General features: G+C 37.5%; 9 protein-coding genes and 3 long non-coding RNA genes across 17 annotated transcripts in view; 4 read left to right on the forward strand and 8 right to left on the reverse strand.

Annotated features, from left to right (window-relative positions):
- Positions 1-14,229: 14,229 nt before the first annotated feature.
- On the reverse strand, positions 14,230-16,488 carry LOC311097747 (three-finger toxin MALT0070C-like). 2 transcript variants are annotated; one of them, XM_084137605.1, is made up of 4 exons: positions 16,370-16,488; positions 16,179-16,298; positions 15,904-16,023; positions 14,230-15,568 (listed from the first exon to the last, which is right to left on the reverse strand). In XM_084137605.1, exons 1-4 carry the CDS (start codon positions 16,419-16,421, stop codon positions 15,501-15,503), a joined length of 360 nt encoding a protein of 119 aa, XP_083993731.1. In that variant the 5' UTR covers positions 16,422-16,488; the 3' UTR covers positions 14,230-15,500. The 2 variants fall into 2 exon arrangements, with proteins under 2 accessions (XP_083993731.1, XP_083993730.1); XM_084137604.1 differs by having other exon boundaries at positions 15,325-15,568; positions 15,904-16,026.
- A 5,217-nt stretch (positions 16,489-21,705) lies between these two features.
- Positions 21,706-22,641, reverse strand: LOC311098002. The gene is made up of 3 exons (XR_014609354.1): positions 22,530-22,641; positions 22,037-22,168; positions 21,706-21,819 (listed from the first exon to the last, which is right to left on the reverse strand). It is a non-coding gene; the product is annotated as an uncharacterized lncRNA (long non-coding RNA).
- Positions 22,642-37,422: 14,781 nt separating this feature from the next.
- LOC311097374 (lymphocyte antigen 6B-like) lies at positions 37,423-98,831 on the reverse strand. 3 transcript variants are annotated; one of them, XM_084136995.1, is made up of 5 exons: positions 98,606-98,831; positions 98,249-98,486; positions 96,107-96,223; positions 95,824-95,940; positions 37,423-37,604 (listed from the first exon to the last, which is right to left on the reverse strand). In XM_084136995.1, the coding sequence occupies exons 2-5, from the start codon at positions 98,289-98,291 to the stop codon at positions 37,537-37,539; spliced, it is 345 nt and encodes a 114-aa protein (XP_083993121.1). In that variant the 5' UTR covers positions 98,292-98,486; positions 98,606-98,831; the 3' UTR covers positions 37,423-37,536. The 3 variants fall into 3 exon arrangements, with proteins under 3 accessions (XP_083993121.1, XP_083993120.1, XP_083993119.1); XM_084136994.1 differs by having other exon boundaries at positions 98,249-98,831; XM_084136993.1 differs by lacking the exons at positions 95,824-95,940; positions 96,107-96,223; positions 98,249-98,486; positions 98,606-98,831 and adding exons at positions 37,937-38,089; positions 38,245-38,364; positions 38,453-38,551.
- On the reverse strand, positions 41,347-65,542 carry LOC311097376. The gene is made up of 4 exons (XR_014609248.1): positions 65,444-65,542; positions 64,959-65,090; positions 41,829-41,936; positions 41,347-41,715 (listed from the first exon to the last, which is right to left on the reverse strand). It is a non-coding gene; the product is annotated as an uncharacterized lncRNA (long non-coding RNA).
- Positions 51,208-58,517, reverse strand: LOC311097959 (uncharacterized protein; the record flags this gene model as incomplete). Its single annotated transcript, XM_084137969.1, has 5 exons — positions 57,294-58,517; positions 56,809-56,854; positions 54,337-54,406; positions 54,186-54,219; positions 51,208-51,295 (listed from the first exon to the last, which is right to left on the reverse strand). The coding sequence occupies exons 1-5, from the start codon at positions 57,356-57,358 to the stop codon at positions 51,208-51,210; spliced, it is 303 nt and encodes a 100-aa protein (XP_083994095.1). The 5' UTR covers positions 57,359-58,517.
- LOC311097748 (urokinase plasminogen activator surface receptor-like) lies at positions 72,027-73,571 on the reverse strand. The gene is made up of 5 exons (XM_084137606.1): positions 73,452-73,571; positions 73,252-73,368; positions 72,909-73,040; positions 72,585-72,692; positions 72,027-72,455 (listed from the first exon to the last, which is right to left on the reverse strand). Exons 1-5 carry the CDS (start codon positions 73,498-73,500, stop codon positions 72,268-72,270), a joined length of 594 nt encoding a protein of 197 aa, XP_083993732.1. The 5' UTR covers positions 73,501-73,571; the 3' UTR covers positions 72,027-72,267.
- Positions 86,802-88,428, reverse strand: LOC311097749 (urokinase plasminogen activator surface receptor-like). Its single transcript, XM_084137607.1, has 5 exons — positions 88,306-88,428; positions 88,104-88,220; positions 87,706-87,837; positions 87,405-87,512; positions 86,802-87,280 (listed from the first exon to the last, which is right to left on the reverse strand). Exons 1-5 carry the CDS (start codon positions 88,352-88,354, stop codon positions 87,093-87,095), a joined length of 594 nt encoding a protein of 197 aa, XP_083993733.1. The 5' UTR covers positions 88,355-88,428; the 3' UTR covers positions 86,802-87,092.
- A 3,793-nt stretch (positions 98,832-102,624) lies between the features above and the next one.
- pdcl (phosducin-like) lies at positions 102,625-108,380 on the forward strand. The gene is made up of 5 exons (XM_084138185.1): positions 102,625-102,727; positions 104,050-104,235; positions 104,399-104,580; positions 106,388-106,666; positions 107,606-108,380. Exons 2-5 carry the CDS (start codon positions 104,061-104,063, stop codon positions 107,888-107,890), a joined length of 921 nt encoding a protein of 306 aa, XP_083994311.1. The 5' UTR covers positions 102,625-102,727; positions 104,050-104,060; the 3' UTR covers positions 107,891-108,380.
- A 2,351-nt stretch (positions 108,381-110,731) lies between these two features.
- On the forward strand, positions 110,732-134,108 carry sec16a (SEC16 homolog A, endoplasmic reticulum export factor). 3 transcript variants are annotated; one of them, XM_084136154.1, is made up of 32 exons: positions 110,733-110,858; positions 111,262-111,335; positions 113,033-116,027; positions 116,144-116,277; positions 116,605-116,699; positions 116,801-116,939; positions 117,020-117,209; positions 117,309-117,480; positions 117,986-118,128; positions 119,031-119,092; positions 119,203-119,341; positions 119,843-120,082; positions 120,187-120,284; positions 120,377-120,458; positions 120,538-120,655; positions 120,747-120,858; positions 121,032-121,137; positions 121,856-121,996; positions 122,085-122,198; positions 123,794-123,968; positions 124,054-124,628; positions 124,972-125,022; positions 125,563-125,721; positions 127,200-127,280; positions 127,373-127,429; positions 127,520-127,646; positions 128,588-128,728; positions 128,801-128,886; positions 129,678-129,731; positions 130,764-130,823; positions 131,222-131,299; positions 133,124-134,108. In XM_084136154.1, exons 3-32 carry the CDS (start codon positions 113,082-113,084, stop codon positions 133,187-133,189), a joined length of 6,741 nt encoding a protein of 2,246 aa, XP_083992280.1. In that variant the 5' UTR covers positions 110,733-110,858; positions 111,262-111,335; positions 113,033-113,081; the 3' UTR covers positions 133,190-134,108. The 3 variants fall into 3 exon arrangements, with proteins under 3 accessions (XP_083992279.1, XP_083992281.1, XP_083992280.1); XM_084136153.1 differs by lacking the exon at positions 111,262-111,335 and having other exon boundaries at positions 110,732-110,858; XM_084136155.1 differs by lacking the exons at positions 111,262-111,335; positions 130,764-130,823 and having other exon boundaries at positions 110,732-110,858.
- Positions 134,109-134,827: 719 nt separating this feature from the next.
- Positions 134,828-137,736, reverse strand: LOC311097772 (uncharacterized protein). Its single transcript, XM_084137625.1, has 7 exons — positions 137,434-137,736; positions 137,092-137,203; positions 136,734-136,846; positions 136,543-136,642; positions 136,237-136,358; positions 135,887-135,981; positions 134,828-135,358 (listed from the first exon to the last, which is right to left on the reverse strand). Exons 1-7 carry the CDS (start codon positions 137,522-137,524, stop codon positions 135,317-135,319), a joined length of 675 nt encoding a protein of 224 aa, XP_083993751.1. The 5' UTR covers positions 137,525-137,736; the 3' UTR covers positions 134,828-135,316.
- A 203-nt stretch (positions 137,737-137,939) lies between these two features.
- On the forward strand, positions 137,940-140,602 carry rpl28 (ribosomal protein L28). Its single transcript, XM_084136417.1, has 5 exons — positions 137,940-137,992; positions 138,518-138,609; positions 139,680-139,803; positions 140,099-140,217; positions 140,466-140,602. Exons 2-5 carry the CDS (start codon positions 138,526-138,528, stop codon positions 140,553-140,555), a joined length of 417 nt encoding a protein of 138 aa, XP_083992543.1. The 5' UTR covers positions 137,940-137,992; positions 138,518-138,525; the 3' UTR covers positions 140,556-140,602.
- A 1,610-nt stretch (positions 140,603-142,212) lies between these two features.
- LOC311097989 overlaps positions 142,213-143,686 on the forward strand; it is a 3,006-nt gene continuing 1,532 nt past the window's right edge. The window contains exons 1-2 of the long non-coding RNA XR_014609349.1: positions 142,213-142,547; positions 143,116-143,175. This is a non-coding gene — a long non-coding RNA (uncharacterized lncRNA). The remainder of the gene's footprint in view (positions 142,548-143,115; positions 143,176-143,686) is intronic.

Below are 143,686 nucleotides of genomic sequence, written 5' to 3' on the forward strand. Positions count from 1 at the left end.
AGAGGGATCTACAGGAGGAAAACATGTATCCTTTTTAGGGATGTTAACAATTAATCGACGATCGATTAATTGTCGATAATGCATTTTATCGATAAAACTTATCGATTGTCGTTTAAGCAGGTTCATGGGCGTGCGTGCGGCTCAACCGCAAAACATGTAAAGCGAACACACCAGTTAAGTTAAGTTTGGGACCATTTTACACCTTCATCATGACTATAAGTTTGCGTGTGCATTCGCAGCCTTTTGTTTTGTGCAAATGTAAGTTGTAATATTGTGTTTATTTTATGTAGGCCTATCCATATCTGATTTATCTCATATAGGATGCATTTGGTTAAGAATTAATGTGGTAGTAAAGCGTGATCAGCTTCAGCGCGCACAGCTCAAACGGCTATGCACGACTAATAATGACTATGATTGGGATTGTCATATTATATAACATTATAAAGAGAACAATAATGTAATAAAACATTGTGAATTATTTGGGTTTAGTTACCGTGTTTCATCGCGTTGCTCCAGGAAGAGCACGTCCAAAACACATCATTCTGAATGGCACGCACGTAACTTAGTTCAAGTTCACTTGTGCATTTGCGTCATTTTGTGCAGATATAATTTATAATATTATGTTTATTTTGTATATATCTCATTAATCTCATATAGGATGCGTTTCTTTGAGTTAAATTACACGCTAGCATTTTAGCTCCATTTTACCGGTATTCATTCAGCACGCAGCTCAATCAGCAATGCACTACTAAAAATAACCGTTTAACTATTGGGACTGTCATATTACATAACATGAGAACACTTTTATTAAATCGTTGTGAATTCATTGGGTTTAGCTACCGTTTTCAACGCGTTATCACATGGAAGAGCGTACATATTCTAACAAGCATGCTTCTGAGGCGGCGTTGGTGACACGTTGTATTAGTCATGATATTTTATTATTAAATAAGTCATTTAATTAAATGATCAATCACATCGAAACATTTTACAATCCTACTAGCCCTTTATTTATATTAAAAACCCACCTCATTCATTTGGTGAGAAACATAGCGTTTTGAGCTGCATTTGCAGACCCTGTCATGCTGTTGGCTATATGCCACTTCAATGGATGCGAATTGCAGTATTAAGGCTAACGATTAATCGATTAATTGATCGTTAATTGAAACGATGATCGATCATGGGAATTTGTGAAAACTGACATCCCCAATCCTTTTATTTTATTTTCTGAACAAAATATGGTAACACTTTAGAATACTGTATCTTACTTACTGCATAACTAATAAGGAATTATTGAAGAACTAATAGGTAATTCTTCATTAACTACTTCTTCACTACTGTTAACTACTAAGGAAGATGTGTTAACTAATCAGTATGTAATAGAATTTTATTTTAAGTATCAGTTAGTTAATCTATAACTAATGAATTATGTCATATATCCTGAAGAACTACTATTAATTATCTACTAATTAAGGTTCAAGAAAAATAACTTTGAAGTAACTACTAATGAACAGTCATATACAGTAGTTACCGGTACTACAATAATCCAGGTTTTTTTTTCAGTGGAGTGGTGGATGAAGTACACAAATCAAGAACTTGAGTAAAAGTACGGATAACCCAATAAAATATGACTTCAGTAAAAGTATAATTAGGCCTATTCATTTTCAAATTAACCTTAAAAGTACAAATGTAATTAATTTTTAAAGTACTTAAAAAGTAAAAAGCACTGATCAATGTTTTTTTGTTTTTTAGACAGTTTTAGTCATTCAGCACTAATAAGAAAGATAAGTGCAGACATTTACCTATAGGCTATATATTGATCAGCAAATAAGCAAACTTTTTATTTCATTAGCAAGACTACATTTTACAGTGATTTGGTGATCAAGAGTGCGGGCATTTACATCCTCTTCTGGAGAGTTCTCAGCGCCGCCAATATGGTGAATTTCTTCGGCGAAATGCAGGTTTGTGTACGTTTCATTTAATCTATAAAATCATTACTGTGATGTAAATCATTTTATTCTATGCAAGCAACATACAAGGACGCGATGTCAGTTAGCCTACCTAGCTAACGCGTTGGTCTTTTTTGCGTGATGGAAACGCCTGATCCCTTGCATAAAACAAATAATTTTATTTCTAAAGATACTAAATCTATTTACATCAGATGCTAAAATATGTTCTCAGAGCTGTGCACTGTTTTTTTATGGGCAGGTTATGGAGTCACAGCATCTTTCGGCTGCGGTCTGAAGTTAGCAGTTTCCCCGCCAAACACGAGCCCAGCTCCCGCAAGAGATCCAGCACTACTACCGTGGAAACGGGAGAACAGAGACTGGTTGATTACACTCTTGGAATAGTTTGCATCCAAGTATGTATCCATAGTTCCAAGAGTTTTCAGATACGCAAAATGAACACACGAATCGATTAACCGTGACAAAAACAAAATAAAATAAGCTGTATTAAGAAATGTCCTTATCTGAAATAAAGGAAGATATCATGTACCCTAAACGAGTCATTGTCATGTATTTTACAAAGGTTAAGATGATTACGTTAATAGTGTTTTGTTTTTTTTTTACAGTAAGTTTGATTTGAGTGGGAAGTATGTGGTAATTCTTTATTTATTACTAATGGGTTCCCTATATGTTCACTTTAGAATACTGTTTCAGGTTTAAGTAATTCCTGAAGAATTATCTAATAATTATTTATTAATTACTAATAGGTTCCCTATATTTTCACATTTAGAATCCTGTTTCAGGTTATAAGTAGGCTAATTCCTGGATAATTATTTGGTAATTCTTTATTAATTACTAATGGGTTCCCTATATGTTCACTTTAGAATACTGTTTCAGGTTCTAAGTAATTCCTGAAGAATTATCTAACAATTATTTATTAATTACTAATAAGTTCCCTACATGTTCAGTTTCCCTCAGTCGTTGCCTCAAATACATGAATTTACTCAATGGCATTCTATGCTGAGCAATACAGACACAGTACTGTATACAATATAAAAACTAATCTGAGGTTAGTTAAGGCAAGGCACTTGAGTGGGGTTCCTATCTGAAGTTTATTTCTTACAGAACACACTCACAAAACCACATAGGCCAAAACCTCTTTAACATTTATATGCATTTATTAAAATTGTATTTTCTTCTATATTAATAACATTAGTAAATAAGGAAGGTCACAACTCAATGTAGTTTTGTATGACTGTTCATTAGTTACTTCTTAGTTATTTTCCTTGAACCTTAATTAGTAGATAATTAGTTCTTCAGGAGATATGACATAATTCATTAGTTATTGATTAACTAACTGTTACTTAACACAATCATACAATTCTATTACATACTGATTAGTTAACACATCTTCCTTAGTAGTTAACAGTAGTGAAGAAGTAGTTAATGAAAAATTACCTATTAGTTCTTCAATTATTCCTTATTAGTTATGTAGTAAGTAAGATACAGTATTCTAAAGTGTTACCCAAAATATCTAATGAAACAACACTCTTTTTGCAGCTCCATTCAATCAGTTCATCACAGACAAACCACACCATGCTTTTTATTTTCTGACTGAATCTCATATGGAAGTAAATTGAATGCTGACTTTAAAGAAGATATTTGTATGATCATTGAAGTAAAATACCTGGAGCATCTTGAGCGTTACACTGGTTCGTGTTACAGCAGGAAGAAGACACCTTTGAAATGCCGAGATTCATGGACCCACCCTGATTCAACTGCACAATCTTTAACCTTCACTTTAGAAGTAATGTCACCTAAAAATATGAATGATACAGGAAAGACCAGTTCGACTGCACATTATTTTAACAGTAAATGTATTTATAAATGTCAAAATGTAGCATTTTTCTCATTTCAAACCAATTTTTAAATACAAAATCATAAATGAAATATCAGAAATATATGTCGAATATTCTACATAGAAAAAGGAGTAGCTGTTCTGTTGCAGCACCAGTAAATTATAGCACCATCTCCATCAGTCAAATAACTGTACATTTCAATCATATTGTACTTACCAACTTGTACCACTGCTGTTGCACTCTGACACTGAAAATATCCACTGGGACATGTTTTAACCGTTTGTCCTGCACAAGAACCCGACTCATGACTCATGCATTCATAACAGTCGAGAGAATGTCCTTTAGGAATAAAACAGAGAGAATAAGACATCAGTTATCTGTATTTGTACCCAATAACATCACAAACATTATTTGTCTTCGTACCTGCAGTGAAGAGAATGAACAGAAGAAAAACTGAGATTTGCAGATCCATATTCGATCAGGAGGAGAGTGAAATAATGTGTCTGTTTCAGTGCCATTTTATAGCTTATCAAAAGGGGAGGGTCTTCATGAGAAAATGAAAGTTTAACACAGGTAAACATTTCTTGAAACAGAAACTTAATCTTACATAATGTACGTTTGCCAATTAAAGATAAAGGAAAGTTTAAGAATTGTAAGAAATGTATAGGTCTACTTAAACCAACCTTCTTAAAGTGATGGTTGACCCAAACATGGAAATTCTGTCATAATTTACTCATCCTCATGTCATTCAAAACCTGTATGAATTTATTTCTTCTGTAGAACACAGAAGTATCTTCTTTTTTTCTGCAGAAGAAAATTCAATTTAAATAAAAAGTCTTTAGGGATTACCATTCAGTGAGGAGGATGGGAAGTTATTGTGAAGCCAGGACACAAGCTTAAACAACAAAGTATTACAATAGCTGCAGTTCAGTAGTATAACACCTACACACTGTGAGGGACATGATGCAACCTTAAACAGAATCATAAGTTTCATTTTCTCAGAAATTATGAACTAGACCTAGATCTAGCTCTCAGATTTAATCAAAAATATCTTAATTTGTGTTCCGAAGATGAACGAAGGTCTTACGAGGTTGGAACAACATGAGGGTGAGTAATTACTGACAGAATTTTCATTTTTGGGTGAACTATCCCTTTAAGATGTAGTCCTACACTTCACTTAAATCATGCCTGAGATGCCTGATAAGTAACTTTTAAGCCCAGCTTTGAGCCAAGAATTTTTTTACTGTGCTTCTCATTTGGGAGTCACACTTGTTATCTTCCCGGTCAGAAGTGACCTGACACCGGACAAAATGGAACTTCATCCACCCTAGTAAAACCAATGTAATATATTTTTGTTCAATAATATTTTTTCTTTTGTATTTTGAGAGGATGGTATTTATTAATATTAATACAATAATTGTGGTTAATTTTTGCCATTGGAAAAAAAAGTTTTCTTATTTTTTAAAACATTTTTTTTTTAAAACATTTTTTCAATTAATGCAGTATTTCAGATTGAGATTGAGAGTCTAGGCCTTTTAAATCCAATCTGTTGAGAAAATATAAAATAAAACGTCATTTCATGGTGTTAGCACTAGATGCCTGTATAGCTCTCTATGGAGAGGCTTGTGAATTCTCTAGTAGTTTTTGGACAATTACTTACTTTTAAGATGTGGATTTGAATGTATTTTTTAGAAATTCTCAAATAATACTTTTGTCAAGGTTTATAAAAAAAATTACATTTTGATTTGAAGTGTACATGTTTTTGCATTATTATTACTACAGTCAAACCTGAATACAGAGAAAGCATTTTGTTACATGTAACATTCAATAAAATAAAATAAAAAAATAAACAGGAATGCTTTATCACAGCTTAATCCATCTGGATCTGGGGCCGGTTTCACAAAGATAGACTTTGACTATGGCTTAGATACAGTAGATAGTCAGACTTCAGATAGACATCTAAATCAGACCATTGCACAAAGCACTTAAAGGAGAACTCCGGTCAATTTTAACATTGAGCTCATTTTTTTGTAAATTTGGAGTGCTGTCAATACAGAGAACAACGACAAAAATCGGTGTTGCCTACACCATGTTAGCCTCTTTTTAAAATTTGCACCCTGTTGACTTCAATGGGGCAATGTTTAAACCTGCTTTTAGCCTCTTAATATACCTGTATTTACATCCTGTTTTCGGTCGAAGTCCAAAGTAATCGATTGTCGAGTTCAGAGGATAACATGGTGTAGGCAACAGCGATTTTTGTCGTTGTTCTCTGTACTGACAGCACTCCAAATTTACAAAAAAATTAGCTCAATGTTAAAATTGACTGGAGTTCTCCTTTAAGACTCTGACTATCGTAAGTAGGACTACACTGCAATGCATTCTGGGTGAAATGGTCGGTCATTTTTGTATGTGAGCCCGTTTCCGCCTAGCCTGGATGCCAGACGAACTTAGCCCCGCCCACAACATTTTTAGGTCAGGACGTTCGGTCTGGACATGATCCGTTGTGGAGCAATTATGCGCGAACCAGAGCTGTTCGGACCAATCAAATTATCAGGGCGGGTTTTATACGATGATGGACAGATGATCAACACTCTAAAAAATGATGTGTTGGATTTACTTAAAATATATATGCACCATTTTTGCATCATACTTTTTAAGTAATCCCAACTTGTAATAATTGTACTTAAAGTTAATAAGAAAACCTTTGTTATATGTACTTAAATATTTGAGTTCATGCAACATTCTTTACTTAAAAATATAAGTACGTATAACAAAGGTTTTCTTGTTAATTTTAAGTAAAATGATTCCAAGTTGGGATTACTTAAAAAGTGTGATGCAAAAATGGTGCATATACATTTTAAGTAAATCCAACACATATACATTTTAAGTAAATCCAACACATATACATTTTAAGTAAATCCAACACAGTGCAGGCCATGTGAGATCAAAATAAATCTTAGTTGTGTTAACTTAACATTTAAGCTCATTTATAAATAAAAATAAGACAATTAAATGAGTTAACATTTTTACTTAACATTTTTAACTTATTTTAGATCTTCAGCTATTGGTCTGCTTACTGCACTGCTTTCAATGTCTTAAAATAAATAAAACATGCAAATCACACACAATAAAGCATTTCAGTTTATTTTTTTGCCACAGGCTGCAAAGCCTGAAACCACACATCATGAAATATACAACAACATATGGCAAATTGACAAATGGAAGTTCACTTACAACAGGTCACTTTTTCACCCTTTGCAACACTTAAAGAGCATCTTGCAGGTAAAAAAAAAATATAAATGAATATATAACCATGTATGAAAATGCCATATGAAAAGATAATGCAGGATTTAAAATGTTTTAAAACGACATAAGGACACCAATTTAGTAGATAAAGTTGACTGCTCGTACAAACCGCTTTTTTTCAACATCGCGTCATTTTACGTCACACGAGGGAGACGTGTGCTGTGCTCTGCCGCAGCTCAGTGCAGAATAGGTTGGTATTCAGTAAGAACGGTCGTGAGTCAGTGTGTTTTCACTAGTTTTTGTATTTCAATTTATCATCGTCATGGTAAATTTATGTGTATGTGGAGCTTGCAAAAACTCCAGCCTGTCAGGACATCGAGTACACCGGTTTCCTAACAAGAAAAAGGACGGTGCTATCTTTCGTGCCTGGGTTTGTGCAGGTGAAGAGACGGGATTTCTCTTCCGCGTCGGCTTCGGAAAACGCGGTCGTGTGTAGCGTTCACTTCAGATCGGAGGATTATCGTCCCGGCGATATGATGGAGTTCAACATGGGATACCGAAGTAAGAACCGGGTGAGACTCAGAGCTGGTGCGGTTCCTTCAGTGCACGCATCTTCGGGTTCTCCCGCCAGATGTAGGCGCGAGCACAACATCTACTGGCAAACGCAATGTAAGCGCAACGAAACTGAGCTACTCGTTATTGTGTTTGTGTGGACCGTTTATCAGTTTGGACCAGTGCAGCGCGAGCCTGATCAAGCAACACTGTAACTGCGAGATCCAGTAAATTAAGCATTTGAATTCGCCACATTAGTAATAACATCGCTGCGAGATCTAGTGAGAAATATTCACATTTCTCCGTTATTAACGGATCAAACAGCGCTGACGTGGAAACCAGGAATAAACATGAACATGCAATGAATGAACGAACTATCCAGTGTCCACAGATCAGCAACATTCACCATGTCTTTACTGTAGTAACACTAACTGCAACCATGGAAGTTTGGCATTTTCCACTAAGGCCCAGTATGCATCCACTTCCCTGCAACACTGACTTTCCTCAGCTGTAAACATTGCCTCGCATTTCCCACACAAGCACCTATGGAACAAAAAATGTATCCGGAATAAATATCTCTCTGTCTCTCGATGAGAAACCGCTAAGTTATATCACCTAACGTTAGTCTGGGCGGATATTAATGAGCATGACAAACGCCTGATCAAAGCTTAGTTTCTGTTATTGTAAGTTCCAATATGTTCTGTCTAACATTAATCCTGGCCTGTCCCTGCTCTCTTGGCAGCCTAGCAGGCTCATAATTGTATGGCTGTGGTCCGTCAACAATTTCCTCAAGCGTCCGAAATGTCATTGCGATCCACTTTTCCCTGTTGTTTGAATCGACCGCTCTCCCTCGTGATACGTCACGCCCGTCACGCCCATTTTCAGATGCGGAAGTAAAATTTTCTCACAAAAACGACTCCAGAAGCCACTGTAGCGCATTTATAATTTTTTTTTTTAAAGAAAATCTAGTTCCTACATTATTTTTCTATACATTGACTTTTTGGGTCTTCTAACCTGCAAGATGCTCTTTAAAAGATTTTCTGTTGAGCCACCTTTCATGATGATCCTCAATGTGAGCTGTTCCAGTTCCTCTTCGTTCCCACGAGTATCACAAAAAAACACAAAAAAAACAGCAAATCTGCATTTACTTGCAACATCACCTGCTATTGTTCAGATTGTCGCGAAAAATACATTGCATTGAAAATACATTGTATTGAATCACAAAATTAGAAAGAAATGTATATAATTTCTATAATGTAAGTATAATGCATACTTGCTGAATAAAAGTATTCATTTTGTTTCTTTAAAAAAAAAGAAAGAAAAAAAATCTAACTGACCCTAAACTTTTAAATTGCATCTTAAAATGTATTCAAATAGAAAACAGTTACTTTAAATTGTAAAAGAAATTCACAATATTACAGTTTTTGCTGTATTTTGGATCAAATAAATTAAGCCTTGCGAACAGATGGAACTTCTTTTATAAACATTAAAAAAATCGTACTGGTTGTGTGTGTGTGTGTGTGTGTGTGTGTGTGTGTGTGTATCTATATCTATATAATTATTATTTTGTCTGTTGATCAAAAATCTATCTAAAAATAAAAAATAATAATTAAATGTTACAAATTAGTCCATTATTAAATGCCTATAAATATAAAAAATGAGTCTATTCAATAATATTGATTAATATATATATATATATATATATATATATATATATATATATATATAATATAAATAACTATAAGTTAATTAATGAAGACTTTTGTCCAGAGGTTTTGAACGAATCTCATTGAAAACATTTTAACAGTAACTACTGGAATAGCCTAACAATGTAATAGATCTACAATCTTTATTTGCATTTACTTATTTTGATAATAATTTCGAAGGTTTAATAGACAGTCGTTGTTGTCATTTAGGAATAATATTGTGCTTGAATCAACATCGCCATTTTTTAATGATAAATAGTGCACACATATGGAGCTGTAGCCAATGTGTTTTCGAATTTAATATTTATACAGTACGTTAACGTTACCAAAAGTAACCCGCGCAAGGCCACAGGCCGCCCCCATTTCCCGCGATCCATAGAGAATATGGGAATATGTAAACATGCAAAGAACAACTTATATGCATATATAATAAATGACAACTACATTTACTTAAAAAATACTGAAGTATAAGCTACGTGACAACTCGTTAATGTAAAGTACGAATTTCTCCGTGCGGGAGAGCGAGCCTCCCAATAACGCCATCTGAATAGTCATCTTAATGCAATCTTAATGCATACGTGCCAATGCGATGCATGGTCATATCCCACGAAATAAACAATAAATACTGTGACTACTATAAACACTTATCCCTACATTCGATGGAAGCTCACTCGCTTAATAATTCAAATAAAATATAGCCTATAGCCTATGTTTTTGAATACTCGCACACAGTCACTCATTTCATAGGCTACATCAACTAATATGTCTACAAACGTTTTCATAAGTATTCGTAAGTAACACGTTTCTTGTTGAAAATTCATAGCAATTCTGAAATTCAGTTTAAAAGTTAATTTCTTGACCAAAAATGCAATAAACGAGTGTAGCCTACCTTAAGTGAAAAAATGTAAGCTTACCTCTTTTCAGTGTCTTCATCACGTTGCGTTTCAGTAACGTAATCATCCACATCTCCAAAGAACGCTTGGGTTGCATTTGTTTACAACAAAGATGTCTGCCGCTGGAGAATTGAGATTTCGAGTTCACACTTACAAATAAGTCACCATAAACTGGCAGTGACAGATTGAGCAGGATGACATTATTGAAAATGCCATTGCTGATGGGGCTGTGGCTCTTGGTTGGGACATGAGAGCTGATTCACCTGGTAATAACTCATTAACTATATACATAGACTGCTGTCAGGCTTTGTTGACTAAAGTGCAAATAACACAATTATAGGACATTCAGCAAAATATGACAGTTAAACCATGATGGTCCTCAAAGCCAATAGGGTCATAGACATCCAACTAGTCCAGGTAAACAACTACACAATGAAAACTTTTTGTTATGTGAATTACTATGTACTGTGCATTGTTCTAAAGTATTTTTGTGTGCGTGTTTGCAGAGCAGTGAAGTTGGAAACAGCCAACGGATGGAGAAGGGGGGATTTGAAAGAAGCCTGTCTCTTCTTGAGCAAAGAGGTGTTGTGGTCCAGTCTTTGGTGACTGACCGTCTTACAGGGGTACAGAAGTTTATGAGGGAGCAAAAAAAGGATTATGTGGTGTTCTCCCTCAAAGGAATGTTGTGCAGGTAAACAGGATAATGGATTACACATTTAGTGCTGCTTGCTAAATGCACTACAGTGTTGTAATCTGTAAAAACACATTTGTAACTTATTAAAGTTATCTTAAAGGATTAGTTCACCCAAAAATGAAAATTATGTCATTAATGACTTATCCTCATGTCGTTCCAAGCCCGTAAGACCTCCGTTCATCTTCGGAACACAGTTTAAGATATTTTAGATTTAGTCCGAGAGCTTTCGGTCCCTCCATTGAAAATGTATGTACGGTATACTGTCCATGTCCAGAAAGGTAATAAAAACATAATCAAAGTAGTCCAAGTGACATCAGTGGGTTGGTTAGAAGTTTTTGAAGCATCGAAAATCAGCAGCGTCTTACGTCAGCAGCGTCTTACGTCACTGTGGAGTCGTGAACGCGGATTGACAACAGACCCGGAAGAGAATACAATGCTGAATAAAGTCGTAGTTTTTGTTATTTTTGGACCAAAATGTATTTTCGATGCTTCAAAAACTTCTCAAGCATGGCGATTTCACAGTGAGAGCTCTGAAGAGCAATCCTACCACAGGTAACTTATACTTATCTGAATTATCTCAGAAAAAAAAAAAAAACATTTTATAATAATTCTCTTTCTAAAGGCTACATTGACAAATTAATGGAGCTGCTGTTCCACCATGTGGTGGAAGACCCTCAGCCTTACCTGGACTTCTCTGGACAAATGGCTGTACCAGAAAACCTGTGTGCTCAGTTTATTCGGCCCGACAAGCAGGTGGCAGTGAGTAGACACATGAGGTCTGTGATAATCTCTAATCTTGACAAAGCGCATAAAGTTATGATCACTTGTACTGGCTGCTCTTGGTATCCCCCACCAAGCAAATTCTCTTCTTTATGCAATCAGCCTGTTTAACACTGGCTCTTGCATTTCAACACTGTAGTTAATTGATAATTGATGATTTTTTTCTGTTCATTTGATGAACTGATTCAATAATTCTGCTACAGTCAATTCTAAAACTAATCCAAATATTTATAATTAATTATAATTCTTTATAATTGATTATATATATTTCCCTATTGAGCTAATTTGCTACAGCAGTTTACGCAACCAGCTCCTGACCTGGACTTGTCTAGACTTAACTAAAACACATGAACCTCACCAAGAGCAGTGAACAAAAATCTAAACAGACTTGACAATGCACATGACAGATTTATTAACATTTTAAAGGGATAGTTCGCCCAAAAATTAATTACTCACAAATGAAGATATTTTTGATGATATCTGAGAGATTTCTGTCCCTCCATTGACAGTGTACAGAACTACCAAACGTGCCAAAGAGATCATAAAACTATCCATATGAATTGAGCGGTTTAGTTAAAAATTTTCTGAAGAGACACGATCACTTTATATGATGAACAGATTAAATTCAGGCTTTTAATCACATATAAACATTCATCAATTCACACATCAGTTGTAGTAAACGGAACCTCAAGCATGTTCGCTTGACAGATAAGAACCAATGAGGTTAATTCTCGTGTTATGCAGCACGTTTGTGTTTCAGCAAGAGCCAATGAGGTTCATTCTCGTGTTACAATTTTTAAATGGGTCGTTGTCAAGTTTGTTTCAGATCAACACGTGCAAGTGACCACTACCTGCCACTGTGGAGACGGGTGTCGGATTCTTCCGAAGCCTCGACACAATATGGCGCATTTGCTTCAACTGTTTCAGTGTTCCACAAAGCCTCGATCTGCCCAGCCCTAATGAATGCCTAAATTAAATCTGTTCATCATATAAAGTAATTGTCTCTTAAGAAATCAGGAAATGGGTCAGAATTTTGATTAAACCTGTCATGATCCCCATGCTGTCTTGGGTTTTTGCAAGGACTTTTATGTTGAAGTGTATTCTTTGTTCTTATTGCTTCTGTGTTCATTCCTGTGTCCTGTTCCTGTGGCCATGTTTGTAGTTTTTCCCGTTGATTAGTCTTCCCCAGGTGTGTCTTGTTATCTTGTTTAGCTCGTTTTCCCCTGTGTATATATATATACCCTTGTGTTTTAGTTGTCTTTTGACAGTTGTCTTCATTGCATGTTTGCATGAAGCTGTCGTGGTCCCAGTCTTGTATTTCTTTTTCCTGTTTCTTTTCTGAATTTCAGTGTGGATTATCTTTGTTTGTGTTTGTAATGAACTATGCTGCAATTGGATTCTTGCCCCTTCGCATCAGTCACAAAACCGCTCAATTTATACAGATTCATTTTACGATCTCTTTATGAACTTTCTGAAGCCCTTAAGTCATAATGAAAAAAATTAAGTGGTCAATAAATCCCGGCTCATTTTCAAGTTATTTCAATTTGACTGGGCTCAAGCGAGGCAATAGCGCTTTCGCCCCCTGAAGCATTATCTGCACAAAGTCAATGGGCCCTATCTTACACCCGGTGCAATGTGGCGCCAGACGCGACGCAAGTGTTTTTAGCTAGTTTCAGCCTGACTCAGTTATCATTTTCACATCCTGCGCCATTATTATTTCCTTGCTTGAAATAGAAAATGCTTTTTGGAAGGGCTGGTCTGAAAACGAGGCATGTTCAGGCGCCGTTGCTATTTTGAGGCAACTGATATAGACTGCGCCATTGAGCAACAAAAAACAGGTCTTAAGTTAATGGTCTTAAGACAAACTAATAGTATTTAGTTTTTGGTGCAGTTTTTTTTTTTTTTTTAAAGTAATATGATTAGTAATATAAGCCTAACACAACGCGCGTACACTTTGGCCCGTTGATGATCTGCTTTTGCACTTTACGAGCAGATCTGTTTCCTTAGAAATCATTTGGATGGTTAAATAACCTGTTCTGGTGAGAATGGTGACTTTCCCCGCACCCCTCAGCGTTCCCCGGCGGAAAACCAACCTTACAACATGGGGACTAACGTCCCAGTAAGTTGGAAATAGGAAGTCTCGTGAGAAGCGAGAACGAGCGAGAAACACAAACTGCTTTACGACAATTTGACATAAACACACACGCCATATGATACTGTGTATGATGTATTTTCCCACCTTGGTAGACATAGCTCCACACAATAAAGTTGGTCGGCTCCCATAATAACAAATGCACATGAGCAATGGTAGAAAGGGGGAGGAGGGTGCCGCAAGTGAGATTTGTTTTACTACAGTGTTGAGAAATATACGGCCCACAGCTGTAGGGGGAGCTTGTTGAGAAAACACGCTAGAAAAATAGAAATGGCTAGAGTTGCCATGTTCCCCTTTAATAAAATCTGTTATTAAGAATTGAATACATTATGACACATTTAATTAATAACAATTCATATATTACTTAATATATTAACCATATAGAATCTTTATTAGTTGCTGATACAGTAATCATTAATGAATGGTTTAGTTCTTCATGAGTCATACATTAACACATGATTATCTTTCCATTAGTTAAAGATAAATTGAATTTATCTTGGCATAAATAACAAGAGTTCAGTACATGGACATGACATACAGTGAGTCTCAAACATCATTGTTTTCTCCTTCTTATTTAAATTTCGTTTTTGAAAAACACGCCTGAAAAATAGGCGAATCTCCACATAACACCGACTGTGACGCAACAGTCGGGATCATTTGCCTCCATACGTATCATACGCCTCCAAAAAATTTGCATATGCCAGCCCATGTTCAAGGCCAGGCGGAACTGCGCAGCCGAATCATCGTCCGAAAAATTTTTCTTCGAGAGACATGATGGCTTGCAAACGAGCGAAGCATGGCAGTTGCTCAGTGTTTGGATGTACAAATGAACACAAAGGTATTTTTTTAGTTCCTTCATCCGAGCCTCTGAAGAACCAGTGGGTTATGTGAATGTCTGATGTGTAATTGTTCAAGTTCAGACAGATAATCTTTCTCTCAAAGTCGTTCAATACTGTTTATGCATCAGTAAATCAAGCCAGTGACTAAACGATCAACTTCACGTCGTTTCTCTTGGTAGGATGAAAATAATCTTAGGCTACTTAAACTGTGATTAATATACAGATAGCGATCAAAGAACAGTCCCTTTCCAGTCGCCCAAGCTGTCAATCACACAGCGCGAGTTTATCTGGACACTTGCCAAAACTCGTTGTGAAATCAATGACGCTGTTACACTGCACAACGAAGCTCTTACTGTAATTACCTCATGTTAGCATTGGTGAAATCATTAGTGAGAGTGCAGAAACTGCATTGCAATGATAAGATCTTCATTCACGTGATCAACAGGCTTACACTTAAAGCCTGTTTTATACTTCTGCGTCGAACTCACGCCGTAGCTATAACTATAACTATATAACTAGCTATAACTAACATACTAACATTATAAGGGCACCCCAGGAAACATTCTAAAATAATAAATATACATGCAATGGGACCTTTAAGCATGAATTAATGAATATTAGTGCACCCATATTGTAAAGTGTTACCCTTTTTTTAAAGCATAGGAGATGTATATGTTAGTGCTGATGCAGTATTTTGTTTTATTCATTTAATAAAGTACATACTTTCAGTTCCTTAAACCAAAGAACAGCAAACAATCTTTATTCAGTAAAATATAGCAATGCATCATCCATATTCGCTGGTGTTTGCTGTAGAATCTGAAGAGCAGAATCTGGACTCACTGAAACATGAAGTAGAAGAGCAGAGGAGAGAAGAGCAGGAAGAAGCTTCCCTTATACATTCCATCTAATAAACATGATAAAGAAATTAGTGTTAATTAGTACTACTAATAATAGTAATAGTTATTAAAAATGGCATGTTCATTGTTGATCAATTTCATCACATTTTTAAAAACTCTTTGAATCACTTGACTAATTCATAAGCGTCTCCTTTTCGTGCCGTTCAAGCTTTACACTATTTTTTTAATTTTGACTGTAGTGTTGATATTGTGTCTTATGAACAATCACTTGTGTATTAGTATTGTTTGTTTGAATTATTGAATTACTTGTATTAATGTTTGTATCATTTCCTCATTTTAAGTTACTGTGGATAAAATCAAACCGTCAATTAAAGCCCAATACCTGTTGCATTGCAAAGGTCAGTGTCACAGCACTGGACAGACAATGACCCTCCATCTATCTGTTGGGTCCCTGGTTTACACTGATTTGCACACGCTTTCGTAATGAAGACCTTAGTGGAACCTGCTAAAAAAGACATAAACACCATATAATATGATAATAAAACAATTCCAAGATTTGCAGTAATGTGAAAACATCAACAAGTATACTTTTTCTCCAGCGGTACAGTCAGTTTCAGTAAATTATTCCAGCAGATTTCCACATCACACTGGACTTACCATCTGATTGTTCCACTATACTACTTGCACATTTAGAAAATCCATCTGGACATGTCTCCACTTTTGCTTTACAGGAACCCGTCCAATCAGGCATGCATGAGTAACACTTAAGAGAATATCCTTAAAGATAGAGAGACATGTTGAGTCTACAGTATGTGCCAAATAATACATTCAATACTTGTTTCCTGTACCTCCAGTGAGAATAACGAAAAGAAGAAAAACAGAGACTCGCAGATCCATCATGTGTCAGGAACAGAATGAAATAACAATGTTTCCGTTCCTTTTATGTCTGTTCGACTGCAAGATTGGGACAGTTGCAACATGGCTTATGTCTCCACTCAGGAATGTGAGCTGATGTTCATATTACACATGCTCAGTTAGCCCATCTTACTTCCTGGAAGAAAACAGCCACCAATCCTTCTGCAAATAAGTAATAACTAAATACATTTAAAGTTAAAAAGTATATGTTTTTTATTTTATTTTTCATACAGTCTAAAATGTTTGCGGGAGGCATTGTAAAGTTTTATTATTTTAATCCGTGTTTTCTTACCTTTTAAAATGCATTGCTTGCATGTGTCAAAGCTGTTGTGTCAAGCTAACAGAGCAAGTTTTATCATGACTGTCTTCCCTTATCACAACATTGATGTAAAATCTTGTCATAACTTAACAAAATTATAAATTTATGTAGTAATAAACAACCCATTTTAATAGTCAGGTATCTGCCCTTTTTATTTAAGTAAACCGTTTTTATTTAAGTAAAAATCAGACTAGGCATACATTTGATCTGTTCTGTGTTTTCAGTATGCCTCACGAGACAAAATGTACAACAGATAGGGGTTTCCTTCTGTTCTGATGTAAGCAGCAAACTAAGCGTAAAGGCAAGTCTGAGGCAAAAAAGTCTAAGGTTACGACTGTAACCTTTGTTCCCTGAGAACAGGGAACTCACTGCATCAATGACGCTTTGGGGAATGCCCCAGTGTCATCAGTGCAAGTTCCCTTTCAAACCTTGCAAGAATATAAGAACATAATCCAACATTCACTTACGGTTACAACATTCACTTACACACAGTTAATGTAAGCTTTCACATAAGTATTATTAAATTTAAGTGTGTTGATTTTGATTAAAATAAATATTTTGTAGTTCGTAATAATTTAGCAAACCCTAGCTGAATGTTACTTGAAAATGTTTGCCCTCATGCCATTTTAACTTAGGGAAGACCCTGTGCACAGGTAAAATAAATACATTTGAAAATGATGTTAAAAAAATATTTTATTACTTTTTAATGAATGTTGCACTTGCAACTTCCCCTGTGGCCTGTTGCAACCTTCTCCGGTGTTTTGGGTTCATGTTTCATAGTAGCAGTGTCCCAATTCAGGGGCTGCATCCTTTGAAGGACGCGGCCTTCGAAGGACGCATGATGAGACCTTTTTTTTTTCTTTTTTTTTTTCAAGAAAAAAAAAATACAATAGTGCAAACACGCATCTCTTAGAAATCTAGAACAGTTTCAACAATGTACATATTAAACAAGTAAAATAATTTTTGCACAATCATAGGACAAAAATGGAAAGAACGAAACAAAGAAAAAAGAAACAGCAAAAAGATATGAAAGATCTCAAGTGTGATTTGTGATTTGATTAAATATTCTACTTCACATAAGAAATCTTTAAAAGTAGGAATTTTCCTACGAAACCTTTGTTTGTGAAAATAAAACTTTGCCACAAGGATAAGGAAGCAGTAGATTCTAAAGATTTGTTTGGGTTTTCAAAAAGACAAATGCCATCCTTAATGCGTAGATTACCATTCATATTAACTTTAGAAAAACAATAAGAGCTCAAATCATTCCAGAAAATTGATGAAACATTACAAGAGTCTTCATATATATATATACTGTATGTGTGTGTGTGTGTGTGTGTGTGTGTGTGTGTGTGTGTGTGTGTATTTAGCCCACTCCCCTTATCCCTTGTAATATTCTTGATGTACACCCACACTCCAGACCAATAGGTGGCAGAAATGCGCTTTTAATTGCCAAACCGCCATAAACCTCAAGAAGAAGAAGATAACGGAAAAACCTGTTGATTGAATCTTTCAGCGCTCAACATGAACAAATTCAGAGCGAGTGAACCGATCATCTCTCCCTCATTACTGCTATTCACAACACGAAAAGATGGTTGAATGTCGGAAGGTATGTTGTAACAGTGCGTCTCCACTACAGCGGCAAAACTCCGCTCAGTGCCGCTGGCAACGCTATAACGTCTCCGCTTTTGGGTGTGTCTGTTGCGAGTGTGTTTAATCTTTGTTTTTGTTTTTCAACACACACAGTATAATCATCAGAGATGCACGCGATTACATCCGGAAATAGACAAGCTTTGTTTCCAAATGCTCCAAGCAAATATCCTGTCAATTTTACAAACTTTTATAAAACCAGCCAGTATAATCACAATGAACACATCCCAAATGAAATATTAAACATATAATTGCAAAGCGTCTAATTTGTAAACAAAATGATTTATGCACTAAATCCAGCATGAACTCCAGCACAATTTGTTTAAACTCTCAAGACAGACGTCACATCCCGAACCTCACAGCATTTGGCTGCCGACTACGTTTTTTGCTTGAGATTTAGACAGACTCAAAACAGTTTTGAGGTTAACTGATATACATTTTTTCTCTGGAAAATAGTGATCTGTGACCATAGGGCTGTAGCCTACCCACTACTAGGGAGGGATGTGCATCTCCATAACTGAGGACGATGCGATATGCATCTCGATGCGTAGCCAACTACATATGAAGCAGCTACTGATGCAATGCGATTCACCAAATCACGATACAGTGCAATATGATTTCTATACGATTCAGCAATGTGATTCAATGCAATACACAATGCAACACCCCATGAAACATGGTGATGAGAAACCATTTGGAGAGGAGAAATCAATCTACATATCAAATATTGGTAACTTTCTAAATAATAAAAGTATAGCGCATAATAATTATATATATGAATAAATAGTTTTTTTTTTTACTGATATATTAGAAACTTACCATCCCTTCTACCCACCATTGAGGTCCCCCAGAACCGGACCTCTATAATAAAGGTTGTGAAATATTTGCTAGATATTATATTCTCTAATTTGGTGCTGCATGAATACATTTTACATTAATGACAACTAAAAACCACACACACAGTTGAGAAAGAAAATTTATGTGTAACAGTATAATGGATCCGTGCCTCAGTTCTTAAAGTGACTAATTTTCCTTCTGCCAAATTATGAGATATTTTTAATACTATCTATATGGCAGTTTTCTCAATGCTATCGACTTCAAAATTGTGGCCAGTGAAATTGCGGAGTGGCTAGTAACTTTGGAAAACCACTAACCACAGGAGCTGGTGAGCAAAAAAAGTTAATGTCAAGTGTAAGAAGTCAGAACTGAGAGTTATAAAGTCAAATTCTGACGAAAATTTGTACTTTATAACTTGCAATAGCGACTTTATATTGCGCAAATCTGAGAAAAAAGATGTAAACTCGCAATTGCAAGGAAAAAAAGTCAGAATTGTAAGATTAAAAAGTCACAATTACCTTTTTTAATTTTTATTCTGTGGCGGAAACAAGTTTCTATAGATTATGGACAATGTTGCTGTGTTTACAAGGTGTGAACTTCGTATAGGTGTTCATCAACATGAATGAATGAAAAGACACAGGAAGTGGATTTGCGGCAATGTTTATTCATTGGAACAAAATAAAGAAAGACATTGTTTGCTTCATTGTTTGCATGAAAAACCTGTGACAACGGCTTAAAGAAAAGCCCTAACAAATATTAATAGAGCGCAAATTATCAAATTGTAGTTATTGCTACTTATGGTCAAATATAATAATCAACACTCAAACAAAAACTGAATTATTTATAAAAATGTAATTGCATAATGTGCATGAGGTGAAATAGACAAAAGTATTTGAGAAATGTTACCGCTCATCATATCTGATTATTTCTGTTGTTGCTTTTGTGATCTTTAAAGGTGCTCTAAGTGATGTTGACGTCTAGCTCGACCCTCCCTCCTCCTTATCCGCGCACTAACCCCCCAAACCCCACCCCCAAATCCTTCTTGCCAGTTATTGGCTGGAACAGTTTGTTATGTTTCCTGGTGCGGGTTGGGCCAGTTTGTTTTTGTTGCCGTTCGTAGAGCCTGGGCTGTCTACAGAGACCGCTTTTTTTTACAGTGTGTTCAGGGGACAGGCAGCTAGCGGATAGTGAGGAGATGTTTGCTGTATGTGACAAAAAATGTGTATATATATATATATATATATATATATATATATATATATATTAGTCGAAGATTTGATGCTTCAATAGGAGGAGCCTGATTCGACTACCAACCTCATGGTCGAATCTTCGCAGAGGTGTTATGAAACAAGGATCATGCCATTTTGGCTATATGGGGGTGCTTAATGTCTGATTTCACATCTAACTACCGGTTTTCTGCAAATAAGTTAATATATAGCCTGTTATGATAATGCTGTAAATAGAAATGTGAAAAGAAAGCAGCTTTTAATAAATATTTTTAACGTTCGTGAATATATCCAGCCACCCCTGTGACAGATTTAAGTTTCACTTTCCACGATCCGTGATAAACAGAGGAGCATCTTGGCGGCAGGCATTTAAATCTTTAACAATGTCTGGGATAAGAAAATCTAAAGTGTGGATGCACACCATCAGAAAGGATATTCTCCAAGGCTGGATTTAGCATCAGGAAAACCATGATCGCACTTCTGGCAGCCAACGTTAACAAGTTGGTTTTCCTCGTTTAACTTGAAAAACGTTTTTAAAACACACTTTAACGTGGCTTAATGTATATTAAGAGAGTGACGTTAAAAGACCAAACTCAGTAAAGACCATACTAAGCATACTATGTACAGAAAAGCAGATGAGCGCAGAATATGAACGTACCGCGTTTTCTTTATAATAGTTTCTAGTATAATAGTTTTCTATGGGAGAAAAATGCTTAACATGTAATTAAACGTGTTGCGTTCATATTCTGGGCTCATCTGCTTTTCTGTAGGCTATATGGTAAGCTATGCTTCCCCCCCCCCCCCCCCCCAAACACACACACTAGCAAGAATTGACGATTCTGATTCGACTATTAAAATCCTTAGCCGGGGACACCCCTAATATATTCTGTGCAGCGTGTCACATTGTTGAATCTGAGGATCTGCTGTATTCAGTGCATCATGAAGTAGGAGAGCAGAGAACAGCAGAGGAACAGGAAGCTCTGGGTGACACTCTGAGCCCCGTTACACAGGTTCCCCTCACAACACGAGATGCTCGCAACACTAGGAACCAATGCAGTGGCGTCACAAACTGATTTAGAGACACAGCCTTTTACTACCAATGTCTGGTCTCCCAAAGCAGCTGATGAAAAGAAAGAAAACAATGGTTGATTCAGTCTAAGCTGGACATTGGTATATGTGATCTGTCAAATCCTTAAAGTGGAAAAACAAAATGAATGATGATATTATTTTGACAGATTCTCACCTGTTGCTTTAATACAGCGGTCTTCAGTCCCTGAACAGCTCGTTATGTTTAAGCAGCTGTGCCCATCACAATAGAAACATTTCTTTCCATTGGGGACATTAGAGCTGAGATCTACATCAGGGGGAAAACAAGTGTTCTTTCATTTTGTTTTTTGTACAAAATGGAACATCTAATGAAACAACAATAATCCTTTAGAGGCTCCATTCAGTCAATTCCTGACAGAAAATCAATCTACCCTGCTTTTTTTTTTCTTGATTGAATTTCATATGGAGGTAAAATGAGTGTTGACTTTAAAGAAGATTTGCACATGATAATTGAAGTACAATACCTGGAACATCTTTGGCATTACAAAGGTCAGTGTCACAGCAGAAAGAAGACATCTTTAAAACACTGAAGTTCATGGACCAGTTTTGACAGGCAGCAGCACAACTTTTAACACTCACTTTAGAAGTAATGTCACCTAAAAAGGGAAAGACTGGTTCAACTTCACATTATTTTGATGAAAAAAAATTATTCATGAATATGCTCAGAAGTAGAAAGCAACAGTGAGTTAAAAAAGAAACACATGTATTATCTCACAGATGCAAAACAATGCATTTTTTCTAATTTCAAATCATTTTGTTGTTAATACAAACTGTATTGATAGCAAAGCAAGAAAACGAATTACACAAATTAAATGCAAAAATTAAATAGCAGAAACATTATATAAATGAGTGAATTTGTGAGAAGTAACATTTACACTGTCGCAGGACCGGTAAATTATCACAGAATCTCCATCAGTCAAATGTAACAGTAAATGTCAAAAACAACACTGGACTTACCAATTTGTGTCACAGCTGTTGAACACTTGGATAATCCACTGGGACAAGTCAACTGCTGTTGTACACAAGAACCCATCTGACTCGTGCACTCATAACATTTGAGAGAGTGTCCTTTAGAAATAAAACAGAGAGACAGTGAGTAACATAAGTTATTGGTATTTGTACACCATAATAATTCAAGCAATTTGTCTTTGTACCTGCTGTGAAAAGAATGAACAGGAGAAAAACTGAGATTTGCAGATCCATCTTTGATCAGGAGGAGAATGAAATAATGCATCTGTTTAAGCACTCATTTTATAGCTTATCAAAAGGGGAGGATCCTCATGAGAAAATTATATTTTTAAAGGTGACTATAATTGGGTCCCCGGTGCATCTACCAACCCAGAAAACATGAAAAGTGACAACCCAGTAACTTTGTTTTGGTAAACCTTTCTCTGCAAGCATGTCAAAAAATAAGCCGATCAGATTTCGCTCCCCTTTTTTGATGTAGGAATGGGATCTTATTATAATATAACCGCCCCTTAATATGCACGTTTCCACCCACGGCGACAACAGTGTAACCAGTTCTAATGCAATGGCAAAAGTTTGAGCAAATCATGCAAACTGTTCTGTCATTGGCTGTACAGACGAAAATATAAAGTCCCAGCCTCAGATGAGACCAGAGCAGTGGATTAATTTTATTTTCAACGTAAATCCTCCAGAAACAGATGAATCAATTGTAGTATTTCAACTTTTTTCTCGATATTTAACGAGTTTAATCTCGCATTATAATGACTTTAATCTCAAGATGTTTTTATTTTTTTATTATTGCTTGGCCATTTTCCTCTTCCGTAGGCTACATGAGGGATGATCAAACAGATTTAATTTTTACTCTTAAACGAGACACGCATAATAGTATCCAACTGCAGAGCCGCAACGCTCATGAATTTGAAAAGAAGGCTGGGTCTCGAGCGAGACACGTTGAAAAAGCTGTGATGATCACCTAATGCATATTTAAATAGAAAAATTATTAAAAAAGCTTACTGTAAACAGCACGGAGTTATCACGTAATCCCCATAAGAACTTTGATTGGCCCAAAGCAGACTTCGTACATCAGCACGTTCTGATCTTCGCACAGAGCACATTACCACTAATTTACTGGTAATCTTAGAACTTCCTTTTACTGGTAATTTGCCAGAACTGATTTAGTCTACCGGTATTTTTGAAAAGGTTCACACATGATCTCTTACCGGTAATTTACCAGTAAAGACATTTAATACCGGTAATATTCTTGTTTCTGCTTAAAGGATGGCTATTGGCAAGTCAAACTTGACACAGATTCCTCCCTGCCATGCACATTCACCACACTGTGGGGTAGATACAGATTCAAACGTCTGCCATTTGGTGTCAAATCTGCTAGTGAAGTCTTCCAGCAGTACAATAACGAAGTGTTTGGTGACATAAAAGGTGTACATATCGTAGCTGATGACATGATTGTCGCCACTGCTACAGAACAAGAACATGATGTCATTGTTGCTAAAATTATGGAGAGAGCGAAAAAACACAATGTGAAATTCAACCCTGACAAGATTCAGTACAAGGTGAACAATGTTCATTTCATGGGACATGTGATAACTCCACAGGGTGTGAGAGCAGATGATGGCAAGATACAGGCAATAGTGAGCATGCCAACACTCACAGACAGACAATAACTACAGCGTCTTTTGGGCATGAGATATCTCACCCCGTTTATCCCAGGTGAGGCATCACTTACAGCGCCTCTCAGACAGCTGCTGAGAAAAGACATTGCATTCCAGTGGGAACCTGAACATGACATGACATTGTCTGCGCTCAAAACGGCACTGATCAACACACAAGTTCTCAGGTACTATGACCCAAACACAACGCTCACCATACAAACAGACACATCCAAAGATGGCTTAGGATCATGTCTGCTGCAGGAGGGGCAACCAATAGCATAAGCATCTAGGGCTTTAACAGATACGGAAAAGAACTATGCCCAGATTGAGAAGGAGCTACTGGCGATTGTTTTCTCGACCAAAAAGTTTCACCAGTATGTATATGGACGCAGTGTGAATGTCCAGTCGGACCATAAGCCATTGGAGGCTATATTCAAGAAGCCACTGAGCAAAGCACCACCGATACTCCAACGTATGCTCTTACAGCTACAGAGATATGACCTCATTGTCCAGTCACACCAGGGAAAGACATGTTAATTGCTGATGCATTGTCATGTGCCGTTGCTGAAGGTCACCACTCATGTACAGATGACCTCAGTGATGAAAGAGTTGTATATGCACTTGAAGCATCACAGGCTCTCAGTGAAGACATGCTAAAGCAGCTTACAGACGCTACTGCAAGAGACAGTACTCTCCAGCTGCTTGTGAAAATGCAAAAAACAGGATGGCCGACGCATAGAAAGCAACTCGATCTCTCAATTCAACAGTACTGGCCTGTTAGACACACTGTGGCTGTGCAAGATGGTGTATTAATAGTATCTGACAGGATCATGATTCCTGAGACAATGAGATCAGAGATGCTTAAGAAACTACATATCCCACATCAGGAGATGCAACGTACGAAAGCACATGCCAGAAAGTTCATGTATTGGCCTAGTGTGACCAAACATATTGAACAGATTGTCGAAACATGTCCAACGTGTGAACAGTTTCAGCCCAGGAACAAGAAAGAGCCACTCATCTCTCATGAAGTACCAGAGCTCCCCTGGTTAAAAGTTGCAGCTGACCTCTGCAAGTTGCAGAGGTCAGTCGTTTCTTCTGATTGTTGATTAAACTGTATGTCAAAGTTTTCTGAGGTGATGGATATCAAAGACAAAACTGCACCCACAGTGATTGCAAAAATGAAAGCAGTGTATGTCAGGCACGGCATTCCTAAAGAGCTAGTGTGTGACCACATACCATTCGCAAGCTATGAAATGAAGAAATTCGCAGCTGAATGGGGCATCAAACTGACACACTCAAGTCCGGCCTACCCTCAGTCAAATGGGTGGGCAGAGAGAACTATAAAAACTGTGAAAAGCATCCTGAAAAAAGCGGAACAATCAGGGACGGACCATCACCTTGATTTGCTTTCGATAAGGAATACTCCTGTCACTGGCATGTCTTATTCACCAGCGCAAGTTCTGATGGGAAGAGTACTGAGGAGCATCTTACCAGCATCCAGTGAAGTCCTGCGACCAACTACTCCCAAAGGTGTTCATCAGCCGCCCCAAACCCTGCAAAAGAAGCAAGGGTGTCACTACAATATGGGAGCAAAAGCCCTGCCAGAACTGCATGCAGGTCATACCGTATTGAAACAGACGGAGGGTGGCAGCCGGGTCTCATTATTTCCAAACGAGATGAGCCAAGGTCATACAATGTTTTTAAAAGCAGCAAGACGACAGTTTCGTTGCAACAGGCGCCACCAAAGGAAAACAATTCACAAGCACACAGAAACATTTAATCCTGCAGATGAGCCTAATGACGGTGCACACTCCAACATCCCAGAGGCACATGAAGTGAGAGATCGGTTTGCACAGGGTGTACCAGATCAATCCTTACATAAAACCAGTACCACAATCACCAGGAGTGGTCGGGTGGTGAAAGTTCCTGTGAGGTTTCAGGACTACTGTATGAACTGACTATAAGTTTGCCTAGTAATTAAGGTTAGACATGTTAAGCTTTGAACTGCTTATTTAACAAGATTGTTACGTACGCCGCGCTACGTAATTTTTGTTTGAGATTCGAAGAAGCAGCATGGCGAGTCAGGAGCAATCCGATGAAAAGTTGCCATTTGGCAAGGTGGAGATATAAGCACTACTTCAAATTCATTGAGGTCAAAGGCAAGAACTAGTGGTGGAACGGTACATGTATTCGTATTGAACATACATTTACACGGAGAATACACGGTATAAAAATAAATAAAACTCGTGTGCAAATGAATTAATTAATGAGAGAGAGAGAGAGGGGGGGGCGCGGGCGCGATCGAAAAGTTGCAAAGTGTTTACATTTGTGTGTGTGTGTGAGAGAGAGAGAGAGAGAGAGAGAGAGAGAGAGAGAGAAAGAGAGGCGCGGGCGCGATCGAAAAGTCGCAAAGTGTTTACATTTGTGTGCGTGCGTGTGTGTGTGTATGAGGCGCGGACGCGATCGAACAGTGGAAACATAAAAACATAATCCGTAATTTTGTTTATGGACATTCAAACTGCAAAGTGTTTAAGTTACTGCTAATTAAAATTTTAAGGAAAACAAATATATTAATCTGAAATGTAGCAAATTAATTTTCAATTCATTTAGGTACAATTACCAAACATATCTCAAGGTCTTTTTGTCTTTTTATTAATTTAATTAATAAACTAATTATATAAAACATATATAATGTTATATAATGTGCACAGTCAGTGCACTACAAATAAACTGGTTCAATGCCTACTTTATTAATAAAACTTTTAATAAAGAGTTGAGAGAGGTTGATTTAATTTGCTAGAGTTAAATGCACTTTATATGGTGTAACTGTTTACTTTTCTTACAAAGATAATGCTTGAAGTGCAGGATAAACCTCTTGCTGTCTGTCGACGTGCAATAAATATCGAAAGTTATGTACAAACACCTGTCTGTTCTACTCATTTCAACTGACTTGTGAAAACTGCTCAAAAAAATCCAAATTCTTTGACAAATAGCAACTTTTTTTTTAACAGTAACGCAAATAGTTACTTTCCCTGGTAACGAGTTACTTTTATTATAGAGTAATTCAGTTACTAACTCTTTTGGAACAAGTCGTGAGTAACTATAACTAATTACTTTTTTAAAGTAACGTTCCCAACACTGTTAGTTAGTATAGTTTAGTTATAGCGTCTTGTACGCTGAAGATGTTTCTTTCTACCTCTTTTGTTGATAGTGAGTTTAGTTCTTTAACTTTAGTTAAAGGGGCTTTTTGTTATATTCAGTTTTTGATTTAAGCACCACTCTCTTGCTCCTTCCTCTTCCCCAGATTGTCTGTTGATCTGTTTATTCTTGTTACGTTGTACTAATTGTAAATATTCATTACTTTATTATTCTTCATTACATTTTTCCTTTGTTACTACTTCACTTTATTGCAGTTGAAGAATTAAAATCTTTCAACTCAGTTATGGATGGTTGTCTGTTCCTTTTCTATTGCAATTCCCGTTACTATATTGACACACACATGCAAAACTTTTGTTAGGTCTAATAATATTCCTAGACAAATAATATCTAATTAACGAGGGACGTAACAAAGATGTTTGCTATAAATGAGAAGGACAATGTTCCTGTTATGTGGACTGTATTGGACCTGTTAAGAGCTATATTTAGTGTTCTTATATCCTGTTTATGTCCAACAGTGTGTTGGTTAGACAAAAATTTGCTAATATGAATGAAGTGTGTGCCATTTCGTTCAAAAGTTTGATAATGCTATGTAGTTTTGGTTGCAGTGCTTCATTTTGCAGGATATATTAGGTATTTTGCAGTTTGGGTGTGTGGTTTTGTGAATTGTGTTAAAGGGATAGTTCACTTTGAAATAAAATGTTGGTATGTTTTAGCTTACCTCAAGGGCATCCAAGATGTAGGTGTCTTTGTTTCCGCAGTAGTTTAAATTTTGATATTTTTAGGTCAAACCGTTCTTGTCTGTCAGTCATATAATGCAGGTCTATGGTCACTATCTCAAAGAGCATTCACAGAGAAGTCCAAATTAAACAATTCCCCATCGTAAGTACACATTGATGGCCTAAGACACGAAACGAGCGGTTTGTGTGAGAAAGCGAACAGTATTTATATTGTTTTTACCTCTTGTACACAACCATGTCCAAGTGATCTGAGGGCGCGCGCGCTTCCTGGTGTGTGACGTGTCAATGTCCTCGTCGTCGTCTTGTAGTTGTGGCATTGCTATGTTCCATTCTTGACAACATATGCTCTCCACTTCTGTTGGCATCTCACAACTTGTTACAAGAACACCACCAATTTTGAAGAGATCTGTCTCTCTGAGGCTTGAAGACGTGCTGCTGCAGCGGATGCTTCCTCCATATCACTCTGAGTTCTTGATCTGTGTATTCTGGTTCAAATAAATATGGTTGTGAAAAAAATTCAACGTTGTCTGTTGATATATCAAAATCGTCTTCCATTGCGATTGTAAGTTCCTTACCATTTTCTATTTACACAGTTTCTGGGTCAAAGACATAGAAACAGCATTTACTGTACAACCATCAAGCAAAATGCCATCCTATTTTTGCAAGTTTTTATATGAACATACTTTTTATTGAAACCAAGTTGCAAATTCACATCAAGTTTAGATGTTTGTACATACTCTCAGAAATAAATAGTAATCATTTTTGACACTTTACAATAAAGTTCCATTTGTAAATATTTGTTAACATGAACTTAGATTGAAAAATACAAAACTATAAATCTCATTTAATGTTAATTTCAACATTTACTAATACATGATTAAAACTGTTATCATTTAATGGACCTGAGATGACATGAACTAACAATGAATAGTTGAGTTTTTACCGGTTTTTCAAATTGCTTAGACATTAAAAGTGGAACCTGAGGCTCACTCAGAGAAACAATTCACACATACCGAATCTTCAGAGCAAGTCTGCAAAACTACAAGCACATTATATGCTTTAAACTCAGTTTGCTATTGTAAAACAAACTTTTTGCAAAACTTTAAACACAGTTCTACATTACACACGTCTTTCAAAACTAACAGCTCTTTTGTTTCATCCAGGAAACCCTGCCATTTAAATGCCACACTCATTTACTGATGACCTACACCCAATGATCATGTGTGAAAACACTTAGCCTATACATAAATTTATCACTTAGGAACTAGTTTTGAGAAAGAAAGAAATTATTTTACCCCCCTTGAATATCTGTTCATAGTGTAAATATACAGGTGCTGGTCATATAATTAGAATATCATGAAAAAGTTGATTTAATTCAGTAATTTCATTCAAAAAGTGAAACTTGCATATTATATTCATTCATTACACACAGACTGATATATTTCAAATGTTTATTTCTTTTAATTTTGATGATTATAACTGACAACTAATGAAAATCCCAAATTCAGTATCTCAGAAAATTAGAATATTGCTTAAGACTAGTGATGTTACGTATGACACTGAAGCTTCGATGCGCGTATCACACAAGCGACACAATTTCTAGTGAAGCCCCGTTTCGGGGTGTGTATTGGTTTACTAGAGTCACGTGATCGACGACAAACGAAGCCTCACTTTGTCAAATCACGTGCGCGTTTCGCTTTGGGTGTCAGAAGGCTCGAACTCCAGATCGTATTTAACGAGCCAGGGGTGCGTTTCCCGAAAGCATCGTTAGCCAACTAGGTCGCAAGTTCCCTCGTTACCAATAGAGTTCAATGGACATTGCGATGAACTTGCGACCATAGTTGGCCAACGATGCTTTCGGGAAACGCACCCCAGTCTGGTTGATGGGTTTGTGAGGAGAGTGCTGTAGGGGAGAGCCGGGACAGTTGAAACACTTTTCAGATAAATGTCGTTTTCTAAGATAAGGTTACAGATAGATTTTTTATTTTTTTGTGATTAACATCTCACATATGTGTTCTCTTAGTATCATGTGTTATTCGGTACAAATATAGAATGATTTAAGTAAAATTTGACTTTGAACGGGAGTTGTGCTTTGTTTCAATTGCTCTGATTGAAACACAGGGGTGGGACGGATGAAACATAACAGTTTAAACGGCAACTATTCATCTAATGCTTATTTTTGTGAACAATATCTGACAAGTAACTTATGTACATATTGTTACAAACATATTTTGTAATTTATTTTAATTTAAAGGTTCATATTAACCATTTTTGTTCTGTCGCCCAATAAATAATCGGCGATAAGCCTATGCGCATTTTGTAATCTTTCTAATAGGCTTTTGACGAAGATAAACAAATCCGTTTACAATTAATTTCCTTACATTTCTTCCTTGAGTCATATTGAGTGTTTGCTAGTTGAATAGCCTGTTATTATGAAGAAAACGAGGTCAACCAGAAGACCATAAATTAAATTTATTGAAGATTGAACAATTGATGATTATTACAGAGATAGCATGTGTTTTGTAATTGAAAATTGATTTGCATTAAAAGAAACACAAGTCTAGAAACAGTATATGAATCTATGAACAGTATAGGCTATGACCAGGTTTAACGTGCAGGACGCGCTGTCGGGACGGTTTAAACACTGTTTCAACCGTCCCGACAGCGCCTCCTGTCATTTAAACCTCTTTTGCCCTTAAACTAAAAAACTCTGATATTGCACACTTAAGGGTGTGTTGCAGTACTAATACACCTGCCGTATTATCATTACAATTGCACATGAAACAATAAATCCAACTTGTCAGTCAAAAAAAAGTACCGCACGAAAGAATTCACTTACAGCACTCAAAAACAGCTTTGCGGCTTTAACTCCAAAACAGCACGACGTAAAGAAGAAATGTTTTCGCGGGTATGGTAGGCATTGCGTGCTGTACGTGCTGACGAAATTTGACGTACATGACGTGAGTGGTTTTCAAGTAAATCTCAGTGTTTCATCCGTCCCGCGTTTCAATCGTCCCTCCTCTCCCCTACTTTGAAAGTTATAATCAATATATAACATTTAAATAACCAAAATGTATTTTTCACTACTTAGGCTATTATGTTTTGTTTTGTTGTTGTGTCTTTTTGTTTTTGTAAAATCTTTGTACTTTTGGTGACTTACAGAGACATACAGAGAGCTGAAGATCCACTTGAATACTGGAGAATGCAGAAACAAGTCTACCCCCACCTATATACATTGGCATTACAGTTTCTTTGTAGCCTACCCCGGCCTCCTCTGTACCATGTGAAAGAGTGTTATCTAAGGCTGGGGAAGTACTGTCTAAGAGGAGAAATAGACTCATCCCCAACACTGTGAAACAACTTTTATTTCTTAATAAAAATAATTAAAAACTTTATCACCTTTCTGTCATTCCTACAGTTACATAAGCACTATCAGTAACAAGTGTCACATTTAATAACAGATGATCCTATCAGACAATGTCCTTATGTGTGTGTGTGTGTGTGTGTGTGTGTGTGTAGAGAGAGAGAGAGAGAGAGAGAGTAGGCCTACATTAAATCTTATTGAATCATATAAGCTTATATTATATTTTATTGTCACACTTTAATGGGAAAATTAATTTATTTAATGAACAAATCAAACACAAACATGTAAGGCTTTTATTTGCACACATAACATTGAAACTATGGAGTGTGTTGTGGTTGCTTCATCTGCCAGAGCTTCTAACACAGGATTCTGGCTGCTTTATTTTAAATAAGCACCAGACGGCGCTGTTCTCGACACTCTCAAAGCTTTGAATCTTTTCCCAGAGCAGTCAGGGGAAAGCCTCAGTGATTCATGAGGCTTCATTTCCCCATCCCTACTTAAGACCCATACAAAAAAAAGGATTTTTAGAAATGCTGGCCAACTGAAAAGTATGAGCATGTACAACACTCAATACTACAATAGTTGGGGCTCCTTTTGCCTGAATTACTGCAGCAATGCGGCGTGGCATGGAGTCGATCAGTCTGTGGCACTGCTCAGGTGTTATGAGAGCCCAGGTTGCTCTGATAGTGGCCTTCAGCTCTTCTGCATTGTTGGGTCTGGTGTATTGCATCTTCCTCTTCACAATACCCCATAGATTTTCTATAGGGTTAAGGTCAGGCGAGTTTGCTGGCCAATTAAGAACAGGGATACCATGGTCCTTAAACCAGGTACTGGTAGCTTTGGCACTGTGTGCAGGTGCCAAGTCCTGTTGGAAAATGAAATCTGCATCTCCATAAAGTTGGTCAGCACCAGGAAGCATGAAGTGCTCTAAAACTTCCTGGTAGACGGCTGCGTTGACCTTGGACCTCAGAAAACACAGTGGACCAACACCAGCAGATGACATGGCACCCCAAACCATCACTGACTGTGGAAACTTTACACTGGACTTCAAGCAACGTGGATTCTGTGCCTCTCCTCTCTTCCTCCAGACTCTGGGACCTTGATTTCCAAAGGAAATGCAAAATTTACTTTAATCAGAGAACATAACTTTGGACCACTCAGCAGCAGTCCAGTCCTTTTTGTCTTCAGCCCAGGCGAGACGCTTCAGACGCTGTGTCTTGTTCAAGAGTGGCTTGACACAAGGAATGCGACAGCTGAAACCCATGTCTTGCATACGTCTGTGCGTGGTGGTTCTTGAAGCACTGACTCCAGCTGCAGTCCACTCTTTGTGAATCTCCCCCACATTTTTGAATGGGTTTTGTTTCACTATCCTCTCCACGGTGCTTGGACACAGAGCTCTGTGAGCAGCCAGCCTCTTTAGCAATGACCTTTAGTGTCTTGCCCTCCTTGTGCAAGGTGTCAATGGTCGTCTTTTGGACGACTGTCAAGTCAGCAGTCTTCCCCATGAATGTGTAGCCTACAGAACGAGAGACCATTTCTCTCAGTTCCCTTTGCAGGTGTTTTGAGTTAACTAGCTGATTAGAGTGTGGCACCAGGTGTCTTCAGTATTGAACCTTTTCACAATATTCTAATTTTCTGAGATACTGAATTTGGGGTTTTCATTAGTTGTCAGTTATAATCATCAAAATTAAAAGAAATAAACACTTGAAATATATCAGTCTGTGTGTAATGAATGTATACATTATACAAGTTTCACTTTTTGAATGGAATTACTGAAATAAATCTCTCTCTCTCTCTCTCTCTCTCTCTCTCTCTCTCTCTCTCTATATATATATATATGATAATAAATGTTACAGGTTTTTAAAATTGCTTTCAAACAATTTCTCAAACTATGACTTCTTTTCTCGAAACTCTACACACAAAGCAACAAAACACACACAAAGAACATAAAAAACGACACACATCTCTTGCAAAAGCAAACAATTCATTCAAAACTATTTTAACTCATCTAAAAATTGTGTTTTTGTAACTATACATCATCCATCCAGCCATCAAATGATTAGCCATGTATGTATGTATGATCTTTTTAGTGATTCTCATTAGCTACATAAACCTGTGACCTCAGTCAGCATTTGTCATTGCATGCGATGGCCTTGTGAACAATTTTTCAGTGAGACAAAGTGACAAAAATAATGTTTTGCTGTGGTTTTTGTGAATGGGTGTGGTGCTAGTGAAATGAGTGTCTCTGTGGTTGTGTGAATATCACTGAGTAGGAAAAACGGAAAAAGTGCATTTAATGCTGCATTTGTAGCATGGAGTCTTGCGTGGTGAGCGTGCATACAGGCCATGGCGGTGGAGTGCATTACTTACTGTTTTCTTTGAGACAACAGTACCTGCTATCTGCAGGTCTTTTTGAAGCTCTCCACAAGTGATCCTTGGCTCTTGGACAACTCTTCTGATTATTCTTTTCACTCCTCTATCAGAAATCTTGCGAGGAGCACTGGCCGAGGCAAATTTATGGTGAAATTATTGTCTTTCCACTTCCGTATTATGGCCCCAAAAGTGCTCACTGGACCATTCAGAAGCTTAGAATGGCGCCTATAACCAATGCCATCATTATGTTTTGCAACAATTAGGTTGCGAAGGTCTTGAGACAGCTCTTCGCTTTTACCCATCATGAGATGTGTCTTGTGTGACACCTTGGCAATGAGACCTTTTTGTAGGCCATCATTTGGGACTGAACCAGCTGTTATTAATTTCCACTGATAGGGGGCTGGATTGCTTTTTAATTACTGTAAGTTTTCAGCAGTTGTCTTGGCTTTCCATGCCTTTTTGCGCCTCCCTTTCTTCATGTGTTCAATACTTTTTCCATGTGTCATTTCACATTATTACACATAACTTAATTTCTGAACTTATTTTTGTTTGTTTCTTTGTATGTATGGCTTACTTGGGTTGTTACCAACATCTGGTGAAAATTTCATGTCAATAGCACCTTTGGAAATATATTTACTGAGAAAAATGATGACGTGTTCAATACTTATTTCCCCCGCTGTATTTGTGGATCGATGTGTGTGTGAGGATGTAGATGACAGTGGAATGAGTGGTCTTCTGAAATGAAAAGTCTTTGCTTTGGTTTCAGGTTTTTCTTCTTTTAGTCAGTGTGTGTGTGTGTGTGTGCGTGCGTGCGTGCGTGCGTGCGTGTGTGTGTGTGTGTGTGTGTGAGGATGTAGATGACAGTGGAATGAGTGGTCTTCTGAAATGAAAAAGTCTTTGCTTTGGTTTCAGGTTTTTCTTCTTTTAGTGTGTGTGTGTGTGTGTGTGTGTCACTGAGTGTGTCACTGAGTAAGAGAATTAATGTTACAGGTTTTTAAAATTGCTTACTCAATTTGTTTTTTTTTTCTTTTCTCGAAAGCTGTGTGGCTTTGTGTTTAGTTTCGAGAAAAGAAGAAAAAAAGAAATTGAGTAAGCAATTTTTTTTGCTTAAATTGAATAAGCAAAAAACACACACACACACAACATACAAAACGACACACATCTCTTGCAAAAGCAAACAATTCATTCAAAACTATTTTAACTCTTCTAAAAATGGTGTTTTTGTAACTATACATCATCCATCCAGCCATCAAACGATTATCCATACACATCAAACTACACATGGATGTGAAAATTGTAAAACACTAAAATCTCGTGTCTTTTGCTTGTTCAGTGTGTGGAGTGAACAGGAGTTTGTCACACGTACATGTATGCACACAAATACACTGTATATACAGCATGTATGCACAACTGATGAACTTTACAATTATTGAACTGAATCAAAACTGAACTGGCTTGAGCTAAATAATGACACTATTGGCTTTCAGATCTTACACACAGCGAGTCAATTTTATAAACACTACAGATCATTCGTTAGACACTACATCAAAACGAAATAAAAAAATGGCTGAATGTCTCAAATGTAAGCGAGAGCAGTTGTGGATTATAGTCTTATTGTTTCTAAGCATTTCAAACATTTGATTGGTTAGTTGAACAACCATAAGCACATTTTCATGAAATGAAAAACACATTTCTCTTATACGATCTCAAAGTATCTCATTTTCTGTGTATGAAAGAAATGTTTGTGTTTTGAATTTTCTAATTATTATATAAATAATAATCTTTTCTTTTCTTCTCTTCTCATAATGATGAGGCAGTATATTTGTTTCAAATTTGTTCATTACAGTTTTTCTCAATCGATTTGACACATTTCTCCAAATGAATGTAGCTGCTCTCAAAACAATTAACACAACAAACTAAACACTCTTATGTTGGTAAAACATTTCATTATTCACTGCATAATGAAGCACTGAATTTTATTCTAATAATGCATTTATCATAAATAAATAGTAACATCAAAACTACAAGTGTGTTCTGTGTTGATTTGATGATAAATTCAGCTTGTATACACAAATACATGAATTAAAATGTATGTTTTTCATGTTCTTTTATTGTGTTCTTCAAAGTTCCTTACAGTTTTTTCCAATTGCTAACACACTAAAATGACATGCACAGCACAAGTATTTAAACTGACACACAGCAAAACCGCTTCTCCAAAAGTCTGAACACATTTTCTGCTTTACACACATTTTGCGATTCAAAAGGGCACTTTTTAAACGCACTGAACACGGTTCTCTGCACAAGACACAACAATCTGACATAAAGTCACATGTTTGCCATTTCAAAACACTGCCATTCAAAATGACACTAATTGGCCAATACATGAGCCACCTGGTCAAACACCTCAATGCTTAATTGTTAACACTTGAATCTTTTTCAGTTTACGTTCTTTTGTGAGCATATGTTTGTTCAGTCCAATGTAAATATATCCACTGCATGTGCATATGTTGCACTGACTTGTTTGGTGAAAAATAAAAAAATAAATGATTCAACAGCATGTGTGTGTGTCTGCAAATATTTCTGTGCATGTGAACAATCTGAAGAATTTTCTACAATTTGAACTATTTTAGTATTATGGCAAAGCATACTAAAGATAAGAGTGCTTTTCATTATGTCCAACAGTGTGTTGGTTAGACAAAAATCTGCTAATATGAATGAAGTGTGTGCCATTTTGTGCAAAAGTTTGATAATGCTATATGTAGTTTTTAGTTGCAGTGCTTCATTTTGCAGGATATATGAGGTATTTTGCAGTTTGGGTGTGTGGTTTAGTGAATTGTGTTAAGTATTTTGATAAAACCAGCCTAGTTTGCAAAATTGTATGTTAGCAATAGGAAATAACTGTAATGATGAGTTTAGTTGTATAACAATGCATTTTCGTTAAAATGTTTTAAATAAAAGTCTGCTATCATTGAATCAATGAACTTTATAGATCTTGCCTCTACTCCTTTCTAAATCCTCAACTCTTCTTGCTCCATTCCTTTCCCCTCATCTCTTTCTTCCTCTACTTCTGTTCCCCACCCTTCCTCTCCAAAACCCCTCTCTTACACTTCTTCATTTTTCCCATTCTTCTTCTTTTTTCTTTTCCCCTTTTATAGTTTTTGTAATTGAGATAGCTTTGAAACAATTAGGAGATTTGCATTCCCTGTGTTGTGTGTATTATGGTAATAACTCAGCAGATTTTTATCTGGGGCTAACTGAGAACATTACAAGCATATCAGAGTTTTGTTTGTTGTGTTTGGAAAAATGGTGCACAAATGATTGTGATTTTTGTAAAACCAATAAAAGAGCTGCAATAGTTTTTTCCCGATATATTAAAGTTTTGGTTGGCTGTATGAACTGTGAAAACATTTGAAAATTTTGTGCACAGTATTTTTAAATAAAATGATGCATGTGATTTGTAATTTGCTTGAAATGAAGGAAAATTTACATCAAGTTTAGGACAATTACAAACTGTTAAGATCACTGTGATAACTTGAGAACTTGTTTATTAAGATCATCAAATCATGATACAAAGAACAGCAGAGCAATGAACAAGCTTTATTAAGTAAAGTATTATTAAGTATAGCAATGCATCAGAATGTGAATCATATTCGCTGGTGTTTGCTGAAGAATCTGAAGAGCAGAATCTGGATTCACTGAAACATGAAGTAGAAGAGCAGAGGAGAGAAGAGCAGGAAGAAGCTTCCCTTATACATTCCATCTAATAAACATGATACAGAAATGAGTATTAATTAATAATTTAGTAGTAATAATAATAAAAATAACAGTGGTTAATAAAATGGCATGTTTATCGTTGATCAATTTCATCAGTTTTCTAAAAACAATACAAAGTACAAACTCTCAGAAAGCACTTGACAAATTCCAAGAAACTTCTTTTCACACTTTTCTAGTTTAATGCTATTTTTATCTACTGAAATTAGATTTTGTGCTCATTCTGAACAGTCACTTGTGTTTGAATTATAATAATCGTGGTGGAAAAAGGGCAACTGTTAGTTGAATACATGTAAATGTATATCAAATAAAGCACAATACCTGCTGAATTTGCTGCATTTGCTGCATTTGCTGCATTGCAAAGATCAGTGTCACAGCACTGCACAGACACTGACACTCCATTTATTTCCTTTTTGGTCCCTGGTTCACATTGAGATGCACACCCTTTATATGTGGCAGTCACCTTAGTGGAACCTGCAAAAAAGACAAACTTCCTATAATAGGCTAAAGAAACAATTCCAGAAATCATGTTCCTCTTGCAATAGACAAGTAATGGCAATTATGTGATGAGATTAACCTATAATACTTCTACTTCATATTATCACTTTCAGTAAATTTCCACTTCATACCATCAGATTTTTCGCCTGTACCGCTTGCACATTTAGAATCTCCAGCTGGACATGTCTCCTCTTTCGCGTCACAGACACCCTTTGAATCAGGTTTACACGAGTAACACTTGAGAGAATATCCTTAAAGACAGAGAGAGACATTCAGTGACCTCAGTGTACCAAATAATACAATTCAATACTTGCTGTTTTTTTTTATTTATTTTTTTACCTCCAGTGAGAAAAACGAAAAGAAGAACAGCAGACACTCGCAGATCCATCATGTATCAGGAACAGAATGAAATAACAATTTTTCCATTCCTTTTATGTCTGTTCAGAAAGGGGTGTGTTTAACAAGGAAACTGTGAAGTCGTACACAACTACAAACTCAAACACACACAGTTAATGTTTCTCCTCCAGAATAACTAATGATCAGTTTTAATTAATGGATGATAGTAATGTAAGTTAATGGTTTTAAATGAAAAGTAGAAAACTTCCTCAAGAGTTTCAATGCTGTTTGTATCTGGTTGTTATAAAGGCATTGTGAGGCTCTTCTGGCTGGTTAATAGACATTTCTGATTTCTGGCTGATAGATGTGGACAATTAATAATGTACATAATTTACATGTGTGGCTATTTCTGTAGTTAATGTTAATTAGTTCATTAGTTACAGCGTTCCAGAGAACTTTTCTCTTCCACAAGTAATGAGCAGTTACAGTTTTTTTTTTTTCAATTGCTAACAAGCATGCAAATACTGAAGTGAAACAGAAGTCTATATAGACCAAATATATAGACTTTATATATATTACAATAAAGTCATATTATTTAATGTGATAAATAATTAAATTAATAATTATTAATTAATATAATTAATAATTATAATTAATAATTATTAATTATAATTATAATTAATTAATTAATAATTAATTGTAATTATTAATCATAATTATATTAATATTTAATATAAATTCATTTTCTCTTTTTTAATTTTTTAATTTTTTCTCTTTCCAATTTGGCAGCTGGCCCGGGCCTCCAGATACCTCTGCTCTTGGCTAATTTGTTTTCTTTAAATTGAGTTTGTTATTTACTGTGTGTGCATGAGTAGATGCTAATTGATGGTGTTAATTTATTATAATGCCAATGTGAGTTTTTAACTTTGAAATTTCTAGCTATTTATTATTCAACATTGACGAATAAAATAAACTTTTCTACTTCTATCTATATATATATATATACACGACTCATGTCTTCTCACCCACCCACTCAAAACGAACCTGTGTGCCCTTAGGGCTATTAGTTCCCCGGTTCTCCGGGGTGGCGTAGTCGATCATATATTGCCATTTCTGTTAAAGTGTGGTAAACCTTTCTCAATTCTCTTACTCTCGCACCGCAACGCTACACTAGCAACAATACACTATGTCTACCAAAACACTGCAAACATGTCTCAAAATCAAATAATTTTTCAAAACACTAACATATGTCCTCATCCAACAGGAAGATTTAGTCAATCATAGCACAATGTCATAAAAACACTAACAGCAGATGGAATTACAGAAACTGCATTATTTTATATGTGTCAGGTATGCCCTTATACAACAGATAGTATATTGTATTGATCATAGATTGTGTTTTGCACTGCAGTTTCTTTTGAAACCTCACTACATTTTTGTTTGTTGGGTTTAGGTCTTTTGCTGCAGAAATTCAATAAAAAAGACCCATCTCAGAGTGCTAGAATGTACGGTTAACCTTTTGCAAATAAAGTCTTTATTGCAGCAATTCTGTCTCTGTCTTCGTTTTTGTAATGAAAAAACGAAGACAGAGACAGAATTGCTGCAATAAAGACTTTATTTGCAAAAGGACATTACTGCAAGATAACAAAAATGTTCAATATAGCTGCCATTTACAGTATTATGTGAAAATACAAAATATACGAACAGAAAAAGCACCAGAAGAATAAAAAAAGAAAAAAAAAGTCATCTTCTAATTATCTATTTGCATAATTCAATCAGCTGTTTCTCAGTAACAATAGAATTACTGTAAATACAGGGGATACATTTGTGTTTCAGTTCACAATATAAACAGCTGTTTACCTTGACTTTAGCCTGTAAGGTTAGGTTTAGAACATGGTGTTATCTGTTCTGACATACAGTATACATACAGCATACTTTAACACTTTGTACACAAATGTATAAAGTGTTAAAGCATTGGTAAATTTGGCAGTGAAAATCCATTGTTTTGGTCATGTTTGAGCTTGTGTGTAAAAGAAGTTCAAGCATTTTAAATTTGTGTTAATTGTATGCATTCTGTGTTAAAGCAACAAGAAATGTGTTAATAGTATAGCTTACACAGACGGATGTAGTGCTAACTGTGTTAAGAGTTTTGGAAAATTGTTAAAAGTACTGAAAAATCTGTCATAGCAATCGTAAAAAACTGTAAATTGGCTTGATTTCATTGAGAAACTTGTGGATTTCTTAAAAGATGGGGAAATACAAAGCAGAAGTGACGCCCAGACCGTTTTATAACATTTTTAATCGTTTGTTTCAATTTAAACAAACAAAAATATGTGTGTGGAGCACAAGGAGAAAAAGCCAATGCTGCATTCATAAACTGTATTCACCTGCACTCGCAGCGCCCTCTTGTGGCCTTGAGTTACACTTACATATTTATCATCTTCACCTGTAGAGGGGGCACAAACATTGTTTATGCAATTTTACTTTCTTTTCTTTTTTTACAATCACTGGGAAACATCCCTCAATATTACTATTGCTTAAACACATTTCTTGAAATTATGCCACCTTTTTTCAAAACTCTAAACACAAATCCATAACTTCACTTCCCCAAACTTCCTGTTTGCAGGTCAAAATGAAACTCTCCACTCAAAACCATTCAAACTTGCTGAAAAACCAAACTTTGCAGACACGACACACAGACACGACACACAAGCACTCAAAAACACACACAACAGTCTTACACACTGGTGAGATAAATTCAAAACAATACTACAAAAAACTGGTAATATGTAGCCTAAGTTATGTTGCTTGTGGTTCTCCCCCTCAAAAACCTTTTCACACGATGAACACAACAAAAGACATTTCAAATGTATACATTTGTTAATTTTTTATTCCTTAATGTGCTGTACAGTAGAAATACACCAAACAACAACAACAAAAATGACTCTGCCCCAGCATCCGGTCTTTGGTCTGGGACAGGCCAGAGAATCTCGTCAGCATCACAGGATATATTGGCATACCGTGGACAAGGATATGGTCAACTAGTGTGGCACGAATTTCATCAGAAGACTGTATTCAGTGCATCATGAAGTAGGAGAGCAGAGAACAGCAGAGGAACAGGAAGCTCTGGGTGACACTCTGAGCCCCGTTACACAGGTTCCCCTCACAACATGAGATGCCCTCAACATTAGGAATAAATGATGTGGCGTCACAAATGAATTTAGAGACACAGCCTTTTACAACCAATGACTGGCTTCCAAAATTCCCTGATGAAAAGAAAGAGAACAAAGGTTAGTCTAAGCTGGAGATTGCTAAATGTGATCTGTGTCAAATATTTTAAACCTAAGACTTTAATCTTCTTCCGTTTCCAGATTCTCACCTGTTGCTTTAATGCAGCGATCTTCAGGCCCTGAACAGCTCACTGTGTTCAAGCAGCTCTTTCCATCACAGTAGTAACAAGACTTTCCATTGATGGTATTAGAGGGACCTACAGGAGGAAAAATAGATGTGCTTTCTTTACAGGGTCCTGGTCTTATTCTGCACGGTTGCCGTGATTTTGCTAAGACATGGTCCTGGATCAGCATCTTTTGTTGATCCTGGAACAACATTCCTGTCCGAAAACATAGTCCTAACACCCTAAACCTAATCTGACCAATATCTTATCCCTAAAATCAGAGGGAAAGGATAGATAGGAATGGTGTATAAGCCCCTAACTCTTGTTGTAAGCCTAAACTTGCCATTAACTGTAAACCCGCCCCTCAAATCTGATTGGCTGATTGGACTGTTGCTCCAGGATCAACAGGGATGTTTGTACAGGAACATGTTGGCAAAATCACAGTAATCTGTTGGGTCGACAATATCTCACTGTACCAAAAAAACGTCCTAATCTTTCCTCAATAGTTTCGCACATGATGCAGTCGAGTCTTTAATGGTTAATTACTGTTAAGAGATCATGTACAATGCTGTGTGTGAACAAAGAATGAAGATTACCGGTGTGAGCACGTGTGACTTCAGAACGCCTGTCTTGAGCCGATCGTAAAGTTCTGTAGGAGCTTTTTACATATTGTTCCGCTGCTTTTAAATGTTTTCTATGTAAATGACCAACAACTGATCATTTTGTGTTGTTGCACAACACTCCGCTCCGCCACATCCGCCACATCTCGTGCTCGAGACCCTGCCTTTTCCATGTGTCAACGCTTCGGCTCTGCAGTTACTGCATACTACTAAATGAAAGCTTTAGCGTAAGTTCTGCCAGGAAGACTCAACTGTTACATACTTATTACCTTCCCTTTCAATACCTTCCGGGGGTCGGCTGCGCCCCTGCCTTCGTCTTCAGGCAGGAAATTCAGATTCCGTACCCTCGGATTGCGAGCTACGGACGGAGCCTACACCAAAGAACTTTATATCGCAATACTTGCTTGCTGGGCTGTTAATAAATGTATGCTTGTTACGTTATTTTGCCTCCCGAGTCTTTCTGGTAGAACTGCAGTAAGATATGCGTCTCAGGTTGTTAAAGGTAAGCGATTTCTGAGAAGCGCTGTTGCAAGTGGATTGGATCAAGCACCAAAACAGACTTGTTGCCAATCAGCAGTAAAGGGTGTGTCCACTCATGATGGGGGAGGAGCCTGTGTTGCACAATAGGCTTGTTTGAGATGAGCAAAATCTGCGCAATACCGATCACCGGTGATCAGCGCGAGATGCATGCCGGTTAGAAATGTATCCGAGTGCGGTCCACCTTGCTCTGATGTCATGCTGACGTATGTCAAAAATCTCTCGCGAGCGCAAGGTGGACGTGTAGGATTCTGCAGTCGGGCGCAGTTGCTCTCCACCGACTGCGCTGATCAAAAGCATGATGGGAAACGACTTGCTTGACGACACAGCTTAATGCTCATTGGTTTAAACAACCGTGATGTATTGTTCTCTTTTAAAATGTTTGATTTTAAAACTCTGATATCATGTTTTATGTGTATAGGTTATGTGTGAATATTCCCAAATTATCTGACAGTGCGATCTCTATGGGTTATGCAATGTAATTTTTATTTAAAAAAAAAACAAACAAAAAAAACAACAACACATATGTCTGTATTAAAGAAAAAATTATTGATAAACATGTATTTGGAATGGAATTAAATAAGTACTTTAGGTGTCTTGCTCATTATATTTATTTTCATATAAAAGCAACGGAACTTAAATTAGCCTACATCCAGTTTATTAGCAACACTGTGCACGAGCGTGAATCCCGCGATATCAATCTTTGATCTCACAGGTGTCTGATCCACTGCGAGAAGAGAGAACTGTCCGTCTTTGCCTGCGCTTTTTTCACTCCTCCCCTATGGAGTGAAAACAGTCTCAAAACCTTCCACAAATGCACGCGAGAGATCCACATGTGCGCGCAGCAATCCACAAATGCACGCGAGAGATCCACATGTGCGCGCAGCAATCCACAAATGCACGCGAGAGATCCACATGTGCGCGCAGCAATCCACAAATGGCACACGAGAGATCCACACACGCAAAGCAATCCACAAATGCACACGAGAGATCCACACACGCAAAGCAATCCACAAATGCACACGAGAGATCCACACACGCAAAGCAATCCACAAATGCACGCGAGAGATCCACACATGCAAAGCAATCCACAAATGCACGCGAGAGATTATCTCTCTCACACACACACACACACACACACACAGCGATCCACTATGGCGGCAAATCAATGCCAATAATAAATGAGCGCACAACTGATGCGGGCGCGCGCGGTAAATGACATACGCGAGAGGATAACAAGATCTACACGCGAAGAAACGGGAACTCGCGAGCTCATTCAAACCCTGCGCGCGCGCATGACATCATCTCTGCACGCAATACAAGCCCTCGCGTGCGCGCATGATCATTCCCCACGCGCTCGCGCTTGATCTGCTCTCGCCTGCTGCTTTTGCTCGCTCGAACACTTTTATTTTTGGCAGTCGAGGGGCGGGACTTACTGTTTTAATAACCTCAAATATCATTGGTTACTTTTCCCCTTTTTCAGAAGTCAGTTACGATTAGACGCCTGTCCAATGACTCGTAATTCACTTGACTTGAAACATGAGACATCACTTCATTTGTTTTATTTATTGTGGTTTATTAACGTGTAATGTGATTTAATGCATTGTTAATATAGAATAGATTCTTACCAGATACTTTATTAACAGAAAGTCTTATTGCCGGTAATATAAGTGGTTAATTATTTTTTAGAGGGGTGTAATCATTTATGCTGTGTACTGTATCTTAACTTGAGAAGCCAGAATCCCTTTTACATTTAATAGAAAATATAATAAACCACTCAAAATTGACATAATAGTAATACACAGGATGATAACAAAAAGCTTACACAACAACTCTTGAATATTGATAAACAAGTAATGTATCTTTCACCCAAAGCCCTTGTTATATTTGCAACTATTTAATGGACACGTTTTACATTTCTGAGGTTCTCAGAACCAATATAATTTTGGTTGGGTAAACGTAAATAGTGGTGAATGAGAGTATAGTGGTAATGTAGTGGTGATATACAGCAAATACAGGTGAAACTCGAAAAGTTAGAACATCGTGCAAAAGTTCAAAAATAGAAACAAATTCAAAATTAGAATATTGTGAAAAGGTTTTCATAAACTGTAAGCCATAATCATCAAAATTATAACAAATAAAGGCTTGAAATATCTCACTTTGCATGTAATGAGTCTAATATATTAGTTTCACCTTGTAAGTTGAATTACTGAAATAAATAAACTTTTGCACATGAACTTTTTTCTAATTTTTCGAGTTTCACCTGTATGACTTTACATTCCCATTTTTCTCCAATTTATTTGAGATATTTTAATGCCAATATCACAAATCACAGTGTTATAAATATAAAATGTAAAAATGTATACAAATTTGGGTCAATTTGCAATGCTAATAACCATGAAAATGCGTCATAGTCTGTAGCCTAAATATCTCTTAACAACACAATGCAATAAGACTTTCTGTTAATAAAGGTATCTGGTAAGAATCTATTCTATATTAACAATGCATTAAATCACATTACACATTAATAAACCACAATAAATAAAACAAATGAAGTGATGTCTCATGTCTCAAGTCAAGTGAATTACGAGTCATTGGACAGGCGTCCAATCGCAACTGACTTCTGGAAAAGGGGAAAAGTAACCAATGACATTTGAGGTTATTAAAACAGTAAGTCCCGCCCCTCGACTGCCAAAAATAAAAGTGTTCGAGCGAGCAAAAGCAGCAGGCAAGAGCAGATCAAGCGCGAGCGCGTGGGGAATGATCATGCGCGCGCGCGAGGGCTTGTATTGCGTGCAGAGATGATGTCATGCGCGCGCGCAGGGTTTGAATGAGCCAAGCGGGAAGGAAGTCGACCGGAAGTTGAAGTCGGCCGGGTGCCGCCATCTTGAGCGGAACTTCACTTGCGTTAGCAATCCCATTGACTTCCATTCATTTTGGCGTCACTTTGACAGCGAATAACTTTACATCTGAGGCGTTTGAAGACTCCATTTGTCCATTTTTTATTTCTAAAGAAACACGACAATGTATAAAATGCTCCATTACCTTGTAGCTTATGTAATGGCCCCGTAGAAGCAGTTTTTGTAAAAGTATGCTAACGATTGCGTCATAATCACGCGACTCTCTGTCGCACACTAGAGAGATTACCGTATGGACGGGAGGAGAAGCTCGCGGGCAATCGGGGAGACGTGGAGGCAAAATGACAATATAATTAATCAGAATACCTGGCAAAAGTTGCTCCTGCTCCACGCTCATGGACAGCTCCTAATCACACTCTCCGTCTCTGCAAGATTCGGAAGGGAATGATTCAGATTTCTCTTGGCACAGCTACTAGAAGACAGACGGGTTGCTCACGTGGTCCGTGTAACGCTTTGCTCGGTTTGAGTCTGCGCGTCAGGAAAGGAAGTGCTAAAAAATCGCTGAAAACGGGCTTCACTTGTCTCAACTGAGTTCCAATGGGGTCGCTGTGTCCATTTCTTTTACTGTCTATGGAATGAGCTCGCGAGTTCCCGTTTCTTCGCGTGTAGATCTGTTATCCTCTCGCGTTTGTCATTTACCGCGCGCGCCCGCATCAGTTGTGTGCTCGTTTATTATTGGCATTGATTTGTCGCCATAATCCACACACACGGCAATCGTGCATTGTTGTCCTTACTCGCATTGCTTTGCTCACAACACAATTCACAACTTTGCTTTATCTGTACCTGTAATTTCAGAGTCTTTTGCATTGGTGTTCTGCCTTAAGAATGCCCCTGAATATGCGCTTTTGTATCTGTGGAATCTTTTGAGACTGTCGTTCCGCGGCCCTGATTCACAAATGCACACAAGCCTATCTGTCTCATAGACTGTGATCTGTCCCCATTACCTGCAAAGATGCTATATGGTGTCTTCCTCCAGAGGGCGCTAACCGGCCTTCGAGCTGAATCTCCCAAAGGGCTGGATTCATTTCGTTTTCGGACTTAGCGAGACAACTGAAGTCTAAACATTTTTCACTAAATATCATATACATACATGCAAAGGTAGAGTAAAACCAAACCCCTTTTGTATTCTTCAACGTGAAATCAGAATAGGCTATGTAAACTATTAAGAAAACCATACCCCACAGATAACAGGAAAGCTTTAAAGTATGTATGTAACTGTTGGCAAACTACAAGGCTGTACGTTTTCTTTTGTTTATATAATTGTAGTTCTGAATGTACTTTGTGTAATGTAATAACCCCTCCCCTCACACACATATATTAAATGGAAATTAAAATATTTTCAGCAATTACCTGTATCTTTTGCTTTCCTTATTTTTAAAGAAAGGATGAATGCTTCCACATAATTTAACCAACAAAGTAAAATATTTCTTTCAAAAGAATCCACAAGTATTACCCTCAAGTAAACAATTCTCATGCAAACCATTACATGCAAAAGTTGGAAAGTGAGATTTGCGTCAGTTGCTCCTTTTGTTTTACTATAAAGCTTTAGCAAAAAAAAAAAAAAAAAAAAAAAAATTATTAAGAGTTAGATAATAAAAGTGGGGGGAAAGTATATTATTTCAACCAACTAAATAATGAGACTGGATGATATACTCAATTCAAGGCAATATTTATTTGGCTGCAACCACAACACAAAAACCACTTTAAATTTAATGGTTCATTAATTGCCAAACATGTTTTTTCAATCTGCGAAAACAGGAATAGGTCACCCAAAAAATGAAAGTTCTGTCACCGTTTACTCTTTGCTACACCGTTGCTCTTCAATAATTTGTGTAAAATTTGAACCATTAAACATGTTACGTTCCGTGAGAGTACAAGGATCAATTATTACATTACACAAAGTACATTCAGAACTACAATTATTATAAACAAAAGAAAACGTACAGCCTTGTAGTTTGCCAACAGTTACATACATACTTTAAAGCTTTCCTGTTATCTGTGGGGTATGGTTTTCTTAATAGGTTACATAGCCTATTCTGATTTCACGTTGAAGAATACAAAAGGGGTTTGGTTTTACTCTACCTTTGCATGTATGTATATGATATTTAGTGAAAAATGTTTAGACTTCAGTTGTCTCGCTAAGTCCGAAAACGAAATGAATCCAGCCCTTTGGGAGATTCAGCTCGAAGGCCGGTTAGCGCCCTCTGGAGGAAGACACCATATAGCATCTTTGCAGGTAATGGGGACAGATCACAGTCTATGAGACAGATAGGCTTGTGTGCATTTGTGAATCAGGGCCGCGGAACGACAGTCTCAAAAGATTCCACAGATACAAAAGCGCATATTCAGGGGCATTCTTAAGGCAGAACACCAATGCAAAAGACTCTGAAATTACAGGTACAGATAAAGCAAAGTTGTGAATTGTGTTGTGAGCAAAGCAATGCGAGTAAGGACAACAATGCACGATTGCCGTGTGTGTGGATTATGGCGACAAATCAATGCCAATAATAAACGAGCGCACAACTGATGCGGGCGCGCGCGGTAAATGACATACGCGAGAGGATAACAGATCTACACCAAGCGGCAACATTCTGATCTGAGAAATGAAGCCTACCCGGAAGTGCGAAAAACTGCAATACATCGAAAATCCGCTAGGTGAAGGTCCCAAAAGGGAGCAAATGTCCATAGCCCCCATGTTAAAATGTCCGTTTTCACAGCATAAATTCATGTTTTTACAGGTTGGTCCCATGGACTTTTATTGTATTTTTCGATAGGTTCCGAGTGCCTGACAACCACAAGGGCTGTGAATTTTTTTCTAACTCGTTAGTTTAGATCATATTTAGATATAAAATGTATGACAATAAGGGCGTGGTTAACTTTGATTGAAAGCTTGATTGACAGCTGACATGCAGCGCCACGGAGAATGACAACATAAGAAGCGCCATTTTTTAATACAGTTGACATATAATACTACTGTTTCTGTATCATGAAATGTAGTTTTAAAAGTTTTTCAGGCGAGAATGTAGTTGTTTAAAGCTCAAATCTGTGGTTTATTTATAAAGATTTATGAAAATTTTATCCAGTTGTGAGATCCCGCGATGACCGGGCGCTCGGCGCTCCTGTACCCCGCCTGGAACAGCCTTTCCTCGGCTTGACGCTCTAAAGGTTTGCGGCGGACTCTGGTGTCTCTGTAGTGGCTAAACATAATTCGCCTTGTGTATATCTAACGGGCGATTTTTGGTCTTGTAAATGTATAATTTGTTCCCGGTCCAATCGTTTTGGCTGAGGGGAAGTTTCATAACTTTATAAGCCATTTAACTTTATAGTGACGTTATGGTTAGAGTAAGTTAGTTTGACTCGAGCGCTGACTTTGTATTTTACTGAATTGTTTGCTTTATAGCTTCTTGTACATTTTACTTATACTTTTATAATGGCTAATTTTGAATAAAGTGACATTTAACAAAAAGAGACTGGGTTGAGTTTTGTCATTTTACATTTTAATACAAGGAATATGATCTGTAATGTTGTTTACTGCCACATCTGTTGTTTAGTACAAATGCACATATTGCCTGGACCATATTTTTATATTATATTTAAAACGAAAAGAGGCAGGTTTGTGTTTTATATATATATATATATATTTCATATATAAATATGCTAACGTTATGTGCAGTGATCAATACGCATTGCCTGAACCACATTTGTGTGGCTATAATGTTTAAGATTTCTTTAAATGAAACCGAAAAGAGTTAGTATGGTGTTTTATAACATATTTCGTTGCCTAAAAGAGGTAACCGGAGTAGAGCGAGCTGACCCAGCGAGCAAAAAGTCGTCTAGAAGACGTCTAAAAGACGTCATTCTTAGACATCCAGAAGACGTCCTCACAGGAGCCAGAATGAAAGTTTTTTTGACGTCTTTTCTGGACATTGTATAGACGTAAATTAAAGACGTGCTAAAGACGTCATTCTTAGACATCCAGAAGACGTCCTCACAGGAGCCAGAATGAAAGTTTTTTTTACGTCTTTTCTGGACATTGTATAGACGTAAATTAAAGACGTGCTAAAGACGTCATTCTTAGACATCCAGAAGACGTCCTCACAGGAGCCAGAATGAAAGTTTTTTTTACGTCTTTTCTGGACATTGTATAGACGTAAATTAAAGACGTGCTACAGACGTCATTCTTAGACATCCAGAAGACGTCCTCACAGGAGCCAGAATGAAAGTTTTTTTTACGTCTTTTCTGGACATTGTATAGACGTAAATTAAAGACGTGCTACAGACGTCATTCTTAGACATCCAGAAGACGTCCTCACAGGAGCCAGAATGAAAGTTTTTTTTACGTCTTTTCTGGAAATTGTATAGACGTAAATTAAAGACATGCTAAAGACGTCATTCTTAGACATCCAGAAGACGTCCTAACAGGAGCCAGAATGAAAGTTTTTTTTACGTCTTTTCTGGACATTGTATAGACGTAAATTAAAGACGTGCTACAGACGTCATTCTTAGACATCCAGAAGACGTCCTCACAGGAGCCAGAATGAAAGTTTTTTTTACGTCTTTTCTGGACATTGTATAGACGTAAATTAAAGACGTGCTACAGACGTAATTGTTAGACATCTAAAGGCAGCCAGAATAAAAGTTGTATTAGACGTGTTTTCTGTAGTAGAAATGTCAAAGACTGTTAAAGACCCATACTGACATGGAAATCCCGTATGTGCATTTTGCAAGGATCCAACTTTAAAAAATATTTACTTACAAATATTTACAAAACAGTGGCAGTGAGTGAGCTAGTTCTCACTGAGAAAAACCCAGTTACTCATTGTTAATGGTTGTCGTGTCATGAAACTGCAGACACACAGACCATAGACCTAAATAAGATTTTAAAGAATATTGATAATATTGAATATTCAATTGAATAACTGTGTAGTGTATATACTTGCATTTGTATATCTTAACAATATAACTGTAATAAACTGCTTACCATTTTCCTGTAAACCAAACTAATCACTCCAAGAAATCAACTGCTTACCATTTTCCTGTAAACCAAACTAATCACTCCAAGAAATCAACTATTTAAATCTCAAAATATATTTTTATTACCATTTTTTTCTGCTGGACCAATACTTAACAGCCGGAAGAGTAAAGTATAAATTAACACAATAAAACTTAAAAGCCAGAACAGTAAAGTTGTAAATGAACACAATTTCCCTTTAAATAATCTATAAAATGTTGTTAAAACAATATAACATAACAATTAACAAAATATGGCTGCTATAAGGTTCACAAGCTTCATTTATAGCAGCAAGCAGTTTCAGATGATCGGCTACAGACTTTATTTTGGCCTCTGTTGCAGCTGGGTCCCATTTCATGACAGCAGCTACAATCAAAGCAAAAAAATCCACATGTAAAATAAATAAATACAAATGCCACTGTTGTGGTTTAGCTTATAGCAGAGATACATAGTTGAAAATTTGAGTACTCGAATCAATTAAATGAAATAAATCACAAATCAAGTAAAATTACATCAAGCCTGATATAAGGCATTCCACACACACACACACACACACACACACACACACACACACACACACACACACAGGGGCCATTTACAACTTCATGCGATTTTAGTGATCGGATAGCTATATGATCTTGAAAAGACCAGGTGTAAATGCCCTCCGAAACGCATTCGTGACGCATTTGAATCTGATTGCTCAAACCACTTCAGGAGGTGGTCTGGGTCGCATTCCAGAAGAAACTGGACAAGTGTAAATGCATCTGGTTGTTGAAACCACATATGTAAATTTTACTCCTCCCAAAAACGCTCTAAAATAAAGGTGTGAGAGCATGTTATAGGCTATATGTCATGTTATAGCTAGTTATGACGACGCTACTGCCGCATCGCCGCTGACCATCTAACGTTATTCATCAAGCCAATGTGCAAACTATCGCAAATCAAAGTGAAAGTAAGTCCCCGATGCTTAACACACAGTTATCATCATTAAAAGTAAAGAAACGAAATGATCTTACCAGGGCTGTTGCGCTCTCTCCTATTGCGGTCTTTGATTTAGAAATTTTAACGGATGATCAATAAAATGCAGCTCATATCTGTTGCTTTCGGTGACGTGAACGCCATTAAATTTGCATAGCAAGGGAATCGAAGATCGGATTTATATCCGGTTTGCAAAAACATATTTATGTGACCAGGTGTAAATGGAAATGTTGTGATAAAACAGATAGCTATCCGATCTGAGAAAACGCATCAAGTGGCCAGGTTTAAACAGCCCCATATACACACACACACACACACACACATATTAGGGGTGTAAGTTAACGGTTCACAAAATTCATGGTTCGGTTCAATACGATACACTTGTGTCACGGTTCGGTTTCAAAAAATGAAATGTAATATTGTAGTTATAAACAAAGGTTTATTTTAGTTCAGATTAACATTTGAGGGCAGTAATTTTATTCATGTCAAAATAAAACCAACGTAATGTAACTTGAAAGCATTATAGCCTACTATTCCTGCCAAACTTCCATGGTTACAGTTAGTGTTACTACAGTAAATCCATGGTGAATGTTGCTGATCTGTGGACACTGGATTGTTCATTCATGGCACAATGTTTCCACGTCAGCGCTGTTTGATCCGTTATTAACAGAGAAATATGAATGCTTCTCAGATCTCGCAGCGATGTTATTACTTCAGTGGGGATCTCTTAGAGCCGTGTACTGATAAACTGATAAACGGCCCGTGAAGCACATAATAACAGGACCTGCTTTCTGGTCAGTTAGCCTACAGTACCTGCTTTTTTTGTGGAAACCAAATCTTTTGATTGTGAGAGAGCCATGTGTTAAAAGTCAGATGGCACTTAAAGGAGAAGTTCACTTTCAAAAAAACTTTTGCTGATAATTTACTCACCCCCATGTCATCCAAGATGTCCATGTCTTTCTTTCTTCAGTCGCAAAGAAATTAAGGTTTTTGATGAAAACATTCCAGGATTTCCCCCCATGTAATGGATTCTATTGGGACCCAAACGGTAGAAGGTCCAAATGACAGTTTAAGTGCAGCTTCAAAGGGCTTTAAACGATACCAGATGATGAATAAGGGTCTTATCTAGCGAAACGATCGGTCATTTCCAAAATAAATAAAAAAGTTTAAGTTTTATAAGCACAAACGCTCGCCTTGCTCTGTTCTGTGATGCGCGTTCGTGACGTCACGTAATACGCAATTACGTTGAAAAGGTCACGCTTGACGTGTTTACAAATGTGCAGAAGGAGGACCATATACACATTTTCAAATGTATTTGTGTCAGTTTATCGTTTAAAATGCCCATTTCGTGTGCGTATCCTGGGTGTTTTAATATTAAAAAGCCAAAAAGAACATTTTCTTCAGGACAGAAATTTTTCAAGCGTGACCTTTTCAACGTAATTGCGTATTACGTGACGTCACGAACGCGCATCACAGAACAGAGCAAGGCGAACATTTGTGCTTATAAAACTTAAACTTTTTTATTTATTTTGGAAATGACCGATCGTTTCGCTAGATAAGACCCTTATTCATCATCTGGTATCGTTTAAAGCCCTTTGAAGCTGCACTTAAACTGTCATTTGGACCTTCTACCGTTTGGGTCCCAATAGAATCCATTACATGGGGGGAAATCCTGGAATGTTTTCATCAAAAACCTTAATTTCTTTGCGACTGAAGAAAGAAAGACATGGACATCTTGGATGACATGGGGGTGAGTAAATTATCAGCAAAAGTTTTTTTGAAAGTGAACTTCTCCTTTAAGCTACTTTATGATTTGCCCTATGTCTGAACAAAAGAAATAAAAGTTAACTATCTATACCATATTGAATTGCATAGTATCATATTTTTGCAATGCGTTGAATCGAAATCGAATCGCACCGGATCGTAATAATAGTGAATCGTATTGCATTGCATTGGTAGCTGCCAGCTGGCAGCTGCTTATATGTATCATTAATGTATTGTATCGTTGGCTATGCATCGAGATGCATATCGTATCGGCCTCAGTTATGGAGATGCACATCCCTAATACCTACATAGGAAAAGTAACTACATTTACATACTGTGAATCGTTTTTTTTTATTTATCGAGAATCGTTTTTGCATCGAAAAATCGCAATTGTATCGAATTATGACATTTTCTTAATCTTACACCCCTAATATAAACACATACATATAGTACTTTGGAGACCAATTGTGTTTAAATAACATTGAGACAAAGGAGGTAGAGGACGAATACTCACTTCTCTTGGTAGCTGTTCTGATGAATGACGGATCCTGGCCACAGAAAGATAAAAGAGAGAGGTAAAAGGGGGGAATTAATTAGCATGGGTCACATTTCATTCGTTTTGTCTGGTATCTAAAACTTATGTCTGATAGAAAAATGTGCATCACCAAAAGAAGGAACATGTAGATTAACACAGTGGATCTGTCCAAACGGTAATCGTTTTAACAACGTTGTCATCTGTACAAAGAAAAAACTCTTCCGTTTTTAGTACATTGTTGATGTGTAAAAGTTCCTTAAGTTTGTGTGTTCTTGACGTCTTTTCTTTTAACCCTGCAGGTAGGGTTAACGCATCTATTAATAAAAGTTTTACCTATGGAACTTTGATATGATGAAAATGTGTGTAATAAAGCAAACCCAAACAAACAACTCAATTATTCTATGTTAAATGGAACTCTTCCACCATATCTAGTTTTAAAATGAATCACAGGAACTTGCCATCCTAGGTCACATTACCATAAATATAATATAAAATTACTATAAGATAAAATTACTTCAGTTAATTTACCATCGCATGCATGTCCCCCTTTGCTAACCCTTTTGTGGAAGGGCTCTTTGTGAAGGGATTTAGATGTTTGCTTGGAACACCCCTTTAATTGTACATTTATTAAATCACATGTAAGTTTTATAAATAATACTAGGTAAAGGAGAGCAAACTGATTCCCCCTTCATTTTATCTACCTTATGCCGACCGAATAAACTAGACTTTTAGAAATATTATCCATCTCTTGTGTTTGTGTGTCAAATAATGCAAGTGAATAGACACCAAAATGCTGAAGGTCGAAAAAGTCCAAGAGCATTGTAAAGCTCACATGATAAGTGCAGAAAACATCTTGTGTGAACAACACAGCAAGCTGTGAGTAGGCTGTATGAAGTTTCTGGCGTATGCACTTGCATTATATTGGCTTACAATAATGGATAATTTTTCAAAAAATCTTTGTGGAAAGAAAGTCAGATATACATCTGGATTGGCACGAGAGAAGAAAAAAAGAGATCATTTTTTAATTTCGGAGTGCATTGTGCCTTTAAAATTGACTGTGGATTTAGATACTGGGTAACACTTTATTTCGATAGTCCACTTTAGACATTCTACTAACTATAAGTAACTTTGCAACTACATGTCAACTATCTGTCATTAGAGTATTAGTAGACTGTCTGCTTAATATTTGCTAACACTCTGTTTTGTTGGTCCCCCAACAGACATTCTACTCACTATAAGTTACTTGGCAACTACAAGTCAACTTATTCTCCTAACCCGAATCCTAACATCTAAACTTAACCTACCAGTCTATTGACTGTCTACTACAGCCTACTAATACTCTAATGAGAGTTAGTTGACATGTTAGTGAAAGTGGACTATCGAAATAAAGTGTAACCAGATACTGCAGTGGATACTTACTACTGATGGACTTGTTTCTCTGTTGGTGCCTATTCTGCTCCGTAAGTCCAATGCTTGATCTAATTTTTTTTTTTTTTTAAAGTGTGTTAATAGGATTATTGACCGGGTAACATAGGACCATTTTTTAATGTTCTATAAGTATTATATAAATCTGGAGAACCCTTACTAAAAATTAACAATGTTTTGCGACACTAACCAAATGGTAATAAATTATTGTAATATGTAAAATAGGAAAGAGGCCCCACTATGCATAAACTTTTATTTGCAAAAACACGTTTCGGCGCGTGCCTTCATCAGTTTGCACGCGCCGAAACGCATTTTTGCAAATAAAAGTTTATGCATAGTGCGGCCTCTTTCCTATTTTACGTATTACAATTATCCAGGCCAGCACTCTAAAAGTTTATTAATATATGCAGTGAAGCCTGCTCCTATACTCACTTAATAAATTATTGTAATCAATCCACCATAAAAACATGGTTTCTACACTATAATAAAAAACATGGTTAATTTAGCAAATGTCCTTAAAGGATTAGTTCACCTCAAATTGTGTCATCATTTACTCACCCTCAAGTTGTTTTAAACCTGTATGAATTTCTTTCTTCTGCTGAACACAAAGAAATTTATTTTGAAGAATGTCGGTAAACAGACAGACTTGGGTCCCATTGACTTCCGTAGTAGGAAAAAAAAATACTATGGAAGTCAATGGGACCCAAGTTACAGACATTCTTCAAAATATCTTTCTTTGTGTTCAGCAGAAGAAAGAAATTCATACAGGTTTGAAACAACTTGAGGGTGAGTAAATGATGACACAATTTTCAACTTTGAGGTGAACTAATAGAACAGCTCATCCAAAAAATAAAATAAAAATAGTTATCTCATTATGTAGCTTACTCACCCATATGTTGAAATTGTATGAGTTTCTTATGTAGAACCATAATTAAGATATCTTGAAAAATGCCTTTTATTTTTGTCATACAATGAATACAGTTGTTTTATTCCCAAAATTCTTGTGTTTCACAAAAGTAAGTTATACAGGTTTGAAAATACTTTCATTTTGAAAGACATTTATTTTTGGGTCAGCTAGGCCTGTAAACTCAAGAAGATAAAGCTTGTGTGTTCAGTGCATTTGAGCAGATTTACATGTTCTGCCTCTATTTCACGTGTATTTTATGACAATACTCACCGCATCTGAACATCGTGTGGCTGGATAATATTTATTCCCAAAATGCCTGGATCATGAAGGAAACACACACATACACATCAATATTAGTTATTGGTTTTACTTACTAACGGAGACATTTGCAAAAGCTTGCAAAATTGACTCACCAGCTCCAAAACATATTATTAAGACTCGTTAATTTAACTGATCGGTTAGCCATCCCGCGATCAACGATTCAGCCTAGTTTGCAGATTCTGTGACAGTTCCTTTCTGTCTAAAGATAAGTTACAATATTCTCAGTTCACTCGTTGTAAAGCTCCCATGCTGAGTTTTATTTTTTATCATAAACTAATAAGTATAAGTTAGACAAGTTACACATGCTATCATCACATAACATAAATACATTGGAATACCGTATGCACTAATAATATTGCGCTAATCGCGTTTAGATTCTCAATTTAATACACTATATCTTGATGTAGCAGAATTTGTATAAAATAAAGTTTTACCTTCCGTAGATTGCAATATGTCCGTTGTTAAAATTCTTTGTCCATATCCCTTGTTTGTTCTTCATTTACATCCAGCAACACCCAGCAACTCGCTCAAAATAAACATTTAGCAGTCCGATGTAAAATAATCCATGTTTTAAACGACGTAAAACCATAGACCCACAGAATAGGCTAATATTGAAGATCCCGCGCAGCAGCAAAGCAAACACCGACTCACTCAACTGACGTTTATTCAAACTTGACTCGTAAAGGCGCGCATAGTTGTCATTGGCTAGATTCCTGGATGACAGTCAGAATAAACAGAGAATAACCAATCATGCTCGAAACAGCTAGGAGAGACAGCCAATAGTGTGGCAACATTGCAATTACAGGAAAATATGAACATATATATATATATAAAATATATAATGTGCTATTTATTTGGTTGTATTTGTAGACTGGCTGTTATATTTAATCAATTGGTTAAATTGTTTTTTCATTGCAGTGCATGATTAAAAATTAAACATTAAATAAAAGATTAAAAATACTGTAAGAACTTACAGTAACTGACCATATATAATATTTATTTACCACTGTTCTGATAAAGCGCAATTTAATAGAGCAAACAGTATATTAAACAGAGCAAACACTGCATATATTCATATACAATTCTGTATGTAGATCTATATGAAAATCTAATGAATTGGTATCATGGTGGTGACAGTTACATTCATGTGACCCATAATGACCCTTTTACACTTTCACAAATTCTTGACCTTTCCTTTAGAAACACTCTTATGCCTAATAATGTCAACATCCCTTTTCACCCTGTGTGGCACTGGTACACAACCTGTTGGTTTAGGGTTAATCCTCTGTCCAACGCAACACTTTGGTAACATTGGCATAATTGTATACAAGTTACAACATAATACCCTGGGTTTCACACTTCACAGGCAAGACTTAAGCCTGTAGTCCCAGACTAAAATGCATGTTTGAGCTGTATTACCTGAAAGCAACTTGTACTGACATATCTTATGGCAGTGCCATTGTTTGGTCTCAAGATGCACGCCAGTAATGTTTTTTTTTTTCTAAGGCACATTTTTAAAAGCTATAATGAAATACCCAAATTGAACTAAGGACAAATCCTGGCTTTATCTAAACCCTGTCTGTGAAACCGGGTCTGGGTTAGAAATTAAGGGTTAAGGTTAACCCTAACCCTAACCTTAAGACTTGTCTACAGACGTTTATTTAACAGAATGGTATTAACTGCAGTGGTTAGGCCTTTAGCATTGATAAAGGACAAAAATCTTCTCACTGTGACAGTCTGTTTAGTAAAGATTGTTTGTATGGATTGTCCCTAAACTAGAGCTATTGATGCATTCAAGATATACCTGTATCATAAAGATCGTATTTACAAATTGAACACACATGAACGCCGCCACAATGATGAAAATATGAGTAGGAAGCTTGGGATTTTCTTTAAGCCCGATCTTGAAGAGTTATGAGTGTGTCAGTGAGAAACATGTAATACCACAATACTTTGGTATTTAGCAGTTACATTGTCAGGCTTTAGATTATGGCCAGATTTGACATCTTTATTCGCATCATTTATGGACTATTTCTGGATGTCAACGGACGTCCGGATTATAGTCAGTATGAACGTCTTTTCTGAACTAGTTCTGGCTGTCAGTGGACGTTTAGATTATGGCCAGATTTGACATCTTTATTCGCGTCATTTATGGACTATTTCTGGATGTCAACGGACGTCCAGATTATAGTCAGTATGAACGTCTTTTCTGAACTAGTTCTGGCTGTCAGTGGACGTTTAGATTATGGCCAGATTTGACATCTTTATTCGCGTCATTTATGGACTGTTTCTGGATGTCAACGGACGTCCAGATTATAGTCAGTATGAACGTCTTTTCTGAACTAGTTCTGGCTGTCAGTGGACGTTTAGATTATGGCCAGATTTGACATCTTTATTCGCGTCATTTATGGACTATTTCTGGATGTCAACGGACGTCCAGATTATAGTCAGTATGAACGTCTTTTCTGAACTAGTTCTGGCTGTCAGTGGACGTTTAGATTATGGCCAGATTTGACATCTTTATTCGCGTCATTTATGGACTATTTCTGGATGTCAACGGACGTCCAGATTATAGTCAGTATGAACGTCTTTTCTGAACTAGTTCTGGCTGTCAGTGGACGTTTAGATTATGGCCAGATTTGACATGTTTATTCACGTCATTTATGGACTGTTTCTGGATGTCAACGGACGTCCAGATTATAGTCAGTATGAACGTCTTTTCTGAACTAGTTCTGGCTGTCAGTGGACGTTTAGATTATGGCCAGATTTGACATCTTTATTCGCGTCATTTATGGACTATTTCTGGATGTCAACGGACGTCCAGATTATAGTCAGTATGAACGTCTTTTCTGAACTAGTTCTGGCTGTCAGTGGACGTTTAGATTATGGCCAGATTTGACATCTTTATTCGCGTCATTTATGGACTATTTCTGGATGTCAACGGACGTCCAGATTATAGTCAGTATGAACGTCTTTTCTGAACTAGTTCTGGCTGTCAGTGGACGTTTAGATTATGGCCAGATTTGACATCTTTATTCACGTCATTTATGGACTATTTCTGGATGTCAACGGACGTCCAGATTATAGTCAGTATGAACGTCTTTTCTGAACTAGTTCTGGCTGTCAGTGGACGTTTAGATTATGGCCAGATTTGACATCTTTATTCGCGTCATTTATGGACTATTTCTGGATGTCAACGGACGTCCAGATTATAGTCAGTATGAACGTCTTTTCTGAACTAGTTCTGGCTGTCAGTGGACGTTTAGATTATGACCGGATTGGACATCTTTATTCACGTCATTTATGGACTGTTTCTGGATGTCAACGGACGTCCAGATTATAGCCAGTATGAACGTCTTTTCTGAACTAGTTCTGGCTGTCAGTGGACGTTTAGATTATGACCGGATTGGACATCTTTATTCACGTCATTTATGGACTGTTTCTGGATGTCAACGGACGTCCAGATTATAGCCAGTATGAACGTCTTTTCTGAACTAGTTCTGGCTGTCAGTAGACGTTTAGATTATGGCCAGATTGAACATAATTTCTCAGTGTCATTAATCGACTAATTCTGGCTGTCAATGGACGTTCAGATCATGGCCTGGACGGACGGACTTGATATCAACCTGTTTTGTACGTCCACAGACGTCCCTTGCTCAGTGGGGAGTGAAGGTGGGCGGGGTGAAGCGCACTGCGTTAGAAGGTGGGCGGGGTTAGGATTTCCCAAGATTCCCCAAGATGGCGCCGCCCATACCCCCCATAAACGGCTTCAAACCTGTTCTTCAGAAAGTCTATGGGTGACGTCACAGACGCTTTGTCCATATTTTTTACAGTCTAAGATCTACACGCGAAGAAACGGGAACTCGCGAGCTCATTCAAACCCTGCGCGCGCGCATGACATCATCTCTGCACGCAATACAAGCCCTCGCGCGCGCGCATGATCATTCCCCACGCGCTCGCGCTTGATCTGCTCTCGCCTGCTGCTTTTGCTCGCTCGAACACTTTTATTTTTGGCAGTCGAGGGGCGGGACTTACTGTTTTAATAACCTCAAATATCATTGGTTACTTTTCCCCTTTTTCAGAAGTCAGTTACGATTAGACGCCTGTCCAATGACTCGTAATTCACTTGACTTGAAACATGAGACATCACTTCATTTGTTTTATTTATTGTGGTTTATTAACGTGTAATGTGATTTAATGCATTGTTAATATAGAATAGATTCTTACCAGATACTTTATTAACAGAAAGTCTTATTGCCGGTAATATAAGTGGTTAATTATTTTTTAGAGGGGTGTAATCATTTATGCTGTGTACTGTATCTTAACTTGAGAAGCCAGAATCCCTTTTACATTTAATAGAAAATATAATAAACCACTCAAAATTGACATAATAGTAATACACAGGATGATAACAAAAAGCTTACACAACAACTCTTGAATATTGATAAACAAGTAATGTATCTTTCACCCAAAGCCCTTGTTATATTTGCAACTATTTAATGGACACGTTTTACATTTCTGAGGTTCTCAGAACCAATATAATTTTGGTTGGGTAAACGTAAATAGTGGTGAATGAGAGTATAGTGGTAATGTAGTGGTGATATACAGCAAATACAGGTGAAACTCGAAAAGTTAGAACATCGTGCAAAAGTTCAAAAATAGAAACAAATTCAAAATTAGAATATTGTGAAAAGGTTTTCATAAACTGTAAGCCATAATCATCAAAATTATAACAAATAAAGGCTTGAAATATCTCACTTTGCATGTAATGAGTCTAATATATTAGTTTCACCTTGTAAGTTGAATTACTGAAATAAATAAACTTTTGCACATGAACTTTTTTCTAATTTTTCGAGTTTCACCTGTATGACTTTACATTCCCATTTTTCTCCAATTTATTTGAGATATTTTAATGCCAATATCACAAATCACAGTGTTATAAATATAAAATGTAAAAATGTATACAAATTTGGGTCAATTTGCAATGCTAATAACCATGAAAATGCGTCATAGTCTGTAGCCTAAATATCTCTTAACAACACAATGCAATAAGACTTTCTGTTAATAAAGGTATCTGGTAAGAATCTATTCTATATTAACAATGCATTAAATCACATTACACATTAATAAACCACAATAAATAAAACAAATGAAGTGATGTCTCATGTCTCAAGTCAAGTGAATTACGAGTCATTGGACAGGCGTCCAATCGCAACTGACTTCTGGAAAAGGGGAAAAGTAACCAATGACATTTGAGGTTATTAAAACAGTAAGTCCCGCCCCTCGACTGCCAAAAATAAAAGTGTTCGAGCGAGCAAAAGCAGCAGGCAAGAGCAGATCAAGCGCGAGCGCGTGGGGAATGATCATGCGCGCGCGCGAGGGCTTGTATTGCGTGCAGAGATGATGTCATGCGCGCGCGCAGGGTTTGAATGAGCTCGCGAGTTCCCGTTTCTTCGCGTGTAGATCTGTTATCCTCTCGCGTATGTCATTTACCGCGCGCGCCCGCATCAGTTGTGTGCTCGTTTATTATTGGCATTGATTTGTCGCCATAATCCACACACACGGCAATCGTGCATTGTTGTCCTTACTCGCATTGCTTTGCTCACAACACAATTCACAACTTTGCTTTATCTGTACCTGTAATTTCAGAGTCTTTTGCATTGGTGTTCTGCCTTAAGAATGCCCCTGAATATGCGCTTTTGTATCTGTGGAATCTTTTGAGACTGTCGTTCCGCGGCCCTGATTCACAAATGCACACAAGCCTATCTGTCTCATAGACTGTGATCTGTCCCCATTACCTGCAAAGATGCTATATGGTGTCTTCCTCCAGAGGGCGCTAACCGGCCTTCGAGCTGAATCTCCCAAAGGGCTGGATTCATTTCGTTTTCGGACTTAGCGAGACAACTGAAGTCTAAACATTTTTCACTAAATATCATATACATACATGCAAAGGTAGAGTAAAACCAAACCCCTTTTGTATTCTTCAACGTGAAATCAGAATAGGCTATGTAACCTATTAAGAAAACCATACCCCACAGATAACAGGAAAGCTTTAAAGTATGTATGTAACTGTTGGCAAACTACAAGGCTGTACGTTTTCTTTTGTTTATAATAATTGTAGTTCTGAATGTACTTTGTGTAATGTAATAATTGATCCTTGTACTCTCACGGAACGTAACATGTTTAATGGTTCAAATTTTACACAAATTATTGAAGAGCAACGGTGTAGCAAAGAGTAAACGGTGACAGAACTTTCATTTTTTGGGTGACCTATTCCTGTTTTCGCAGATTGAAAAAACATGTTTGGCAATTAATGAACCATTAAATTTAAAGTGGTTTTTGTGTTGTGGTTGCAGCCAAATAAATATTGCCTTGAATTGAGTATATCATCCAGTCTCATTATTTAGTTGGTTGAAATAATATACTTTCCCCCCACTTTTATTATCTAACTCTTAATAAATTTTTTTTTTTTTTTTTTTTTTTTTGCTAAAGCTTTATAGTAAAACAAAAGGAGCAACTGACGCAAATCTCACTTTCCAACTTTTGCATGTAATGGTTTGCATGAGAATTGTTTACTTGAGGGTAATACTTGTGGATTCTTTTGAAAGAAATATTTTACTTTGTTGGTTAAATTATGTGGAAGCATTCATCCTTTCTTTAAAAATAAGGAAAGCAAAAGATACAGGTAATTGCTGAAAATATTTTAATTTCCATTTAATATATGTGTGTGAGGGGAGGGGTTATTACATTACACAAAGTACATTCAGAACTACAATTATATAAACAAAAGAAAACGTACAGCCTTGTAGTTTGCCAACAGTTACATACATACTTTAAAGCTTTCCTGTTATCTGTGGGGTATGGTTTTCTTAATAGTTTACATAGCCTATTCTGATTTCACGTTGAAGAATACAAAAGGGGTTTGGTTTTACTCTACCTTTGCATGTATGTATATGATATTTAGTGAAAAATGTTTAGACTTCAGTTGTCTCGCTAAGTCCGAAAACGAAATGAATCCAGCCCTTTGGGAGATTCAGCTCGAAGGCCGGTTAGCGCCCTCTGGAGGAAGACACCATATAGCATCTTTGCAGGTAATGGGGACAGATCACAGTCTATGAGACAGATAGGCTTGTGTGCATTTGTGAATCAGGGCCGCGGAACGACAGTCTCAAAAGATTCCACAGATACAAAAGCGCATATTCAGGGGCATTCTTAAGGCAGAACACCAATGCAAAAGACTCTGAAATTACAGGTACAGATAAAGCAAAGTTGTGAATTGTGTTGTGAGCAAAGCAATGCGAGTAAGGACAACAATGCACGATTGCCGTGTGTGTGGATCGCTGTGTGTGTGTGTGTGTGTGTGTGTGTGTGTGTGTGAGAGAGAGAGAGAGAGAGATATAATCTCTCGCGTGCATTTGTGGATTGCTTTGCATGTGTGGATCTCTCGTGTGCATTTGTGGATTGCTTTGCATGTGTGGATCTCTCGTGTGCATTTGTGGATTGCTTTGCGTGTGTTGATCTCTCGTGTGCATTTGTGGATTGCTTTGCGTGTGTGGATCTCTCGTGTGCATTTGTGGATTGCTTTGCGTGTGTTGATCTCTCGTGTGCCATTTGTGGATTGCTGCGCGCACATGTGGATCTCTCGCGTGCATTTGTGGATTGCTGCGCGCGCATGTGGATCTCTCTTGTGCATTTGTGGATTGCTGCGCAGAGTGCGCGCACATGTGGATCTCTCGCGTGCATTTGTGGATTGCTGCGCGCACATGTGGATCTCTCGCGTGCATTTGTGGAAGGTTTTGAGACTGTTTTCACTCCATACTCCCCTCACTGCAGCCGCCTACTCTCGCATACATTTCAGGCTAGGCTAGGCGCATCTCAAACAAGTCTAGTGTGTTTATGACTTTGGGAGGGCGGAGCTATCAAGACGGGTCTGTCCGCTCATTTACTGGGATTAGCTATGCGTGGAAAGGGCGGGGCTAATATTACATAACAGCTTGTGCTGTCTGTAAAGCAACGTTCATTTACAGCTAATGTCACAAAATCAAGTTCCATTCTTCTTTTTTTTCTGTAAACTGGTCTATGACTGTAAAGTACGATACCTGGAGCATCTTGGGTGTTGCACAGGTCTGTGTTACAGCAGTAAGAAGAGATTTTTCCAATGCCGAGGTTAATAGACCCACTTGGGCAGACAAGTGGAGCACAAGTTTTCACAGTCACTTTAGTAAAGTTGACTGAAAAACAAACAATACAGGAATGAGCAGTTAAACTTGTGATGGAAAATGTATTCAAATATGTCAAATAAATTCACATCAACTAAAATTACTGCTTTAGAAGTATTTTTCACATGGAGCCTTGAGCGTTAATGAAAATGCTTTAAAATGTTCTTCAAATTTTAAATTACATTATCAGAATAACAATTTGATTGAAAAGAACTGAATTTCAATAATTTATATAGAAGATTCTGTGCTTGCAATTGTGTCAATTCTTTCCAGAAAAACAGTAGCAGTTCTTTGATGAGTTCAACATCATTTATGTAAACTCTGTTGCTGCACCAGTAAATTTCAATCCATCAGACTGGACTTACCAACATCTAGTGTTGCACCTAAGCAGTTGGAAAATCCATCAGGACATGTTGCCTGGGCACAAGAGCTTGACAGACTTGTGCACTGATAGCAGTTGCGAGACTGTCCTTTAGTAATTAAAAAGAGAGAGAAAGTATGAGAGAGAGACATTTATGTTCTGTATAATGACCTTAAAAACAAACACTATTTGTCTCTGTACCTGCAGTGAACAGAATGAACAGAAGAAAAACTGAGATTTGCAGATCCATCTTTGATGAGCAGGTGAATGAAGTAACAAGCCTGTTTCTGAACTTATTTATAGCTTAACAAAATGGGAGGGTCTTCATGAGAAAGTGAAAGTTTAACAAAAAGACCACAAAAATAATGAAACCAGTAGATGTATATTTTCTTGCCAACTAATTACAACATTGATGGTCTAATAAGGAAATTAACCTTCCTCTTTATTAAAAATGTAGAGTTAATCTGGAAATTAACATTCTTTAATTTTCTCATCCATGTGTCACATTTACTTTCTGCATTCCATATATTGAAAAGGGTAAATTGTTGTTCATACAGGTCAAACTTGTTTAGTTTTTAAGTTTTGCTTTTGTTTTCAAGAGTGTTTGGCAAATCTTGACAGTCAGGTTACTACATAAGTATTGCTTAAGGTGTTAAAGGGATAGTTCGGCCAAAAATGATATTTACTCACCCTCAAGCCGTTTGAGATGTATATGTCAATCTTTTTTCAGACAAACACATTTTCAGTTATTTTAGAAAATGTCTTAGATCTTTCAGTGGTTATAATGTGAAGCTATGGGGCTCACCTCCTTCAAGTCCCAAAATGTGCATGCATCCTTCTCAAAAATAATCCATCCGGCTCCAGGGGGATAAACGAAGGCCTTCTGAGGGTAATCCGTGCGGTTTTGTCGTAAAAATATACATATTTAAAACTTTATAAACGAAAAAAACTGGCTTCCGGTAGCGGTCGACGTGCGTTCACGGAGATGGATGCTGGCGTATGACGTAGGACGTAGCGTAGGAAGCGTCGTGATGTAGAACAAACGTAGAGTTTTGTTTTTAAAGTTTTAAATAGGTATATTTTTACGACAAAACCACACGGATTACCCTCAGAAGGCCTTCGTTTATCCCCCTGGAGCCAGATGGATTACTTTTGTGAAGGATGCATGCACATTTTTGGGACTTGAAGGAGGTGAGCCCCATAGCTTCACATTATAACCACTGAAATATCTAAGACATTTTCTAAAATAACTGAAAATGTGTTCGTCTGAAAAAAGACTGACATATGGATCTCAAACGGCTTGAGGGTGAGTAAATCATGGTTTAAATATCATTTTTGGCCAAACTATCCCTTTAAGATGGAGCATTTTTAGGAATCCACACAGGTCAAGAATAGTTTCAATTCATGTTTCACTCAAAGAGACTTTAAATGATACTTTAAATGATAAAAACGAGTTTAGGAACTTACAACACTATGACAGTGCATGGTGATGTTTGAAATCATGAACTGTCTTTTTAAAAAAAAATAGTCTTACAGATAATCCACAAGCAAAAAATAAGAGCTTTACTATCAAACTGATCAAATTCTAGAGCACTTCACTAAAATAATTGTGTAAAATAATACCAGCCTTGTGCAAAAGAAGTATGCTTTAGAATACTTTTAAAACTTATTACGAACAAAGAAATATATATACATATTCTTGCTATACGTTAAACCATGACAAACTATAATGCTTTTATTAGTATGGTATGTCTCCCAAATGCATGCTAAAGTGATTTAGAACAATGTAAGGATTTTAAAAGTGAAGGGCACTGTCAAGAAAGTTATGTAGAAAAGTGACATTCTTCTAGATCATTTCAAAGAACAGGTGCTGCTTATGAACTTGATTTCAAAACTTTCAAAACTTGATTATTTTTTTGATTTATTATTAATACAATGAAGACATATCAATACAGCACAATTCTGGAAAAGAAAAGCATTGAGCTATACACCGATGAGCCAAAACATTATGACCAGTTACAGGTGAAGGGAATATCGATCATCATCTCAAGGCCATATTTTAAGGTCTGGGTAGATTAGATGTTAAGCAAACAATCAGTTCTCGCAATCAATGTGTTGGATTCCCCTTACAAAAAAAAAAAAAAAGTATACTTAAAGTTAATTTTATTTTGTATACCCAAGTAAACTTTTCAGTATAATTTATGTAGTAAGTATACAAATATTAATTTAATAGTAGTTTACTATTAAGTGTACAATTTCAGTACTACTTTTTCATGTATAAAATTGTACTTTTAAGCAGTCTTTAAGTGTAACAGTAGAAAACTTTAAGTATACAGAACTAGTTTACAACTACGTTTATCATTTGAACTGAAACTATACCACAAGTGAACTTATAGCCTATAGCCTACTGATAGTTTACGAGTCAAATACTTGTAGCACATTTTTTAGTTTATAAAAGTTCACTTTGTAGTGTACTCTCAGCACTAGTTTAGTAGATTTATACTGCAAGTATACTTGTAAGTTGAGTGAGTTTTAAGTTTAAGTGAACTTAACATCATACTTATAGTTTACTATTTATGAAAGACCCTCTCTGAAATCAGCCATCTAAGTATACTTAGAATACTTCATTATATTTTTAAGTATATCTCGATCAAAAGACTAAGTACAAGTATATACCTCGAATATTTGGTCAGTATAAGTATACTTAAGTGTAATTTTAAGTATATTTCTGAGAAGTATATAAAAAGTAGACTGAAAGAGTAATTTATTTTTATATTAAAAGAAGTATACTAATAGCACACTTGAATAAACTTCTTATAAACGTTTGAGCGTCTTTGACGAGGGCTGTAAGACTGGAAAAACTGGAAGAAAGAGAAGAGAGCTACTCTCTGAGAGAACAAAGGAAATTAACATTTGAACTCACCCCCTCTTCCCCACGCCCCCTCTCTCATGCTGAGACCACATGAAAATTACCCCAAAATACATATGGTTTGATGTGAATAATTATCATAGAGTATTATACATGTTTGGTATAATTTGAAATGTCTCAGTGCGACTGGTACAAATGTCTCATTTCAAAATAAGTAAAACAAAAGGTAATAAGGTTTTTAAGAGTTTAGAGATAGATGGCACACAAAGGAAGGTGGTTTCTAGACAAATGGTCTCCTACTCCCCAAAAGGTGTCAACTCTGAATGTAAATTTCCATTGTTAGCAGATGTTTCCATGTGAAAGAGGTTCTGTCTATATAATGATATGCAGCAAAGGGTTCGGTGCCTTTCTGTATTTCAGATTAGCCCGTGAGGCTGAGAGTGAGACTCTCAGCTTCATGTATAATGTTGGGTATTCATCTCTTTTCTTTATTCCAGAGCATTTGATGTTTTGTATCGATTATCTTTGAATTGATTATGAAATTGGCATGATATGTTTACCTGACATAATAAAATGTTACATTTGATTATTCTAACTGACTTTGACATTATTTTCATTAAAGAGTTAAAAAGAATAGTCAAACATTCGCTCACATTTAATGATGCACAGATATCATAAAAAACCTTTTCATTTATGGAGTCAGATGAAATAACGAGAGAATACATATTCAAATGTTGCATTTAATCAAAAAATACTTTGCCATGAGAAAAGACAGTAACACGTAAAGACCTTCCGTGCTGGTCGGATGCCGGCTTTGGGCTGATCGAGCGCGAGCTTACAGGGCCAAATTGTTATGTCAAGGTGACCTGGTCAGAATATCAGACACGGCAAGGCTTGTGTGTCGCTCCCGGTCAACAGTGCTGAGAATTTACTAACAGTGATCTGTGGATGGACAAACACCCGCAACAGGGTGTTGGGCGCCCAAGGCTCATCGATGTACAAAGGCATGAAGGCTATCCCGTCTGGTCCAAACAACAGAAGGTCGACTGTGGCACAAGTCTCGCAAAATTTTAATGATGGTTATGGAGGGAATGTGTCACAACACTCTGATGCAATACAGCCACAGACCAACCAGAGAGCAATGATGACACCTGTCCACCACTGAGAGTGCCTATGGGCACACGAGTGTCAGAACTGGACCTTGGAGCAGTGGAAGAAGATCTCCTGATAATGGATGTGTGCCGTTTACCTGGGGAAGTGACGGCACCAGGATCACTGGTACAATGACCAGCCGGTGGAGGGACTGTGAGGATCTCGCCAATGTTCTGCGGGAAACCCTGCTCTGTAAAACATGATTGTGATTTTAACGGTAAAAGACGGTGCTATGGTGAAAAACTGATAATTGGTTAACAGAAAGTTTCCGTACTATATACGAGAATAACTGTGAATAAAATACAGTTTTTGGAATTGAAAAAGAACAAGTCATTGTATATTTTACAGTGAAAAACCCACAATTCCTTGCGTGACACTCACATTTGTACATTAGGGGTTACATCTAATGTTGTTGAATGAATGTTTATTGCATTTTTTTAATGTCATGTGTGTTACCATGATGGTGTTTAGTGATTGTCTGAATGACGGTGTGCACCTTCTATATATATTAGTTTTTACCTTCTCAACTTGTGGAAAAACTGCTTGTGATGAGCTTTGATTCATCATGCAACTCTCACATGTTGAGGTGGGCATTACAAAGAGGCATCTTACAGGATATCTGAGATGCTGAGGTTCATGGATATATTTGGACAGCCAGTTGGCGAAGAACAACTTTTAACCTTGATTGTAGAACTAGTATTAACATCTATTTATAAATATATCAAAGTAGAAAGAAAATATCTTTGATGTAAAATGATCTCCTATATTTATGCAGTGAGGTCCAAAAGTCGCCCGTGAAACTGTGATTTTCAGATCCATCTTTGATCAGCAGGTAAATTAAATGTGTCTGTTTCAGCACCCTTTAGCTTACCAAAAGGGTGAGGGTCTTTATGATAAAAAAAGTTTAACAGAAGGAAAATAAAATAAAAACAGTATATTGTATGATTTACTTGCAAAATCCTGTGTAAGAGGTAAGATCGTTAAAGGGACAGTTCACACAGAATCAAACATTGTCATCGTTAACTGCATGACATTCTTCTGTAGAACACAAAAAGCACTGTCAATCATCAGTGAAATTGAGATGTTTCTGTACTCTCACACACAAAAAAGGCACAAAACTTGTTTCCTTAGGGGATCAACAGCTTGTCACTGGGGCTTAAAGGGACATTTTTGTACCATATTTACACACTGAAGTTCTTTAAGGGTTCATATTACTTCTCTAAGGTACTAAAATGTGCCTTTTAAGGGCTGAAAAGGTTCCAGAGACAAGTTGTTGTGCCTTGTTTTTATTTATTTATGTATGTATGTATATGTGTGGCTTATAACTATGAAGCCTGTTTTCTTCAGTTTTTCAGCTTGTAGTTTTTCCATTTTAAAGATAATGTTTTACGTTTTTACAAGCCTTCTTTTTTAACATAATATATATCTTTGCAGTCTCCACTGTGTGTTTGATACAGTAAGCAAATGCAAATGTCTATAGGTGTAGGCTACACAAGACTATCTGCTGCCACCTGCTGATAAATTATGCTAAATACGGTTTTGAACTAAACTTACTAGTTGACACATTTTAAAAGCAGTTTCAAATAGAAAAGTACATGTTCCCATATAACATTAATTTAGCAATGCATCAGAAATGTCAAATCGAATTGCAGTCACTCACATGGTCTTTCACAAAGATTCGAAAGATGAACTAATCATTTGTCTTTCCAGTACTGACAGCATAGTCTCTATGGGACTGACAGGAAGAACGAAAGACTCGGACCTGGCCGAACCAGGGGCCGAACCCGAAGACTGACTCGAGAGAGAGAGATGAACTAATCGTTTCTCTTTCCGAACCGGTACTGCAGCAGCAGTGCATTCAAATGCTGTGTCACACGGCCCAGATCAGACACTGGCGAGTCGACTGAACTAACCCAACGTCTCGAAGTTCGAACCCGAAGACACGAGAGGCGGGGAACAGACGAACAGATAAATCGTGATAAACAGAGTTGCAAAAGAAAGAACGTCTTGGATCAGGAAGTGAGGTGAACTAAGAGACTGCATTAGCCTGAAATTTAGACCCAATTAATTAAACACTTCGGTTTTCTATAATTTTGCTTTGGCTGCAAGTTTATTTATTTATATATTTATTTATTTATTTATTTATTGTAAGTAGGCTACTAGATGTGTTGGGCTATTTAACATGACATTTTAACTATATTCTGCAGAAATGAACGAAATGACTCGAAAAAAGATTCGTTCATTTTGCTGAACGAGATTCAAAGAACCGAGTCAGTAAAATGATCCGAACGTCCCACTACTATTGTAGGCCTATATCTGAATCGAATCGTGAAATCTCGATCAATATCAAGAGCTAGACTTTTATCACATAATGTATTACAGTTTAACTTTATACCTCTTCTGCTAGCTAGTTTAAACACTTAAAACAAAAAAGTATTGAGCAAAAGTAGGCCTATTCAGCCAAATATATATCTTTTTTTTATTTAGTGGAAATTTAGTTTGTAGGACAAATGCAAAACATAACAGGTGAAAAATTTCCTTTTTGAATAATTAAATAATGATCATAGGCTTTACTTGTTTCTTCTGGACATGATTTAATCATTTTTTATTTAAGAAAAAATATATCGCATTTTCTTTTGAACTTTTTACATCATGAAGATTTAAAAATGAACCCTGAAATAAGGTGATGAACATTTTCCTGTATAAATTCAGTTTATCACATCTGAACACAATATAGTACAGAAAAATACAAGCTACACATATTCAGTAAAGAGTGTCTGATTGTAGAATGTGAAGATCTGCTGTATTCAGTGCATCATGAAGTAGGAGAGCAGAGAACAGCAGAGGAACAGGAAGCTCTGGGTGACACTCTGAGCCCCGTTACACAGGTTCCCCGCACAACATGAGACGTCCTCAACATTAGGAATAAATGTGGAATCACAAATAGATTTAGACACACAGCCTTTTATAACAACTGACTGACCTCCAAAAGTCCCTGATGAAAATAAAGAAAACAAAGGTTAGTCTAAGTTGGACATTGATATATGTGATTTGTATCAAATAATTAAATTGATGGTGGAGAAACAAAAATAACAACAATCTTCATCCTTTTCCAGATCCTCACCTGTTGCTTTAACACACCGATCTTCAGTCCCTGAACAGTCCACTGTGTTTGAGCAGGTCTGTCCATCACAATAGTAACATTTCCTTCCATTGGGGATGTTAGAGGGATCTACAGGAGGAAAACAGGTATTAGTTTAATTAGATTTTTTTGTATAAAATATAATATCTAATGTAACAACACTCCTTTAGCTGCTCCATTCAATCAGTTCACAACAGAAGAGCCACACCCTGTATTTTATTTCCTGATTGAATGTCCTTTGGAAGTAAAATGAATGTTGACTTTAAAGAAGATAGTCATTTGCACAAGGTCAGGAAAGCACAATACCTGGAGCATCTTGGACGTTACACTGGTCTGTGTTACAGCAGGAAAAAGACACCTTTGAAAAGCCGAAGTTCATGGACCCACTTTGACAGTCAACAGCACAATCTTTAACCTTCCCTTTTGCACTCATTTGACCTAAAATATGAATTAAACAGAAAAGAATAATACATGTTATTTTGATGGAATAATTATAAATATATATAAAAATTTTTTTAGCACAACAATCTGATTATTAAACAGCAGAAATAAACAGAATATTCTGTGATTGATTCAGTAAATTCTGCCAAGAAAACAAGTTTTATGAGAAGTTACATTTACACCACTCGATCTGTCATGCTGGTCTTACCTTGTGTTACCGCTGTAAAACTCATGCACTTGGAAGATCCACTGGGACATGTTTTTAACTTCTGATCGGCACAAGAACCTATCAGACCCGAGCACTCATAACAGCTGAGAGAGTGTCCTTTAGTAATAAAACAGAGAGACAGTGAGAGAGAGATCCAATGAAAAAAAAATTAAAATATCACAAACACTTTGTCTGCGTACCTGCAGTAAAAAGAATGAAGAGAAGAAAAACTGAGATTTGCAGATCCATCTTTGATCAGGAGGAGAATGAAACAACATGCCTGTTTCAGTGCTCATTTTATAGCTTATCAAAAGAGGAGGATCTTAATGGGAAAATTAAAATGGAGAAGCAGAAATTACACAATTTACTTGCCACTTAACAATAAATTGAAGTTTGATAAAGAAATTACAAGCACTGTGCACCTAAACCTATTCTTAAATTGATAGTTCACCCAAAGATCATTCACTCGCCCTCATGTCAGATCTTGTGTTCTGCAGAAGAAAGAAATTCATTTAGTTTACACATGCTTTAGGGATTTGTGGCCATTTGGGGAGGAGGATGGAAAGTTATTGAGAAACCAGTTTAAACACTGAAGGATTGTAATAACCATAAGTTTGATTTCCTCTGAAATTAGGAACAATCAGACTTGAGACATTATGAAACACAAAAACAGCCTTTAATGATCTAGAACACCAGAGTTTCATCAATTTGATCACGTTTTCAAGCACATGACTAAAAGAAGTAATCCGTGCATTTCCCAAGCTTCATGTCATCTGTAGGTTACAGGGATGCTGGAGGCTATTGGGTAAACTTTATTTTTCTTTCTCTGTTAATATCTTATTTGAGGTTTTTAACAAGTAGGATGAAAGCAAGAACAATAGCTGTTCTTCAAAATAAATAGAAAAATTAAAGAACAGTGGGCTAGCATAAATAAAGCACAGAAAAAATGATTTAAAAATTGTTACTTCTCAAAAGTATAGACTCTATTTGTATAATACGAGATATTTCTATTACAATATTCATTTATATAAATGTATATATTTGCAAGGATCATACACAGCGATTATATATTTCACTGCAAGAGCAACATCATTTGTGTGAAAGATGTGGTGAACTCTTCTGGGAATAGTGAGATTAAACATGCAAATGCGTATTGCAGTGACAACAATAAAATTTACATTTTTTATTCAGACCTAATGAATTGTTAGAGCTGCAGAAAGATGGTCTGAGGCAAATGATGATGAAAGTTAATAGTCTTTTTTTATTATTATTATTATTATTGTGATGACCTCCATAAATCTGCAACATTTCAATGATTTATACATGTTAGATCAGATGATCTCAGTCAACCTTTTGTCATTGCATGCAATATTGCATTGCGACAAACATGTTTAAAGAAGTATGGTGGTGGTTTCCTTTTTTAGTTACTTGTTTTGCAAGAGAAAAAAATCCGTTGACCACTGAATGTTTTAACACTGTTATTCGCACAATAGAATGAATTGAAAAGCTTATGACATCAAACTGTGTATTCATTTACAGTTTTTCTCAATCGATTTGACACATTTCTCCAAACTCAGGTCACTGTTCTCAAAACAGTTAACACGGTGATCTGAACACTTTGTAATTGTCCTAAACAGGTTGTAAAATTTCCTCTATTTCATGCAAATTACAAATCACATTCTCAAATGTTTTCACATTAGTTGAAACAGCCAACCAAAACTTTAATATATCGGGAAAAACAATTGCAGCTCTTTTTATTGGTTTAAATCACCATTTTTCCAAACACAACAAACAAAACTCTGTTATTTAATTCTCAGTTGCACTTGTAATGTTCTCAGTTAGCCCCAAATAAAAATCTGCTGAGTTAGTACTGTAATACACACAATACAGGCCATGCAAATTTCCTAATTGTTTCAAAGCTATCTCAATTACAAAAACTATAAAAGGGGAAAAGAATAATGACCAAAAAAAAAGAGGAATGGGAAAAGGAAGAAATGTAAGAGTGAAATATTTTGGAAAGGATAGATGAAGGGCAATATTGAGAGGGAGAGGAAGAGTGGAGGAGGTAGAAAGAGATGAGGGGAAAGGAATATATGTTATAGGAAGAGGAGATGGAGCAAGAAGAGTTGAGGATTTAGGAGAAGCAAGAAGAGCTGAGGATGTAGAAAGATGGAGAAGAGATGGTAGAGTGGACGGCAATGGTAATGTATTAGTGGAAAGAGTCTTGTGAAGAGTCTAGTGTCTTGGAGCCGCACAACACAGAAAGACTTCTACATTTAACTTCCTCAATGAAATCCACTTTCCGCAGGGTGATAAGGAGCAAATTGAGCGAAATTGTGTAGTTTTTTGGGACTATTTCAATTCACCATTCAGCCCTGGTGCAAGAGTAGTTTGAGCATCACCCACATTTCGGTGTTTCTTTGAGCATATTTTGCTCTTGGAGATGGAAGGTATATGATCACAACCATTACAACCAAGTAAGTCTTCAAGCGATGGAAGAGGCCTGTGGAGAAGTTGAGGCCCACGGATGGATCCAGTATTCAAGGCTTTTTTCCCCACGATCCTTGACTCGTGAAAATATACGCTGTGGTGTTGATGAAATCTTTGACCAGATGTAAATGAGAGGCAAGATTTATAAATTTCATTGATTCAGTGATTGCAGTAAATTTATTTATTTATTTACATATTTACAAAAATTAATCGTTATACAACTAAACTCGTCATAAAGGAACTTTGAAGAACACAATTACAGAACATAAAAAACATTATTTTCATTCATGTATTTGTGTATACAGCTGAATTTATCATCAGATCCAACATTTGAAGTGGATCAAAATCTTTCATTAAAGTTATATATGACTTTTGAACAATACCTGTTCTTGTCTTATGACAACTTTGATGAACTTATCCACTTTTGATCCACTTCAAATGTTGACTAATATAACTTCTAAAACATAAAGGTATCTAACAATCAAAGGTGGCAAAAGTAGACACATTCTTAAGTATAGATATAAGATATCCATTAAGTATGTAAAATTACCCATTCTTTCATGTCCTGGATAATTGTAGACAAATAGTAGCCAGCAATAACCCTGTTTTGAGTGCCTCTGACGCCACTATGATTGCCAGTCCCAGGGTTATTGTGGCACTCTGTAAGAACAGACCTCTTTTTTCCTCTGACAGGACAACTAGCCGCATGTACTGCCTACTGAGGCCGGTGTAGAAGAGTCTGTCGTCTGTTTTAAAAGGAACCAAGAAAACGTCTGAAAGAGTTAAAAGTAAATAGAAAAAGATCATATTACTATCTGACATCTGACAGATTAAACTACATTAAAGTCACTTGTATATTAATACCCAGATATGGGAGCTGAACAAGTACAGTTAACATAACTTGATATTTTAAACAAATTTGTGAATTTAGCACATGAGGTTGTCCCAGTCAGTCAGTTCTCTTCTTCTTTTTTTTTTTTCATTATAAATTTCCCGGTTCTTATACCCCCGGTTTCACAGACAAGACATAAGCTAGGCCTGCCAAATTCTCTGACATGCCTTTGGAGACGGCTTATGGTTGAGAAATGATCCATTGCACGTTACGACAGCTGTTGAGGTCAAATTCAAACGCCATCTTGCCCCTCCTTTATTAATTCAAGTGGAGATGACATATTTCCTGTTTGAGAGTGGAGCTCCAGTCGCCCATAGTCTGCAGCCAGACCCTTCTCAAATTGAACCATTCAACTCTCCCTTTTAGGGTTTATATGGCACAGAATAAACATGAATAAACATGGACATGCCCTAAGACACGAAACGAGCGGTTTGTGTGAGAAAACGAACAGTATTTATATCGTTGTTATCTCTTGAAAACAGCACAAGTCCAAATGATCTGACGCCGCGGGCGGGTATAGATATATACATAGATGTCGCCTTGGCTACTGCAGTTCATTGGAACGAAACCGTTGCCAAGGCGACATCTATGTATATATCTATACCCGCCCGCGCCGTCAGATCATTTGTACTTGTGCTGTTTTCAAGAGATAACAACGATATAAATACTGTTCGTTTTCTCACACAAACCGCTCGTTTCGTGTCTTAGGCCATCAATGTGTACTTATGATGGGGAATTGTTTCATTTGGACGATGGGGAATTGTTTTAATTTGGACTCTGTGCATGCTCTTTGAGACAGTGACCATCGACCTGCATTATATGACTGACAGACAAGAACGGTTTGACCTAAAAATATCAAAATTGAAACTAGATTAAAAAGTTCGTCGAGACAAACTTTAAGTTGGCTTGAGAAAGCTGGACCAGAAAGTTTGAAGAAGTTAAAAGTAGTTTGGAGTTTAAAGTAGTTTCAAGTTTAAATTAGTTTAAAGTTTAAATTAGTTAGAAGTTTAAAATAGTTTAAAGTTAAAATTAGTTTGAAGCTTAAATTAGTTTAAAGTTTAAATTAGTCTAAAGTTTAAATTAGTTTGAAGTTTAAATTAGTTTAAAGTTTAAATTAGTTTAATGTTTAAATTAGTTTAAAGTTTAAAGTATTTTAAAGTTAAAAAGTTGTTGGGGGTTTTCTAGTGGGTTGCTAAGGTGTTCTGGGTGGTTGCTAGGCAGTTGCTAGGGTGTTCTGGGTGGTTGCTAGGCGGTTGCTAGGGTGTTTTTGGTGGTTGCTAGGGTGTTCTGGGTGGTTGCTATGGTGTTGCTAGGTTGTTGCTAGGGTATTCTGTTTGGTTGCTAGGGTGTTCTGGGTGGTTGCTAGGGTGTTGCTAAGCGGTTGCTAGGGTATTTTGGGTGGTTGCTAGGGTGTTGCTAGGCGGTTGCTAAGGTATTTTGGGTGGTTGCTAGGCGGTTACTAGGGTGTTTTGGTGGTTGCTATGGTGTTGCTAGGCGGTTGCTAGGGTATTATGGGTGGTTGCTATGGTGTTGCTAGGGTATTCCAGGTGGTTGCTAGGATGTTGCTAGGTGGTTGCTAGGGTGTTTTGGTGGTTGCTATGGTGTTGCTAGGTGGTTGCTAGGGTGTTCTGGGTGGTTGCTATGATGTTGCTAGGTGGTTGCTAGGGTGTTTTGGTAGTTGCTATGGTGTTGCTAGGGTATTCTGGGTGGTTGCTAGGGTGTTGTTAGGGTGTTCTGGGTGGTTGCTATGGTGTTACTTGGTGGTTGGTAGTTGTCACAGATGGTTACTATGGAGTTTGTATAGTTCTTAGCATGATCTTGGTATGATTTAGCACTTAACTAATCGCTATTAGCATGTAGCTATTCACTGCTAGCATGTGTAGCATGTTGGAAGTGCTGTTTGCTAGCATGAGTCAAAAGAGCCAAACCTCATCTCTATACAATGTTCTGATACAGAGATATAGGTCTTGCAAAATGGTTGCTAGGGTACTCAAGTTTGGTTGCTATGGAGTTGCTTGGGAGCTGGGAGCTTTATACGTACGAAGTTTAAAGTGGTTTGAAGTTTAAATTAGTTTACGAGTTTTTGAGTTTTGAGTTTATAAGTTTAAATGAGTTTAGAGTTTAAGTTTAAATGAGTTTAGAGAGTGTGTGTGTGTATGTGGGTTCACACACACACACACACACACACACACTCAGAGTTTATGAGTTTAGAGTTTATAAGTGTATAAATGGATGAGTTTATAAGTGTACACGTTTTTGAATTTGGTTTGTAAGTTTAAATGAGTTTTGAGTTTATAAGTTTAAATGAGTTTACAGTTTATAAGTTTAAATGAGTTAAAGCTTAAGTTTGAAGTTTAAAGAAGTTTAAAGTTTATATTAGTTTGAAGTTTAATTTAGTTTGAAGTTTAAAGTAGTTTAAAGTTTAAAATAGTTTGAAGTAGATAGATAGATGAGTTGATTAGTTTAATTGAGTCTCATTGGCTAATATAGTATATAGAACGGCAGTTTGAATTAGTCTTCAAGGTATTTTGATTTGAATTTTCGTCGGTTGGCCAGTTTGAATCTAGATTTGAATTTTTTAGAACTCCCCAATGTAAGTCAATGGGAGTTTTTCCGAGTTTTGATCGGCAATATTAGGAAAACCGTAAGTCCGATCAGTCTGAAAAGATATAGCAACTCAAGTCAGAATAGTCTGAAGGTCTGAGCCGAGTTTGGAGTATGTAGAGTTAAAGCTCTAGGAGGAGATAGGGGATAAATTTTTAGTAAGAAGAATAATAATAATAACTAGATGCGAAAGTTCGTCGAGACAAACTTTAAGTTGGCTTGAGAAAGTTTGGACCATAAAGTTTTTTGCTAGGCGGTTGCTAGGATATTTCTGGTGGTTGCTAGGGTCTTTTGGGTGGTTGCTAGGCGGTTGCTAGGGTATTTTGGGTGGTTGCTAGGGTGTTCTGGGTGGTTGCTAGGCGGTTGCTAGGATATTTTGGGTGGTTGCTAGGGTCTTTTGGGTGGTTGATAGGCGGTTGCTAGGGTATTTTAGGTGGTTGCTAGGGTATTTTAGGTGGTTGCTAGGGTATTCTGGGTGGTTGCTAGGCGGTTGCTAGGGTATTCTGGGTGGTTGCTATGGTGTTCTGGGTGGTTGCTAGGCGGTTGCTAGGGTGTTCTGGGTGGTTACTAGGGTGTTCTGGGTGGTTGCTAGGCGGTTGCTAGGATATTTTGGGTGGTTGCTAGGGTCTTTTGGGTGGTTGATAGGCGGTTGCTAGGGTATTTTAGGTGGTTGCTAGGGTATTTTAGGTGGTTGCTAGGGTATTCTGGGTGGTTGCTAGGCGGTTGCTAGGGTATTTTGGGTGGTTGCTAGGGTCTTTTGGGTAGTTGCTAGGCGGTTTCTAAGATATTTTCGGTGGTTGCTAGGGTGTTCTGGGTGGTTGCTAGGCGGTTGCTAGGGTATTTTGGGTGGTTGCTAGGGTGTTCTGGGTGGTTGCTAGGTGGTTGCTAGGGTGTTCTGGGTGGTTACTAGGGTGTTCTGGGTGGTTGCTAGGCGGTTGCTAGGGTATTTTGGGTGGTTGCTAGGCGGTTGCTAGGGTATTTTGGGTGGTTGCTAGGGTGTTCTGGGTGGTTGCTATGGTGTTCTAAGGTATTTTGGGTGGTTGATAGGGTGTTCTGAGTGGTTGCTATGGTGTTGCTAGGGTGTTCTAAGGTATTTTGGGTGGTTGCTAGGGTGTTCTGGGTGGTTGTTAGGCAGTTGCTAGGGTGTTCTGAGTGGTTGCTATGGTGTTGCTAGGCGGTTGCTAGGGTATTCTGGGTGGTTGCTATGGTGTTGCTAGGCGGTTGGTAGTTGTCAAAGATGGTTTATATGGAGTTAATAACGAGTGCCTTCAGTACGGCACTCGGCCTGCGGCCTCGTGCCTATGGCCGAATAGGCACAAGCATGGAGCAATATCGCAAGGCCACGAGTGCAATATTGCTTTAAAAAATAAAAAAAATATAAAAAAAGGTTTTTTTTGGGTTTATGGTGGTTGCTAGGGAGCTCTTAGTGGTTGCTAGGGTGCTGTAACTGGTTGCTAGGGTGTGGCTATGAAGATTTTAGGCCATTACTTATTGGTTGCTTGATAATATAAATCCTCTGAGGGAGAGAGAGAGGGAGAGATGCAGGGGTGTCAGGCCCTTTGGAGTCTGTGTGTGTGAAAACGGCAGTTTGGATTCAAATGTTTTTAGAACTCCCCAATGTAAGTCAATGGGAGTTTTTCCGAGTTTTGATCGGCATTTTTAGGAAAACCGTAAGTCCGATCAGTCTGAAAAGATATAGCAACTAACTTCAGATCAGTTTGAGTGTCTGAGCCGAGTTTGGAGTATGTAGAGTTAAAGCTCTAGGACGAGTTTGAGTCAACAGTTTTTAACAGAAGAATAATAATAATAACTAGATGCGAAAGTTCGTCGAGACAAACTTTAAGTTGGCTTGAGAAAGTTTGGACCAGAAAGTTTTTTGCTAGGCGGTTGCTAGGGTATTCTGAGTGGTTGCCAGGCAGTTGCTAGGATATTTCTGGTGGTTGCTAGGGTCTTTTGGGTGGTTGCTAGGCGGTTGCTAGGGTATTTTGGGTGGTTGCTAGGGTGTTCTGGGTGGTTGCTAGGCGGTTGCTAGGGTGTTCTGGGTGGTTACTAGGGTGTTCTGGGTGGTTGCTAGGCGGTTGCTAGGATATTTTGGGTGGTTGCTAGGGTCTTTTGGGTGGTTGATAGGCGGTTGCTAGGGTATTTTAGGTGGTTGCTAGGGTATTTTAGGTGGTTGCTAGGGTATTCTGGGTGGTTGCTAGGCGGTTGCTAGGGTATTTTGGGTGGTTGCTAGGGTCTTTTGGGTAGTTGCTAGGCGGTTTCTAAGATATTTTCGGTGGTTGCTAGGGTGTTCTGGGTGGTTGATAGGCGGTTGCTAGGGTATTTTGGGTGGTTGCTAGGGTGTTCTGGGTGGTTGCTAGGTGGTTGCTAGGGTGTTCTGGGTGGTTACTAGGGTGTTCTGGGTGGTTGCTAGGCGGTTGCTAGGATATTTTGGATGGTTGCTAGGGTATTTTGGGTGGTTGCTAGGCGGTTGCTAGGGTATTTTGGGTGGTTGCTAGGGTGTTCTGGGTGGTTGCTATGGTGTTCTAAGGTATTTTGGGTGGTTGATAGGGTGTTCTGAGTGGTTGCTATGGTGTTGCTAGGGTGTTCTAAGGTATTTTGGGTGGTTGCTAGGGTGTTCTGGGTGGTTGTTAGGCAGTTGCTAGGGTGTTCTGAGTGGTTGCTATGGTGTTGCTAGGCGGTTGCTAGGGTATTCTGGGTGGTTGCTATGGTGTTGCTAGGCGGTTGGTAGTTGTCAAAGATGGTTTATATGGAGTTAATAACGAGTGCCTTCAGTACGGCACTCGGCCTGCGGCCTCGTGCCTATGGCCGAATAGGCACAAGCATGGAGCAATATCGCAAGGCCACGAGTGCAATATTGCTTTAAAAAATAAAAAATATATAAAAAAAGGTTTTTTTTGGGTTTATGGTGGTTGCTAGGGAGCTCTTAGTGGTTGCTAGGGTGCTGTAACTGGTTGCTAGGGTGTGGCTATGAAGATTTTAGGCCATTACTTATTGGTTGCTTGATAATATAAATCCTCTGAGGGAGAGAGAGAGGGAGAGATGCAGGGGTGTCAGGCCCTTTGGAGTCTGTGTGTGTGAAAACGGCAGTTTGGATTCAAATGTTTTTAGAACTCCCCAATGTAAGTCAATGGGAGTTTTTCCGAGTTTTGATCGTCATTTTTAGGAAAACCGTAAGTCCGATCAGTCTGAAAAGATATAGCAACTCGAGTCAGATCAGTTTGAAGGTCTGAGCCGAGTTTGGAGTATGTAGAGTTAAAGCTCTAGGAGGAGATTGAGTGTAATTTTTTGGTAAGAAGAATAATAATAATAAGTTTAAATAGGATTTCAATATGTTGGCTCTCTCAAGCCAACTTAATAATAAGTTTAAATAGGATTTCAGTAAGTTGGCTCTCTCAAGCCAACTTAATAATAATAAGTTTAAGTACAATATCAGAAAGTTGGCTCTCTCAAGCCAACTTAACTACTGCGGAAACAAAGACACCTACATCTTGGATGCCCTTGAGGTAAGCTAAAACATATCAAAAATTAATTTCAAAGTGAACTATCCCTTTAAATTGACCTCAGTAAAGTCATTCAGTAGCTTGTCATTTAGAAAAAAAGAACTCAAGAGGGTATTGTAAAATATGTTATATAGGCTATATTAACTATTTTAATGATTGTATTCAACTGTTCTTTATTTATTGTTAGTGAATTTGATAGTGTACCAATTTACACTGTTCACAGCATTAGTTGAGAATTATTTCCTTTAGAATAATTGACGTAACGTTATACCTGAAATATTAAATTAATCAATATCGAAGAGAAGCGAATGGAGATTCAGAATAAAAACAAGACCTTGTGAATCTGAATTGAATTGTGAAATCTGGATCGAGAGCTAGACCTTCATTGCATGATGTATTGCCGTGCGTGCTCTGTTTCTGACGCACTTCAAGCACTCGATGGGCGGGGGAAGATTGATGAGCCGGACTTTTTTTTTTTTTTTGCTTTATTTGGTAGTATTTCGAATTAATGGTTTTAAAATAGTATTATAAAAAAAAATGTAAAAAATAAAATAAAACAAAAATTTACTCGTTCACTCATTCTGGCGCCCCTATGGATGAGTGGCGCCCCTAGCATTTCCGCGGGCCACGATTGTGACGATCAGCGGCTGGAGTGCCCGCGTGAGCCACTGTGGGGCACTCCTTCTCTATTTATCTTTTCATCTTATAGCTTTACCTGGACTGATTATGCTTTATGTCATTCACCTGTTTCAGATTATGCTTGTTAGAGTCTCTGATTTAAGCCTTGGCTTTCCTTTGTCTCATGGTGAAGTGTTGTTAGACTGTCACGCTGCAAGTCTGTACAATTACCTTGTATCTTGTTCTAGTCTGAGTATCCCTGTTTCTTGGACACCTTGCCTGTATCTAGTTTACCCGTTTGCCTTGTCCCTGTTTTGTACTTCTGCTGTATTGGACTGCTTACCTGGACTCTGACCCTCTGCCTGAGTATTCGTTGTGTTATTTGGATTATCCTTCATTAAAGCCTGCTTTTGGATCTCCTCTGTCTGTGTCCTCGTGCAGTTGCATGACAGAGATATTTTTTTTCCCAGGATGGTAGGGGAAGACTCATGAATATTCATTAGGGAAGTCATCCCTGATTGGTCTGATGACCTACCCCTAACCCCACCCCTAAACCTACCTGTCACTGGGGGTCTTATGACCTCCATAACCCCGCCCCTAAACCTACCCGTCACTGGGGTTAAGACCAATCAGGGATGACTTCCCTAATGAATATTCATGAGTCTTCCCCTACCATCCTGGGAAAAAAAAAATTGCCCGCGGGCTGGCCCTGATTACAGTTAGGCTACATGATGTATTGCTAGCTAGTTACACACTTAAAGGCAGGGTAGGTAGGATTTTTCTAAAAAAAAAACATTCCAAATTTGTTTAAACTGTCTTTATATACCAATACATAATTAAAATGTAAGTACTCTAAAAAAGAAAATATAAAAATCGAGTGACTGTAGACCTTTTAATCTGCAATAAACACAGCACATTATTTCCATTCACTCCCACCCCCTCCCTTCTGAGCTCCTTCCAAAGCGACGCCCCCAAAACACATGAACGCGCGACGCCAAACGCTCAGGCTCAGCTGGAAGACGCATTTATTACCTGAGATGAGTGGAGAGGAGCGCAGTACATACAGTGACATCATGTCAGAATCACATGTAATAAAATACCTAACTTTATCACTATGAATATAAACAAATAAGATTTCTTTTAGTACTCACTATCAAGCTAGCATATCGATAATGGTAAAGTTTCATTCAGTAACGAGCTATATTTATAAGGCAAAACTAAAAACAGGTTGCATTGATACACGTTTTTCCATTACCATCAGTTACACTGTGATGAAGGTGAATTTCGTGTAAGATTCATAACATATACGGTGTTTTGCATGTAAGAGTTTCCATGATGAAAACATTGTTGACTCTAATGAAGACTAACGTACACTCCGAGTCCGGAGACAAGTACCGCATCGTCGGTTCGAGGACAGGTCCGGGGTTGAGGGCGGAGCAGAGGAGGTCGTTCAAGAGTGCGGGCAGGGTCCGAGGAAGTAGGTTTTGCCTTGTTTGCCTTCGCTGACTGCATATGCAGGTGCTTTGAGCTGAATATTTCCGGGAACGGTGACATGTGATGAGTGCACGCAGGGCAGCGCACGCAGTGGTGCTCGGGCACGAGACATGAAGGCATCTGATTGGTTCTTTACATTCGCACCGAATGGCAGTGATTGGTCAGAGTTTTTACCGTCCTACAGCTGCTACAGAGGTCAGATTTTTTTCATTCCTTTTTCTGAACACATAATGTATTGACTACTCTTAGGATGGAAGGACCATTTCACCCAGTATATAAAAAAAATGTTTCTGAACAGGATTACCTACCCTACCTTTAAAACAAATATTATTGAGCAAAAGTATTAAGCATTTTTTTTTTTTTTTTTTTTTTTGTATTAAGTGGAAATTTAGTTTGTTGTAAAGGCTCCTTTAAGAGACGACCTTTGTTCTGACATTGATTCGTGCATCATCTTGACTGAGCTCCCTTCACGGTACGTTCACACGGGGCGTCAGCGTCAACGCTTGACGGAAGGCGTGGCTGAAGTTTGGCACTGACGCCATAGTCATAGTCAGCGTCAGCCAATGAAATTAGACAGGAACTCAACAACAAGCTTCATTGTCATTCAATGGTCATAAAGGACCGGGTGATTGCCCACCGCAATAATTAGTTTCTCCTTCATTTTAAAATTTATCCTCAGTTTGCTGCTCTTGAACAGGATGAACGTGATTGGCTGCCGCCTGGCTACTGTATTTGCATAGAGCGATCTGATTGGCTGACGCTTCCGTCGGCGGCGCTTCACTGGCGTTGCTTGCGGCAGAAGTTGAAAAATTCTCAACTTCTGCCGCGAGCAACGCCAGTGAAGCGCCGCCGACGGATCCACAATTCTTTTCGGCAACGCTTGACGTCACCCATTCAAAGTCAATGGGAAGCGTTGACGCTGACGCCCCGTGTGAACGTACCGTTAGAGTGAAGCTTCCGTGCCGTTGCCTGCTGAACTTATATGTTGCGTCGATGGTTGAAAGGACATTTATTCCTATTTATCTGTGCTATTTTCTAAAGAAGTTACTTTGAGGTGTTAGACATTGGGCTACAAGTAAGCCTGTTTGCCTTATGTTTGTGTTTATAGAGATCGTTATTTATAGTTATTTATAACTGCGTCACACACGCATGTCCCGCAACTGTTTGTTCTGTTAGTCTAGCTTAATGACGCATATGTGATTATTTCTTCTTTATTGAGATGTATATCACTGGTTTGGTTTTCGATGATTCCTTTGTGATGGGATTTTGATATTTTGAATTGTTTATACCAGACGAGCGATTACAATCTGATGTGCTGCGTTATCCATATAGAGAGTGATGTTTATCATGTAGATGATTATATGGTGGTCTATAATGTAGGCTATAATGTTAATTTGACACCTTATTTTCCTTTATTGGATTGTATAGCCTATTCCATGGTGAAATGTTACTGATGAGGATTTAGAATGCTTTGGCTGCCTTTATGTCAATGGATGTTTATTATTGTTTATTACATGGCTTGGTTGAATGTAGAATGCGCTCTGTTATTTCTTGATAACAGACCGCATTCTACATTAGAATTCAACCAAGCCATGTAATAATTCTTGATAACAGACCGCTGCTAAGTACAACACACGGTTGCCATGAAAAACAGAGTGTACATATATGCCCAGCTATTTTTGTTATTCATTAGCCTTTATTGTTTCTTGTTTTTCAGACTAATGTCTCTAATGCCTTTAATTGATACCTGAAATACCTGTTCCTCTGCAGCTTATCCTTTATCAATACATAATCTAAACTTGCATACCTGTCTCATATCCTTATATTAAACTGTGCTCGGACAGGCACCCAGAGGGGTTCACTTATTTACTAATTTTATTACGATTCAGATCCAGGCAGTCAAAGTCTCTCAAACATAGTTTGTGGGACAAATGCAAAACAAAACAGGTGAAAATGTTTCTTTTTTAATAATTAAATAATGATCATACTAGTTTTTTTCTGGACATGATGATGATTTAGTACTTTTTTATTTAAGAAAATAATATTGCACTTTCTTTTGGATTTTTTACATCATGATTTAAAAATGAACCCTGAAACAAGGTGATGAATACATACATTTCCTGTATAAATTCAGTTTATCACATCTGAACACAGTCTAGTACAGAAAAAAAACAAGTTATTATTAAGTTATTATATTCAGTACAGAGTGTCTGATTGTAGAATGTGAAGCTCTGCTGTATTCAGTGCATCATGAAGTAGGAGAGCAGAGAACAGCAGAGGAACAGGAAGCTCTGGGTGACACTCTGAGCCCCGTTACACAGGTTCCCCTCACAACATGTGACGTTCTGAATATCAGGAATAAATGTGGCGTCACAAATAGATGTAGTCGCACAGCCTTTTACAACAGCTGACAGGCTTCCAACAGTCACTGATGAAAAGAAAGAAAACAAAGATTAAGCTGGCAGTTGCTGTATGTGATTTTTATCAAATATTTAAATTTATGGTGGAGAAACAAAAATAACAACAATCTTCGTCCTTTTCCAGATCCTCACCTGTTGCTTTAACACACCGATCTTCAGTCCCTGAACAGCTCACTGTGTTTGAGCAGGCCTGTCCATCACAATAGTAACATTTCCTTCCATTGGGGATGTTAGAGGGATCTACAGGAGGAAAACATGTACTAGTATATATAATATAATGTAACTACACTCCTTTAGCTGATCCATTCAATCAGTTCACAACAGAAGAGCCACACCCTGTATTTTATTTCCTGATTGAATGTCCTTTGGAAGTAAAATTAATGTTGACTTTAAAGAAGATAGTCATTTGCACAAGGTCAGGAAAGCACAATACCTGGAGCATCTTGGACGTTACACTGGTCTGTGTTACAGCAGGAAGAAGACATCTTTGAAATGCCGAAGTTCATGGACCCACTTTGACAGTCAACAGTACAATCTTTAGCCTTCGTTTTGAAACTAATTTGATCTAAAATATGAATGATGCAGAAAAGACCAGCACATGTTATTCTGATGGAAAAATGATAAATGTTAAAAATTGATCAGTTTTCTTATTTCAAATGTTTTTAATAATACAATTGCCATTGTTAGCAAAACAATCGGATAGAAAACAAATTAAACAGCAGAAATAAATAGAATATTCTGTGATTGATTTAGTAAATTCTGCCAAGAAAACGAGTCACAGTTATATGAGAAGTTACATTTACACCACTCGATCTGTCATGCTGGTCTTACCTTGTGGTATCACTGTTAAACTCGCGCACTTGGAAGATCCACTGGGACATGTTTTTAACTTCTGATTGGCACAAGAACCTATCAGACTCGTGCACTTATAACAGCTGAGAGAGTGTCCTTTAGTAAGAGAAAAAGAAGGAAAGAGACATCAATTATCTGTATTTGTACCCAGTAACATCACAAACACTATTTGTCTTCGTACCTGCAGTGAAGAGAATGAACAGGAGAAAAACTGAGAGTTGCAGATCCATATTCGATCAGGAGGAGAGTAAAATAATGTGTCTGTTTCAGTGCCATTTTATAGCTTATCAAAAGGGGAGGGTCTTCATGAGAAAATGAAAGTAGAGAAGCAGAAACTTAAAACTACACAATTTACTTAACACTTAACAATAAAAGAAAGTTTGATAAGGAAATTACAAGCACTCTGCAGGTCTACCTAAACCAACCTTTATATTCACCCAAAAATCATTCACTCGCCCTCATGTCATTCAAAACCTGTATGACTTTTTTCCTCAGTAGAACATAGACATGTTCTAGAAGAAAGAAAATCATATATAATGTAGTTTACACATGCTTTAGGGATTTGTGACCATTTGGGGAGGAGGATGGAAAGTTATTGAGAAACCAGTTTAAACACTGAAGGATTGTAATAGCTGCAGTTACAGTAAGTAGTATATGATCATAATATGACATTAAACATCCTGATCAAACAGGACCATAAGTTTCATTTCCTCTGAAATCAACAATCAGACTTGAGACATTGCGAAACACAAAAACAGCCTTTAATGATCTTGAACACCAGAGCTTCATCAATTTGATCACGTTTTCAAGCACATGACTAAAAGTAATCCATGCATTTCCCAAGCTTCATGTCATCTGTAGGTTATGGGATGCTGGAGGCTATGGGGTAAACATTATTTTTCGTTCTTTCTTAGTTTTTAAAAAAAGCAAGGAGTAGGTTGAAAGCAAGAACAATAGCTATAGAGAACTTCAAAATAAATACAACCAATTTAAGAACAAATAAATGGTCTGACATAAAGCACAGGAAAAAAGGGTTACAAATCCTTGCAAATATATATACATTTATATAAATTAATATTTTATTAGAAATTTCTCACATTATACGAATGGAGACTTCATTCATATAACGTGATATATTTCTATTAAAATATTAATTTATATAAATGTATATATATATGCAAGGATCATACAATCTCTTTACAAAATGTTGCAAGTGCAACATCATTTATGTGAAAGATATGGTAAACTCTTTCTGGGAATAGTGACATGCAACATGCAAATACGTACTGTAGTGACAAAAGTAAAAATTAAATTTTTCATTGAGACCTAATAAATTGTTAGAGCTGCAAAAAGAAGATGGTCTGAGGCAAATGTTTAAAGTAAATCTTTGTTGTTGTTTTTTAAATAAAATGTTGTATTTTAATTGTGATAACCTGATTAACCTCCATAAATCTGCAAACTTTTAAATATGTAGGCTATTACATGTTAGATCTGATGGTCTCAATCAACCTTTTGTCATTACATGTGTAGCAGATCCATTTCTGTACATAAAGAATTCCAGACAGCAAGATGGCTTCAAAACGACTGCATTTATTGACCCTGGAAACATATGGGACAATTGATCAGAATAATATCCGTTGCGCCAACCAAGAGTGAGAAGAAAACAAGTACGTCGTGCATCGCCGGCGTCCATTTGCGATCTGAGGCTGACGTAACTTTGACTCCTGCCAAATTATTACCCCCCTAGTATTGGTACACTCTAAAAACTGCTGGGTTGTGTTAACCCAATTTTGGGTCAAATATGGTCTCACCCAACGTTGGGTTAAAAAATGCAATTTAAAAATGGACAAATTGCATTTTGGACAAAATCAAAAATGCAATTTAAAAATGGACAAATTGCATTGGTTACATTAAAAATGTAAACCAACAGCTGGGTTTGTCCATTTTTAAATATAATTTTTAACCCAACGTTGGGTGAGACCATATTTGACCCAAAATTGGGTTAACACAACCCAGCAGTTTTAGAGTGTAGGTTTAGGATTAGTTGTGGGGGTGGGGTTAGGATTAGGGGTGGGGTTAGGATTAGGCAATCAGGTACTGACTTCAACGAGGGGGGTAATAATTTGGCAGGGGGTCGAAATTCGGCACAACACCGGCACGAGGCTCGGATCTCGAAGACCAGAGAACGCTAGTGTGAACGTGTGAACTTCATTTCTGATTTCGTTTTTCTGTGTGATTATGATTTTGAACATAGAAAAGAATAAATATCCCTTGTGAAATTAACTTTTTTTCTGGGATTATTCTTATAATTTGTTGTGTAACAGGTGGTTACTTTTTCTACTATCCTGGGTTAAGTTAATTTTTGACAGGTTTAATCCTGTATGGCGCCCGAAGGTTTTCTTTAAAATAATTTATTTAAGTTAGGGCGGCCACCACGGTTACAGATGAAGATATTGCCCTCAGAAGTTACTGGTACGTTTTAGTTGCTGTTTGAATAAATAGCTCAGTGTTTAGTTTTTTTCCTAGGTGGATAGGTCTGCTATGCATTTGCTAATATGACTTACACTGATGTTACAGTACATATACTGATGTTAACCACTGTAACATGATGCTGACACTGATTTCTAGCAACTTCAGCACTGGGTATATAGTCAAAGTCTAAATAAATCTGTTTAAAATCTGTTTTAAAACAACTATAAAACATTGTCCAATGCATCTGCAAAAAACACAATTATTCATTATAACATACATACAACATTGCATTAGCATTGTTTTTATTTGCATAATGAAGCTGTGTATTTATTTCTGATTTCCTGAACAATTTGGCTTCATTGTTATGATGTAAATGATCTTTGAAAAGTTTGAAAAAAACATGTTATGAACATAAAGTTACTTTGTCTTGAGCTGACCAGCCAATTATGGTAGTGTTTGTTGATTAGAGTTTATATTTGTTCAAGCTTGACAACCTTATTGCCTTTTTGATAAATTGTTTTAATTTATATTTCTAAATACAGGAAAATACAAAGATTAAATAGTTAAAAGGGATGCTTATAAGAGAGCGTACATCTGAAACTGCTGAGTCTGTGAAGGGTTTTGATTATATTACCCACCAGGTAGGCTACATTGTACTCAGCATACTGTCATTCTTAAAAAGAAAACAAATCATTCATCATAATTTGCCTGCCGTGTGTGTGTGTGTGTGTGTGTATTAGCCTTATATGCATTATTTTTGTATATATATATATATATATATATATATATATATATATATATATATATATATATATATATAAAGCTGCTATAGAAAAAAAATTAAATCTGAAGAAGAGATTGAAGAGAGTAGTAAGTATTGTTTAATGTCATATCACTCTGTTATAGAGATTTTTGAATCAGGCCTAATGAAAGGTGATTCGGTCAGTCTTGTTAGGAAAATGTTAGCAACGTGTCCATTTCAGTTGGCTAATTGTGCTTCCTTTGAGTCATTCATGTAAAAATCTGTTTATTGAATTGTTTTTTGGTAAAGCTGCAAGTCACTTGTCCTAGTTGTCCTTGCATATAATATTTTGCACAACTTCATGTTAGCATGACCACAATAGACACGTTCATAGGAAGTACCCTAGGTTTAAAAAAAACCACAATTAGCAATATACAACATACCCTCTAATACTCACAGGTCGCTTTATTGCTGCAAATAACTATATCAGTGACTTTTTGATTGAACTCTGCTGACTGTAATTTGTGTTAGGCTTCTTCTAATATCATGTTCAATGTAGGCTAACCCATAGAGTGCTTTATAGTGTAAGCTGGCGCTCGATCGGCCCAAAGCCGGCATCCGACCAGCGCGGAAGGTCTTTACGTGTTACTGTCCTTTTCTCGAGGCAAAGTATTTTTTGATTAAATGCAATACATTTGAATATGTATTCTCTCGTTATTTCATCTGACTCCATAAATGAAAAGGTTTTAATGGTACAGTGGGTACGGAAAGTATTCAGACCCCCTTAAATTTTTCACTCTTTGTTATATTGCAGCCATTTGCTAAAATCATTTAAGTTCATTTTTTTTCCTCATTATTGTACACACTGCACCCCATATTGACAGAAAAACACAGAATTGTTGACATTTTTGCACATTTATTAAAAAAGAAAAACTGAAATATCACATGGTCCTAAGTAGCAGACCCTTTGCTGTGACACTCATATATTTAACTCAGGTGCTGTCCATTTCTTCTGATCATCCTTGAGATGGTTCTACACCTTCATTTGAGTCCAGCTGTGTTTGATTATACTGATTGGACTTGATTAGGAAAGCCACACACCTGTCTATAAGACCTTACAGCTCACAGTGCATGTCAGAGCAAATGAGAATCATGAGGTCAAAAGAACTGCCTGAAGTGCTCAGAGACAGAATTGTGGCAAGGCACAGATCTGGCCAAGGTTACAAATAAAATTCTGCTGCACTTAAGGTTCCTAAGAGCACAGTGGCCTCCATAATCCTTAAATGGAAGACATTTGGGACGACCAGAACCCTTCCTAGAGCTGGCCGTCCGGCCAAACTGAGCTATTGGGGGAGAAGAGCCTTGGTGAGAGAGGTAAAGAAGAACCCAAAGATCACTGTGCCTGAGTTCCAGAGATGCAGTCGGGAGATGGGAGAAAGTTGTAGTAAGTCAACCATCACTGCAGCCATCCACCAGTCGGGGCTTTATGGCAGAGTGGCCCGACGGAAGCCTCTCCTCAGTGCAAGACACATGAAAGCCCGCATGGAGTTTGCTAAAAAACACCTGAGGCCATCCTTAAAAATATTCTTGTTTGCCGTAACCCGACCGACCCTGTCAATTTAGCACCGACCCAATTATTTATTTTTTTCCCCTTTTAGTCCGACCGACTTGCCGGTTGTAAACTTGCGTTAAGACCGACCGATTTTTTTTTTAACTCTTCAAACAACTAATACAAATGCAATAAAATAATAGTTATTAAGTATTGTGAATATAAATCGCCTAGACCTACATACAAACATAAGCTACGTTCTTTCTTTTAAATAAAAACCCGTGGCGCGTCATCTATGATTATGTTTACACCATTGGTTTACGCATCACATACGGCCTGTAGGCTAAGTTCGCTTCGTTTCATTCACTGTCAATGGTTCGCGCTTGGTAATGATGGCTGCGGCTTTCAAGGCCGTAACCAGGGTTTGAAAATTAGTGAGGTCCGGGGTGAGGTGCAGGGCCGGATTAAGAATTCGGAGGCCCCTGGGCACAATGTGTTGTAGGCCCCCCTTAGGCAGGCCAAATGTATAGTTTGTCCAAGGATATTTTAATTTTGCATTAACAGTTTTAGTTTACTGACTTAAAAGGAACTTTGTTGTAAATTTCATAAATGATCGTTCTTTCCCATAGGATTTTGTAAAACTATGATGGGTGGACCTCTGTCCCTCTAGGGGGGTTCGGGGGCATGCTCCCCCGTAAGAAAATTTTGTACATTTTAAGGTTAAATGCATCAATCTGGTGCTCTTTGAGAGCTCAAAATTAAGACCTTCAACGGGCTTCAACCCATGAACTGTGCACAAAGAAAAAACATTGACTTGTACCTGGACATTAAAGGGGGCTCAAACTTATTTTTTAGTTATGATATAGAGTTTCAGTCTACATTACATTATCACTGGTGTTTTAGTATGCCAAACAATTAGTGATATATATATATATATATATATATATATATATATATATATATATATATATATATATATATATATATACTGTATATAAGAATATGACACATAGGCCTACTGATGATGAATAAAGTATAAGGCTATTAAATAGCAGTTCCAAAATAGTTTTTGTAAATACAAATAAGTTGGTATGTCAGACCACAGTCATTTAGAAATATAGTGCAAAAACACAGTGAAAATAAGTGGCATTTTTGGGTTAAGGAAACAACAGTAACCATGGTAAATACACAATACTAACATGAGCTGTTAATGAACATGACCACTGATCCTGATGAATAGAATGAAAATTGAATGAATAAACCTGCATGTAAATCATTCCAAACATGAAGTAAGTTGCGGAATTTATTGGCACTTTTTGGTAATTTCATGACTTACAAATTGACATCAACTACGATGTTGTTGCATCATGCTTGTAGTTTCTTTTGCGCTTTATTTATAATAAAGTGACAAGCGCTCTGCCGCATTTGCGCGTGTAATTCAAGAGGACGCGCAACGAGACTGACGGGACAGGAAAGTACGTTTTTTTTTAGGTGAGACTTTTTATTTCGTAACAAGTTACAAATAACGTTAGAATAATGATACAGATCTGTATTATGCTATTGTTTTTGATAGTGTTGTACATTTCTTACAGATAATCATGATCATTGCGTTTGTCTTACCGAATTTGGTATCTTCCTGTCAGCAATTACAGTTTGTCTAAGCTTCTTCTTTTTTATTAATGCCACGAAAAACATTAAAGAAAACAAAATAATAATAATAATGAGAAATAAGTTCAAAGCTTGTGTTTTGGAAAAGAAAATTAATATATCACTGCCCCTAACATTCAACTTCCCACTTTATTTACGTCCTAAAGTGTCACAATAAATGGGAAAAACGAGTCCAAAAAGACGTATAATAGGTGGATCTGGCAGCACAGAGGCTGCACCCGCGCCCTCACTCACAACGCGCTCTCAAGCCCCGTTCATTGTTCCTTCTCTCAGCGACATGAATTGCAAACACACATATGACGCGGCTTAAACGGCTAATTAATCATTCAGAGAGCTTGAAATTTTATTTTTGAATATAAAAAAATGACCGAGGTCCGGACCTCGGTGACCTCATAGCTGGCTACGGCTTGCGTAGACTGTCAATGGAGGGACAGAAAGCTCTCAGTTTTCATCAAAAGGATCTTCATTTGTGTTTTGAAGATGGATGAAAGTCTTACAGGTTTGGAACGACATGGGGGAGAGAAATTAATGACAGTTTTTTTTTTTTTTTTTTTTGCTTAACTAACTTTTTGAACAGACAAAAGCACATTTTCATTATTTGTGGATTTGTTTCCAAATGAAAAACCCATTTCTCTTACACAATCTCAAAGTATCTCTTTTTCTGTGTATGAAAGAAATGTTTGTTTTTTGATTATTTTATGAATAATTATTTGGCTATGAAGACAATCTGCTTATAATGATGATGCAGTGTATTTGTTTCATATTTGTTTATTAAAATGCATATTTTTGAGTTCCTCAATTCATGATACAAAGATCAGCAGAGCAACAAACCAGCTTTATTCAAGTACAGCAATGCATCAGAATGTGAATCATATTCGCTGGTGTTTGCTGAAGAGCAGAATCTGGACTCACTGAAACATGAAGTAGAAGAGCAGAGGAGAGAAGAGCAGGAAGAAGCTTCCCTTATACATTCCATCAAAAAAAACATGATACAGAAATGAGTATTAATTATACTACTAGTATTACTACTAATGGTAATTAAAATTGCATGTTGATTGTTGATCAATTTTGTCACAAGCATTTGACTAATTCAAAAACTTCTTTTCACAATGTTCTGCTTTGCACTATTCTTGACTACTCTTTACATTTGATATAGTGCTCCTGAACAATCACGTGTTTGAATTATTATAATAATCGTTGTGGAAGAAGGAAAGTTAGTTGAATACATGTAAATGTACATTTTCCCACAGATAAATAAAGCCCAATACCTGCTGCATTGCAAAGGTCAGTGTCACAGCAATCGATAGACGCTATCGCTCCATTTATCATGTGGGTCCCTGGTTCACATAGAGGTAGACATGTTTTATATGTGACCTTAGTGGAACCTGCAAAAAAGATAAACTTCCTATAATAGGCCGCTAAAAAAAAACAATCCCGGAAATCATGTTCTTCTTACAAGACAAATAACTGGAGTTATGTGATGAGATTAACATATATACTTCTACTTCATATGATCACTTTCAGTAAATTTCCACTTTATACTGGACTGACCATATGATGTTTCCCCTGTATAGGTTACACATTCAGAATTTTCATATGGACATGTCTCCACTTTCGCATCACAGGAACCCGTCAAAGGCATGCAAGAGTAACACCTGAGAGAATATCCTGAAAGACAGAGAGAGACATTCAGTGACCTCAGTGTACCAAATAATACAATTCAATAATTCAATACTTGCTGTTTCTTGTACCTCCAGTGAGAAAAACGAAAAGAAGAACAACAGAGACTCGCAGATCCATCATGTGAACAGAATGAAATAACAATGTTTCCATTCCTTTTATGTCTGTTCAGAAAGGGGGTGTGTTTGACGTGGAAACTGTGTGAAGTCCTACACAAACTTGACGAACTCAAACACACACAGTTAATGATTCTCCTCCAGAATAACTAATGATCAGTTTGAATTAATGGATGATAGTAATGTAAGTTCATGGTTTTTAGTGAAAAGTATAAAATTTCTCAACATAAAATTTTCTTGACAGCTTTGAAAACTGGGTGATCTCTGGTTCCCATCATGCTTTGCATGGGACTGGCCAAGGAGAATAAATGTTGAAATTGTTAATTTATGTTTTAATGGGGGGGTTTTTTAGTAAAAGGAAAGACCTGTTAGTGTTTCTTGCTGTTGTTTGACGTCTCAAAGAGCTTCTGTTTCTGTGTTGGACTTTGTGGTTATTGTGCTGAAGAGTAGAGCTGGTGGTTAGAGTGCGGGTGGCTTCATGATGACTTACACTAAATTAAAGTGAAATGATGCAATAAAGCAGGTCAAACGTAACTATGGTTCATTCATTTTCTATGTTAAGTAAGTTATATTTGTAGTTATATTTAAGTTATATTTGAATTGAAATAGATAAGATTAATTGGTTTCAGTGCCACCACCCTGGAGGAATCAACTTTATAAAAAAGTTCCTCAAACTCAATGTAGTTTGTTATTTTTTAAAAAAAAGTATTTTTTCTTCACCAAAAAAAAAACTTTTAGGGCATAGAATATGTAGGCAAATTGAGATGCAGCAATTATGACAACCTGCCTAATATACTATTGGTCCCCCGCATGCTGCCAAAACACCGCTGACCTGCTGAGGCATATACTCTACAAGAGCCCTGAAAGTGTCCTGTGGTCTCTGGACATTATAGCAGCAGATCCTTCAAGTCCTGTTGTGAGGAGCCGACATGGATTGAACTTGTTGGTCCAGCACATCCCACAGATGATCGACTGGATTGAGATCTGGGGAATTTGAAGGCCAAGACGACACCTTGAAAACCTGGTTTTCAAGCATTGTTTGCTTGCCATCTAATCTACCCAGACCTTAACATGTGGCCTTGTTAGCAGATGATCAATGATATTCGCTCCGCATGTGATAATATTTAGGCTCATCAGTGTATAAAATGAAAAGTAGAGCCCATCAAATTCAGCTGCTATTTATTATATATTAGGCTATTATTTTCAGATCTAATAATCAAAAATCAAACAAATTTGTATACAAAATTGTTTCTTTTATTCGTAAGCTGAAATGATAGACAAAAGTATTTAAGAAGTTATATTCCTCTTTATCATCATATCTTTGTGATTTGTAACTGTGAAAAGGAAAATCCTGATTTTGGGAATGCAAATATTGTATTACTGTTAGATGTATGGTCTGTCTCCTATGTTTCAAAGTGTTTTTGTTTTTGTCCTGTGACCTTTTCCCCCAGAATGTTTAATTAGTTATGTCATTCACCTGTGCCCTGTTAATTTACTAATTCAACTCCTTTGTCTGCTCTGTATACGTTAACCCTCAGTCTTAACCTGTCCGTTCTTGTTAAAGGTTGTATCAGCGATTTCAGGCTCAAAAAAGGCCCAAACATAAATGATCACGTTCATCTAATCTTTCCTAACGATCCGCTGGCTGCCCGCCCCATAAGCAGGCCATCAAAAAAACGCGTCTCTGTAGGCAGCCTAGGCTCTGAGATCTGCACACAAAAACAATTGGCTTCACCAACCACTCAAAACCAAAATAAATAGTGTTCCAACCAATCAGCGACAGGGGGTGGGTGTTGTGAGCTTTTGCGCTCGTGCACGGCTGCACGCGAAGTATCATATATGTTTAAAAAAGATGATGGAGAGACAAAAATAACTTTGTCTTTAAGCAGATTCTCACCTGTTGCCGTAATGCAGCGATCTTCAGTTCCTGAACAGCTCATTATGTTCAAGCAGCTCTGTCCATCACAAGAGTAGTCTCAGCCTCAGACGTCACGCCCACGGAACGTTGGCTAAACGTCTGATGCATATGGTACACTTAACTGGAAACACTTCAGGAATGTCGAAGTCGTCATCTGATTGGTTGAATTTTATCGGATTTCCGGGGGGCGCGAGTGTCGCGTTTATTTTCGGTCCGCCTGGAAACAAAGCGCAGACGTGTAATTGCGTTTCCTACTGATTTACTCGGTGTTTTGATCAGATGTGGTAATGCAGACGCAATTGTTGTTATACGTGCACAAACAGATCAATGACTTACTGCTTGTTTTCTTCTCCTTCTTTGATTTTCTATGCTGACTGACTTGTTGCAGTCTATGGTTGCACGCCGATCTGTTGTTGTGGGGACATTTCCACGCAACGAAACGTGACACTGAACGAAACGAACTGTAATTGGTTGTTTGACATGTCGGTCAAACGGCCTTATGGGCGGGCCTTGGCCAAAGAAAGCTGCTATGAATTCCAGACCTTCAGCCGTCAGTCTGAAGGTCTGGCTACGCGAGACTATCACAAGAGTAACATGTCTTTCCATTGGAGGCAATAGACCTGGGATCTACAGGAAGAAAACTGGTATTCTTTACAAAATATATCTAATGAAATAACACTTCTTTAGCGGTTTTGTTCAATCAATTCATGACAAACAAGCCACACCCAGCATTTTATTTGCCTTACTGAATGTCCTTTGTAAAGTAAAATGAGTGTTGACTTTAAAGAAGAGAGCCGTTAGCACATGATCATTAAAGTATACCTGGAGCATCTTGGACGTTACAGTCGTCAGTGTCACAGCACACAGAAAGTGTTTATATTGCCCATGTTTATAGACCCACTGTGACAGTGAACAGTACAACTTTTACCCTTCTTCATAGAACTATTTCACCTAAAAAAAAAAAAGCATAAATTATACAAAAAATATCACAACTACACCTCATTTTGATGAAAAATGTATTTATAAATACATCAAAACAGGCATCATCTCACAGCTGCAAAGCAGAAGAGAAAAGAAAACTTTTTTAAAATGCAAATTGTATTGTTAGCATAAAAATCTGAGTGAAAATAAATAGCACAGATCTGGAGCATTCTTTGATTGAAAGGGTAAATTCTGACTCTAGCAGTCAAATATAACAGTATACATTTCAATACTGAACCGACATTGAACTCATGCACTTGGAAGATCCACTGGGACATGTTTTAACCTTTTGATCTGCACAATTCGCCAATGGACTTTCACACTCATAACAGCTGAGAGAGTGTCCTTTAGTACTAAAAAAGAGACAGTGAGAGACATAAGTGATCTGTATTTCTAATAAAGAACATCACAAACACCTGCACTGTACCTGCAGTGAAAAGAATGAAGAGAAGAAACACTGAGAGTTGCAGATCCATCTTTGATCAGGAGATGAGTGAAATAATGCATCTGTTTCAGTGCCATTTTATAGCTTATCAAAAGGGGAGGATCCTCATGAGAAAATAACCTTGGACTGAATAGGTCTGCTAAAGCCAATTTGTTAATAATGACAAGCATAAAATTACATAATGGTTCACACTGACACTGCAATGTGACGAATGTGGGCCTGATTTCTAAACACAGAACTGATTGAGATACTTCTTCTTTATGGACAAACTAATTATACATGTGTGTAAAAGCATTCTTAATAAATGAATTAATTCAAATCAGTTAATAAATGAAAGCCTCAGACCACTCGTAAATCTAACATGCAATAAACACGTAAAATTACAGAAATTTACATGACATTTACATGTTTTTCATGCAATTTTGATTTGATGTAATTTTTTTTACCACATTTCAAAAATACATGAAAAATCTGTAAAATAAAACTTCTGTAAAACTACAGGTTTTTTTTACAGGGTATGTATTTTACAACTTACAGTTTTTCTCAATTGCTAACACACTACTGGTTCAGTTGGCCTGATTTCCCAAACCATTCTAGAAACAAAGAAATGTTTTCAAAACGTTTAACACCTGTTTTCACACACATTCCAAGTTTAACCATGTTCTCATTCAGAAAACACAAGTACACAATATAATTACCTCAAGTGTCTCACTGTGAACTCAAATAGCACACATTTGTCCATGTGTAAACATCAAGTGACAAAATGGACAACACACCAGTCAGAATCTCAGGATAATATAGGGCCATGGGGATTATGTGCTTTGGAAAATGGATCCTGGTGGGAGACAAAGAGGAAGAGGACAGGAAAATAAAAATAAAGTGGATAGAGTCAAAGGACATTTGTTCCTGATGAAACATAAAGCACTATAATTGACCATGTTTGTAACGGTCACCAGCTGGAGTGCCCTTGAGAGCCACCAGAGGGCACTCCACACCAGACTCTCATGTTCACTCACAGACTACATCTCCCATCATTCTCTGCCTGGACTCATCAGCACTCATTATCACATTCACCTGTATCTCATCTTCTTGTTTAGTTCACCCCATATAAGCCTGGTTCACCTCATCACTCACCGTGAAGTTTTGTATGTTGTTGCACTGCATTTCCGAGCGTTTTCCCTGGTTTCATGTCTCTTGGTTTTGTGCTGATGAGTCCAGGCAGAGAATGATGGGAGATGTAGTCTGTGAGTGAACATGAGAGTCTGGTGTGGAGTGCCCTCTGGTGGCTCTCAAGGGCACTCCAGCTGGTGACCGTTACAATGTTCTTCTGCAGGCATGACCAGGGAAGTTGGTCTACAGGCTAATCTACAGGGTTTTATACTACTTACACACACAGTATAATTACAGCACACAGTAGCAGTACTTTAGATGAGAGAACTTTCACTATTCTGTGTACAGTAAATAGCACATGTTGTACACCCTCAAACTTTTAATTGTCATACTTATTTATAGCCACTTAAGTTCTTACATTTGTTATTTCAACAGAACTGAGAGACGACTGCCTAGAGGAGGGAGAGAAAGTCTTTTATCAGAAGACTAAGAAACTGCGCTAGAATGGCAAATATGGTCATTGCCAGTACCGTAGATGTGAGGGATGTGTTGTTGTGTTTTTTTGTTCTTCATAGTTTTGCATGTTTACATGTTGCTATCTATTTTGTTGCTACATAGAGTTTTGAGGAGAAACACTTTAGGGTCCAATATTAATTACTTATTAGCATATTACTAGAATATTGGCTGTTAAGTTATAAAGCACATATTAATGCCTTATTCTGCATGAGCATATTCTACATCCCTTAATTACTATTACAGTAATAAGCAGAAATTTGGAGTTTATTGAGGAAAAAAAGTCATAGTTAATAGTATTTTATTTTTATTTTCTCTGTTAGTCAGTCTATGCAGAGAACTATTTTTAAACTGTTACTTGCAAGAAGATAAGAAGAACACCAGTGTGTTGTGTGTCACAGTGCATGCAGGTGTGTGCGTGCGTGCGTGTGTGTGTGTGCGAGTGCGTGTGCGTGTGGTGTGTGTGTAAGTAGGACAAACATGATGCTTCTTGTATGCCTTCTGCATATGTAAATGTAAAATTATGTTAAATTTGATTTATGGCCATATTGTTACAAAACAGATTAAGAAGAAGCATATATAATTGTGCATTTAATGCACACATTTAATATGAGCTCTTCATATATTTGTGGCTTGGATTGTGGGTTAAGATGCACTTTCTGAGAAGTATACAAATGGCATGACTGGTCTTCTGAAATGAAAATGTCACCTATTTGGTTTTGTTTTTTCTTCTTTTAGTCCTGGGTTCTGTTTCTGAGTAATTCTCATTGGTAGGTTGTGGGCTGGGGTTTTACATGAAGGTGAACTCTACACCAACCACATAAAAATCAACACAGTGACAAATATCTTACATGGTTCATGAAATGTGCATGCTAATTAAGTTAGATTTAACACATGCTTTGCTAGCTGTTTATTTAATCCGAAATATATCAGATTAAATGGTTCCAACTCAATGATGTTGAAATTACTCTTAACATTTGTTTGAATAACTAACTAAATAACCGGTATTTATGAAACAATTTAAGTTTCTCTAACAACTCAATGAAGATTGTTATAAAAAATACTGAACAAGATTAATGCAAACTTGCGTTAATTTTTGTTGATATATATATATATATATATAGAGAGAGAGAGAGAGAGAGAGAGAGAGAGAGAGAGAGAGAGAGAGAAAGAACAGAAGGTGGTTTGTGTCTTTAAGGTTGAAAACAAAAGGTTGAAAACAAAAGGCTGAAAAAAAACCATTTGAAACGCCTTCTGTCAATCGCTTGAAGCTCTCATTGGCGTAAACTCATGTCAGTCATCTCTTCTGCACTGTGATTGGTCAGTACGCCTGCTTGCGCTGTAAAGGCAGTGTAGAATCTGAAGTGGCTGCTTTCAGCGAATAGCAACGAAAAAGAAGCCGGATTTTGGTAAGATTCAATCGGGTTCCCAGTTTATAAATGCTTTAGTAATCATAAAACACCTCTTATTTATAATACAAATACTTTATTTTATCAGTAGTACCGTGTTGTGTTACGTTAACCGACTAGCTAGTATACTAGCATGTTAACATATCATGCTAACAAACATTCATAGAAAATCTCATTTTTATAATCTAGTTTTTGGTAAACTTTTAATTGACAAATCAGAAGCCCTGTGAGTGAATGGTATTGAATATTCATTTAGATAGTTTGATGTTTCTCAAACATAATCTGATGCATATAGCAAGGTAGCAGATCATGTTTGACAGATTAGCTAGTATCTGTTTACTTTTTCAGACGGGATTAATGTATACATATTTCTTACGAAATATAATTTATGATTGAATGCATTCACATGGAAGTTATTACATGTTAAAAATATGTTTTAAAGCCATTAGTCCTAGATATGAGCTCCAGAGGGGATGAGGGCTAATTGGATTTCTCACCAGCTCCAGTCTGTTTCCCTCATGAGATTATTTTGAACTAGATTTGCATTTCTTGAAGGAATATCCAACACTTGATGGGCAACAAAAGGATAGTGTTAGTGTATAAATAAAATTGTGTTCAATTTGTGTAATTTTATTGTTCAAATGTGATCCAGAAAAGGTCAAGTAATCCAGAAGCACGAGAGAAGCGAACCCAGATTTTGTAAACAAATATGACATGAAAATAAACATCCTAATACTAACACACACACAATTGTAAATGTATTTTTAGAAAATATTTTTAAACTAATATACCTGCATTTTATATTAGACTGATGTTGTATTTATTGCATTCTATTGTACATTTAATTTTAACAAAATTATGCAATTGTAGTATTTGTACTATTAACAATACTTTTACAGAATGTATTACATTAATGTTAATTTATTAATATACTATACTAATGTACTTAACATTTCAAGTAGAATTAATGGATTAACTTAAGTTAATTTATACATAATTTACAACATAAACATGAGTGTATTATTTAGAAAATAACATTAACCTAGATTAATAAATGATGAATGTTGTTTATTGTTCATGAAACCTAATATGCATTAACTAATGTTAACCATTTAAATCTTGTAAAGTGTTACCTTTAATTATTTAGAGTCTGTGTTGTGTCATGGGAATTTGCTCTCTGCTTAACCGGAGAAAAAATAAAATAAAAAACCCTGGCTAAACTGCTGGTTTTGATGCTTCTTAATGTCATATGAAACTTCTAGTTTTAACCCTTCTCTGTGTGTTATATCTCCAACTGTGTGTGTCTGTCACCTTTGTCTCAGGGTGTGTAGTCATGACGACGCTGGATGATAAGATTCTAGGAGAAAAGCTGCAGTATTACTACAGCAGCAGTGAAGATGAAGAGAGCGACCATGAGGAAGAGGAGAACGCATCCAAAACCATCCGTGACCAGGAGGTGCTGGATGTGGAACTCGACTACAGTGCAGATGGCAGTTCGGTCAACACCGGTACGCTTAAACGGGAAATGTGTTCTTTTCAATTTGTACTTCTGTTCCCAACAGCCTCATTTTTATTCACTTGAAAGTAAATGATGCTGCCTCCATGTTCATCAACAACACATCCGTAAAGACTGTTGAGACATCTGACTCCATGTGTGTGTTTCTCCCACAGGGCCGAAGGGTGTGATCAATGACTGGCGTAAATACAAGCAGCTGGAGAACGAGCAGCGCGTGGAGCAGCAGAAAGAGATGGAGCGGCTCATCAAGAAACTCAGCATGACCTGCAAGTCGCATCTGGAGGAAGAGGCTGACAGACAGAAAGAGAAGGACCTGCAGGATAAGATCGCAGGCAAAGTGAGAATCACTCCTTACTAGGGCTGTCACTAACAATTATTTTGGAAATCGAGTAATCGGGCGATTTATTTTGATGATGAATCGAGTAATCAGATATTTTTTTGTGGTATTAAAAATAGGCTCAGCCTTTAAAATAACTTAAAATACATATATAATAATGAGATAATAATATTTGTTACAAATAAAGTATCAAAAGCAAGTAATCATATGGTTTTATTGAACAACACTGTTAAAATACATAATATACATAATATAAACAATCATCTTATGTCCATTATGTATAATAACAAATGCTGCTCCGCGATCTCTGTCTTCTTCCTGTCATCACAGGCACCGCTGGAAAGCTCTCTCTTCACTGTACAATGCTGTCGGATCCAAATATGGTCATTTCCTTTTTATCAGCAACCAATCGTGAAAGTAAAAGGGCTGAATGCGCAATCTCATTGGCTGATATAAATCTTTAAAGCCTGTTTTCTCAAAATGACTTTTCTATCATACTCCAAGTACGAAATCTCCACTTCAGTAGCACCTATATACACCAAACTTTCCAGTCTTGTACCTAGTTATATTATGAAGACATTTACAGAGGGATTTTTAAATATATTATTCCTAGCCTGATTTATATAACATTTTATTCCAAAAAACATGGCGAAAATATTTTTTTTAAGGCTATTGACAGTATATTCTGATTTACAGGATAACAAAAGTAGATATCCATAAATCCCTCTGTAATTTTTTTCCCATCTAATATGTGAACACAATGAAAAAATAATTTTTAACCTGGCTTTATCCAATACTCAGATTTCGTTTTTTAAAATATATGCAAAATAGCGCATATTTAATTAGATATTGCCTAATTTGCATATTTAAACATTAAATTACAGAGAACTTTTAATAAAAATTTTTCTCATCTTAATGTAGGTAATCAACTTGGAAAGTTTCATGGTGATATCTGCTAGTTAAACATTTTACCCTATTCACCTGTAGTGTCTCACTTTAATCTTTAATATTTGGCCACTTCTTTACGATAGAACTGCTACAGCCGCTGTAATTTCTTGAATAAAAATATGTGGACATCAAAACATGCAAACTCAGAGTGAGGGTTAAAACTTTTATTTTGAAATCTTGATGCACAGTTTGCATATTTAGAAACATATTGGTATATTCTCCCTTGTTGACATAGGTTTATAAATTATTTACATTACAAATCTGAAGAAATGGTGCACATTGCGTTTCCAGATGAACGTTATAAGCAACCCAAACTCACAGCATATGCAGAGATAGAGTTTGAGATGCTCCACGCATGTAAATCATAACAGTTCGTGTGGAGCAGCATTTGAACGGAGTTGCGCGCAACCTACATGCATGTAAATAATTAAAGCGCACGTATTAAACCAGCAGGTCATATATTTATTTCATTGAATCACAGCCTTTGGGAATTCACAATAGCACTAAGTTCCGTTGTAAAGATCATCAATTATTAAATTAGTTAATTTCCTCTATAAAGCAATGCTGCAGAAAACAGTGATATCCTCATTCCTCATCCAGCTCAGTTCAGTTCTCATCCAATAGTGTCAGTGCAGATGTTTCAGGCTGCATCTCACGTCAGAAATCAGATTGTGAATCGTAGCATTCAAATATTTAATTCAGTTCCTTTTGCTTGAAGATCAGATTCATCACACACAGGCGAAGCTGGTCATAGGTCTGTGCGGAGGACTTGTCTGGTTCTTGGGTTCTTTGCTGAGGATCTGTGCCGAATGTCAGCAGCAAAATTCATTCTCCTTTTTTACTTTTCTTCTGTCTTCAGATGAACCTCCGTGTGGATGAAGAAGAGGAGGAGGATGATGATGATGAGGCCTTCCTCCAGCAGTATCGTCTGCAGCGCATGGAGGCGTTGCGGCGACAGCTGTGTGGAGGGCGGCGCTTTGAAAAGGTCGTTGACATCTCTTCGGGGGAGGAGTTCCTGCGCGCTGTCGACGAGGAGGGCAAGAACACCCTGGTGCTGGTCCACATCTATGAGCCAGAGGTGCCCGCCTGCCAGGCCATGGATGGCAGCCTGCTCTGCCTGGCACTGCAGTACCCAATGGTAACACATGAAGAGATGGTTTCATCTTTCATTTGTCTTAAGGTTTTATGATGTTTATCATATGTTTAATGCTGGTCAGTTTAGCAATTGAATATTTAACAAGAATAATATTTTATTATTATTATTATTAACAATAATATTGATTAGTACTATTATCATTATTATTTGTTGTAATACTCGTTAGTATTAAAGTGATTATCATTTAATCACCCTCATGGTTTCTTCTATGAAATACAAAAGGAGATTTTTAACCGAATATCTATACCCGCTTTTTTTCCATATAATTGAAAGTAGCTGATAATAAAGTCTGTCAAGCTTGGGAAAGAGCTGCCCCAAAAAAGCAGAGAAAATGACTTTTATTTAGGGTTATTGTAGTTAATTAAAGCTAAAAAAAAATATATATAAATTTTAAAATAGATTTTCGTTATTTAAATGGTTGCTGAAAAAAAAAAAAAAAAAAATACATATATATATATATATATATATATATATATATATATATATATTAAAAAAAACGTAAACTTAAATTTCAGCTAGTTTTTGATTATTTCAACATTTCTAATTTTTATTTTTTATAAACGGTGTACCAAAAAACTAAAAATGAAATAAAAATGAATAAAACACAGCAAAATGACTAAACCTTTAAGTAAAATTAAAGTGGAAAAATAAAAAAAACATTAAAAATATTAATAAAACTAATAACTAAATGAATTCTGAAATATAATTAATATAAATAAATTAATAAAAGTAACAACCTAATAGTGTCTCAGTGATACTAAAATAACACTGCTTAGCTACATTTAAATTATTCTAAAGTCATTTGATGGTTTTGAATGAGGAACAGAACAGAACTAAATGGGAAAATATTCCATATGTCAGTGATTATGGTATGCATGAGAAAGGTTCCTGCTCATCTCTGTTCCTGTGTGTGACCCGCAGGTGAAGTTCTGCCGTGTGCGCGGCTCTGCGGTCGGCACCAGCGCTCTCTTCCGCAGTTCGGCTCTGCCGGCGCTGCTGCTGTACCGCGGAGGCGAGCTGGTGGGGAATCTGGTGCGTGTGTCCGATCAGCTCGGAGATGATTTCTACGCCACAGACGTCGAAGCTCTGCTGCAGGAATTCGGCCTTCTTCCAGAGAAATACTCCCAGCCAAACTCACACTCGTCTATTCGAAATGCCGCTGTCACTCACCCTACCGATTCAGACAGCGACCTGGATATAGACTAAATGCGTACATACAAATGTCTGCATACATACATGCACACCAACACATAGATACAGAAGAATATACACTCGTTTGCGTTCACATAGTGATTCAGGCCCAATATAGTGACCAAAATCAGCGGTTGCAGCTCGAGATACACTACTGTAAACACAGGATCTCTGTACAAACGTTACGCCTGATATGAGAGATCCATTCACAGATCATGATTACTGGACCAAAACAGTGGATATCATTAGACGTAGGTGTGTGTGTGTGTGTGTGTAATTTCAGACACTTCCAGAATCAGGAGTGTTTCTTTATGCAAACAAAAATGCAAAACCCTTCATAGAATCCTGCTTTGATGTTTCACTATTTATTATAGTTTTAGAATTATGTGTTTGTTTATTTGTGTGTTTTCGGATATCTTAGTTTGCTTTATCCTCTCTTAGTTTTATACATTTTGTAAACATTCATCAAGACAAATGCAAAAATTAAAAAAAGATTCTAAATGGACCTTGTCTTGTGGTTACTTTCATATGTGTGCATTCTTTCTCAAAAATTGGATGAAATGCTTGTATATTTTCTGTATATGCTTTCTTTCTGCTGGTATTTATGCTTTCTGCTGCATACATCCCCCCCCCCCCCCCCCCCCCCTTTTTTGTGTGTGTGTACTGTATATTCAATATTAGTTATGTAAAAGCTGTTGCAGTCCCTGCAAAGTTTTTAAAATATTTCAGGTTGTGTAAAACCTTAAGGGCATTTCTGACTTGTTTTATTATTATATGGTAAAATATAAATAAAAATGTATGAGTATAATGTTAAAAGCGAAACACCAATTTAGAAACTTACTCATGTCTGATCATGCTTGTTAAATACCAATTCAGTTTTAGAAATGGAATTAAACTAAGATTGCACAAATGATGAAGAACTGTATAATGAATTTGTAAGAGACCACCCACAGAACTGGTATTTTACTTACATTTAATAAATTCACCTTTATTTGGAAGATTTCATAGAGGGACATTTAACAGAATTTCGAGTCATTTAATCAGTATATTATATGACAGTTTGATTAAAAATCCAATGTATTTATTTTGATGAAGTAATCTAAAAAAGATTGAGGAAAGTTTGTGAAGCTGTATGGATGGCAGAAATAAAATCTGGTGTTTTGACAGTATAGAACTTGTTTTAGAGAAATATGTCTAATTAGTTGTGTTCTGCATCTGAGAGAATAAACTTTGAACCGCTTGGCCACTGTTTATTGTGCAATATTAAAGGGACAGTTCACCCATACAATTTTTTTTTGTCATCACTTACTCACCCTCAAGTTGTTCCAAACCTGAGTTTCTTTCTTCTGTTGAGCACAAAAGAAGATATTTCGAAGAATGTTGGTAACCAGTTAGTTGACGACACAAACTGATTTCCATTGGAAAAAAATAGTATTGAAGTCAGTAGGTGCCGTAAGCTGTCTTGTTACCAACATTATTTAATATATATATATATATATATACAGTACAGGTCAAAAGTTTGGAAACATTACCTTTTTTATATATTTTTGAAAGAAGTCTCTAATGCTTATCAAGGCTGCGTTTATTTGATCAAAAATACAGAAAAAAAACAGTAATATTGTGAAATATTATTACAACTTAAAATAAAAGTTTTCTATTTGAAAAAATACTTTAAAAAATAATCTATTCCTGTGATGCAAAGCTGAATTTTCAGCATCATTACTCCAGTCTTCAGTGTCACATGTGACATCCAGTCTATCACATGATCCTTTAGAAATCATTCTAATATTCTGTTGGAAAACAGAAAACTGTGTTGGAAACAGTTCTGCTGCCTAATATATTTGATGAATAAAAGGTTAAAAAGAACTGCATTTATTCAAAATAAAAAAATATTTTATAATAATATAAATCTTCTTTACTATCACTTTTTATCAATTTAACACATCCTTGCTGAATAAAAGTATTGATTTATTTCAAAAAAAGAAAGAAAAAAATTACTGACCCCAAATTACTGACCAGTAGTGTATATTGTTGTTACAAAAGATTTCTATTTTTAAAAAATTTGCTTCTTCTTTTTTTTTTTTTTTTTTTTTTTTTACATTTTATTTAAGTATCCTAAAAAAGTATCACAGGTTATGAAAAAATATTAAGCAGCACAACTGTTTCCAACTTTGATAATGAATCATCATATTAGAATGATTTCTAAAGGATCATGTGAAATGATCCTGAAAATTCAGCTTTGCATCACAGAAATATGATAATTTAAAGTATAATAAATTGAAAACCAATTTGTCACCAATCACAATATTAAAAAAAAATTCTGTATTTTTGATCAAATAAATGCAGGCTTGATGAGCAGAAGAAACTTCTTTCAAAAACATTGAAAATAGTAATGTTTCCAAACTTTTGACCTGTACTCTATATATATATATATATATATATATATATATATATATATATATATATATATATATATATATATATATATATATATATATTCTTTCGTGTTCAACAGAAGAAAGAAACTCATACATGTTTGGAACAACATGAGAGTGAGTAAATGAAAATACATTTTTGGGTGAACTATCTCTTTAAATCCTTCAATTACACTCCGAGATCAAGAGGGGGCGGTATTTAGCTGTAGGCCAGTCTGTCCATCATATATTTGTCTTCATAATAACAGTGCAGTAAACTTACAATAGCATAATTTTATTACTGTCGTATTTTAACAAAAATTACAGCCCACACGATTTTGTGGTGGCCGTGCAATATTTTATGTTTATGTTTTTTTATCGTGAATGGGGCGGGGCCAACGGGAACGATTCCTGACGTCACATGTACACGTCGCCAAGCAGGACGCGCTCGGCCAAGATGGCGGACAAGTGTCAGCCGCTGTGTCCTGCACTTTTTTGAGAATCTCAACTCCAGCCGCACTCCTATCGAGTTTTGTTTGTATCTGGGCATCTCGACTGGAAGATAACAGGTAAGAGATCCCATGTGGAGCTGTATGTTTGGGCGCAGAGAGTCCTATGTTTCGAGGGATTAACTGGAATTGTTAGCATGCTAACGGCTAGTGGCCCAGTCAGCTGTCATCTGTAATTCTTCGCATCCTCTATTTACATTTTTTATGTTTATTCTTTTGTGTTTCTTTTCGTGGCATGTCCATTCAATCTCTATCAGGGTGCGTAGTTTAATTAGCAGGTTATATTGATTCGTTATATTGTGGTTTAGCTACTGCTTTTTTTGTCTTTTGCCTTGCTTGCTTTACACTGCTGTAAGTTCATCGTGTGTGTGTGTTTTGTTTTGACTTTTTTGCCTGCTCATTCTAAGAACCATGATCCGCATGATCACAATGTCATTATTTTTGTTTGTTTTAAATACTTTAGTACAAGACATCTCTTATCTGCATTTGCTGATGTAGTTTGAAGAAACAGGAATTAAAGAGCAGGATGTGACATCAGTGGGTAAATCTAATCCAGCGCTATACGTGTCCGCCTTTGAGCCGGATATAATGCAGTATAAATTAATGCAAAATATAAATGTAAATATATGATAAATGATCAGTCACTCGATGGAACCTGACACCTGTCATTATATATTATCTGACCTTGCATGTTTTTGATTAAAAACATTTTGGATAATATGAATATGATGCTGTCATTACATTTCATAATCAGTGCAGACAGCACAAAAAGTCAACAGATTTCATCTGGGCTTGTAAATGACTAAGAAAAGTAGTCCACTATGTGGCAACACAATTAGACTGTTATATACATCACCTTCACATCTGAATTATCAGCCCTTGGGCTCCAGAAATTCCAGTGTCCTCCCTGTCTTGCTGCAGTATTGTTAACGGTCATATGCAGTGTTATATCTTTGTGTTCCATAAAGGTTAACATTGCAAGCAGAGACAGTATCACTGTTTGGATACCTACTCATTCCTGATTATTACCATTTCCCACATTTTAGATCAAAACTATGAAACAACACACATAGGCTACTTGTACTTCCGTATGTGAAGTGACCAATATAATGTTACAAAACAAATTAAAACTTACCATATATTTGAGCTTCTTCAGAGTTGCCACCCTTTGTCTAGATTCCAGCTTTGCAAAGAGCTTTGTAAAGAAATTCATGCAAGTGCAAATAGACTAGTGTTTAAAAGCTTGGGGCATTTAGTCGATTAAAAATACAGTAAAAGAGTAATATTTTGAAATATTATTTAATTTAAAATAACGGTTTTCTAATTGAAAATATTTTAAAATATTGTCAATTAGAATTCTACAATTCCAAGCTGAATTGTCTTTGAAAATTGAAAAGTCATCATCATAATATGCTGATTTGGTGCTTAAGAAACTTTTGTTATCACTGTTGAAAACAGTTTAGTATCAAAATTAATTTCAAGCATTTACACATCAGCTTTTAAATCAAAAGGTTTCAAAGATCATGGAAAACATTATATTCAGTTACAGTAAGAGTCTCCAAACATTTATCCAGTGCTGTAGCCTATGTCACTATGACGTAGGTTTAGGTCACTAAAACTGTCAATGACAGTGTGAACATTGTTGTTTAATGATAAACATTGTATTTTCATAAACATAAACTATATCTATCCCTTACTGTTGTAGATTAAACTATGCACTTGTAGAGGTGAGGCCCCCCTGCTTTAAAAAATGTCTGACAGGTTTCAAAGTTCAATGTAACTTAATGCACATTTCTTTCTAACACCCGGCCCACAGTGTGCCAGATCTGGTTTCTGAGTGTTGTGACTGTTCATATGCCAACATAGTAGAGTACAGCTGTCTTCACACCTACTCATCCTAAGACTTATGAAAATTAGATGGTGTGATGATATTTGTGTTCAAGAGAAGAAACTTGGGTATAAAGTTAGCATGAAATTGACACTATTTACATGTGCATGTCGTCTTCATGAATGGGTGAGGTGCTCTGTTTGTGTGCACTAGTGACACTTTTTTGTGTTCTTATATGGACTGCATATATGATGTTTAAAGCAGAATGCTCATTATTATTTTAGTTGCGCAGCTGAACTTTGGATGTGTTTTCTTATGATGCATGTTGATAACGGGGAAACCCTGTTGTGAAACCAGACAATCTTTGCACCAAGATATGACATTAATCTGTGTTTTTCTGTTATAGTGAGATCTCCAGTAAGTATAGACACTTTGGAGACCTGTGAGTGTAAAAGATGCAGCCTCCTCCTCGGGCAGCCCCTCCGGGAGCTAGTGGACCCCCGCCTTCCTCCGGTGGTCCCAATGCCTTCAGAAGAAACAGACCCCACAAACATGTGGCTGCAGCTGCTATGACACCGGCTACCCCACCCAACCAGCCAGTGACTGATCCTTTTGCCTTCGGGAGACAAAGTTTTTTGCCTATGGCAGAGGGCAGCCAAGCTCCACCCACAAACAGCAATCCACTTCCCATGCAAGGCCCTCCCATGCAAGGCCCTCCCCTGCCAGGGTTCAACTCGATGGCTCCACCACAAGGGCCACCACCAGGAACAGCGCAGGCAGCCTCTCCTGGCCCACCACCAAGAATTTTTACACCGCAACCTGTTCCTCTAGAGCCATCACCAAGCTCCAACCCTCCTCCTGCAGAACCAGGATACTTTAATTCTCAAGAATCAATGCCCTATATTGCACAGTTGCCTAACCCTGCTCCTCCTTTCAGTTCTAGTCCATCACATCCACCCTCCACTGCCCCAACACCTCTGGTTCAATCCCAGACTCCTTTTCAATCTCAGCCAACGCCTCCCCTACCTTCTCACTGGGTTCCTGACCACGGAAGCCGTCCACCTTCCGTTCAAAACTACTTTCAGCCAACCAGTGATCACCCATCTCAGCATTTCCAAGCTCAAGTCCCAACCTCTGTCCCCTCTCCCCACACAACCCCACCCTCTGTCCCATCTTCCCACACAGCCCCACCTTTGACACCATCTCAGTATCGAGGTCAGTTTGCTCAACCGAATGTGATTGGGCCCAGTACAACTCTGCAACAGAACTCCCACTTCCCTGCTCAGAATTATTTCAGTCAGTCAGGTGGACCCTCAGAGCCATGGTTCAATCAGAGCCCCCAGGATCAGTCTCAGCGTGCCTGCCCTGTCCCCTACTCTGAAGTCCCCAGTGACTCTGGAACTCTCTCAATGTTCTTCGGGGGAAATGATGTTGAAAATGAAGAAACACTGTCAGGAGAGGGGCGTGTAAATGGGATTCTTCACCCTCTCCATTCGATGACTGAGTTCTCCGGTCCGTATTTGAATGACAGTGGTAATATTCGAGCTGGGGCAGGGCCGTGTGATTCGGTGGAGAATCTGGAATGTGTTCCAAACCAGGAAGTGCTGCCTAATGAGCCACCCTCAAGCCATGCCTTTGAAGGGGGGGCTAACTTGGAGATGCCTGACTCTGCTCCTCATCTTGCCCGCTCTGCAAGTGTCTCATCCAGCTACAGCAACGTCAGTCACAGCAGTGGACATGGTCCTCACAGCAGTGGCCACATCCCTCGGCGACAACAAGGTGTAGTGGGAACGTTCATTCAACAGGAGAGTCCCCGCCCTCCAGATCACCCTCCTTTGCATTCCTCCACTGGTGGATACTTTGAACAAATAGACTCCAACCCAGCTGCAGAGGCAAGTCCTACTTTCCCGACTCCTAGCCCACCTAAACCAGTTGGTGTGTTCCAGGCAAGTGCAAATTCCTCCTTTGAGCCTGTCCGCTCACACGGTGTAGGAGTACGACCTGCTGAGGTTGATCGTGCACGTATGGTAATGGAAAAGGGTGGACGTGATGTGCATACTGGCAACTTAGAACAACCCCCAGACAACTTGGAGACCATTTACCTCTCGGAACGCAGACCCTCATCTCGGGCTCAGGGAGCACGACGCCCCAGTGAGAGTCCCGCTACTACACTCTGGGCTCAAAATGACACTGCCAGTCTAGGTGCTAACATACTGTTAGCCCCTGCAGCACCCTCTTTGGCTGCAACATTTGTTCCAGCACATCCATCTGAAGTCATCCAGCCACCGGAGGATGGCCCTCTTGATTTACATCCAGCTAAACCAGATCCACAACCTCCCTCTGAAAACCTAGAGATTCCGCCAGACTCCATGCCTCAGGCAAGTTTAGGATATGCCTCCTTGCTAGTAACTTCACCTCCCGTAGAGGCCCTGAACCAGCCCGTGTTGATTGCGCCACCTTCCTCTAATTACAGTTTGGTTTCCTCTCCAAACCTCTCGCAACCTTTAAATCAGACAAGTCCTCAAGAGACAGCAACACCTGTTCACTCACCCCTTCAGTCTTCTGTGATCACAGATCACAAATCTCAGATTTCTCCTCCAACAAATCAGCCTCTTTTTTCTCAGACACCAGTAAACTTCAACCCTTCTTCCACTCAAGGCCTCTTGAATCTAGCACTAGAGGCCCAGGATGCTCAGCCCTCTGTTCAAGCAGCCCGACCTGTTCTCTCAAGGGCCCAGTCTCTTAGAGGTGATAGCCAATCTCTTCTGCCTTCTGTTTCTCAAGCTCCGCCTTCTGCTGCCGCCGCCACTAATCACAATCAACCTTCAAATTATGAGCTGCTTGATTTTTCTATGCATCAACCACAGTCCACAAATCAGGTGACATCAGTACCCGCTGTCTCTCAAAAAGCCCATCCTGCGGGCTTGGTGAATAACACACCTGGCTTTTACCTGCAGGTCACCAAAGATGCACAGCTGGGTGGGCAGTCTGACAGCGAGGCTCTGCCCCTTCAGCAGATTTCTAACCCCCCACGACCCTCTAGCAACCATCCCGACAATGATCAGAATCGCACCTCCCACCCTCCCTATCCACCTCCAGCTCAACACCAGCCTCCGCAGGTCCCTCCAACTCATCCTGGTGCCCCTCCTACTGGACCTGGATCTGCCCCACCATTATCTTACCCACCCCAATCTGGAAACTATGCCCCCCAGCCACTTCAGGAACCTCAAAGACCTCCTTCATCTCTAGGTGGTCAGTCAGGTTATGGGGCTCCTCCTGCGATTCCCCCTGCTCCGGGCTATGCAGGATACTACCCAGGAGCCTACCCTGAGTACCAGGATGGAAGATTGCCGTACCCACCCCACTACCCTATAGATCCCAGAACTCAAAACTACTATCAGGTGCAGTGTAATCAAATGTGTTTCTACCTATCGAAGCTTCTAAATGCTAGCACACTTTGTACCAACATGACTTAAAATATCCATACTTTTTTCCCCTGTTTGTTTTGATTTTGTAGGATGATCCCTACCGTAGAGGAGATCCTCGATATGCCTGGTATGATGGTCAAAATCCTGGCTACCGGGAGGCTGAGCGCCAACCAGAGAGGCCGAGTTCTAGAACCAGCCAATACTCGGACAGACCCAGCTCCAGGTGAGTGTTTTTACACTTGGTTCAATTTGCTTGGTTGCAATCATAGTTTGTATCTACCCCCCTGACCCTGCAGATCTCTTTTGGGTTCGCAGTATGGCTCTTGAATACACCACTTAGATCAAACACAGACCAATGTTTCAATCAGACCCAGAGTCTGTGGTTTGGTGGTGTGCAGCTGTGTTAAGAAAACCAGTGATAACATCAGACCTGGGTTGCATGGCAAAAGCCATGGTTTCAAAGCATTCTCAGACTGAGAGTTTTAAATGATTTGTTTTTAACAATCAATAACATGATTCCCTTGTCTTTCTCTCTAATTTTTGATCTTAGACAGGGGTATCAAGAAGACCTTTCTAGATCCAGCCGTAGTGCCTATGACGAATACTATGCAAACTACTATAAGAGACAGTATGATGCCTATGGAGGTAAAGACTGTTTAGCACTACAGACAGATGCTCTCTATGCATCCAAGGGCTGAATGTGGTGTTTCTACTTTTTTCTTATGGTTGTGTGTTTGTGTATGCAGATAAGAGCAGGTGGTATGATCCAAATGCTGCTTATGATCCACGCTACAAAGCCTACTATGATCCGACATATGGCTGGTACTATGACCTTGAGGGTTACAGAAAAGGAGAGGCGTATTACAACCAACAATATCAAAACAGGTACACTCAAACACCCTTGCATTATATCTCTTTTTACATGCTAACACATCTCTAACTGAGTTTTCACTAATCGTTACCAGGGGACGAGAGGGGTATGATGATCCATGGCGGTATTACCCTGGTTATGACTCCAGCTTTGATGATGACAGCCGCCGGCGCGACCCGTACGCTGACGAATTTGACCGCCGTTCGGTTCACAGTGAACAATCAGCGCACAGTGTACATTCATCACACAGTCGACGCAGTAGCTTCAGTTCACGGTCACAGCAGGTCTGTGTTTGTGTGGTTTAGGTGTGATATAATGTTTGTATGTATCTGCATAATGTATGTATCTACATAATGTATGTAACAAATTTTTTCTTTCTGCAGAGTCAGGTGTACAGGAGTCAACCAGACTTGGTCAGTGCCGCCTATGACACCACTGGGACCACTCTTCCAGTGGATTACACCTACAGCCAGTATCCTAACCCTTCAGATACTGCAAATTACAGTCAGATTCCTTACAACTCTGCTGACAACACCTGGACTGCCACAGAGCAGCGTAAGTATTACACACAAACACAAAGCAGTCATCATAAGCTTGCATATCCACCATAATGTTGCAATTAATATTGGGATTTCCTTTTCAGTTTCTGTGTTTTAGGTACAAAACTTAGCATAAAATAGCACTCATTTATGTAGTTTAGAGGTTAATTGCTTGACGCAGTGGTATTTTAGAATCATTCACATACTATTAGTTTTTGTTAGTATTTTGATGTACATTTTAATTTTAACGTTTTTTTTATTGAGGGTTTTAGTAACTTTTTACTTGTTTTTGTTATTTTATTCCTTTTTTTCTATATAGTTTTAGTATATTTTAATACTTCAACTTAAACTAAACGAAAATGAGAAATATTGCCTTATTTCAATTAAGGAATATGATTTTAGTTAACGAACATAACCTTGTAGCATTAAAATACATAAAGCATGAATTTCACATCTAATGCACATGCGCTAACATTAATAAAAGCTTCCTGTCTTTCTCGCACCCTTTTTTCCTTTCTCAGCTCCTCCAAGGCCGTTGACTCCAGAGAAGTATTCTATTCCTCACCGCTGTGCTCGGTTTGGTCCGGCTGGTCAACTGATCCTTGTCCAACCCAACCTGCCCTCTGCTGGTCAGCCCACACTTGTGGAAATCCACAGCATGGAGGTAACAACTGGAAAAGAGTGTGAATATGCTGACATATAAATCATCAATTGCTCGTATCTCTGGAATTTAAGCATTTTTCCAGTTCATAAAAAACTTATCTAGTTAATTACCTATTCTGTAAAAAAAACTTATTACCTCTTTAAAAAAAGATATATTTTTATAACTGATTAAGTTGTCTTGTGATCAGATGTTTGTGTTTGGTTAATTTAGTACCGTATTTAGCTGCCGGCCAGCAGCCATATCACCCTGTAGCCCAAGACTGGTTGCCCACTGAAGCTAAGCAGGGTTGAGTCTGGTTAGTACCTGGATAGGAGACCTCCTGGGAAAACCAGGTTGCTGCTGTAAGAGGTGTTAGTGAGGCCAGTAGAGGGTGCTCACCCTAACGCCCCAGTGTAGTGACGGGGACACTATAATGTCAAAGAGCACCATCCTTCGGATGAGACGTTAAACCGAGGACCTGACTCTCTGTGGTCACAAAAAAATCCCAATATGTCTTTCGAAACGAGTAGGGGTGTAACCCTGGCATCTTGGCCAAATTTGCTCAGTGGCCTCTGTCCATTATGGCCTCCCAATCATCCCCATATACTGATTGGCTTCATCACTCTGTCTCCTCTCCACCAATAAGCTGGTGTGTGGTGGGCGCTCTGGCGCAATATGGCTGCCGTCGCATCATCCAGGTGGATGCTGCACATTGGTGGTGGTTGAGGAGATTCCCCCTTCTATGTAAAGCGATTTGAGTGCTGAGCACTATATAAATATAATGTATTATTATTATTATTATTTCCCAGCAATCCTCCAGAGTGTAGTTTTGTTGTGTTTTTATGATTGGTTATAAATAGCTCCATGATAATTTCTCAATGAAATTATTTGCATCTGATATCTTGGCTGTGATGTTATTCCAGACGATTCTGCAGGACTCTTCAGAGCAGGCAGAAATGCGTTCATTCCCTGGCCCACTCGTCAAGTAAGAATCATCCTTTATTTACTGTACACGTGTATAGTCTGACACTGTCAGATCCACGTACACAGTCAAGCAATCCAGTCATCATCTCATATGTGTGTGTGTGTCCACAGAGAGGAGACTCATAAGGTGGATGTCATAAAGTTTGCTCAGAACAAAGCCCAAGAGTGTTTGCGAAACGATGACCTCATGGACAAAGACTCCGCCTTCCTCATCTGGGAGTTCATTGTGCTGCTGTGTCGCCAGAATGGGGTGAGTGTTTGTGCAGGCCTTACCTTAACTAAGAGTGTGAATCGTGTTCGGTTGCTTGTCCGAACCAAAGTTCGAGTTCAGTTAAATTAATATTTAAAGGACCATTCGGGTATTTAACACTTTGAGTCTATTTTGTAGTTTGTTTTGGATGAACCACTAACCACTTGGTGAGTTGCACAGTTTTGAAAACGAACGTTAAGGGTTGTTTTAAGGACATGTTTGTACATGGCCATAGACTCCCATTCTAAAGCGGTCATGGGCAATTCTAAAATAGTCAAAAAGTCGAGACAGGAACCATTGTCAAAATTTCTTTGTCCACCACTCTAGTTCATCCAAAACAAACTACAAAATAGACTCAAAGTGTTAAATACCGGAATTGTATATATATTTGTATACATTTATATATTTATTTGGTATGTAGTCATGTGATAAGTGTAATAGAAACCATTAATAATTGTTTGTATTAAGTATGTTGCTTTGTTTTTTTTGGCTTGGTTTTAGACTGTAGTTGGAACAGACATCGCTGACCTGTTGCTAAAAGAGCATCGCTCTGTTTGGCTGCCGGGAAAATCACCCAATGAGGCTAATCTCATCGACTTCAACAACGAGGCGATAGAGCATGCCGAGGCGGATGAGGCGGGGCCAATATCCCTCCTATCAGACACTTTCATGGGCGTGCCTGAGAATGTTGGCAAGGAGACGGAGCGCTTCAGAGAACTGCTACTATTCGGCCGCAAGAAGGCAAGACAAAACATGTCTTTACTGCTTATTACTGCTTATTAATAGTTAGTAAGGTAGTTGTTAAAAGTGGAAAGACATTTGAGAAGTTTGTGTATGTTTGTTAGGATGCTCTGGAGTCTGCTATGAAGAAAGGCCTGTGGGGTCACGCGCTATTACTGGCCAGTAAGATGGACAACAGAACACACGCCCGTGTCATGACCAGGTAAACCACCTCTACTTACACCAACCTATGTCTGCATGCTTTTAAAGCAACAAACAGTTTGCTTAAATTGTTATTATGCTTGTCGTTGTCAGGTTCGCCAACAGCCTGCCTATTAACGACCCTCTTCAGACGGTTTACCAGCTCATGTCAGGACGAATGCCGGCTGCTGCTACTGTACGAGACAGTTTGTGTATGTTAATATAGTCATTTATGCAGTTCTTTTCTTCATGTGCATCATCTTTTTTTCTGGCAGTGTTGCGGAGATGAAAAATGGGGCGATTGGCGCCCTCATCTGGCCATGGTGCTGTCCAACCTCACACACACTCTGGATCTTGACACCCGCACCATTTCGACAATGGGGGACACATTAGGTAAATAAACGTACTGTCATGAAGGTGAACTTGCACTCATATTGTGGATGCCGCACTGGATCTGTAGTCAAGAATCTTCTGTTTGTTACAGCATCTAAAGGTCTAGTGGATGCAGCCCATTTCTGTTACCTGATGGCTCAGGTGGGCTTTGGTGTTTATACCAAGAAAAGCACCAAGATGGTCCTCATCAGCTCCAATCACAGGTGTGTAATGACACATACAGTTGATCAGTGATATGCATACAAAAAATGGACACAGTGCGTAAATGGACATACCATTTATTTGCATTAACATCCATTCTCTCTCTCTCTCTCTCTCTCTCTCTCTCTCTCACACTCAATCTCTCTCTCTCTCTCTCTCTCTCTCTCTCTCTCAGCATGCCGTTTTTGAAGTTCTGCTCGTCAGAGGCAATTCAGCGTACAGAATCATACGAGTACGCTCAGTCTCTTGGCTCTCACGCCCTCTCTTTGCCCAACTTCCAGGTGAGGTGAACATGTACACATGTATGCAGTCACTCGATTAGGGATGTTTTCACAACTAACTTGTTGGTGTGTTATCTAAAACAATGTTTTTTTTTATCATTAATATACTATTAAAGTATTTGTTAATATTTGTAATTAGTATTTGTTATTATTTTGTTAGATTTTTTTATTACTTTACCTTAATACTTTTTTATTTGTTTAAGTTTTTGCTATTTTAAAAGGCCATTATTTTATTTATTGGGTGCACTAGAATAGGTTAACATGCTTTAATGTTCAAAAAAACATTATTTTTCACATACTGTACATTATTGCAGTAATTCTAGTCCCAGTCTGTCTGAAACGCTCTGAGTTCCTGTTTCTACAAGCCCCTTTTTCCAAAAAAAAAAAAAGCCCAGAGTCTCTGATTGGCCAGCTAACCCAGTGCATTGTGATTGGCCAAACACCTCAGTTGTGTGGCGTAAATGTAACACCCCTTAAGGTCCGCGTGAACCGTAAGTTGCAAACGACTTTTCTCCAGTGTTGTGACGTATTCCCTTTTCTGGGAGACTATGAGCTTCGTAACTTTGCAGATCTCATACTTGCACAGATACGTTATACACACTAAAGGAAAACATTAAAAAAGCATCCTGTGGCCTCTTTAATTTGGCATGCTAGACCTATCTGTACCTTCCGAACAAATCCAGGAAGGTCATGACCTTTTCCCCTTTGATCTGCACAGGTGTTCAAATTCATCTACGCATGTCGACTGGCGGAGTCGGGACTCTGTGCTCAAGCCTTCCATTACTGTGAGGTCATTTCACGCACTCTGTTGAACCTACCTGAGTACTACTCGCCTGTGTTCATCAGTCAGCTCATACAGGTACACAAACCAAGACTTGGTTTCTTATACGGATTCTGCGTTTACATTTGTCTACACGTCTAATCTTTCTTCCTGTGTCTCTTTACAGATGTCTCTGAGGTTGAGGTTTTTTGACCCTCAGCTCAAGGAGAGACCAGAGCAGGAGTTGTTTATAGAGCCTGATTGGTTACTGCATCTCAGACAACTGGATGGACAGATCAAGGTGTGTGTCTTTTCTTTTATCCAAAAGTAAAGTCCCCATGCTAGTGCCGCACTTTATGAAAGTGTTATTACTCTATTCCTGCATAGTACCCGTAAATTAAAGATTTATTTTTTTAATTTATGGCATAATCCCAGATAGGGTTGATTAATCTAAATAAAATCGAAATCGTGATATGGCTTGGTAAAAATAATACAATTTTAAAAAATGTGCAGCGTGTTTCAGAGCAAAATGCGCCACTGTTTTTCACGTGAGCAGCTGGCGATCCAAGGGTTTTTAGTGTCTCAGAGCGGCTCGGTTCACAGTAAATGCTCCTCCACATGAACTCACATCTCTGCATCGGCTCTGAGTTTGAGTGGCTTATAATGTGCATTTGGGAATGCTGCATGCGCCAATCATTTCACCAAATTTGTAATGAGAAGCCAAAAAAAAAAAAAGTTTTCAGAGCCCCCTGTGGTTTTCTACCAAAACAAAAGCTAAATCAGTCTCCAGGAATTCGGCTTTTGCGATCGGAGACTTTAATGCAAAATCAAGTAAACACATTTTTGTCTTCTTTCAGCAATTTTTCAGGAAAAAAATGTGTTAACCTAAGAGGGGGAAGCAATGTTAGGTAATAAAATCCATGATTTACAGTCCAAACTAATTCATCAATATGTGTTTGAGTGTCCTGCCAGTGAATTACTTTGTAAAGTAATACGGAGAACCGGGACATCCATTTATATAAAAGTGTTTTAAAAGGGAAAAAAAATTCTGACATGAGCCCCTTTTGAGCAACAGACAGGGTAATATTAAATATTTCCAAATCATTAATTCACGACCTACACTTGTCTATTATTTTTTTCAACCTGTTCGCTTCCAAAATGTGTGAGAGAGCAAGTGATCCAACCTCTTGTTCATATTAACGTCAAGTGCGTGGGACGAAATTAAAGTTTTTAGAGGTTAATCATCATACAATTAAACTTCTATATGTAATACTGAAAATAATGTATATTGGGGCGAATATTTGTTACTCCCCATAATGCCTGATTTCCCCTGTAGATTTGATGAATAGATTTAGAGCTTTAACTTTTTAAAGGTAATTGCACTCTTACTGTCACTAACACTAATTATAAGTACATCATGATTTTATGGTGGATTTTCGCTGCAAACAGCAAAATATGTGCATAATATTGCCGTTATTTATTTATTTTTTTAGAAATGGCGCTGTAAATTCAGTCATTTTAAGCCACAAAATCAGAAAACAAAATCCTGGAAGGACTGGTTAATGAAGAAATTAAGACATAAGTTCTATCATTTTAAAGCTGTAATAATAATGATTATTATTATTATTATTATTGTGAGGTTATTATTGTTTTTACAGTGAAATATTATAACTTTTTTGTTTAATATTTAATCATCATCTTAATAATAATAGTAATTAATATTATTAGTTTATAATTATATTAATATATAATTGCAAAATTTTAGGCTGAATTGTGCAGTCCTACAAAATATGCACAGCCAGCCTGGAGCATTATAAATTGCTATTATAATCACTATTTTTATCAGAAAAATCACATTAGATGTTCTGATCACATTCATGTTATTGTCCCATTCAGGACGGTGTGTTGACTTTCCGTGCGGATCGCAGCACCCCACAGCTTTATCCCTGCAGCACCCCCAGTTCAGAAGACCAGTGCAGCCAACCTGACCCCTCAACTCTGACCCCTGATCCCCACAATCCTCTCATGACCTCCCTTGTGCCGCACGGTGGTGTTCAACTCATGCCACCAGGTATGATTCAGTGTGTAATGTGAACCTGAGAAGAATCTATTTTGATTCCTTTATCATTCACCATCTATTTTATTGTCTCCTTTAGCCCCTCCTACTATTCTTCAGGATGGGGCGGCCCCTCCGCAGCAAGCCCCGCCTCCAGGTGAAAGTGTTCCATTCTACCCAGGGCCACCACAACCAAACTTTGTGGCAACGTACCAACCTGAAGCACATGAGCAGTACACACCCATGCCCCAGCAAATGCCCCCACAAATGCCCCCACAAATGCCGGCATACAACTCTACAGAAATTACTCAACAGATACCACGTCAGATGCCCCCAGGAGTGCAACATCAGATGCCCCCAGGAGTGCAACATCAGATGCCCCCAGGAGTGCAACATCAGATGCCCCCAGGAGTGCAACATCAGATGCCCCCAGGAGTGCAACATCAGATGCCCCCAGGAGTGCAACATCAGATGCCCCCAGGAATGCAACATCAGATGCCCCCAGGAATGCAACATCAGATGCCCCCAGGAATGCAACATCAGATGCCCCCAGGAATGGCTGGGGTCGAACATGGCTCCGCCCCTTCCTCTCCTCAGCAGTTCCCTCAGTCGTCTCCGACGTTCAGTGGCCCCCCTCCACAAGGAAAGGACTTTTATGATGAAATGGCACTCATGGTGAGTTATAATAACCTAGAAACCCAGAATTCCATATTTATCACAACTAACTCTGGCTATTATTACTTTTTAAAGCAATGTTACATTATTGCATAAAAATGTAGCTAATAGTTTACATCATCATTTTTTATGGAATGTAACACACTTTTGTTTTACGTTTACTTGGGTTTTCAGTTGTATTTACTATGACATGAAATGCCTTGAAATGTAACACCTGTTAGTCCATCTTTACTTCCTCCACCAGTTTTGGGTAGCTAGTTATGTTACATATAATTTTTTTATGGAATTTACAATTTATATTATTTATATAATGTATTAAACTGGTTCCTGTTGTTCGTTTTAGGGCCCAGGCAGAAGATCGAGAACCACTTCACAGTCATCATCGATACACATGGTACAGTCAGTCTGTATATAGTAAGATTAAGTACAGGTTTTTTAAGGAAATTATTACCTTTATTCATCAAGGATGCATTAATGTGATCAAAAGTGACTGAAAATACATTTTATAATGTTACAAAAGATTTCTATTTTAAATAAATGCTGTTCTTTTGAACTTTCTTTTCTTCAAAGAATCCTGAAAAAATGTATCACTGTTTCCACACAAAAAATGAAGTAGCTCAATTGTTTTCAACATTGATAATAATCAGAAATGTTTCTTGAGCAGCAAATCATCATATTATAATGATTTCTGAAGGATCATGTGACACTGAAGACTGGAGTAATGATGCTTTGATTACAGGAATAAATTACAATAAAAAACGTAAAACTTTACAAATATTACTGTTTCAATCAAATAAATGCTTCCCTGGTGAGCGGAAGAGACTTTCAAAAACATTTTTAAAATCTTACCGACCCCAAACTTTTGAACAGTAGTGTACTTAGAGTTTTAACCTTGCATGGTGTGTTACATCTCTAATTCTGTCCTTATTTGCAGACGGGTCGTCGGTCTCGCACAACGTCAGAATCGTCCAATCATTCTGGACGGGAGCGCAGCAGTTCGCTAGCCAATCAGGGTTCTCCTCCTCCCCCACCTATCCCAGAGGTTCCACCACAAGACGAATCCAGGAAGACAAAGAAAGACTCTCCCAAAAAGGTACATACTTGCATATAAAAATATACATAGACCTACTGGATACAGACTAGGAAATCTTTGATAATTGTAATGAATGTTGCATAATCTTATTACCAGGGATGCACATAAGTGGTGCGCAGGTGCGCATGCGCTACCCAATTAAACAATGCGTACCAGATGAATTGCCGCAACCCTCATTTGCGTACCTAAGATTTGGGGATAGATAGGTGCGCAATCTGTGGTGTTGGATAGGCCTCAGAACTAGAGATGCGCAGATGGGCTATTTCATCCGCAACCGCATCGCAAAACTCATCATCCGTCCGCCATCCATCCGCACCAACGTTTTTGACCAATTTTCAAAACCGCACCCGCCCGCCATCCGCTGATTGTGCAATGCAAGGCGCTGCTGATGACAGCCGCGAGACTAGAAAACTCTCTTACCTCAGAATATCAGCACTCCGTCTCCGATCGGCGCACATGGACAAAAATAAATTAATTATTTCAATAAATAAATAGCCTAAATTAAACGAACTTCGGCAAACCTGACCTACAATATTTTCATTGTAGCCTAATAGAAAACGCATTTTGGCACATCATTTAGGATTTTTCGTTGGTGCGCCATCAGCTAGCCTATGCCTACAAAAGACAGATGAAATTTAATATCAATAATTGATCCATGTCGGTATACTAATATTTTACACTTAGGCTATAATTAAAAAATAGCCTAAACAATCAAGATAGCCTATTTACTTTTTTATTTATTAAAACCAGGAAATTGCTTAATGAAACATGGATTAAAATTAAGATACAATTAATACAAAACGAAATTCGCTTTAAAGAAAGGCTTTGTGCTTTCTGTTTGAGGTCTCTGTGAAAGTTTGAAAGTCTTTTAGTGCCGCGGCGCTTTCAGAGTGGTCGCGTCTGTAATGGAGAACTGTCACTCACGTAAGATAGTTTTTTCCTCATAAATGACAAAATACTTTAAAAAAAAAAAGACAAACCATCAATTTAAAAAAAAAAATATATATATATAAAAAAAGGATGGATTTATAGCGTTTTGGGGGGGGGGGAATGGATGGATGACCTTCTATTGCCTTTGTTTTTAATTCTCCTTTTTTGAGTTTGTCACGTAAAGTTACCTCCTTCGCCGGCGTTGCCATCTCTGATAATAACAAGCAGTCTGCATAGACTCGACTAGGCCATAGCCTACTGCCTGATAAAAAATTTACTATTTTAAAGTGTGCTCGATTTTTTTTTTTTTTTTTTTTTTTTTTTTTTTTATTATTATTTTTTTTTTTTTTTTGGATGTAGGTATAGTCAGATAACAATATTTAACAATATATTATGCATCCCTCTAATTTGTTCCTCCTGTGAGGTGGGTTAAGGAAAAAATGCATTTGAAAATGTGAGGACCAAGCAACAACCCCAGGTTCTCCCCTGAGAACAAGACCAAAAATGTTATGTGCACCCCTGCTTATTACGCTTTCTTTCTTCATCAGGGAGCGAGTGGCAGCTGGCTGACCTGGCTAATTCCAAAGCGGAAGAACGAAGCGCATCTCCCAGATGACAAGAACAAAACTGTAGGCACATATTTCCAACAACTTTCTGCTCTCTCTCTTACCCTTATTTCTTATTTCATGGCATTGATTAAGAGATTACATTTATTTTCCAGATTGTTTGGGATGAAAAGAAGCAGAAATGGGTGAATCTAGATGAGCCGGAGGAAGAGGTACAGCAGATTAATTAGTTCATGCATTTCAAATGCTGTAAACTTTCATGCATGTATGATTGTGAATGATGGAATTGGTTTGTGTTTCAGAGCAAACCCCCTCCCCCTCCACCTACCAGCTTCCCCAAAGCTCCGATGGGCGGCCTAGGGATGGGGCCACCAGGAGCAAGGGGTCCAGCGATGGGGCCGCCTGTCAATATGTTCTCCAGGAGAGCAGGTATGTCACCAGTCACATTGTCATACACCTCTTTTCTCTTCCTAATTACTTCTTAGTAAGAAATCTCTCCATTATTTAATCATCTTTTAGTTATATATGTATATGAGTGGGGCTCGGTATAGATATTAAATACATAAATTCATATATTAAATAAAAGGGTGTTTTTTTGGGGTTTTTTTGAGGAAACATCATTTGGACCAAAAAGGTCATTGCTGATGTTATTGTAAACTAAAACTAAAATAATTAGTTAATTGAAATAAAGCTAAAATAAAGTAAAAATATATATATATATATATATATATATATATATATATATATATATATATATATATGTTACATTAAAAAACTGTTGCTTTGGCTGAAAATAGAACTGAAATTAAAGAAGTTGAAGTTCAAATATTTGTGAAAAAGTAATGAAAGCTAAAAGAAAAATTGAAATATTAAAAAATAAAGCATGTAAAATTACTAAAACAATTCAAAATATTAATAAATATTAGAATGGTATAAAAAACTACTAAAATAACCAAATACCATAAAATGTTTGATACATTTTTAAATGAAACTAAAACAGTAAAAACCTAGTTAAAAATAATCAAGGCATGTTTTACACTAAATGAACACCAAGAAGAATGGTATTTGTTCATTAGGACCAATACAACAAAACATAGTAATAAAGAGCAACATTTATGAATATTTTATTTAAATATTAAAAACGTAAAATTGCTCATAGGGACTTTGAACCAAACAAATCAATGAATCAATTCTTTGAAATGAATTAAAATTATTAATAAAAATGAACCCAACTCCTGAAATCTATTGATATTTGAGCTAAAGCGGTTTAAACCCAAAGACACTATTTAAAAGAAGTCTCTCCGTCTTAAATCTGTCGTACCCCCAAGCAAGGCTCTTTTGCCTGTTTAGTAAGTGTGTTTGTGTTTCAGGCACTAAGAGCCGTTATGTGGATGTGTTGAATCCTGGTCGTGGAGGATCTAAACCCGCCGCTGCTGTGCCACCCCCTGCTGACCTGTTTGCTCCTCTCGCACCCATGGCCATGCCAACCAACCTCTTTACACCAGCTGCAGGTGTGTGTGTGCATCAGTGTGTTTATGTGCATCAGTCTATGTCTGTGTGAAGTCCAACACTGCTCTTTTCAGCCCCAGGTGAGCAGCAGCCGATGGAGGGAAGCATTCCAGACGCCAGTGGTGATCACACACAGCAGTCTAGTGCCACAGTGCCACAGGTACACACATCTGCCCTGCAACACAAACCGCAGATAAACACACAGACTGCGTCCAGAATTCACTTTGGTTCCTATCACAACTGGACATGTTTAGCCATCTTTTCTCGCACAATTGAGCCGCACAGCATTTTGAGTCATGACATTCTTTGAGCTTTTGTGCAGTTGACATTGTGTATCTCTTTAATTTGATTTGCTAATATTGCTTTGGTGAATAATAAAAAATAAATTAAAATAAAAAGGTAAATATGCACAAGTAAATACAATTTATTTGATTTATTTTCACATTTTATTTACTCACCAATGTAAATAAAATATATATATTTATTTATTTTCACATTTTATTTACGTGCTAAAGCAATTTTTTCATGCTTTTTATTTATTTATTTTTAACATTTTATTTACTCACTAGTTTGTTTGTTTTGTCTTGCATTTGGCTATTTTATTTTTATTTTATTTATTTCCAGAGCTACTTTATTTTATATTGCATTTTTGACATTTCAACATTTACAGTTTTCTTCTTTTTTTATATAGTTTTTTTTTTATATTACTACAGCTAGTTTATTTATTGCATTTTTGCCTTTGACATTTCAACTTATTTTACTTATTTTATTCAACTGAGGCTTTTCTTTTTCTAGCATTTGGTTCTTGACGATTTCTTGATTTTCATTTATTTATTTAATGAATTCTAATATCAGATAACGGATCAGCACTACCATCTCGCTGAAATGCATTCACACCTAAATTTGCATGTAATACACATCCGCTATAATGAGTGTGTGTTTTCTATCTAGATGTTTAATCCGAATGCTTTGCCTCCCGGCCCGGAGGGAACCCAGTCTGGAGAGGTCAGATCATCCTTTAATACTTTACCGCTTTTTCTTTAAAGGGATGGTTCGGAGTAAATTCAATCTGGGGTCCTTTGCACCATGACCTCGAGCCAAACACACACCCCCCCAGAAGCCTTTTTTGCCCTTGGTTGAACATTATTAAAGTTAGAGCTTATTTAGCGATATCAGCCGAACGGCTTAGTGCAGGCGCTAATGGATCCAAGGCTGTATCTCGTAAATTACCCCACTAATAATGCCCAGAATGGCACCAAACTTCTACAGTAGTAAAAATAGGTTCTGTACTCATAAAACGAGGCATTGGAAAGTTTACACTATATCCTTATGCATCACTTTTTGCCAGGACTTTTACGGGCTTTTCCCAAATCACGGAAGTGACGTCGACGTCCGGGTTAGCAGTAGCATTAGCCATCAGGCAAGTGTTATTTAAATAAACTCCTGATGTACTTACAAACTTTCCAATGCCTCGTTTTATGAGTACAGAACCTATTTGTACTACTGTAGAAGTTTGGTACCATTCTAGGCATTATTAGTGGGGTAATTTACGAGATACAGCCTTGGAGCCATTAGCGCCTGCACTAAGCTCGAGGTCATGGTGCAAAGGACCCTAGGTTGAATTTACTCCGAACCATCCCTTTAAAGCCACTTCATTCTGTCATGCCCTGCTCCTTCACCCATTAATGCAGATTAACATAACTTTAACAACACATATGCTCACATGTATACTTACTGCTTCTGAACACACACATACACTTGATCTTGCATCTCTAACTGTATTCCATGATTATGGGTTTTGATTATTATCTCAGATCTGGTGAGACAAAGTGCATGAGTGTGTGCGAGTGTGTTTGAGAGTGAGAACGCATGTTAAAGGACTACACGCTACTGAGGTGTTGCCATGGAGACCACTGATTGTGATGTAATCATATTGTAATGATTGACAAGAGATGTGATTTAAGATGGCGCTGCATGAGATTAATTTGGGTTTGTGGTGTTTTTGTTTGTTTGTTTCGTTTATTCCTGCTGTTCTAGCTGTCACGTTCTAGCTCAATGAGTTCTCTATCTCGAGAAGTGAGTCAGCATTTAAATCAGGTACTTTCAGCTGGTTATTATCTGAAACACACACACACCTTCTCCACACACTGCAATGATAAAATAACAGTGCTATGCAGTGCTTTCTAATGCTGCATAGTAAAACATGAGCACACATGCTATCTGCACGCCTCTAACATCACACACTTGCAGCCACACCTCCAGCACGACACCTTTGTGTCATCAGCAGCCCTGGCTGAGTAGATGGCCAATAGGAAGGGCTCTTGGATCTCAGAGGCGTGCTGAAGATTGAGGCTCCGCCCCCTTTTGGTGCATGCACACATTAACCAATCACATGCTGCATGCTAATCATGACTTTCAGTGGACATGGCCGTCTGCATCCATGGTGGTGATGTTGCTTTCCTGTTCCCATGGTAACCACAAGTGTGTTCTCATAGGTTCCCGCTCAGCCGCCAGCGCAAGCAGCTCCACCCGCAGGGGGCGTGACCTTTTATAACCCCTCCCAGTTTGCACAGGTAGGATTCATAAGGGATGTTATTTGAACTTTTATTTTTTTTAAATAACAGATTAAAAATCGTTTTCGTTAATTGAAAAAATATAAATATATATATTAGATTAAAAAACCTAAATGAAAATTACAAAATGTTGCTTTTGCAACTAGCTGAAATAAAATGTGATTTTTTTCTTGCTTTTATTTATTTATTCATTCATTCAATTATTTTCACATTATTTTGTCACTTTTTTATTTTATTATTTTAATTTATTACCAGAGCCAGTTAATTTTTTATTGCATTTTTGCTTTTGATATTTCAACTTTATTTTACTTTATTATTATTATTATTTTTTTTTTTATTATAAAATAAAAATACATTAAAATGTTTACTGTAAAAAAAAAGAAAGAAGAATTTTCAAATAAAAAATTTACTAAATGAAAATTTGCTAAATGAACATAATTACCACAGGCAAAAAAAAAAAAAAATTACTAGTCAAGTCATCTTCATTTATATAGCACTTTTAACAATATGAATTGTTTCTTAGCAGCTTTTTACTAATAGATATCGCCATACTTCCCTAGTTAATTCATCACATTACAGTAAGACAATTGTTTTTAATCACAAGTTTTATGGTTGAATAGAAAGAAAAGGTTATGTAAACCAGGTGAATGATATTTGAACAAACTGCTCTGTTAAAATCTTTAGAATATAGATAGGATCTAGGATGTAAAGTGTGGTGTATGTGAAGCTGCTGAAATGGAGATTTCTGGCTCAGTCCAGGAGAAAAAAACTCATTTTGAGAAAACGACATTTAAAGATATATCTTGTTTTTGAAATCTACAGATGCAAATAGATAGTGTAATAAACACTTAAATGTGTATTTTGGATGTTTTGCCTATAGTGTTTTGCCTTAAAGAGATAGTTCACCATAAAATGAAAATGAAGTCATCGTTTACTCACCCTGGTGTTGTTCTAATGCTGTATGACCCGCTCGTGCTTGTCCAGATAATGGCAGTAAATAGTGACCAACATCAAGCTTTAAAAAAAGATGCAAAAGTGTCACAGAATGATCCGATGCGATGCGTGTCTGTATGTGTTCTCGGGGTTTAGGGTTTGCTGAAAAACAAACTGAAATTGAATGTATTATTTAATGAAATACTTGTCCTTGGCTGTTGATCTTCTATTAGAGCCGATCTGTGAGAAATACAATGCCTAAGAAATTCCCAAAAAGTATCTGTGTTCTTTCTTCACGGAGTTGAATATCGCTGGACTGGAACACCGTTTGTCTGATGACAGATGTGAACGCGATAACTACTTGTTACGACGAACAAAATGGATATATTCACCTCAAAGAAGAGGGTTCATGAGATGCATTTCATGTCACATTTCTGTTAATCTTGATTTCTCACAGTTTGTGTTTTTTTTCTGGGCGAGACTCCTGATAGAGACTCATGAATGCGCAGTCGAGCGCAGAAGATCAACGGCCGAGGTCAAGAATTTTGTTAAATAATACATTAAATTTCAGTTTGATTTTCACCAAACCCTCTCGTAAACCCTCAAAACACTTGGAATAAATGACATGTGACACATGGGTTCATTCTGTGATAATTATGCGTCTTTTTTAAAAAGCTTGATGCTGGTCGCTGAGCGAGAGGGACATTTGTTAAAAAAATTACTTTTGTGGCCCATAAAAGAAAGAAGGGTGTATGGCATTAAAACAACACCAGGGTGAGTAAATGATGACTTGGTTTTCATTTTATGGTGAATAATCCCTTCAAGGTAAATGTTGTGGATGTTGTCACATAAAGAAACTGACACACAAATGTCTTTCTCTGTCTTCTTCAGTCCGCTCCCACCAGCCGTGCTCGACCTGGGTGTTTGGGACAGAGAGGATACCCCACAGTGAAGTAACAGTGTCGCTGTAGTTCTAGATCAATCTGTGCTTCTAGACCAGATCGGACTGAAGTTTGGTTTCTGCCTGGACTACTAGCAGCCCTCAGCCTCCCAAATAACATTGTCCCGCCGTCATAATCGTGGTTTTCCCGTCTGTGCTGAAGTTGGAACGAATGGATCAGACTCCGGTCATTCTAGACTTCTCATACCCGTTGCGGTCTAACTCTTGAGTTTGTACGGACCGGCGGCGCTTCCTCAGCGTGAGCAGTGTGAATACAAGTGCAATATTGCGATTTTTAGCCCTGTGTAGTTTGATTTCCCTTAGTGTAGTCTGCTCATTTCAGCAGGGTGTATGCGAGTGTGTGTGTGTGTGTGTGTGTGTGTGGGGAGGAAATGTGGGCGTGTCTTGCTGATGAAAGGCAGCCAATGCATGTGATAGAGGGCGGTCTGGCCTGTTGTCATGGGAACAGTGCAGCGTACCAGAATGTTTTAGATATTTATTAAGCCTCCTGTCTAAATGAAACCGGACGGGATCCGTATATCAGTGCGAATTTGTGTACGCATCGCCACAATGTGCTAAACAAACCGATCTCTTCTACCATCTCCTGATCGAATCCTTAATTTTGCCAGTAGCGAAGAATCACACTTTTTTATGATTTACCAAAATCCCTGTGATCATTTGCGTGTTTTGCTCATTCAATATCTTATTATTTTCCTGACTTCATCTCGCTCTCTGATTGATCGTCTTCATGTCTCTTAATCACACACCGCTATTCCTCTGCTCGTTCCGGGGTCCTTGTTCCCATGGTTACAGCGGGGTTTTGTAATTCCAAAGGTCAGCTCTGTTTGAAGGAAGCTCAGACTTTTCCAATGTGTTTAGAAATTGACTGTACAATTCTTGATAAAGTGACAATAAAGATATTTTTGAGCTCTTTAATACTTCAGAATGTTTTTTTCTCTTTAAAAAGGTAGAAGCATTCTGTCTCTCTTTTACTATGAGCTGTTTATATATGCATGCTTAATATTATAAAATAATTTGCATAATGGTATTTAAACAGTTGTAGATGCGTGTTTACTACCCATGTATCTACACTACCACTGAAAGGGTTGGTAAGATTTTAATTTTTTTGAATATTATCTCGTGCTCACCAAAGCTGCATATATTTGATCAAAATATAGTTAAAAAGAGTAATATTGTGAGCTATTATTACAATTTGTTTAAAATGTAATTTATTCCTGTGATCAAAGCTGAATTTTCAGCATCATTACTCCAGTCTTCAGTGTCACATGATCCTTCAGAAATCATTCTAATATGATGATTTGCTGCTCAAGAAACATTTCTGATTATTAACAATGTTGAAACAATTGTGCTAATTTATATTTTTGTGGAAACTGTGATATATTTTTTTTCAGGATTCTTTGATGAATAGAAAGTAAAAAAAAAAAAAACACCATTTATTTGAAATAGAAATCTTTTGTAATATTATAAATGTATTTACTGTCACTTACTGTCGATTTAATGAATCCTTGCTGAATAAAAGTAATAATATTTGTTTAAAAAAATCTTAGAGACCCCAAACTTTTAATCGGTACTTTTGTGCAACATTTTTACATTAAAAAAGGACAAACCGACTAACCAAACAGTTGAAAACGGTGTACTTAAAAGCATTTCATCATGTCTTTATTATCTGCATGGCTGTAATATTAGTAGATTTTACATGAATCTCATACAAAACTACAGTATGAAACTCTTCATTCTTTATTTACAGACATATATTATTTTATAGCTGATTATATGACACAAATCAACAAAAGAATGTAAATGTGCAGGAATGTCGAAGCCATGAACTAGTGTTTAGTGCAGATGCTCTAGACTCCAGACACATCTCATGTTTCTCATGCAGGTGAAGCAGGTTCAGATCCAGCCTGTTTGTTTTCCTGATGCATTTCCCCCCCCCCCCCTTTTTTTCTTTCACAGTCATTTGATCTTCCCTATTCCTATCAATAAAAAGTGGCAAAAATCCTAAAACAATCCATGAAAAAAAAGAGGTCCATGTAAACATTGTTTTGAAATATACATGTAAAATGTACAGCAATTTGGGCCCAAAAGTCCCAAGTACAGATTTCCTCAAGTGATTCCATTCCTCATTCTGACATGTGTGTGTGTGTTGGGCTCAAAACCCCCTCCTGTGGACAGAGAACATTATTATTATTTGTTCAGTCCAGAAAACTTCAGTCCAGCTCTTTCTTGTTCATTATTTACCAGCTTAAAATTTGAAGGGATAGTTCACACAAAAATGAAAATTCTGTCATCATTTGCTCACCCTCAAGTTGTTCCAAATCTGTATGAGTTTCTTTCTTCTGCTGAACACAAAAGAAGATATTTTGAAGAATGTCTGTAATCAAACAGTTGTTGGACCCCACTGACTTCCATAGTGTGGAGAAGAAGAAAAAAATCATATGGAAGTCAATGGGGTCCAACAACTGTTTGATTAAAGACATTCTTCAAAATATCATCTTTTGTGTTCAACAGAAGAAACTCATACAGATTTGGAACAACTTGAGGGTGAGCAAATGATGGCAGAATTTTCATTTTTGTATCAACTGTCCCTTTAAGAGTTCTGTAACTTCTGTTATGGTTGTGAGCAATGTTATAGCTTAAAAGCACAAACGCATCCTTCGCCCTGAATGTGTGTGTATATTTGGTTAAAGTACCAGTGCACTTTTTGCTCTCTGAACTGCAACTTCCAACATGCTCCGGTCGGACAGAATCTGTCGCAGAGTTCCAGAATCCATTTCCAGTAGCATCCCTGCACACATAAATACATATCACATAGTGTGTACAAAAACATTTGCTGCGTCCGAAATGGCATACTGCCTCATGGGATAGTAAAGTGTCCACTGAAGTAGTAGGTCATCCGGGTGCTTTTCGCAGACTGCTTTTTGAATATGTATTCGGACATACGACTCTGTTTTCCGCATGCTATATAGTAGGGAAGTATTCGATTTCGGACGCAGCATCTCTCAATCAAGAACCCTGTATTCAAATGAGCTTAATAACTCACCTGTGATGTCAGCACAGTGGGCGGGGTCTAACTGATGCACAAAACTGAAAAGCGTCTCGCCAATGGATTCCACTTCCTCTCGGTCTGAGCTGTCACTCACGTCTGTCGCCTCGTCACCCTGCCTACGCCGCGGATAGAGGACATTCTGTTTCTAGCATATTTAAAACTTTCCTGTAATCTTTTAATGCTAATTCTTGCTAGTATATCATTACAATTCAACATTCTGTAATTCATTCAAATTCTAACTCATGATCTGAATTCTGAAATCTGCTCGACACTGATAATAATAAATCCAAAGGCACCTACTCCTGCAAGGTTTTCAAGGCAATCTTGACCCGTTCCTCGAGGAGCACGTGATCCGACAGCAGCTGAAGCACCGCCTCCTTCTTCTGCTCCAATAACATGCCTGCACAGTTGCCATGGCAATGTTACTATTGTAACAGACTGTAAATTCCCTCATTTGGTGTGTGTTTTTTTTGCAGTGTCAATAAATGTACCAGTTATTTTCTGTGTATGTCCAGTGTTGTAGAGGTCAATGAGGTCATACAGCTGTTCACCCAGCGAGTCGGAGGACACAGACACCGCATCATCAGTGTGAGACACAGGATCACTAGGAAGAGAATAAGACAGAGGTTATGCACTTAGTATGTACTATACCTAATATGTGAAAAAGTATGTAATATTAATTTAGAAAAATTTTAAGTAGTTGTATGCTACATTGTTGCCCAGTAAAGTCACAACATTGTATGCTTAATATAATGCGATTTGTATCCATCCATTACTGTGCATTTTAAGTTGTGTGTGTGTGTAAAAAATCTGTTTGTTTTATTGTCAAGTGGCAGTACTGTGTGATACCTGTGGTCAGATGATGTGAGAGCGGTCAGTGCTCTTTCCAGTGCTTTATTCAGCAGAGCTTCATCATACAACATCTGAGCCACAACAGAAACAGGCAATTCCAGCAACATACCTGCATGACATGACTAAAGTTAAACCACTATATCAGTCAGACAGACAGACAGACAGACAGACAGACAGACAGACAGACAGATAGATAGACAGACAGATAGATAGATAGATAGATAGATAGATAGATAGATAGATAGATAGATAGATAGATAGATAGATAGATAGATAGATAGATAGATAGATAGATAGATAGATAGATAGATAGATAGATAGATACTGATTCTCTATCACCTGTAAGTTTAGGTGTCATCTCAGTGTATTTAGGATAAATCAGATCATACAGTTTCTCTCCCAGAGTCTCCTGATCTTCATCATTCTCCATCACTGCAGCATTGGCTCATGAAGATTAACTGGCTATTTAATCATTCGAATAATAATCTAATCTGTCTGGGCTCCGCTGTCATTTACATTGTTTAACTATCCTCAAATAATAAGCATAATAATGTATTTGCAGAGCTGGGTTGTTGTGGTTGTTAGAGAACGCATGAAAATGACGAAGAGCACACAGCTCGAGTGACGTACTCAAACTGCATCACCCGCTTGATGTTCATCCGCGCTGTCCATCAAACATATAGTTCTGTTTAAAACAGTCTTTTTAAAGAAATGTGTTTGAAAACGTTTCCTAAAACTTTTCGAAAAGACATCTGAAATATTTGTTTTGTCATTTACTACACTCTGAATCGAATGTAAAGGACTAAATTACTAATCCCTCGTATAGGCGTAAGAAACTACGTAAGAACCGCCGGAACTGGAACTCATTCCTTTCCTTCTCTCTTCCTCTGCTGAAAAGGTAACGTGGTCGTCGTGTGTTACTTTTCAAAGCTCGATTAAACGCTATATAGCGCACATTTCAGCATTAAATGTTCATATAAGGGCATCGAATATGTTATACGCTGATTATGAGCTGTAACATTCGGTGTAGAGAAAATAAAGAGGAAGATATTTCATTATAAACTACCGGTGTTGCTTAGCGTGGCCTGCAGTGAGTGAGACAAGCACCGCACCGCTAAACATGTTAAATGTCAGCATCGACTGATAACAAATAAAGATATTTTTTCTCTCTCTCAAATTGAACGTTATTAGTGTTAATTATCCTGTGGTGGCTATTTGTGCCATTGCTGTTTTGCAGCTCTGTAGTTTCATTAGAGGGTTGAGTTTTGATAGTTTTACAGACGCAAATTGTGTGTGTGTATAATATATGTGTGTATTATTTCTAATTGATATTGTTTTATTATAGGATGTAAGGTTATGTGGTTTTGTAGATGTCTAATTGTAGACTGTTTCTTATTCTCATTTGTTGCCTTGCTTCATTCAGGAGTCACTATGGCATCGTCCCACCTGCAGTGGATGGTCATCAGGAACACCTCCAGTTTCCTTATCAAGAGGAACAAACAGACGTACAGCACTGTAAGTCATTGCAGTTCAGCTACACACTGCTGATGTGACAGGCCTTTATGGATTGTTCACCCTAAAATGAAAATTCTGTCATTAATTACTCACCCTTATGTTGTTCCAAACCCTTAAATATCAATCTCTAACGTGTTCAAGCGCCACAATGCTTGCGTGTAGTTGACACAACATCAGATGTTGTTGCGTGAACATGCATTGGAGTTTAATATTTTGAAAATAAAGTGGTAAATTGTTTTTTGCACGAACAAAGCACTCACGTCCCTTCATAAAATTGAGGTTAAACCTCTGGAGTCACATGGATTACTTAAATGATGTCTTTACTACTATTTTGGGGCTTGAGCGATAGTTGCGTAGCTGTCAATGCAGGGACAGAAAGCTCTCAGATTTCATTACAAGCATCTTCATTTGTGTTCCGAAGATGAACGAAAGTCTTGCGTGTTTGGAACAACATGAAGGGTAAACGATGACAGAATTTAAAAAAAATTGGGTGAACGAACACTTTAATGGGTTTAATGGCTGATATTGTGTTTTCTAGTGTTTTAATGCGGAAATACTGACTCAAGGGAATGGATGCAGGCTTAGAGATTAGTTTAGTTCAGAAAAAGTTTGTTTCTCTCCATCCTTTCATATGTAGATGTAATCTAGTGTATCTGATTTTGCTTCAGGGTTTTCCATCTCTAAAATATCTTAATATCGCCTTGTGCTGCTGTGATCCAGCATACCAAATGAACACGAGTAGGAAAACTGATAGACTGCGTAAACGGAAGTGTAATTTACTCGCCTGCCACAAGATTTTCTTTATTTCTTAGGGATGAGGAGTGCCATAACCTGTCTATCTTGGAATTGGTGTAATTTTAAAAAAAGTAAAGATTCTACCAAAATGCCATGATAAAATAAATTGATAAGCTTAATTATGGAGTTTAATAATTGGCATTTTTGTCTCTACTGCTGTCTGTGACTATCCGAACTCTTCTATAGTGGTCCTGCTGAACATTTCCAGTGTTTTTTGTTCTTGTTATACATTTATAATTCTAATTTCTAATCTTGCATACCCTTCTCATGTTCAGGAACCAAATAACCTGAAAGCCAGGAATTCTTTCCGCTTCAATGGCCTCATTCATAAGAAGACTGTTGGCATCGAGCCGGCCGCTGATGGCAAAGGTGTGGTCGTCGTCCTGAAGAAACGTGCAGGTGAGTGAGGCTCTGCTAGTTTGACAAAAGCTGATGGTCAACAGTGAAATTTTTTTTTCAGGGATCCAACTTTTAAATGCCCAGTAAATAATGAGGTTGCATATTAGAATCGTTCAGATGCTAGTTGTTTGGATGATAATGCAGTTGCATCAAGACATTTGTTTTGGAATTAGATTCTGTAGGTCTCAATGTAATGCGATTTATCTCTGAAATAAACCATTCATCTGCACTGAATCATCTTTATAAACATCTGCTGGCGTTCTTTTACTAAGCTTATAGGTTGCATGTGTTTCAGGTCAGCGTAAACCTGCCACCTCATACGAGAAGATCACCATCAACAAGAACTCTCGCGCCACCCTCGCCAGCGTGAGGAACATCATCCGCAAAAACAAATACAGGAGAGACCTGCGCATGGTGAGTTTACACGGCCACACAAAGGCATGAAGGATTTATCAGTTTTACAGTTTACTTTAGTCATTTGTAATTGGACACAATTTGCTTCTGGGAAATAGTTTTAAACTCTTAGTTTGGTGTTTATATGTAATGCACAAGAGCTCTACAGCTCTACAGTAGATGAAGTGTTTTAAACTCATGCAGATTGAAGTATGGAGTGAATGCACTTCAGCTGTCCAGTAGACTGATGCTCTGTCTGTGTCCTCCAGGCGGCTGTGAGACGCGTGAGCGCCATCCTGAGGAGTCAGAAGCCTGTGGTGGTGAAGAAGAAGCGCGCCAGGGCTCCCAAGAGTTCATAAATAGTTGCATTTACAGCTTCTGACTTAATAAAATGCTTTTGGTCAAACTTTCTCTACCTGCAGGTCTCATTTTTAATTGGTCTACACTGACTGAGTTTAACTAGTGAACTTCTCTTTACTTGTGAAGCAAGGTTGGATATTCTACAGTTATTTACTGTCACTTGTGGTCTAACAAGGCATTTCATGAAGAGAAAAGGCGGCTTAAAGTTGTCTTGGTTTACAGGATTGGATTAAGAGCAGATTGTTTAATGGATTGTCATGATTTTTTCCATTAAATCAACACTTGATGTCATACTTAAAATGTCAAGGTAATGAAGCTTTAAACCACTGTTTTTCTGACTAGCATTACTTTTTTATATATGAATGGTACCATTCACTAACATTCCTGTTCATCTCAGTTCATGCTACAAAAAGTTTTTCCATGCATCGCAGTGCCACTTTCACCCTTGTCTTTACATGAAGGTGTAAATAATCCTGCATGGCCAGATTTAAGTATAACATAGATGCACATGCATCTGAGGCCTTGTTATCCATTTGGCTCTCCCAACTTCAAGTCTGAAAGCCAGTCAACAGAAAACTCGGGTCACCCAAAATGAACGTCATTTATTAATTCATTTTCTTCCCTCATGTCATTCTAAACCTGTATGTACTTGTGTGATTCTTCTTTGTCATTTACTTAAAGTCCCTCTGTGGGTAAAATCAAGCTTTTAATGTTTTTATGTCTATGTGCTTTAAGACAAACCATGTGCCAATTCACACGTCAACACCATTGTGGAGTATGGGAGGGGGAGGGGATACACTGCTCTACAGTAATTTGAAAGTGATTGCAGTACCAGTTTTGGCCACAATTTTACATACAGCTCCTTTAAAGGGTAACTAAACCCTAAAACAACTTTTTTTAGTTAATGATCTGTAAGACTGGGGCTTTATTAATGCTGTTCATTGATTCAAGTAATTTTTTTGACATTTGGGTATAAAGTGTTTTTAATTCTACAATATATGGTGTAAAAACGTCTGAGTTCTGAACTCCTCAGGTTGAACGGTGGCTACTGCAGTTGAATTGTCCTATTGGAAGTTATGGTTCCCTGTGACGTAAGAGGTACCAGCTAACCACGCCTACAGAGAGACGTGTCTCAGATGCACGCACCCCCCACTAGATTTTCAGTTGTAATGTTAATTTTAGCTCGTTTTAATTGTGTTTTTGTGATTTTTATTGTTTTTTGATATTTCTACAGCCTATTGCTTGTTTGTTTTATTGTAAGGCAACATTTCAAAATTTCTGTTTTTCTTTCAGTTTATGCTTTTCATCTATCGTTTACATTTTAGTTTGCTTGTCTTTACTTCATTTACTCAACAGTTTGTAATCATTTTAACTATAACAACACTTGTGAGCTGTTTTGGACGGCTCTTTTTTTTGGTCATTCAGAATGAATTAATGTTTTTTGGTTAAATCAAACTCTTGCTAACCCGTAAACCCACACACAGTCTGTGCTTCTCTCTGGGTTTCTGTGGTAAAACTGCAGTGCAGCTGGAGTGATTTATCAGGATAATCTATGAGCGCGTTCATGAGTTCACTTCATGATTGAATTGATCTGGATAAAGTAGAGCTCTCTCTCTCTCTCTCTCTCTCTCTCACACACACACACACACACACACACACACACACTCTCATTAGATTAGTTTCACTGCATTGGGTTGTCAGATGAGTGAGAGCAGTGCGTCCTTCAGCCAGCAGAAGCTCCACGGCGAGTGTGTGAGTGAAGATGCCGTTGTGAGGACAGCAGGTGTGTGTGTTGAGGATGCATCGCTCGCGGCCTCTGCGCTGTGTGTGTGTTGGTGTGCTGCTGCTGGCCGTGTGTTGTCGAGCGTTTGAGCTTCAGGACACCATCCACGCACTGATCGAGGAGAACATCCACCTCCACGACCAGCTGGAGAACCTGACGAGAGCCCTGAGAGAGCTGAGGCAGCTCCTGTTCCAGCACAGCGACGGCGGTAACCCTGCATTTATCACCCTGAGGCCGGTTTCACAAACAGGGCTTAGATTAAGCCAGGATTAGGCCTTAGTTCAAATAAGTAGCTTTTATAGACGTGCCTTAGAAAAAGAGAGAGAAAAAAAAAATACTGTGCTGTGCATCTTGAGACAAAATAATGGCACTGACTTTCAGTTAAAACTGCTCAAGCATGCATTTAAATCTGGGACTAGCTTAAGCTTTGTCTGTGAACCCTCTGAAAATATTGGATTTTGTCTGTCGGATTTGTGTTCACCCAAAATGAACATTTTGTCATTACTCACCCTCAAATTGTTCCGAACCTGTATGAATTTCTGTCTTGTGCTGAACTCAAAAGAAGATATTTTGAAGAATATGAGTTGAAGGAAGAAACTCATACAGGGACAACGGAAGGATGAGTAGCCTAAATGATGACAGAATTATAATTTTTGGGTGAACTATCCCTTAAGTGCAGTTAAATGGTGTTAAATGTGAAAATTTGCTTATTAAAACGTTTGTTTATTTTTTTTATTTTATTTTTTATTTTGCTGGATGATGATGTTTTACCTCAGATCACACTCATGAACATGATGAGGAACTTCAGCATCTCTGGGAGGAATGGTCGCAACACAGTGAGTTTCTCACTCATTCATGTCCTGAAATAGTCTACTTTTAATAACCTGCATTTAAATAAACCAAAAAGTGTTTTGGCCCTGCTTTAGCTCTACGCTAACATGCCCATATATCGACTGATTGTGTAATGTCGGAAACAGGACACTGCTCATCAATAATGGCACATGCACTTCATATGACCATATATGGGCGGGAATTATTGATTTACAGATTTTTAAAAAAGGACAGTGGTTTTCAAAAATTAAGGCTAAAGACCCCTAAATAATCATAGCTAGAGACTAAAACTTAAGATTTTTTTCTTAAATAAATGCTGTTCTTTTAACCTTTCTATTCTATTTATTTCTTATTTCCACAAAAACATGAAGCAGCACAACTGTTTTCAACATTGATCATAAAAACAAATGTTTCTTGAGTACAGCAAATCATCATATTATGATTTCTGAAGGATCATGTGACACTGAAGACTGGAGTAATGATGCTGAAAATTCAGCTTTGATCAAATAATCAAAT

The sequence above is a fragment of the Abramis brama genome, assembly GCF_963993115.1.
Source record: "Abramis brama genome assembly, chromosome: 15".
Lineage (NCBI taxonomy): Eukaryota > Metazoa > Chordata > Actinopteri > Cypriniformes > Leuciscidae > Abramis > Abramis brama.

Excerpts from the sequence above, each read along its gene's own strand:
- rpl28 (XM_084136417.1), top strand. The coding sequence starts at position 138,526 with ATGGCATCGTCCCACCTGCAGTGGATGGTCATCAGGAACACCTCCAGT. Across the intron at positions 139,804-140,098 it reads CGTCCTGAAGAAACGTGCAG|GTCAGCGTAAACCTGCCACC; the intron begins GTGAGTGAGGCT and ends CATGTGTTTCAG. Across the intron at positions 140,218-140,465 it reads ACAGGAGAGACCTGCGCATG|GCGGCTGTGAGACGCGTGAG; the intron begins GTGAGTTTACAC and ends TGTGTCCTCCAG.
- LOC311097374 (XM_084136993.1), bottom strand. The coding sequence starts at position 38,504 with ATGATGGATCTGCGAGTGTCTGCTGTTCTTCTTTTCGTTTTTCTCACT. Across the intron at positions 38,090-38,244 it reads TACAGGCGAAAAATCTGATG|GTTCCACTAAGGTGACTGCC; the intron begins GTATGAAGTGGA and ends TCTTTTTTGCAG. Across the intron at positions 37,605-37,936 it reads AAATGCAGCAAATTCAGCAG|ATGGAATGTATAAGGGAAGC; the intron begins GTATTGTGCTTT and ends CATGTTTATTAG.
- LOC311097772 (XM_084137625.1), bottom strand. The coding sequence starts at position 137,524 with ATGGAGAATGATGAAGATCAGGAGACTCTGGGAGAGAAACTGTATGAT. Across the intron at positions 136,847-137,091 it reads CTCACATCATCTGACCACAG|TGATCCTGTGTCTCACACTG; the intron begins GTATCACACAGT and ends TTCTCTTCCTAG. Across the intron at positions 135,359-135,886 it reads AGAGAGCAAAAAGTGCACTG|GAGGGGGTTTTGAGCCCAAC; the intron begins GTACTTTAACCA and ends CTCTGTCCACAG.
- LOC311097747 (XM_084137604.1), bottom strand. The coding sequence starts at position 16,421 with ATGATGGATCTGCGAGTCTCTGTTTTTCTTCTTTTCGTTATTCTCACT. Across the intron at positions 16,027-16,178 it reads TATAGTGGAACAATCAGATG|CAGGTTCCACTAAGGTCTTC; the intron begins GTAAGTCCAGTG and ends TGTCTTTTTTAG. Across the intron at positions 15,569-15,903 it reads TGACCTTTGCAATGCAACAG|ATGGAATGTATAAGGGAAGC; the intron begins GTATTGGGCTTT and ends CATGTTTATTAG.
- LOC311097749 (XM_084137607.1), bottom strand. The coding sequence starts at position 88,354 with ATGGATCTGCAACTCTCAGTTTTTCTCCTGTTCATTCTCTTCACTGCA. Across the intron at positions 88,221-88,305 it reads GTTCATTCTCTTCACTGCAG|GACACTCTCTCAGCTGTTAT; the intron begins GTACGAAGACAA and ends CTCTTACTAAAG. Across the intron at positions 87,281-87,404 it reads TCGGTGTGTTAAAGCAACAG|TGACTGTTGGAAGCCTGTCA; the intron begins GTGAGGATCTGG and ends TCTTTTCATCAG.
- sec16a (XM_084136153.1), top strand. The coding sequence starts at position 113,082 with ATGCAGCCTCCTCCTCGGGCAGCCCCTCCGGGAGCTAGTGGACCCCCG. Across the intron at positions 120,859-121,031 it reads CTCATCAGCTCCAATCACAG|CATGCCGTTTTTGAAGTTCT; the intron begins GTGTGTAATGAC and ends TCTCTCTCTCAG. Across the intron at positions 128,887-129,677 it reads CTAGTGCCACAGTGCCACAG|ATGTTTAATCCGAATGCTTT; the intron begins GTACACACATCT and ends TTTTCTATCTAG.
- pdcl (XM_084138185.1), top strand. The coding sequence starts at position 104,061 with ATGACGACGCTGGATGATAAGATTCTAGGAGAAAAGCTGCAGTATTAC. Across the intron at positions 104,581-106,387 it reads AGGATAAGATCGCAGGCAAA|ATGAACCTCCGTGTGGATGA; the intron begins GTGAGAATCACT and ends TTCTGTCTTCAG. Across the intron at positions 106,667-107,605 it reads TGGCACTGCAGTACCCAATG|GTGAAGTTCTGCCGTGTGCG; the intron begins GTAACACATGAA and ends TGTGACCCGCAG.
- LOC311097748 (XM_084137606.1), bottom strand. The coding sequence starts at position 73,500 with ATGGATCTGCAAATCTCAGTTTTTCTTCTCTTCATTCTTTTTACTGCA. Across the intron at positions 73,369-73,451 it reads CTTCATTCTTTTTACTGCAG|GACACTCTCTCAGCTGTTAT; the intron begins GTACGCAGACAA and ends TTATTACTAAAG. Across the intron at positions 73,041-73,251 it reads TTTTACAGCGGTAACACAAG|GTCAAATGAGTGCAAAAGGG; the intron begins GTAAGACCAGCA and ends TTCATATTTTAG.